At 39.5% G+C, this 144179-nt stretch overlaps 1 protein-coding gene across 1 annotated transcript; it reads right to left on the bottom strand.

Annotated features, from left to right (window-relative positions):
* Positions 1-32748: 32748 nt before the first annotated feature.
* Positions 32749-142647, bottom strand: cd81a (CD81 molecule a). Its single transcript, XM_028794196.2, has 8 exons — positions 142395-142647; positions 130827-130944; positions 75342-75439; positions 70272-70346; positions 63451-63573; positions 43235-43321; positions 42809-42892; positions 32749-38280 (listed from the first exon to the last, which is right to left on the bottom strand). The coding sequence occupies exons 1-8, from the start codon at positions 142458-142460 to the stop codon at positions 38218-38220; spliced, it is 714 nt and encodes a 237-aa protein (XP_028650029.1). The 5' UTR covers positions 142461-142647; the 3' UTR covers positions 32749-38217.
* Between the last annotated feature and the right edge of the window lie 1532 nt (positions 142648-144179).

Below are 144179 nucleotides of genomic sequence, written 5' to 3'. Positions count from 1 at the left end.
TATGACTCTAAACTAGAGGGATGATAATGCAGGTTTAGCAGAACTACTGCCTCACAATCCTTATGTCCTGAGTTTGAATGTCATGGTTTGCATGTTCTTCCCATGTCTTCATGGGACTTGTATCCTATAACTCCACAAAGATGTGCTGGTTTGGTGAATTGGTGACACAAAACTTGTCCCGTATGAGTGAGGGTGTGCATGTGTGCATCGTGTGATGCTGTTTGTATTTGCTTTGCACTCATTGCTTCCAAGATCAGCTTTAGCAACCTGTGACCCAGAATTGGGTGAAGCACGCTTGAGTTTATTCATATTGTCGTATGAAATATTATCGCTTGCTTACAGAAAAAACAAACACCGGTGTTCTTCAGCCATAGGTCTAACATATTGTATTGGGTTGAACTCTCAATAGTAAATATCCCAATGGAAAGCAAGTACTGTAAATGCCTGTTATTGATGACAAAGACATCAATGGAGACTAGCCAAACAGGTCAGAATCAAGCAGAAGAAACCAGGGAAGTCTGAGGGAATACCTCAGAATAATGCAGCAGCTCCGCTTGTTACAAGATAGTTCAATGCACGAATGTGACATGCCTGCTGTACTCACCACATTCACCAGGAGAGCACATTGGCGTCAAAGTTATTCTACATTTTTCCAGGAAAATAGTATTGGAGAAGTGAAAAGCCAAACAATCAATCACCTTAAACTTTAAGAGCCATGAAATAGACCATGAGTAAAAGCAAAAATTGAAATAATGCCGTATGTGGGCATGGCTAGTTTGGACAACAGGCGTGAGTATAATATTTTAATGTTGTAGTAGGCATAAGAATTTATTAGATGTAAAAGACGCTGTGCTTAGATTTTATTTGTATTTTTTCTCTTATAATATTAATAATTATCTGTGCACCACTTTGAATACAGCAACGGGACAAATGGAGCTCACACATTGGACATTTTCGTTAACAAAGAGATACACTCTCGGATTCTGATATCATTTTGGGGAAAAAGGTGGGAAATAATCATGGCTGAATATCCTCCACCACCCTGAACATTAGCTTAGACTTTGAATTTTTTGGTTTTGTGCTTACTATCATAATATTAAAATCATATTTTTTTACATTTATATAGTGCTTTTCTCACTACTCAAAGCACTTTACGTACAGAGTGGGGAGCTACTTTAACCACCACAATTGTGTAGCATCCACCTGGATGATGCAGCAGAAGCCATTTTTGCACCAGTATGCTCTCTACACATTAGTTGCTAGGTTGTTAAAGGGTGAGAGATAGTCAGTCAGAGACAAGGTATGATTAGGAGGCCAGAATGATGAGGTTGTGGCTCAGGGACTTTTTAATGGCCTCAGAGAGTCAGGACCCTCGGTTTTATGGCTCATCCAAAGGATGGCACCATGTTTACAATGCAGTGACGCTGTACTGGGGCATTAGGATCCACATTCAGAGTACAGGGTAAGTGCCCCCTGCTGGCCTCACCAACACTTCTTCCAGCAGCACTGCAAGCTTTTCCTAGAAGTTCTCCCATCTAAGCACTGGCTGGGCCCGAGCATACTTAGCTTTAGGTGCATTCCCTGTTCTGAAGTGGAGGTGGTACCACTGCTGGCAATGTTCCTTCTTTCCCCTTTGTTTATTTGGCTTGGCTCCTGTGGTGTTTCTCCCTTTTTACCTGGCTACTGTAACAGTGACAATTTTGATTAGGGTTGCCTAAATTACTGGCACTCATGTATTATTTAATAATTTAGCAAGTTTCATTGAAAACGTATTCTTTTTATTTTTTGCAAGTGCCGCATATACAGTACTCGCGTTTAAGTTCTCCCACGGATAAGTCGGAGCTTGATTTTATCGTATAATTTCCGATATTTTATAATGTAGGCCATATGAGTCGAATGCGGAAAACTCTCGCTATTGGTCCAACACGATATGCTAACGCCCACCTGAGACAGTAACCACGGAGCACACTGCCTTATTTTTTTCTATGTATTGTGCCTACATGATCACACTGTAATACCCAAACTATTCTGAAGCGACATTTGCACTGATTTGTGTTTTTTGTATCTAACACCCTCATACACCTTTATTGTAAGAGCATCTCTTATCTACGATGGAGTGTTCGATCAGAAGAAAATATGAAGCTGGTTTTAAATTAAGCATCGTTGAAGTAGTGAAAGAAATTGGTAAGTGCGCTACTGTAACAAAATTCAATGTGTCTGAGAAACTGATTCAAGACTGGAGGAATCAAGAAGATGTTAAAAAAAATTTAAGTGCTGTATTTTTGAACGGGCGTATAAGTCAGGGTCTTTTATGATCGATTTTTCGGGTTTCAAGACCTGACTTATACTTGAGTATATACGGTAGCTTATTTGACAAACCTTTACATGAAGAACAGATGTCCTCTTTAAGGGTCCCATAGCCCTCACCTAAATCTACTAAAGTTTCTCCTCATTGCATTGGACCTTGGACTTATCTTTTTTCAGGGACAGGTTGTTGACCAGATTCTTCATGCATTAAGAAAGTGTTGATTGAGTTTTTAGGGCCCAGTTAATAACTTTGCCTAAATCACCACCCTAATCATGACTGTGTCCAACTCATCCTTCATACCCCAATGGGCTGTTTACAAAGACAACCATGAGAGGGCTATCTTTCCACTTAGAACTGGTGGTGTGTATCTTAAAATCAATAATAAATTCAACAAGGGGCTTATTTTACAGGATGCTTTTGGCAGGGTGTGGTAGAAGATTCATTACTTGTTTGTAACTCTGGGGAAGCAATCTGTTGTTGAGGGGCTGGCCTAGGGTTTGTAACCTGTAACTGCACTGTTTTTAGTTTTGTATCTTGCCCTGCAATTGGTGAATGGAGCTCCTCTAACTGTGTAGGATCCATTTTAGTAGCTGGTTTGAATATATGACATTAAATGAAAAATTATTTCAAAAAAACTATATGCTGGTCTGGAAACACTCAGCTGTACCCATCCTTAGTCAGACATGGGGTCTCATGAGGTTTGGGGCCGGATACATCTCTCTTTTCACAATATACAGTATGCTGCCAAAAACAACAACAACAACATTTATTTACAGGACTGTATATAGCACATTGTCATACGTAAAAGTAGAATGTTGTGCTTTACAATAATAATCACTAAACAGTCTTACAACAGATTTATTTACAACAGATTATATAAAAGAGTACAGAAACAAAATGTTCAGCTTAATAACAAAAATTATGATCGGTAGCAGGCTGGACAAAAAATAAATTGCAAAGTTTCCAAGGTCAGAAGACTTTCCAGTCCTCTCTGGGCATTCTACAGACCGTCATTGTGCCACCATTAACAGGAGACTCTTGTGAGGCGCTTTCTCTTCTTTTTCCCTCTTGTGGCCAGGTGCAGTAACAACAGCTACACAAAAAGGAAAACGTGGGGTGCCAACTGGGTCATCCCTTTTAATATTTACGGTTTCCAATAAAAATAAACACCCTTGGGCGTATTAGCCCTTCAAATATCAGAGCAAAAAAAAAAAAACCAGTGGAACCTCGGTTTGCGAGCATAATTCGTTCCGGACACGTGCTAGCAGTCCAAAGCATTCGTATATCAAAGTGAATTTCCCCATAAGAAATAATGGAAACTCAGATGATTTGTTCCACAACCCAAAACTATTCATATAAAAATGATTAATACAAAATAAAAAGTAAAAATACATAAAACAAATTAACCTGCACTTTACCTTTAAAAAGAATCATGGCTGGTGTGGGTGAGTTTCTAAACTCTTGTGGGATTCCACCCAACGGGACGACACGTGGAAGAGCGTCCCAAAGCAATCGCAGTCTCCCAAAGCTGTAGCAGTTCGCTGTAAAAGTGAATCCGAAAAGATCGTGGATATGCTATAAGCGCCTGCTGTCGATGGGTGATGCAAAGAACAAGGAACATTATAAATGTGCAGGGCACAGTATTGGCCACGACCCTGCCTGACTGCTGTGTCTGTGTATAGGAGAGTGGCAGATCCCGCTACAATAAATCACAGCGCTCTTGCTATTTCAAGCTGAATAAAACCGGTGTTGCTAAAGTACTGAGACTCAGCTTCATGCTTTGGGGTGCAAGACGTCACAGCACACACACACGCGTGCACACACACACACACACAGTCACAATGCTGTAGTAAACAGTATATGCTTGTACAGATATTGACTATATGAGTGAGGCACGCTGACTCAGACGGAGAATAGGAGACAATTGCCCACAATCCTGCAGCGAGAGAGAAAAACCATCAGCTAATTTGTGATCACATGACGCTCAGCAGACAAAGTGTATACATACTACTCGTATTGCAAGACCTCGCTCGTTTATCAAGTCAAAATTTATTAAAAATTTTAGCTTGTCTTGCAAAACACTCATAAACCAAGTTACTTGCAAACTGAGGTTCCACTGTATTTCACTGGTACTCTTGCTCTTGCCAAAAATGATGCTTTGTTCCAGGGTGCCCAAGCTTTTATGTAGAATGAACTGGTAGGGGTGGGGTCAGTTGACCTCACTGGGGGGTTTCTTAGCACTGTGGAGAGAGAGAAGGAGATGACAATGTTAGTGATAGTGCCCCCTCTTGTCCCAGAGTGCTATTACATACCTCGACAGAACCTGTAAGGTGATCCTCCAATGCACGTGTGGGACGCAGCATATCAGGTGGCTGCAACATGCTTAGATCAGGGGGGCACTGGAACATAGCACCACCACCAAAAAAGATAGAAAACAACCAAAAGTAGTGATTATTGAGCAGCCTATACAACAGGAAATAAAATTGCATCTTATGAAAACAACCAATCCTCAGTATGAATTAATGCTAGTGATAATAATAATTTCCTTAAGAGATCAAGAAAAAATCAAATTAAAGAGGTGGGAGTTAGTAGGTTTTTTTTTATATATATGTTTAACTGTACTGGTCTGGCAAATCTTTAATGATAAAGTATTCTAGATTTTGCTGTATAAAATAAAAGACCGCCTAACCAGTTCGTTGATGCCACACTCTTGGAATACTGAGCAAGCCAGTGTTAGGGGACCTAAGATTACAATTAGGAATGTAGGAGGACAAGAAGTCCAAGAAATGAGAAGGTGCTCAATTGTGTAGAGGCTCACATATGGTTGGAAATATTTTTAAAATCAATTCTAATGGACATAGGGAGTTATTGTATTGGCGTTCATACTGGGGAAGTGTGCTCAGATTTTTTTTTCTTAGCTAGGATTCTTGCTGCTGAACTAATTGCTTTTGCATTACTGTGTATTTTTTAGGTATTCCTCATAGGAGTGCATTGCAATAATCTAGGTAACAAAAACCTGAATATCCAACATCCTGCAGTGAAACAAGAGACCTAAATTGTGCAATGTTCTGTTAAGTGAAAGAGCACAGTCTTATGCTGCATTCCATTTACCTCATAAATCATATATCGGAGCTGGGAATAACTTCATACTCAAGTTAACCGCTCTCTGGTAAAACATTCATTAAACCAAGATGGATGTGTCAAGAAAAACCTCTGTTGTGCTTGCAAATGATAAGAATGCATTATGTAGTATTTCACATATCCAAACACTGTAGCAACATGTCCACAGATAGAAGTTGGAGAGTATTATGTGTACAACTGATTTAATGAAACACAAATAGACCAAAGTGCTTATAAACAGCATAATAATACAGCTTTCACCAAATTTTGCAGTGTACTGCATTATTTTGGATTGACATCATGATTTGAACTTGGACAAACTTGGACTTGACACACCAGCCCTAACTTTCTGAGTTGGAAATCAAGATTAAGGGGGGCATTCCAGTTAAACAGTCCAAATAGGAACTTGGATGTTCCAGCTTCCCACTTCAAAAGGAATGCAACATTAGCTTGTAATGACTGTTCTGCTGCTGCACATTCTCCACCATCTTGGTATTAACCATCCGGAAATGCAATTTAGAAACACTATATTAACTTTCTTTCATATGCTGAGAACACTACACCATTTCATCCATCCATCCATTTTCCAACCCGCTGAATCCGAACACAGGGTAACGGGGGTCTGCTGGAGCCAATCCCAGCCAACACAGGGCACAAGGCAGGAAACAATCCCGGGCAGGGTGCCAACCCACCGCAGGACACACACAAACACACCCACACACCAAGCACACACTAGGGCCAATTTAGAATCGCCAATCCACCTAACCTGCATGTCTTTGGACTGTGGGAGGAAACCGGAGCGCCCGGAGGAAACCCACGCAGACACGGGGAGAACATACAAATTCCACGCAGGGAGGACCCGGGAAGCGAACCCAGGTCCCCAGGTCTCCCAACTGCGAGGCAGCAGCGCTACCCACTGCGCCACCGTGCCGCCCACACCATTTCATTTAAATCAAATTGTACTTCTTCAATTATCTCATTAATTATCTGTTTAATGGCTGGATTAACGGTATCTATTAGCATTTAGATTCCTAAACAAGATTAGATTAGATCTTTATGGTCATATACACTGCTGAGAGAGAGTGAAATTTGGGTTGGGGCAATGGAGGTGGGTGCAGAGAAGTATATGCTGGCAATTAGATGATATACTGCTGTCACTGTCCTGCTCCACTGACAGACTCAGGAGATCATTCCTCCCCCACACTATACAACTCTTCAATTCCATGGGGGGTAAACGTTAACATTATACAAAGTTATGGACTGTTATATACCTGCCTTGCACTCTCCACCTTGCACTTTTTAGCTTGCACTGTGTTTTTATCACTCTTTAATTTAATATTGTTTTTTATCAGTATGCTGCTGCTGGAGTATGTGAACTTCCCCTTGGGGATTAATAAAGTATCATCTATCTATCTATCTATCTATCTATCTATCTATCTATCTATCTATCTATCTATCTATCTATCTATCTATCTATCTATCTATCTATCTATCTATCTATCTATCTATCTATCTATCTATCTATCTATCTATCTAGATAATAAATACAGAACATATGAGAAGCAGAAGAATGGGGTAATGGGCACAATGTAAAACAGAACAGTAGTTAAAAAAATGCACATGACAGTACAATTGTGACACAAAGCACAATTATACACAAACCAGCAGGTAGGTACAGTACAGGGCAAGGCCATATGATCAGGTTACCATGAGGTCAGTGACCTTATGGCTTGGGGAAAGAAGGTTTCCCTGAAGCAGGTGGATTATGTGATGAAGCTCTGTTGGTGTTTACCTGAAGGCAGAAGTGAAACCAGGGGGTGAGCTGAGTGGCTGACATCAGAGATGATGGATTCGAACCTCCTCAGACATCGAGTGGAATGAGTATATGGTCTGAAACTGTGGAAGGTCAGCCCTGATGATTTTAGAAACAGTATGGACAGTCTTTTGGAGGAGAATGTGATCCTGGCAAGTCAGGCTACCAAACCTCACCATGATGCATCCAGTCAGGATACTTTCAATACTTCAGAGGGAGAAGTTCACTAGGATTTTGGTTTCCTTCCTAAAACTCTTTATCCTCTTCAGGAGGATGTGAATTGTGAATATTAAGGAAACAATGAAAAACCTCAGATTATAGTTTAAGCATTACTTTTAATATAGATTCATTTTCAGTTATAACACTTCTGCACTTTTCATTTTTTATACTCAGAAACAAAACAAGACAGAAAGCAGCTCAATCAAGCATATGAAAATATCATCTCAAGTACAATATTCTAAAGACACCTCGTGAAAATTAACACTCAAACCACAGCTGACAAAAAGTTACAGAGCCTCCCAGTTACAGAGCCCTAGATAGCTCTTTGCACAGGATAAAACATCAAATTAAAAATTAAAAGGTTTAGCAAGGTTAAGCACGTTTACTTTAGAATTACGTTAATGAGCGCTTGCCAAATTTTGAATAAAATTCTGCACAGATTCTTTTTTTTGCCAATTTTAGATAATATAGCAACATTACTTTCCATTTCAGTTGTAGAAGGTCGATTAGGAATCTTCCAGTTGAGCACAATACATGTTCATGTAAATAGTGTGGTATGAGTTATTATTAAAAACTAATTTTTCAAAGTCCACTTTTATCCCATCAGGTAGCACTGTAAATACTGTTGTTCAGGTGTTAAGTGTGCTTTTAAATCCATGGCTACTCGAGAGAATGCAGAAATGTTTTGATGACAATTTTTGCACTTTCTAAAACCTGCTTTTCCTAGGTTTGAAATATTGCAAAGCTGAGGCAGCTTCTTAAGCTGCAGAATCTTGAAAATCTCGTTTATTTCTTTGCCTAAAGCATAATTGACTATTGTAATGCTTTATCGTCATGCAATTTAAATCAGACATTACTAATTCCAAGGAGAAATAAAACAAATGTTGGAGAAAGGGCCTTTAAGTATGGGCCACCCAAACTGAGGAAGACTCTGCCTGCATCAAGAAGACTCTTTATTTTAGCCTGACATACTCTTGGTAGAGCTTCAGCTGAGGTGGTTTCATATTGCCATTTTATGTAGCAATTTAATTAATTGTACTAAATATTTTTGAGTTTTCATTGCTTTTTCTGTTGCCTTCCTACCTCTGCACCCACGGTAGCACTTCACATATAATGGGCCTGTTTTCAGTCATCTCCTATACAAAGTAAATTGTGAAGAAAATTGAATGACCATTTCCATAATGCAGCTGATCTGGAACAGATAAAATGTTCACTTCAAGCCAGCCTGTATGCATTGTACTGTGTGTGTGTATCATGCTTTGTGTTTAGATTTCTTTCTTTATGACAGGTTTGTAATTGTTGTAAAGCATTCTTGGCTCATAAGTGTCCTTAATAAAATAAGTTGAATTTGAAACTGAAAAGAAATCTTGTAGGTTTTAGCCAGGGCAGCACGGTGGCACAGTGAGTAGCGCTGCTGCCTCGCAGTTAGGAGACCCAGGTAAGCTTCCTGGGTCCTCTCTGCATGGAGTTTGCATGTTCTCCCCATGTCTGCGTGGGTTTCCTCACACAGTCCAAAGACATGCAGGTTAGGTGCATTGGTGATCCTAAATTGTCCATAGTGTGTGCTTGGTGTGTGTGTGCCCTGTGGTGGGCTGGCACCCTGCCTGGGATTTGTTCCTGCCTTGTGCCCTGTGCTGGCTGGGATTGGCTCCAGCAGAGCCCCATGACCCTGTGTTAGGATATAGTGGGTTGGAAAATGACTGGCTGACTGACTGACTGAAACAACAGGCAAATGCAATAATCTCATTCAATTTCTAATATTCATAATGGAGTTTTCCAAGAGTGTTGAATTCAGGAGTAGATAAAATTCTGGGATGTGAAAATAAATGTTAAAGAGCATCATTATTTATTATTGTTATATACAGTATGTGTAAGCTTAGATAAAGTAACTAGCCTGTGTATGTTAGTAAGAATATGTGAAACGGAGATTTGGGATTTTGAGATTAACACATTTCATGTTTAGCTAAAAGAAAGTTAATTAACAATCAACCAGACCATGGGAACATATCGCTTGTCACAATTTTTCGGCTGATGCAATATCTTACATAAGGCAACCAGCAAGACACTAAAAAATTCAAACGATTTAAAAAAAAACACTTGAGGAAGAGAAACGACTTGTTAAAGAGAATGCAACTCGGTCAGATTTTGCCACCTACAGGTCACCTTTCAACTCCCATGAATCACACCTGGTTTGAGAAAACAAAGACTGCAACAACCGAAGCTGCAGCTACCTGATACAAAGCCTGCGGTGTGACTCTGATTTGAATCGGTCAGGTTGTCTGTTTTCATATCTAACATTTACATCTGGTTTCTACTTCAAATAAACAGAAGTAATGATTGAAATAGAGTTTGAGTACCGAATTGCTGAAGGTCTCCTATTGTTTACAGGCATTCAGCAATGATTGATGAATGCTTATATAAAGCTGTGTTTGTTCAGATTGACTCCTTCCAGATGAAGCAAGTCGAATACAGCCAGCCATGACACGGCAAGGGAGAGGTTTCCAACAAGCCCTTGGCTTCTCTTAGATTGTGTAACCCCTTTCAAGGGCAGCTATCTGAGTGAGAAATACTTGGCAGGAGTAGCCCACACGGTGGCTCTTGACTTTTGCTAGGGTATTCTGAAGTGTAGCTCTTTACAGGGGAAGGAATCCAAAGACAGATTGACATGTCTGTGAGTCCTGGCAGGGATGCCTCATGAGTGAGCCACTTATATCCCCTGGTAAGGTATTGAAGCTATTGAGGTATTTTTGTTTTATATTTGAGGTGATCTGTGCTGACTGAATGTAAAATAAGTAAGAATTGCAGGACATACCGTACATTTGAATCAAGGCTAACAATTTACGCACTTCCAGTATTAACTTGTCCACCCGCCAACCTTGGCCATATTGCTCGATTCCTAGGTTTGTGATATGAGTGATGAGTGGATGTCATACAGGTAAACAATGCAATAATGTGTACATGTAAATGAAGGCGAGGCGTTTCCAGTATTAATTTGTCCTTGAACATAAAAAAGAACTTGGACACTTTTTCACAATTAAACACTCTGTCCTCTTGTGATACTACAATGCAGCATTCTTCTTCTTCTTCTTCTTCTTTCAGCTGCTCCCATTAGGGGTTGCAAAAGCGGATCATCTTTTTCCATATCTTTCTGTCCTCTGCATCTTGTTCTGTTACACCCATCACCTTCATGTCCTCTCTCACCACATCCATAAACCTCCTCTAAGGCCTTCCTGTTTTCCTCTTCCCTGGCAGCTCTATCCTTAGCATCCTTCTCCCAATATACCCAGCATATCTCCTCTGCACATGTCCAAACCAATGCAATCTCGCCTCTCTGACTGTACTCATTTCTAATCCTGTCCATCCTCGTCACACCTAGTGCAAATCTTAGCATCTTTAACTCTGCCATCTCCAGCTCCGTCTCCTGCTTTCTGGTCAGTGCCACCGCCTCCAACCCATATAACATAGCTGACCTCACTACCGTCCTGTAGACCTTCCCTTTCACTCTTGCTGATACCTGTCTGTCACATCTTGACACTCTTCTCCACCCATTCCACCCTGCCTGCACTCTCTTTTTCACATCTCTTCCACAATTACCATCACTCTGTACTGTTGATCCCAAGTATTTAAACTCATCCACCTTTGCCAACTCTACTCCCTGCATCCTCACCATTCCACTGACCTCCCTCTCATTTACACACATGTATTCTGTCTTGTTCCTACTGACCTTCATTCCTCTCCTCTCTAGAGCATATCTCCACCTCTCCAGGGTCTCCTCAACCTGCTCCCTACTATCGCTACAGATCACAATGTCATCAGCAAACATCATAGTCCACGGGGACTCCTGTCTAATCTCGTCTGTCAACCTGTCCATCACCATTGCAAATAAGAAAGGGCTCAGAGTTGATCCCTGATGTAATCCCACCTCCACCTTGAATGTACCCATCCCTCCTACTGCAGACCTCACTACTGTCACACTTCCCTTGTACATATCCTGTACAACTCTTACGTACTTCTCTGCCACTCCTGACTTCCTCATACCATACCACAGCTCCTCTCGAGGCACCCTGTCATATGCGTTCTCCAGGTCCACAAAGACGCAATGCAACTCCTTCTGGCCTTCTCTAAACTTCTCCATCAACATCCTCAGAGCAAACATTGCATCTGTGGTGCTCTTTCTTGGCATGAAACCATACTGCTGCTCACTAATCATCACCTCATTTCTTAACCTAGCTTCCACTACTCTTTCCCATAACATACATAACTACAATGCAGCATTATGTGAGACTAATCAAGGTTTACACTCACCTGTTGCAAGTTTTAAATTATTTATGTATATATTTGATAATTTTATATTCTCCTGTAAAAAAGCCTGCCATCTCCTGGTCTTTGGCATCTCTTACTTTAACTCAGGCCATAACAGCAGTAGTCAAGAAGGTCTTCCTTGTGCTGTATTAGGAAAAAGGGCAGCATTGCTCCTCACAATGGTTTTCATTTTTGCATTCTTTATTTTCTTTAACTTTCATTGACAATTTTCATCAATTTGAATTTGTGTACATTAAGATTCTGCTCTAATATGCTCCCCTCAAATGGTGCTGGATGAGACTTGGCGACTCCTGTGAAGAGAGGTAACAAAAGGTAGATTACTGTCTCTCTTCAGTGCAGGGCAAGAGGTCCACACTGTCCAGGATCATTAGCCCCAGAGTTAGAGATGTCCAACTTATTGAACTGCATTAAGTCCAGGAGGGAATAGCAGATTCTCTCAATTCATACGTTTCACTTTAAGGCGCTTGGTAACAATGCAGTAATTACTGGCAATGCTAAAAACAATAGCAATTTTTTGGTTATAGTGACTAAGATGCTATGTGAAATAATAACATCATTTGGAAATAAATTACACACACTAGACAGCATTTACTTAAGAGTGCTCAAAGAAGCCAGTGTCTATATGTACGTGCCTTTGACGTGTATTTTCTCACACATCACTTAATATTGGTGGAATGCAAAAGAGAAGAAGCCTCAAGTGTTTTATCATTATGTCAAAAAAGTGACGGGGGCAAACCAGCATCTCAGTGTGCATCGTGACACAACAGAAAATGAATAGAAATAATGGAACACAAGATGGAGCACCACCAGTCCAGTAAAGCAGATGCAGAGTATTTAATTATTGTGCAATTGGTTTAGGCTAAGAAAACAAAGGCTTATGGTACAAAGAAATTTTTCAAAGTTTCAGTTTAAAAGTGATATTCACAGGAGTCAATGATGGAGCAGTTGGTTTTTAAATTAAAGTAAATGATTTAGGCAAAAATATATAAACTTGCAGATTACAATACTTCAGTGTTAGCTGGTATGCCGTTTGTATTGCCTGGATTTGAAATGGGACCATAAGATGAAACATAGTCAAAAATAAGATGCCCAAGATCGAAATCCAGGAAGAAATAAAGCATCAATCAAGATGATAAACCAATACTGTAGTCAAATGGAGAAAACACAGTAATTGTCTGCTGAGAAACTAACACAAAATGAAACACTTGTCAAGTCTTTTAGAGAATCCTTAATCTTGGATAACCAGAAAGTGCACTGTGCTGTCCTTAATACGTTACATGAAGTGCACTTCTGGTTATTTCACATGTCAACCAGTTCTCAAAATGGAGGCACCCAGGGTAATGAATATAGTGACAGAAACGTGATAAATTATTTTCAACGACTTTCAAAACCAAAACAAAATGCCAAAAATGGATTCTCTAATCCAAAAAATAAAATAATAATTACTGTCTAAAATATCAAACTAGCATTAATACATCCATCCATCCATTTTCCAACCCGCTGAATCCGAACACAGGGTCACGGGGGTCTGCTGGAGCCAATCCCAGCCAACACAGGGCACAAGGCAGGGAACCAATCCAGGGCAGGGTGCCAACCCACCGCAGGACACACACAAACACACCCACACACCAAGCACACACTAGGGACAATTTAGAATCGCCAATCCACCTAACCTGCATGTCTTTGGACTGTGGGAGGAAACCGGAGCGCCCGGAGGAAACCCACGCAGACACGGGGAGAACATGCAAACTCCACACAGGGAGGACCCGGGAAGCGAACCCGGGTCCCCAGGTCTCCCAACTGTGAGGCAGCAGCGCTACCCACTGCGCCACCGTGCCGCCCTAGCATTAATACAGAACAAGGAAAAAAAATTCAAAATGAAGCCATAGCATCATAATTGGCAAAATCCCTAAAGAAGGATCTGGTCAAAATGTACATATAGAGACATGTGATTATAAATGTTTAATACAATTAAAGTCTTACAGACCGGTAAGTAAAAGTGTAATGGGCATCTGACGCTACAAAGTTTGACTTAGGAGAAGAACATGGAAGTCCTTGTGAATTTGTCACTGTCCTCAACAGGACAGCAAATAGAAGTGACAAGAATTCCTAGCAGGAACAGGAAGCCAGTGAAAATACCGAAGCAAAGAGGCAGTAAGAGTGAATAGTCTAGCAACTGCATTCTAGCGGAGCTGGAGAGGTCAGACAGCAGGTGAAGGTGAAGAAGACCCACCAGGAGACAGTTGCTAATATCCAGCCAAGAGAGAACCTGCATCTGAACAAGGAGTTGCGTGGCATAATTATTTCTATGAACAAAATGAAGAAAAAAACAACATGATCGAGTCATCGAAGAAATGTATTCAATGGATGAAAATGTTGGGTCCAGAATCAAGCCAAGATTCCTTACCATCATGGATGATGACATCTCCAGGGGCGATGCTTTGACACAAATCTGAAGAAGGAGAATCAGAAGACAAATATGAATATCTGACTTTAAAAGGTTTAGGTTAATGTGGTGAGCACTCATCCTGGATGAGATAGTAGAGAGATCTGGGATGGAATCTGTGGATGTATAAAGGAAACTAGAGGAAGATATGTGCTCTATCAGCATAGTGATGGTAGCAGAAGCCATGGTAGGAAAGGGAAAAATAACATTGCCTAAGGAATGAATGTAAAGAGACAAGAGACATAGACCCAACACTGATCCTTGATTCTGTGGTGGAGGCAATGTATAAAAAGCCTTAACGTTTGAGCTTCAATGAGAGACAGCTGGTGATCTTTCCTGTTGTTCTCCCACTCCTTGATGTCAGGTTTTCTGTTATCTTTCCCCAGTCTCTGAATGTTTTTCCGTCTGCCTCGTCAAGAGTACTGTAATCTATAGTAACATGGTGAATCTGTTGGAGTGCTGGGCGTACAAGTATGGCACATTGAACCCTGTCAGCAGTTTTGCTCTCCTTATTATGAAAGAGACTTAATCACGCTAGAGAAGGTCCAGAGGTATCCAAACTTGACATAATTGACAATATCTGCTGAATGGGACATGATAAGTCATGTTGGGCTGAATAACTTAACTCATGTTGAAGAGGGGTAACTTCACTCAAGGCAGACAGTTTCTAGTTCTGTGCAAGTTTGACAGGACCATTGGCTTGAAACGTTTCACACAATAAGTTCAATTTGCTTTCATTTTACAAAGCTGGCCTCCGCAAGTGAATTTCCAATCAGGATTCTCAGGATTCTGATGTTCTTCATTCTTAGTTCTCTGAAAGTTACTGGGCTTTAGGTGATATGCCTGAGGTCTGTTTTATGACCTGACCCTTTCTCCAGTTAAATGCTTATTTCTTCACTTAGAGATTAACTGAGATAAAATGCTTGAGGCTGACAGTAACTGGTTTGGTCGTTTCACAGGAGCACAGATGTGTTGTGGCAACACTGTGGATTAGCAGCTTTGCACACAGTGGAACCACAGCTTGTGGGCATTGAGGGCACAACTCTGGATGTGATTACAGACTGACATCTTCCAAATATTTCCAGAGCCCAGCTGATTTGTTAAGGGAGAATTTGGGTTTATGTGTCACACAATGTTCAGTCTGGAATCAGAAAACATGAAGAAAAGTCACAAGAGTTTGATGGAGAAACTGTGCAAGTCTGTCATATTCTACCAAGAAATGTTTTTTTTTTTTTACAATGTGCAACTATCACTGGGACAAAGTTATGGATAACAGGGGCTCCATATTTAAACGATAACCCAACTAACATCTAATTTTTAAAAGTTGAGGAGCTCATTCTGTTCTTTGTATTGCTGATTCACGTGGAATCCCTCTGTCCTAAAAATGGCATACACAGACATGGATTATCATAACAACATTCAATCATACAATTTATTTTTGTATAGCCCAAAATCACAAAAGAAGTGGTGCAATGGGCTTTAAGAGGCCCTGCCTTTTGACAGCAGGCTTTGACTCTCTAAGAAGACAAGGAAAAACTCCCAAAAAAAAAAATTATGACAAATGTACCATTAAACCCACAAATGACCCAAAATGCAGTCCTAACAAAAGATTTTTCTGGAAAATTGTCTGATATGTCATCAAAAAGTCTGAGTTTTAAGATTTAATAGCCATAGTGTAATCCCACAAACAGACAAAATGTTATCATCACCAGCAATGAAGTTAACTTGAACCAACAGTTGTCATGAACTAGGAGTGCCAAGGCACATACACCCCAATAAATGCCCACTAGAATGGGATACCAAGCACCAGATTTTTACAAAATCAAAAGTTTATTCTTAAAATGCTCTTCAGTAACAAAGAAGCACCGTGGACCACAAGAAGCAAAGGAATTTCCCAAAAACAGGCAATCAGTGTAAGGAAGTTCCAATACAGCGTCCAGGAAAATGGTCAAACAACAGAGCAATGGGTCAGAAATCCAGAAATTCACAAGAAAACACAGAAAAAGGCACAAGTAAACTCACCACTCCCAGGCATGTTTGAAAGGGCCTGCCATGAACTGTAGAAGACCCTCCATATTTATAGGGCAGAGAGTAGATCCTGGTGGTGATTGGCTGGTGGTCCCACCCCTTGAGGAGATCACCAATAATATACACGGAACATAACACAAGATCAAAAACAACAAACAAAGCACATAATCAAGAAAAGCAACATTAACACAAATAAATGGCACAAAAATTAACAAACAAGACTTTGAACCTCAGCTGGGGAAGAACCGTGGCTGAAACACAACAACAGTCACATGGGAGCCAAGTCTCCAAAATGGTCCGATGCCAAAAACTTTACAAAGTTGTTCTTCTGCAGTTCATAGGATGAAATTCCTCATCATCAGTGCTGAACCCCTGACTGAAATATTTAGTAAGCAAGACTGAAACAAGAATCGTAGTCGAGGGTTCAGAAAAAATAAGTGTTAAACCAGAAAAGCACCAAGCACAATTATTTTTTAGAAGTTTATGTCACATACGATGTGAAGGATGCGCTGATATTTGTATGTCTGCATCGATGACATCACATGTGGCACAACCACAGAGAATTCTGGGACCCATTACTCTGACAACCAGCCATGCTATTGCCAGGATATGGTCATGTCCACAAATATAAAATGCTGTTGTAGCACATAAACATAAATAACTTTGTTGGGAAGATAGATAGATAGATAGATAGATAGATAGATAGATAGATAGATAGATAGATAGATAGATAGATAGATAGATAGATAGATAGATAGATAGATAGATAGATAGATAGATAGATAGATAGATAGATAGATAGATACTTATGTCACCAAATAAATGTCAGTCAGTCAGTCATTATCCAACCCGCTATATCCTAACACAGGGGCCAATCCCAGCCAACACAGGGTGCAAGGTAGGAAAAAATTCCCTGGCAGGGTGCCAGCCCACCGCAGACCAAATAAATGAATTCCTTGGGTATTAATACCGTGTAAACAATATGACCTAAACATTACAAGGGAGCGCTAGAAAAATGAAACAAATCAATGAGAACATCATGATAGTTAGCTTCTAAACTTTGCTGTCTTCTAGCTTTGACTCTCTAACTTTGTCTTGCTTCTTTGGTTTTGGTTGCCTGATTTTGATTTGCTTCAGTCACATGCTAAGATGGTAAGTTCATTGACCATGTGAGGGACCCTTCGGTCAGAGGTCAGGTGACTTGAAAGGCCCAGCCGCATACAGTGCCGCCTAGCAGCTTAGCCAACAGGGGTATCTCTGCAGCCCGGAGCTGCACGTAGGTGGAGTTGACTTACCACTTGGGGGAGTCCTGTCCATTGGATTGTATGTTTATGTCTAGAGTCAGATAAACCACCTACAGTATATTCTTAGATATTCCTAACTATAGTGCAGATGGGTGTATCATGTAACTCCACCTACTTGCAGCTACCGGCTGCAGACATACATAGTTGGTTTAACCTTCTAGAGGCTCCACCATACACAATGGACACAGAACCTTCTAGAGGTTTCTTATATCTTTGCCAGAGTTGTAAAGTTAACAAGAGGGTCACCATGGTGTCCATGGAGGTTGCTGGTGGCAGTTCTGCTTTCACCGTTGTGCAGTGCCAGCTCTTGTTTTTTTGGTGGAAATGCTAAGCCCAAACCATGGAATTTTGAAGGCAAATGCTAGACATACATTGCTTGGAAGAATATGGTGTTGGTCTCCCTGGGTGTTTTGAGTGGGATGAGGTGTTGTATAGCTTCATCTGCCAATCTCTTCAAACCCTTGCCCACTTAGATGACCACCTAGTTTGCCTGTATGATAGAACTGGCCCTGCTTGTGTGCGGTTGACTTCATGCACAGACTCTTTGAAAATGAACAGCTTAACCATCCCCAAAATTTCCTGTAATTTGCTGCGTGACACATTAGCAGTTGTGTTGGTAGCACAGGTGAGGGTCCTAAAATGTGTTTGCTTCTGGGTAGAAGAACATGGCTGATGAGTACCAGGAGATCCTGATGTTATTTAAACGCTGTTTGAGATTGTTGTGCTTTTTGTGGTTACTTTTGCATATGAACTGTTGTCACTGAGTCTTGTATTATCATCTTCAATAAATGTTTCAAGATTGGGCCTGGAAAATTAGAGACAGAGAAAGAGAGAAATAAAAGTAACTAATTTAAGCCAAACAGACATTTAAGCTCAGCTTGCTTCTTGACTTTTGAGTTTGTTTCAATTTATTATTTAAGATGTTTTGGTTTCTCAGACCCTTTCTGATGTTTTCTTTGTTTTTCAGTTTAAACTTTGCCATATTTTCAAAAGTTACCTCTCTGTGTTTTGATTGTGTAGATTGAAACTCATTTTTTTAGAGATAAATGTGTTTGGCTAAAAAGGCCTAAAAATAGATAGGCCTCAATATCATAACGTAATAAGAAGCAGGCTTATGGCCTGCATAGCCTATACATCACAAGATGGCACAGGTAAAATGCAAAAGGTCACCTCAAAGAAACCATTTTAGAAGAGCTAGAAACACCAGAAATCTGTGATTCAAAGAATAAAACTTGTAGTGATAGTAGAGTCCAATCTTAAAGATAACTCCTTAATCTGAAACCTAAAACGCCTTACACGAAAATAACAGATGCTAGCAAAAATCTTAACATATATCAATAACCAAAATTAAACAAAAATTACAAAATACACAAATGTAATAGAAGAATACATAGACCAGGGATGAAGCAACGAAATGTTTTGTGCAGATTCTGATAAAAACAAATATGGATGAGAAGGTAAAGAGTCATGAGGCCACACCCAAGGACTTTGAGAAATATTTTGTCTTTTAATAAAGGCGAATGTGACAGAAACCATCATGCTTTGTTCGAGTGGCTTGGTTTTGAAAGATTGAGGACGCCTGCTTTGGACGACACCTCAGTCCCCAGCATGAATGGCGTGGATCTGCCGAAAGGAGAATTCCCTGCTGTGGAGTATCAGCTACTAAACAGCTCAAGAAAGCTCATGTGAAGCACTCACCTCCTTCCAGTATTCCATTTCTTGGTGGACATCATTAGAGGAGATTTCTGATAATTGATAATAATTCTTCAATACACGCCTTTATAATTAGCACTATTTTGTAAGGTCCGGACACAAACTCCTTCATGTGAAATGTGAATTTCCCCTTGGGATTAATAAAGTATCTATCTATCTATCTATCTATCTATCTATCTATCTATCTATCTATCTATCTATCTATCTATCTATCTATCTATCTATCTATCTATCTATCTATCTATCTATCTACTAAGTCCACCATCTCTCCTCTCCTCTCCTTGCCCAGGCCTATATTTTTTCAGTTAAACAGTGCCACCTAGTGTCCAACATTAATAACTACTCAACAAACAGTGTCAGTGTTTTGACCAAAACGCGAGTGAGTTCATCAGCTAGGCCAGCGTTTCTCAACCTTTAAGTATTTGCGACCCGAGTTTTCATAACAGTTTTAATCATGCTCCCCTAACATATTTTTGAAAGGAGCCCACTAATACCAATTTGTTCTTTTTTAATTAATGATATATCATAGATGCATATTTTATTATACCTACTTAACTTTTATCGACATTTATCTAACTAACTCTATATTTATTTTTCTAGTATCAGAATATAGTTTAAGTTAATTTGTTTTGGTTTCAATAGATGTATTTTTCATATTTTTGATTCTTGTTTTCTTTTTTTCACATCCCCTTTTTTGTTACTTCCCCACAGTCTGAGAACTGCTGAGCTAGGGTCTGATCTGCCTCTGGAGGATATTCAGCTAAACTCAGTTGTATGGGCCATTTGTCAGGGGTGCATGCATCCTCATCTGTATGAATATGAGCAGTAAAGTGGTCCAGACAGTGGTCACAATCCCCTCAAGTCCGTTATGTACGGTCCTGGAGCTTCAGCAAAGGACAATACTTTACCTTCAGAGGTATCACTTTCAGATGACCCACCGGCTAAGTAAGGACATTCCTTTTGTAGACACTGTGGAAGATAGGGGGTGCTCTTGAGCCACCCCTAAACCTAAAACTGCATTGATAAGGTAAAATTATTACAAAAATAAAAGTTTGTTTTGAGAAAAAAAGTGTCTTTTACTCAAAACAAAATGAGAAGTCAAGCAAAATGACACCTTTTATTGGCTAACTAAAAAGATTACAATATGCAAGCTTTTGAGGCAACTCAGGCCCCTTCTTCAGGCAATGCTGGAGTAGCCTCAGGACAAACCTCTGTCTGTCCTTGAGTGGACCACCCAACTCCCAGATTTAAACCCCATAGAACAGGGCTGTCCACATCCTATTGGAGTCCTGGTGGGCTGCAGTGGCTGCAGGTTTTCATTCTAACCATCTTCTTAATTAGTGACCAGTTGCCGCTAATGAACTCCATCCATCCATCCATTATCCAACGCGCTATATCCTAACTACAGAGTCACGGGTGTCTGCTGGAGCCAATCCCAGCCAACACAGGGCACAAGGCAGGAAACAAACCCCAGGCAGGGCGCCAGTGCTAATGAACTCCTTTTGCCTTAATTTTAATTGACTTGACTCGGCCCCCTGAGTTGTTTCTTTTTTCCTTAATTAGCAGCCAAAAAATAATAAGACACAAAACGAGCTGACACATGACCAGTTAACCTGTGCTCGTCACACAATATCTGAAAATAAAGGTGACAGTCTCAGTAAGGCTGATCTGCTTAGGTCACCGAAACGTCTTCATGGTTTTCCTAGAAAAAAGAAAATAAACACTTGAATGAAACTGAAAAACTTGCATGAAAATGTGGCAGAATGAGAGCAGCAACAAGCCAGGCTGTTTAATAGCAAGAATGGGCTTCTAATTAAGAAATTGGTCGGAGTTTGAAGCTCCGACTTAGCTGGTCTCTTCACGTCTCATTTCTGTTTGGCTGTCATTTAATGAAGAAAAGAATCAATTCAGAGGACTGAATCATTAGAAACAGGGCTATTAAAATGAAAGGAAAGGAAGATACTAAGCAGTGAAAAGTGGTCACTTATTAGGAAACGAGTTCAAATGAACACCTGAAGCCACTGCGGCCCTCCAGGATTGGAGTTGGACACCCCTGCAACAGAACATCTGTGGAGAAACCTGAAGATAGCAGTTAACAGACATGTCCTATCCAGTCTAATGGAGCTTGAGTGGACCTGCTAGAATGAAGGAGATAAACTGCCAAAATCCAGATGTGCAAAGCTTGTAGAGGCTCACCCATGAAGACTCGAAGCTGTAATTACTGCCAATGGGGCTTCTACAGAGTATTATATTAAGGGTCTGAATACTTAATTTAATGAGAGATTTCAGTTTTTGATATTTAATAAAATGTGCAAAACCACATGTTTTCATTTTATCATTATGGGTCATTGAGTGTAGACTGCTGATCAAAAATCGCAAATTCATCCATTTAAAATGAAGTCTGCATCACAACAAAGTGTGCAGAAAGTGAAGGGGTCTGAATACATTCTGAATCCACTGCATGTCTCTGTTATCACATACAAAACATCACATACAAGTCGAAATCAAATCTGGAAAAGCTGGATTTATGTGAATTTTACTGTTCACAACTTCTCTAAAACGTTCAGATTTGCATCACACATGCATGGAAAAAATCGGACGTAGCCTTAAAGCGGCCGGTGTCCCTCATGTTGCCTGTCAAAATAGTCCAACAGCAGGCAGTCAGGCTCAGTGTACCTCACCACACAGACCTCCCGCCCTGCCCACCAGTGTGCCCATGCCGAGTCAGGTCATGGTGTGGCCACCTCTGCTGCTTGGGACTGTGGCCCCAACGTGGCAGTTCCTTTCATCAGGAGGTTATGATCAGACACTGACCACAGCCAGCCTCGAGACAAAATCAAGACAAAGAATGAAGTAAATAACATAAAAAGAAGAATCAGACACAAGAAAGAAGGCCTGAGGACTGTTCAGCAGAGTTCTGAAATCACACTGGCAAGTGGTTCCTGATAAACGGTACCATCTGCCATTAACAAGCTTTCACACCAAGCATATGGGGAACAAAAAATTAAAGCAGACCCTTTGACATTATGGCTTGAGTTCAAAAGTACCAGTAGACAGAAGTTGTGGTCAGACAGCATTTCACTTGTTCTTCAAAACTATCAAAATTAGAAAAGCCTCAGAATTCGCAAGATCACAGATAGGCCATGCTGTTGAGCTACCATAACATAAACTAAACCAACATCATGGATTATCATAGAAGATATTCTGCCTTTGTCAGGTCTTATAGCACCATGTCCACAGTTTCAAAGTAGCCCTGGCAGGCAGACGTGGCTCGCTTCAGCCCATCATAACAGACTCCTGCTGCCAGTGAATGAGAGCTCAGTCTTCATCTCATCACGTGAGGCCTGCCATGAAACTGGAGTGTGAGTGATGAGCATAAGCGGACTGCCTAAGTCACTGATCGAATGGCAGATCTTGGAATACAGCAATGCACTGGGTGACAAGTCCCGGTCCGGGACAACCATTTAGGAGCTGCTGGCGATGCTCAGTCTGACCAAGTAAGAGATGCTAAGAGAAGGTGGAGAAAGCTGTGATAGAGAAAGGGGAAACCTTCAGAGCTTACGGGAACCAGAGGGTGTCGTCTAACACAGGGGTGTGCAAAGCCATTCCTGGAGGGCCGCAGTGGCCGCGGGTTTTTATTCCAACCCAGTTGTTTAATTAGAAAACAATCCTTGCCAATAATTACATTTCATGGCTTTTTAGTGCTTTAACTCTGCTATGTCAAGTCATTCTCAAATCCTAGATTTTTTTTTCCATTATAAAGATATCCAAATATTTTGAAGTGTAAAACGGATGGGTAATTCTCAATCCTTGACTTTTTTTGTCTTCTCTTTCCTTCCAAGTATTTAATTAAACCAAATAGTGCATGATAAATACACACAGGCGTAAAGGGTAACAAGCAAAATGGATAACTGCTGGTTTCTTTTGTCATTTGCATCTTATTGCTAATAAGGAGCAATTAAAAACCAAGAATGCAGCTGTTTAAGACTAAAATAAGCAATAAGGGTTCAAAATCTTAACGAGGGAGATAACTAAAATGAAGCAGAAGTGTTTCTAGAGCAATTAGTGCTTCTTATTAAGCAATTGGGTTGGAACAAAAGCCTGCAGCCACTGCGGCCCTCCAGGAATGACTTTGCACATCCCTGGTTAACACATGAGAGCAGCCACTGTCAAGATAAATTAGGGACCCCAGCCTGGACAAATGGTAAAAACTAGACAATGGAAGGGTGGCTTGTCATTCTGTTCACAGTCATCCATAACCTTTAAAAAGTTCCCTCAAATAAAACAGTTGGTCAACTGGCAATGAGTTCTGAGCAGGGGCTGGATGAGGCGGGGCTTGGGTGCACTGGAAGTGATGTCATTGACTGCTGGGCGGGACTTCCCCTGACCACTGTCATGTTTCAGGCAGACACTGAGAAGACAAACAGATCATATACCAAAACCAGAACATATGTCAGAAATCGAGACAAGTGAACATGTGATAGCTGAAAAATCAAAGGGAAAAACGTTACAATTCCACAAGCTAATTGTATTAATAAATTGAGAATCCTGAGCAGTTCCCTTCAGTGAGACAGCAGCATGAATAACGTCACAGAAATGACAAACGCAGGCATGGCTGTCTTTTAGCAACATGTAGACGCGCCGGAGCAATGGCAGCACTAAAACACAGAAACGGCACTGTGGGAGAACCATTAAAATAATCTAATGTACCTGACAATAAAATAACATTGTGCAAAACTAAACTTTCCATTATACAAAATGAAAAAATATTAAAAGACAAAAAAGCCGGGCTCACCTGTGAACTTCATCTGCACGCCCGTATTTTTCTTGGCTGTTTTTTGTTCTTCTCCACCCAAGGGCACCTCTGACCCCAAGATGATGAAGCCGTAAGCGTGCCTCATTCTTCATCAGCTACTCATTTGGCTGATGAAGCCCCCTGACGTCACCTCACCACTGTTTGAGCAGTTTCAGTTTTTTGTCGTCTTCACCTTTTCAAGTCGTTTCTGAGCTGGCAGCCTCAGCACATCTAAGATTATTAATGGCCTCGTAAAAGCACACGGATATTTAAGTTTCTATTAGCAATGACTACTGTCCATATATAAAATTTTCTAGGTACATCAATTAAAACACAAAATTATATCCATTGTGCACACTCAATTATTTTTATTTCAGACTAACTTACATACCCTAATCATTTGTAAGACAATGGACTCCTGAAGGCCACTTTATTCCAGTTTGGCCCTGGCGTACCGACTCGTTCATTTCTAAGGTTTACCACTCATCGTAATTCCAGCTTCTATTTTTTTTTATTTTATGCAAAGAAGGAAACATAATAAAGTCATGGCGGCCATCTCTCCAGCTCTGATTCTTCTGTGTGTCCATATCAGGGGTCTGACCTCTTGGCTTCTTGGTTGCCATAAATCATCATGGAGGGCCGCCAGGGCTGCAGGTTTTCATTCCGCTCGCTTCGCTCCCTTCATTAGTAAGCAACTACTGGAGCAGACTTTGTTGCCTTCATTTTGTTTGACTTGCCTTTTTATAATTCAGAACCCCTCATGGTTTTGTTTTTTCTTTAAGTTGCAGCCACACAATAATGAGATACAAAATAAGCCAATAGATGATCAGACTATCTGGACCCCATACGGAGTACGTACCACCATGTCCATAACACAATATCTGTGTCAAGGAAAGATATGAAAAGAGAAATGTGAAGGATTGAGAATTATCACTCTGTTCTGGGCCACAAACGTTTAGATGAAGCTCTCCGAAATAAGAAATTCAACAGTTTTTTTTGGAAATGTCTGGTACAGCACCACGAGAGCACCAACAGGCCCCACAGGCTGATAATGGTGGCCCTGTAGCACAGCCTTGTGTTAGCTGGTCATCTGTTGGCTGGCTCTTCATCTCATTGTTTGGCTGCTTGTTAAGGAAAAAAGTTTACAATTCTGAATCTGGCAAAGTAAATGAATTAAATTGAAGGTGATTGAAGGTTGTGCTATTTAGATACAGTAACTGATCACCAATGAAGATAATGAAAGAGTCAGGAGGGCAAACCTGCAGCCAATGCAGCACGGATCATGAGTGAGGACCCCTGTCCTGCAATGTAATTGTTCAGTTGGGTCACTGAAAGCACCAACAAGCCATAAATAAGGTGAAGTACCAGGTCTTATTATCAGCAAGAAGTGACTTGTAATTAGGAAACTAGTTGGATTGAAAACCTGCAGCCATTGTGGCACCCACCAGCCCCGTAAGTGAAAAATCCCTGTTTCAGACCCTCCAACAGGTTCATCTTGTACTGCTGGCTGCAGCTTAATGTCGAGTAGTGAAGCTCCCTCAGAGCAGGATTCAGAAACTGACATGTCTGAATAAATGAATAATTACAGTCGGCCTACCTGCGCCGTGAGGTGCCTTATATGGTCATTGACTGCCCTCTAGTGGACTGGTAAAGGGTGTAACAGCTTGTGCTGTGGGCTTATCACTCTAGCCGGCGATGATTTAAAAACTCTCCATCTATTTTTCATTTTCGAAACTCATTCTTCCAGTGAAAAGTCCTCCTGGGAACATCCATCCATCCATTTTCAAAGTCAGTTAAACCATTTTATGGCCTTCTTGAAACAGATTTGCTCTCGCTTATGACACAAAGGATAACTTCAAGTCTGAGTAACGCAATGGTGACCTCCTCTCAGAATCTCTTCAGAACCACAGAGACAAGTCTGAAACAACTGTCGTGATGTCCGCTTCTCTCATTCATTTCCAGTCTGCTCCTCCTTGTGAGAGGCCCGGTGGTCAACTGCACCGCGTTAACCATATTATTAAGTTCCATGGCAACAGATTCCAGATCATTTCTCAGGTTCCCCCTTCCCACCAGAGTGCTAGCCACCAAGGCGGTAACTGCATGAAAGGCTCAGCCACCACCTTTGGTTTGCCACCACCTGAACGAAAAGGAGACAAATGTTCTGGTGCTCCCAGCTGACAACTGAAGAGCTTTTTATTATTTTTTTTACAAAACTGAAATGTTCTTTGGCTGCCACAGACCAACGTCTGTCTGTGTTGTAGTACACATCTTTAGATGTATGATTTGGGTTTACTTTTGGTTTTGAATTGAAAGACATTGGTTCCTGTGGCTTAGTTTTGGCTTTAAGAAGAACTGAAGAAGTAATTTTCTGTTACTGTTTAGCATTTTAAAGTCATGTAACCGTGATCATCATGGTGGTCACCTCACTTGGCGTAATGTATAAATACCTTGGTGGAAGTGACAGGTCAAGTTCCTAACAGTGTAGTTAGCTGAATTCTAAGTAGGTCCAAGCATGAGGTGTTCATCTTTGCCTCATACATTTTCTCAGCCCTTTGATTTCCGTCTGCCTGGTTTTGGTTTTGTCTTCAGAATTTTCGACTTTTGTCCAGCATTTATTAGTTCCTGGTTATTTATCTCAGGTGCCTGGTAGTATCCGTGACAGCCATTCAATCTTGTGACTGCCAACTTGGTGCTGATCATCTTAGATCTGTTTCAGCGGTCAAGGACAAACCCAGAAACAAACATCTGACATTACAAGAGATAGCAAACATCAGCTCCTCTCCAAGGCGTGGCACAGACTTTCCTAGGGAGACCAAAGCTTGAGGTCCTTCCATAGATGGAAAACACCTTCTTAATAGTGCGGACCACCTTCACTGTCACAGATTTGTGCAACATTTTGATGATGCATTAGGCCAGTGTCAAACGAAATGACCTTTCCCACGATTTTCACGGCAAGTTGTTAGGACGGTGGACATGGCTCTTTACGTCAGTTGTGTAGAGTGCCATCCCATAGCAAACTGGCCGATGTTATTGTAGAGAGCAGCTAATTATAAGGGTGGGCTCTTGTGTTTCCAAGAGTTAACAGATAGTGAGTGATTCACTATCCAGGAGAAATCTAGTAGAATCTCTCCATTTACACCCAGGGCTGATGGCCATTTGTGGTTTTGTGTTGGTGTGGTCATGTCAGAGGTAAAAATAAAAAAGATGAGCCAGTATTGCAGCTAACTCTGCTGTGCCCAGCATTGATTGGCTGCAAAAATGAGGCAACATTATGATTGATTTACAGCACAACACATCTGGAACGATAACGAAAAGTCATAAGGGAATCAGGCAATCAGTCATCTCTTGTGATCTCTAGTTGCTTAATTTGAGACCATCAGAGGCAACAGGATTCATCTGCTGCAGAGAAGACGTGTCTCATTCTGTAGTGTGATGCCAGCCTTAGCCACACTACCACCAGTTATGTCCAGTGCTTTCGATATCTCAGGCCACAGTCACCTGTAGGGGTCAACCAGACCCAAAAACACATCAGCGACTACGATCAAATCGACCTGCTGCTCAAGAGTTACTCGGTATTTGGAAGAAAAGATTCTGAAGTGTCTGTTAAGGTGTTATTGCCATCTCCTAGCAATTCTCCGCCATCCTTCCCATAGGGCTATAGGGTTTTAACAGAACCACTTGAAGAGCACTAATGGTCTTTTTCTAATTGAAAGGTTTTGCTTCTTGGTTGGCCAGATTTTTTTTTTTCTAAATCTGTAATTATTTGACATGACATCTTCTCACACGTGTTTCCAATTTGGATTCACAGGGTTTCCAGTTACGGCAGTCAGTCATTAACTCCTGGTTTGGGGTCAGCGTCACCAAGCTCATTTGTTGCAGAGGAGAAATCTCTTCAGAGGTGTTCAGCTGAGTGCTTCCCACACTGGGATGTCTCCACCATGCAGAACGTTTCCATGAAACCCTCACAAACAACTTGAGCTTGTGAAGTCTGCTGAACTGAATCCAACTCCCCACCAGCTTCTTACATGATCTGTTTAAACACTTGGACAGTGTTAATCCACTTAAACAGTGGATTTGTTGGCCTCTAAAACCACCAAACTAAAGTTTCAAATATTTTTGAAGACCAAATGACCGTTTAGAAAAATTCAAACCAAAATGCCGATCATGGCAGTGGAGAGAGAAAACCATCCACAATCTGGCCATAACAAGACTGCTAATTATTCAATGTATTGCTTAAATTCAACGAAGGAATACAAAAAATTAAGTTACAGACGTTTGAATTAGCACAAGGTGTTCTAATTCAGGGTGTGCATAAGAAATGAGACAATTTACTTCATGAGGCAGAAGTACATAGTAAAATACAGTATGTATACAAATATAGGAAATATTAAAAGGTGTGCTTCAGTTTCATGTTTAAATTCGAAATATTCTCGATTGCAATAGAAATTTGTCATTTTGTACCCTCTGATTGATGTCCATAGAGGGCTATCAAGTAAAAAATTTAAAATTAAAAATATATATCGAAATTACTGACCTTGAAATGGTCGAAAATGATACAACCCACATGCTTGTTTGAAATGTGTCATTTGTAACCTTCCAGGGGGGTGGCAGTTAGAAGGATAGGACCGCCAGTAAAGAATCAAATATGAGAAATAATTTCATGTTTGTGATCAGCAAGCTTGAAATATCATAAAACGACACTCCACATGCCTATACTACTGGTCCCCGGTTTTTAAAAAGTTTGGTTAAAAAGGAGTAACTTTGAACCCTCGTATCCCATTAAGGGGTGAACTCCTGCGGTCAGTTGGTGTGCCATACACCCACCTCAAGTCCCTCTGATTATTTTCACTGACGACATCTATGGCTTACTCTTTATTATAAAGGTGTGATATCCTGCACAAAATACAATCTAACAATGGCCTACAAATGAGGGGTTTTCAGGTCTTGAGGGTAAAAAAAAGGGGGGTGGGGGGCTCAGAATCTTGCATAAGAAGACATTAAGACGAGACCAACGTTATATCACATGTGGGGGGAGTTTCTTGTACTGGGAGTCAAAAGGCACAAAAAAAAACAATTCTAGTGAACTCACAAAAAACACACAAACCAAAGACCAAACGTAAAATAAAAAATGAAAAAAGAAAATTTAATACAAAAAGGACTGAGAAAGTAGGCGATGCCACCAGGTTAACACCACCACCCTTGACACAGGGGCTGTGAGACCCTTTAAACAGACCACAGGTGCCAACATAATCCTAACTGATGGCCTGTAATTGAATTAGTCGGCCCTGCCTCACCACACAGTAGCCATAACTAAACTAAGTAAAGGTACTAAAACAATAAGGAAATTAATAAAATTAAAACTGAAATAGACCATTTTAGCCACCCAATGAAAAAAAAAAAAAACAAACAGCGCAAAAATGCCAGTGCAAGATCCTCATGAAAAAGCATAGCAACTGTTGGGTTGTCTCCATCTTATTTGGCTAGAGATGAAAATCTCGGCCTGGCAGACAGCCCAAGCACATCATCACTTTGCTCGATGTTTCTGTCAGGTTCCAAGTATACAAATACGAGTGCCGTGCTGGACCCTTTTCTGGCTGGGACGCTGAAATGGAAGGCAGCATAACCTTGCCAGGATGGGACTGAAGCAACATCTCATGCAACTTAATGGATAAGGAGGGGGACTTGCTGCGTCCAGGACAGTTCCTCCCCCGGTATGATAAACGGCGGTGCTCTGCTGGTGTGGTGATTTATGGGAGTTGTACTCCTGAGGGCCAACCTTGTTGGGGTCCTTGAGTGCTGCAGGTGCTACGCCCCGCTACCACAAGCACTTCCGGGTTTGACATAAAAGCGAGCCGCCCAGCCTCCTCCAGTGAGACAGAAAGCAGAAAGGGAGGATCAGGGGCTGACTTGCGTTTCAGGTTATTTCGTGAAAACCGTTTATTTCACACCTGGGACGGTTTAGTGTGGGATGTCTGGAGTTTGGGGCTCAGTGGCAAACCGTTTTTTACACAAGATTGGAGAAGAATAACAATAAAAATGATACAGTATGCACTACAACGGCACACTTTATTTTAGTCAAATAAATTATGCAACTTTACTGATTCATGAAAAGTGGATCTGCAGTATGAGGAATGAAAATGTAATTCTTACCAAAATTGAACTTCAGGACGCCATTAGCAAAGGTAACGCATATTTGGCCTCCACTACACGTCTACTAAACTCTAAAATATTGTAATTTGGGTAAAAGAATATACAATGGGGGCAAAAACAACTCCCAAATTCAACAGAGGAGTAAACAGATTCAGTACAACAAAACTTTAGATTCTGGCCCACAGAACACTTGGGTGGACGAGTTCAACAGGACTACGAAGTGAATCTGAAGAGCACACTAGATAATTTGAAGGATTTTAGGACTATTGGAAAGTGACAACTCCCAGTACCTCAACAGACTTGAAAGTCAAATACAAAACATGAAGAAAAATCAACGAGAACAGCAGCAGATCCCCCCCTTTTTGACTGACCCATCTGAATGAAGAACGAAGAAATGCTGCTGTCGTTCTTTTTGCTAAAAATGCGCCTACAAAGGTACCAAAGTGTGACGCTTATAGGTGGCAAATCCAGAAGAGACAGGCGTCAGTAGCTGTACTTTGCTCAGTCTGCATACAAGGCCTTCATTATTCTCAAGAGTGTAAGGCTGACCTTGCTGTACATTTATTAAATACGCAATAAAAGCCTGGGTGAGACAATGAAGCACATGTGGTTTGTTTAACTGGATGAAGACTAAACCAAGAGCGGTTTCTAAAGCTTTGAAATGACGCCCACTTGGTCATTGCCAGGTACTGAAGTTCACACCATGTTGGAAATGAGATCATTTCGACATATTCAAGCTACACAGCTTGCCACTGCCTATTCCTGCAATGCAGAAAGCAACCTTGGATCAGGTGCCCGTCCACTGCTGGGCACACATTCACACACACAGCGCACCCTGCTCGGTGTCTGCAGTAATAATGCATGTCCTTCAGGCAGTGTCCAGACTAAACCTGAGGTCATTAGTCTGGAGAGGTAAGGCATCCTCTTATTTTCACTGTACCATTAACCAGATGATCAACAAAGGAGGTCATAGGTCAATCTAAGCAAGGCCTCACATGAAAACTAACAATAGATGTGTTGTTCCTATTTGTGTCAGGGACTGATGGACAGCTGGCCAGAGAACGACAATGAGAGGCGAGTCCCGGGTCCCTGCGTTACGATTCATTTACTCCCAGACAAGCTGAAAGAGCACTGGGTGCCACCTTCTTTCCAGTTTCCTCTTCTTGGGCTCAGTTTACTAAGGCGTAATAGGTTTTGCTTTATTGCCCCTAAATTAATTTGAACACCTTCCTGTAATCCATAGCTAAAATGTACAGGAAAATGCCTCGATCCTCACAGCTCATCTGGTAATGAAGAAACCAAGGCTTTCCCCCCTTAATCAGATGAGCCAAGGTTTTATTGCCTGTCTTCTGGCTAAGCCAACAGTGGTGCCACAGGAGATTATTTCTTCCAGCACCACCCATAAGGATCTTCATGACCAGTCCACGCAATGACTGCCATCCAGCTTGAATCCCTTATCACTTGTGTATTTACTCACAGACGTGGACTGGTTTCCTTGTTCCTCACCAGCAAGCAAGTGTGCTACTGTAGAGAATTTTCAGTCTTCCAAGTGTTGTGGTTAAGAAAGGGAAAAAGTAAATGAAACAGCAGCAGCACCACAATGTAGCTTAATTTTCAACTGGAATATCTCAATTTATGTTATTCACAAAAAAATAACCAGCAACTTCTAACCACTTGCTCAACCCTAAGGCAAGAAGGCACCTTATAGCTTTGGCACAGTAATGGAGCCAACCCTGGGTATATAGTGCCAGGCTGTAACAGGGCATGTGCTCACACACACGGACACCGCGCTTCCCCGCCAATCAATCATAATCTGCATAGCAATGGAAGATGACCAGACAACTGGAGAACTCCATCCATCCATCCATCCATTTTCCAACCCGCTGAATCCGAACACAGGGTCACGGAGGTCTGCTGGAGCCAATCCCAGCCAACACTGGGCACAAGGCAGGGAACCAATCCTGGGCAGGGTGCCAACCCACCGCAGGACACACACAAACACACACCAAGCACACACTAGAGCCAATTTAGAATCGTCAATCCACCTAACCTGCATGTCTTTGGACTGTGGGAGGAAACCCACGCAGACACGGGGAGAACATGCAAACTCCACACAGGGAGGACCCGGTTAATCATTTGGGCTATATGGTGTGGAGTCAATCTTCTGTGCTAAGGTAAATATGTGTTATTTGTTATGCTATTTTTACTTTTCTTTAAAGGAAGACAACTGTAAATAAGAACCACACCATAAACACAATGTATTTCATAGACATTAAAAACTTGTCCATGAATTGTACAGTTTTGGTAAAACACTAAATGTACAGTTTTGGTAAACTTAGTCTCCTTATACCAGTTATTGCACAATGGACAATCTAATGTGTAGTTAACTGAAGTTAAATTAAATTGCTCATGTTGTAGTTTACACATCTCTTTCTGGACAGATTTAGTGGAGACTGAAAGTACTTGAACTCAAGTCAGGCTCAAAAAATTCACGTTACCAAAACACAAGTTTCCACTGAAACGCACAACTTCAAAGTGATTTATTTCTTTATTAACATGACATTAATATTCTGAAAAATAATGAGTCAATATTTGACAAAAAAGAAAAAAATACAATCATGGTGTTGATAGGTCCCAGGGAAATTACAGTGGACAGCAATCCTGAGCTTTGACACACAGTAGACACCATGCCACAATGAAAAAGTCTTAACAGCAATGCCTATTACTTAACGACTAAAAGCTCTGGTTATTTAGCCGAATGGAATTTTCACTTGAAAATAATGTGTAACTCTGTTACATAAATGTACTTCTTAGCTTTAACACCTAATGAAAAAAGAACAAATTGTCAACAGTACATATCTTACCTTAACAGTTACAGTGCATAACCATACATAAGGTCTCAAGGTGTACAAACATGAAATCTAAAGCAGTAGGCTATAGCAGGCACATTCGTTTCAAACAGGAAAGCAGGCCAAAAAAAAAAAAAAGGACACAAGGAATTCAGAGCTATCTGGTACTATCTGGACAGCTGGGCCGATTTGAGGTGTGCCCCTATCAAGTGGCACCATTGACTTTGCTTATTTATGGTTAGTACCAGGGCAGTGCATGCCTCACACACAAATAAAAAAATGCGATGCATTTACACAAGAAAACGCTCTGTGAGATTTTTTCAGAATGTTGAAAAACACCAAAGAGGGTATTTTGGCTGAAGAAATAAGAGGTTTAACAGTCTCCAGTCTAAAAATCTAAGACTGGTGAAACTCCTTCAGACTGAACCTAAGCTTTAACTGCAATTTAAAGCAAGTGCATGCTCACTAGCTTTTCCATACATTGACACCATACTTGAATCATCTTCTTTTTGTACAGTAACCACCTCTGAGGCTTTGCTGAATGCACCCAGTCCAGTCACTCTGAACAACTGTTCCCAAGTTAGTGTTACAGGCTCCCATTCTTGTTCAGTCTTGCCTGGTGCCACTACCATCTATTTGTATGACTTTGCCTACAGAGGAACAGATCAGCTATCTGAGCAGAGTTTAAGTTGTGAGGCAGCATGTATGCATTGATGGAGAAGTGCATTGTTTTCCATTTGGCCTTTTTCTAGGTTTGATTTGGGATTATGGTGCAAGTCTTAAATGTACAGAAATTAAATTTATAGATTACAGACATGTCTGGAATACAACATATTCCCAAGTGGCTACACATTAACAGTACTTGCTGTCCCAGCACCAAATAAGTTCAACTTCTGTGCAACAGCAGCAGATGCTTATCCTTTGGAACAGACCAATATAGCTTTTACAATATTTTTTACAGTGTTCGCTTTCCCAAGGAACAACTGTGTATTGAATTACTGGTATTATGAAAACAAAAGCTAAAAGAATGATCTTTTTCAAGCAAATGAGTGATATAAATCATCAAGTCGATGTCATTTTTAGAAGGTGCCCCCTGACACAAATATTTTAGAAAAAGGTTTTGACATGAAAAATATTTTAAGTCCAGACACCACTGACCAAACACCAAAAGTAAGTTTAAAAGGCACACTTTAACAAATCCCAACGACCCTGGATTGGATTTTGAAGATTTAAAAATGGATGCATCGTTAACAATTACAATAAAATGGAAGACCAATATTCTTCAGTAACTTGCTGAAGACAAGCATAACATGGTCCAAAGTTTTTTTTTCCAAAGCCAACTCTCCACCATGTTTTACTTCCACTGTAGAAACATTTTTCCTGAAGGTGCGCACAGACAAAGCTCAACAAGGACACCACAGTGCAGTCTAAGATGCTATAGGCCCCAACTATCGAATATCAAGAAATGGTTAGATGGCCATGTGCCCCTGGTCACACAGAGGCTGTTGTGTTATTTGTCAAGAATTCCCTATCTTATCTATCATCTTGTCACACTGATTTCTAAAGTGCTACAATTTACTGTAGTGTTTCATGGCCTAATCTTAACGAAAAAGATTCTAATCAAGTATAGAGCTACTTATAAAACGTTGACAGCTTTCACATTTACTTTTTGCTTTTCATTGTTAGAAAAAAATATCAAATCTGTCCCCATTAAAATATTTCACTGAATCTTAACAAAACATCCAAAAGTAGTTATTTAGAAAATTGAAATGTTACAGACTAGATGAATCCAGTGCTATTGTTCTCAGTAATCTGTCGCCCTCCGTGCAGACATACAAGTGGCTGACAATCACCTTTCAATGTTTAAGAAGATTTTTGTCACTTGGGCTCTCTTATCTCTGGACTCCACCGTTACCATTCACTACCCTTAAAAACAAAGTCATTCCTTCACCACTTCTTTCATTTATATGCTAGGAATACAAAAGAAATTATGCATCTGTCCAAGGTCATATTAGACAAAAGATTACAATCCTGTCCTGTTTATTCTGTGAACTCAAGTCATACTTGCAAGGTTTTTAAAGAAATGCATGCACTTGAATAAAATACCACGTTTTCAATTAAAGTAATGTGGGCCACTGTAATTCAAAGCTAAGTTATGAAATCAAAATATCCAGTCTTCTGCCCAATATCATCTTGATAAAGGAGGCACATATGCAGTAAAACAGCATATAGTCTCGAAAGAGTTTATTTTTGTGTATCTCGCCTGCTGATTTTTTTTTAAAGATTTGTAAAAAGTCATTATACTAGAAAAACATACAACTAAATAGACCTCACAAATATGCACAAAAACCTAAAAAGAAAAACAAAAAAAAACTAAATAAATGGTATATTCTATATAATACACTTAATTCAAGCAATAGAGAAACATTGAAGACAATGATGTTTTCTTTCCAAAGGCAAATAGGTGATTTTTACAGTATGATACTCCTTTACTAGGAGTTAAAAGTTGCTTGGCACATCACACACACCTTGACTTACTATGTTATTAGGTGTTTACAATTCTGAACCTCAGTGATTACACTGAGGGATCACAGCCAAGCAAAGGCCTATGAGAACAAGCAGTTTTCCACAATGATGGGGATAATAAGGAGATGCACTCAGAGAAAAAGCAACTGTAAACATCAATTAGAGGCAAATTTTCAAGCCCAGCATGCAGAAACACTAATACAGTATTTGCACAAATTAAAGATGTCAAACACAGTTCCTGGAGGATCCAAGGTTCTGCAGGTTTTCAAATCCTATTATGATGTTGGTAATTGTTTTTCATGAATTTCACTCCTTACTTGATCACGCTTCTTAAATCTCTATCCCCACATTCAAAGGACCAACTTAAGTTCATTAAAAGTGTGTGCTGCTTTAACAAATTCACGAATTTAGTCTCTAAATGCTGTCTGAAAATGTAGCCAAACCATGAAGAGCACTGGTATGTACACATTATAAAGGATGAACTGTCTTGTTACATGTTTCTGTGTAAGTATTCTGCATACTGTCTGCTTTATAAACCAACAATGCTTGAACAGAAGTTAGGGAGAAGATGCACTGCACTTCAAGAGAACAGAAAAAATAATGAAAGCTAAGAACGAGTGCATATGAGCTAGTGTTAAGATTAGCGCCAAGCACAGCCTTTGAAGAGTGAGAAAACAGGAAACAAGCATGAAATCACCCTCAGCGGCTACTGCAGACCTCTAGAAAATGTGTTTGGCACTCCTAATTTGATCTCATACAGATATATAAAAATAAAAAATAAAACTGACAGTGACAAATATCAAAGGTGTCAAATTTAAAGACTCACTTGTGTTCCTTTAAATAACAAGAGTACCAGAGGGAAATTATGTATATTTATATATATATATAAACATTTCAACACATTAACTTTTATAGTCTTATATAACTGTACATGTTACAAGATTAATTTTAACTTGAAATGAATTTAAAGTCAGACAAGACGAGTTTAAAAGCATCACCAAAAACATATGAAATGTATTGTTTGTTATTTCTTTGAAATTTTGGTATATTCCAAAATCAAACATGTTATTTACAGAAGAACAAAAAACTGGAAATGATAACATTTACATAGAAAAGAACAACTTATTGGATTCCAAACATCATTAATCATTTATTTCTGTTTGCAGGAGAAGCTCTATGGGTAATTCAATAAAATCAAACAATGCTACTGCCTGGTTTGCACAAACAACAACACAGGCAATCACCAGTGCCCATCTTGATAAAAGTACCAAGCATTAGGTGAAACCTTCAAAATCTGGACTAAGTGGTGAAAGCTCAACAGGTTTGGGCTCTGCTTGGTTTACAAGCACAAAATACCAAAGTAATTGCCTGCTGTTTTAAATATCAACTGATTTATTTCAGTTACCTACACAAGATGTAACAATTGTCAACAAAAAGTAAAAATTGTATGGTCACAATATTAATATTAATTACTTTCACCCCAAAGCCACAATTACCATCCTATTTTCAACAGATTTGCAACCTGGAGATAGATGAAACTGCTGGCAGATCATTGACAATGCAACCCATGGTTAAGTGTTCTTTGCTTCACTTGGGCAATGTTAAAAAAAAAAAAAAAGAAATTTGCTTTTCTAAAATTGTTATCAATTAAATCATTGTCTAGGTTAACAAACAGCAGAACCCCATAACCACAGGACAATTAGTCTACCTCCTCATCTGGTCACTGCTTGGGAGGTTCAATGGAACTGCATAGGCTTCCAGGTTTTCTGGTTCTCTCCAGACTTCTCAAAGACATACCATCAATGGAAGCAAACTGGCCAATGGGACCCAAGTCTGACAGGGGATGCCATGCAATGGACAGGCATCTTGTTTGGTACTGGTTGCTGATTTCACCCAATGCTAACAGGATGGGTTTTTGCTCCCTTTGACCTTAAAAATGAATTGGTCAGAAAAAGCTACATGAATAGATTATTTTCAAACTGACATACAGTACCTACATTAATTTTCTGCTATGTAAATCCTTTTACGACAAAGCAAGCACAGTGGGCATGTCTACACAGACTTTTAGGAAGGATATAACAGCTAACTCACAGGGCTGCAGTATATCTAGTTGCAAGATTCTACTAATGCAGATAACAACTTTGTTGACCTCTGCCCTAAATTTAAAAGTACTTGAGTGCAGACACCACACCTTTATTAATGAGGTGCATGCAGACTAGTCTGGAAACCTCCAAGATGGATTTACAGTTTGCATTGGGCTTGGAAGACTATCAGAAGATCAATCTCTGATGGATCATTTCTAAAGTATGAGCATTATTCTGAATTACGAGTTAGTAGAAAATTAAGTTTTATTTTTTTTTTAACTTTAGGTATCTCAATTAATATACTGTATACTTCTGATGCATTCCTTTGTTTTATGGATCACTGTAGTGGGCAACAGCCAACTGTCAACATAAAATGAAACATTTCAAAAGGTAACTTTTTTGTACATAAAAAAACAGCTACAAATATTATAAGACGTAAATATATGAGCAAGCAAATTATAATATTTGAAAATGATAACACAAAAAATTCTTAGGTGTTTTTCATGGTATTTGTACTGAAGATGAAAACCTGCATCACGTTAGTATACAGAGCTGTTTCGAATACCGCAGCACAGAACCATACTGAAAATCATCTCAAAGATCTAAAAGAAAAAAGAAAAAGAAAACGTTTTATGCTTTTAATCATGAATATACTTAAACAGACACATTTCATCATATGCTGAATGAACTGTTAATAATAGACTGCAAATACAATACATGAAATACTAAGTACTGAAACAGAAAAGTTTACTTAGGCTTACTATTATATATTTTTTTTTTTCACTGTAAGTGGTTCACACTTCTTAGAATCTGCTGAATAATACTGTATATATCTACACTGCTCAAATCATACATACAGGCAATAATACAAAATTAGTGAGGAGTTTTTTTTAAATAAAGTTTTATAAAGTTATGTTCGCTCATACGGTTTTAAATGAATCTTTAGATGAATGTACTTTTTATGTTTTAGGATTATCCACATCCTCTATCATAAAGTAATTATTGCTTCAACTAAAATTTTGTTAGTATAATGCATCTTAAGAGCAACAGCACAGTAAGGCAATGGCTAGTGTCAGTGCCTCACAATTCAAATCCTACCCTAGGCACTATCCGTATAGAATGTGTACATTCTGTCTTTGTAGGTTTGGGCTTTTTTGTTTGCTCTGGTTTTCCTTCACATTCTCCTAACATCCTCCTAACTCTAAATTATCCTGTGGTGAGTGAATATGTGTGCCCTCTGATTAAATGCTGCACCTTCTAGCGTTGGTTCTGCCTTGTGAGAATACGACTGTAAAATGTTCTGGCTCCCACAACCTGAATTGAGTAAGCAGGTTAGGAAAGAGATTGATGGATGGATAAATTATACTCAAAATATAATTCACATGTACCAAGAACAGAAACTTGTGATGCAAAAAATTCTGAAGTGCTAAATATGGCAAACAGACAAAGTAATATCTGTAGTTCCTTATCAAAAATTGCCCTTATGTTCAAAAAGCTAACATAAAAGCTGTGGATCTAGTGTTAGTTACTGAAAATGAACACTTGCTCAGCAGGTAAAAAGTGCACGATGCACTTCAGTCATTTTCTGAAAGGTAAAAACGGTCACATTTTTGAACAAAATGGATAAATCACTCTGTTATGGTAACTTAGCCCAGAAACATAACACAGTGGTATGAATGGGTGTTGAGAGTTGTGTTAAGCACACACAATTTAAAGATGCCATTGCACAGTATATGAACAATGTTATAACAATTATGACCCAACTTATTTTAAATGCTATACATGTACACTTTTTGACCAGCAGGACAAACAAAGTCTCTTCCGAGATGTTTGAAATAGAAAAATTAAGTCACTGTGAAACACCCTAAGCTCTAGTATCTCACTGTGTAGCAGTGCTACTTAAAATGGACTATAATTTCCAGAAGCCTTCGGAGTACTGAACCACTGTGCAGCTCTGGCAGATGCTGCAGGGACTGCTTGGGGAAACAAGATGGGGTGCTACTTTTAAAAAAAGCCACAAGGAGCTGCCAGAGGAACTGCAATTGTTGGCATCTTTTTGTTTCAACGCTTCACGACTGGATTACAATTACACCCAATGGATTACAGTTTTCTTTGGATTTATGTTCTTGTCCTGATGCCTGATTGTTTGTGATTTTGTCAGGGTTGGAAAATGTTTGTGTCTGGAAAGCATGCCCAACTTCTACGAATCTTGACTTACAATTGGAACATGTTAGGATAAAACATTACATAACATTCAGGAGGGTGGTCACAGGGAGTTTCATTCTATTGTTCACCATCTTCTAAATCTGCAAAACTGGACTGTGTTTGGACTGCAATCATGGGTTTGTTTTATATATTCTTAATGTTCGATTTACTGCACCGATGTCTTTGTGTGTGAGTGCGTCCTGAGGCAAGGCTGGGTGAGTTACTCGCAAACCCCACCCAGTTTGTAATGTAGTGCTACATTGAACCCAGCTTTACTAAGGGACAGTGAGCTGCAGAAGTATGCAAAAGTTAAGTCATCCTATTTGCTGGAACAAAAAAGGAGTCGTGTGATCAGCAACTGTCCACACACATATTTTATGCTAGCAAAAAAGGAACACTGCATAAGAAAAGTCAGCCTGAAACCACTAGGTATTACTACAGAGAAATAGACATCTGGATAAAGAAAAAGGGTACTAAAACACCTTTCAAAATAGAGTGGGGGAAATAAGTATTGAAAACGTCAACATTTATTGAAGTAAATATATTTCCCATTAGGTTTTTCACATGAAATTCTCACCAGACATTGGTATTAACTCAAGAAATGCACACATATAAAGGACTCACAAAATTAAAAGGTCATAAATAAACCTATGTGTAATAACGTGGAATGACACAGGGAAGAAGTATTGAACATGCTAAGAAATAGCAGTAGACCGAGGCAAGCAACCAGCTAAAACCTGTTAAGTAGTTAGAAAGTAATTCCACCTCTTATCTGTGAAAATTGGTATCAGTTGTGTTAGTACATATTAATGGGCTATAAAAAGGTGTTTTGCTACATAAGGTTTCACACAAGAAACATCTCATTATGGGTAAAAGCAAAAGAGCTCTCCCAAGACCTTTGCAACACAACTGTTGCAAACCATACAATGGAACTGGGTACAGACGTATTTCAAAATTTATGAATCTTTCAGTTAGCACCATTTGGGCCATTATCAGCAAGAGGAAAGATCATCACTACACCATCAATTGGGCAAACACCAGAGCTCCTTACTAGATATACCATCAACTGGGCACACACCACAGCTCCTCGCTAGATTTCTGACAGGGAGTCAGAAGGACAGTCAGAAGAGCAGCCCAAGATCCAAGAGCCAAGGACCACTCGGGAAGAGCTCCAGAAAGACTTGTTGGCATCAGGTTGTTAGAGAAAATAATAGGCAATGCACTCTACTGGCATGGCCTCTGTGTGTGCTCACCCCACAAGATTCTATTACTGAATAAAAGGCATGATGAAGCTTGTTTAAAGTTTGCTATCATTGGAACTTTTTGGCTGTCATACTACATTCCATGTTTGAAGGAAAAATGGCACTGCACATCACCTGAAACAAGACTACAGTAACAGTAAAGTTTGAGATTAAAGCATCATGGTGTGGGGCTTTTTCTCATATTATGGTACTGGCCTACTTCATGTATTTGAAAGAACAATGAATAGGGCCATGTACTGTTAGATTCTAGAAATGAGTCTGTTGCCATCCACGAGGATATCTAGGATGGGATGTGGGTGGACCTTCCAGCAGGACAACGATCCAAAACATAAAGCACAGGAAACTGGTTTCAGAGAAAGAATATCAAGTTCTTAGAATGGCCCAGTCAATCAAATGACTTAAATCCAATTGAACTTTTTTGGAAGGAATTATAAAGATCATGGTACAATAGAGGGACCCCTGGAATCTTCAAGATTTAGAACGTTTGTGCAAGGAATTATAAAGATCATGGTACACAAGAGGGACCCCTGGAATCTTCAAGATTTAAAGACTACCAGTAAGTATTAAATTCATGTGTTCGATACTTTTTCCCTGTGTCATTCCACTTTATTACACAACTTGAATGTTGTGAATTTTTTATGCTTGCGGATTTCTTGAGTTAATACCAATGTCTGGTTAGAATTTCATGTGAATAGCCTGAATGGAAATATAATTGATGCGTCCAATACTTGTCTCCCCCACTGTATGCTAAAATAAGTCTTCCATTGACCCTGCAGGAATTGTAACAAAGCATTGCCTCCATCCTTCCAGATAGGAATCAGACAAACAATATGTACACTTCTGTTTTACACACTGATTTTGAGGTTGTACTATTTGTAACTTACCAGTTAGGGTAAGGGAAGCAAATATTTATTTCTGGTTACTGGTGTTAATGTGAAAGTAATAAATGTAAATGGTGTGTGAATAATACATCTTTAGCCATTGTTAAGGTTCTCCTAGTAAAATTGGTGGAAATGCTAAATTCGGCTTGCATTACTTCATATCATCTGTCAGCGCACTGGAATACAGCAGGTTCAAACAGCATGAGCTATGGGGATGAGGGGATGAATGAGTTCAGTTTAACTGTTAATAAAATCAAAACATCACTATCAAGCCAGCCAGACCTGAATGAATGCTGATTTCTTGGGTAATTATTTAGACAATTACAAGTTTGTGCATCAAGACAAAACAAAGACAACTTAGAATTATGTTCTGAATAGACACTATTATTACTGTACCAAGCATTTTGGGCTATTTGTTTAAAAGTAGTATATCACTATAGCCAATCTACAAACAGAGAAGGTGAAGGTTGATTTGTGTGTATCTTTGTCAATTTCTGAACTTTGTTCATTAATTGAATCATGTCATTGTCTGATTCTGAGATCCTGACTGTAATGAGAAACAGATATCTCTACACCGTGTACTTGTGTAGAACACCATGAAAGGAGGAGAAAGACAATACTATACAACAAAAGCTCAAAGACCAGTTCCAAAACACCCAACATGCAATCCAGGAGACGCAAGAATTGACACAAATGTTTAGTTTAAGTTGGTAAAAGTCCTTAATTGGGCAATAACTTAGCTGAGAATTACATTTACATTTCAATATAAAATCCAAGCTTACCATAATTACTGCGACTACTAAAGCGGCAATGCCAATAATATATAGCTTTGTTGTAAAAAGTTCATCAATCCTTGTGTGACAATTCTGCAATTTAAAACAAAAGACAACCAAAGGTTTAATCTGATTATCCTCCATTTAGTGAAAAGTTGTCATTTCTCCCTTTTCAATTCAGAAGAGCAATCTCACAGTATCAATATGCATTATAAATGTTCATTAGTTAAGAATTAAATACATTTATTTGAAAAAAAAAAATGTAATTCTCTAATTTCCAGACTATGTATTTAATTTAAAAACTTGTTATTTATAAACAGAAACCAATTTTTTTTCAATTATCATATAATATACATATAAACAACTCATTCAACTGACAAGAAACATAAAACAAAGTAATCTAGAAAACCTGAAGCAAATCAAGCTTTGACTTACAGGAAGTGAAACTGCCTTGCCACTGCATTCACCAGTTAACAATGATAGGCCTTTGGTCAAGATGTCATCCGCTCCACAGCAGTTCAGCTGAAAAGCCAAGAAATGTATTAAATAAATGTGCTTCACAACAATCTTGCTGTCATTTATAACATTAATATATTCCTTTTGCTTCTGAATTACTTGCAAATTATTCCCAATCCATTAGCCTCACTAAATTCACCGTTATGGGCTCTATGAAGCTATAGCCCTTATTTATTTACACCTGTCATAAAGCTTTACACAATTATACAAACATTATTTTAAAATTAAAAGGTTGTCGGGGCAAGGGAAATAACCTAGGTAGCAATGGGTAGAGTAAGTTAATCCACCTTGAAATGCTCAAATATGAAAGAGAACATACTTGTAAAACAAAGTTTGTATATGCCAGTGTGGGAAAGAAGAGACCGCTGTAAACCTGTTGAACCTGTCAAGCAGTATACCCCAGAAATGAAGCAGCTGAAGACACTAAGAGCACTGGAGAGATACTGGTAATGGCAGCTTAATAAATTTAGACATGTCTACTTGCTTACGCTACTACTCTTAAAACTGTTAAAAAGCTTATTAAGAACAAATAATGTAAATTACATTTGAATAAATGTTTATGTTATACACTCCCAAAAAGGGGAACTTAACTGTATCAGGAAATATTAATTTTATTAGTAGTCTGACTGTAACAGTGTTAGCCACAAACAACAAAGAAAACTGCTTCCTCCACATAGGACAGTGTATTTCAATATGGAGTACTTCCACTAAATCCCTGTGTGGATAGCGCTTTGAGTACTGAGAAAAGCGCTATATAAATGTAATGAATTATTATTATTATTATCTTCATGTGGTCTGATATTTTTAAGTGTTAGGCAGTGCAGAGGTTCAAGATTATGAAATAGCAGTTCTTGGGCCTGATCTGCCCCTAAGCCATCCTCCAAAACAATTTTTAGTTATATATATTAGAATGATTTATAATTTTCAAACATCTTCACAATGAGAAATGTGCAGAGGGTCATCTGATATTGCCAGGGTTTTGTTGTTCCTGGAACACCCCTAACCATTCAGCTTTAAAGTTATCCTCTATCATCATAAAGGGAAGGATTAGAAGGCACATGATTTCACAGTTTTAACAAAGAATTTGAAAACTGGATAGAGAAAATGTTTTTTTCATCCACTCTCAGAGGATTTTCTATGTGTTTTGGTGAATGTGAAAAAAAGAGAGAATTCACAATGAAATGAAATAATTCACTTCATATTAGCTGATCCAGTTTAATTATCCACACTTTGCAATTCACAAATAGATAATTAAATGATTCACTCCACATTCGACATTTTTATTATAAATGAACATGAGCCAATATAAGGTGCAGTAGTTACAACTGACATAAGGTATTGAATCTATGGGTTCAACAACTTTTCTATTAATGTATCACTAGTAAGCTCCAATAAAATGCCTATAATACACTTCTTTTAATACCTTGGCATCAGCACTTGTCCTGTACTCCATTACAATAGCAACTGTCTCACTTCAGATCAAGACAGGTCAGCTGGGCATTTTAGAATGAATGCATTATAAAGACATACTTTTCATTCCACTTGTCATTAAAATGATGACGTGCAATATGAATATTGAAGAGAAGAGAAAAGGCTAGTTAATTGATCAATCAGAAAGCAAGACTGACTTGTGAAAAACACTGGAATAAAAATCTGCAGCCAGGACGGAACCTGACAACCCCAGCGATAAGCAAAATAAAAATGGATCCATTCTAAAATAAAGTACAATCAATCCAGTAAATTACAGAAAAAGTTGTGATTCATCAAACATACATAACATTGCACCTCACCCCCCCCCCCCCCCCCCCCCCCCCCCCCCCCCACCTCCACTGGATTTGCATGATAAAATGAATCTAAATGATGGTTGTTTGGAATGTCAATGCTAGAATGAATTCTGTGCAGCATGTTCTTGATTCCTTATCTTACGAAGACAGAAATCTTATAGGTGTTAACAAACTTAATGTGTATGTGATGTGAATGAATGAGTGACTGGATGAGTGTGTTCAGGAGGTGACCGAGGGACTGTGTCTCTTAAAATATGTGTGTATTTTTTGGGGACTCTGGGAGGTTTAGTGTTGAGGGATGATGGGTTAAGCTGTTATGGAATATTTGCTCTTTGAGAGTTTGGCTAGAGGTCAAATCTTTTTGATGAGCCCTGGTGTGGGTTCACCCACATTAGCTTTATGCTTTTTGTTTCTATGATGCCATATGTTTTTACAAACAAGTTCTGCTAATTAAGAAAAAATTGTCTGCTGAAGATATACTCCCCTCTCTTCTTTTCTCTGAAACAAAACTCTATTGTTGGAAGACTTTTTCTCAGTATGGTCCACTAAAAATGTGACAGGCAAGACCCACTTATAATAATTACAGTCACTCCTTGTATTTCCAAGGATTGCACCACTGTTCTGCTACTTCTTAAAAATCATAAACAGTATTGTGACAACAGGTATTTGCAGGCGTGGGTTTCCTCCGGGCGCTCCGGTTTCCTCCCACAGTCCAAAGACATGCAGGTTAGGTGGATTGGTGATTCTAAATTGGCCCGTGTGTGCTTGGTGTGTGGGTGTGTTTGTGTGTGTCCTGCGGTGGGTTGGCACCCTGCCCGGGATTGGTTCCTGCCTTGTGCCCTGTGTTGGCTGGGATTGGCTCCAGCAGACCCCCGTGACCCTGTGTTCGGATTCAGCGGGTTGGAAAATGGATGGATGGATTGTATTTGCAGGGAATACCTACGCTTTAGCAATATCACATGCCTCACTACAAATGTATGCTTTCATACTAAGTAATTTTTGGTGGTAAATGCTGTAATCTACTGTAGCCATTTGTATTGCTAACAACACATTCTTTAGTTAAATTATGAGTTTTGCATTAAATCAAATTACAGAAGCTAACTGTCCACTACCTGGGTTTAAAATTCTGTGTATTTATGAAATTAATATAAACACAATGGTGTTTAAAAAGTTCAGTAATTTCAGAGCTGGATGAGTTACAGTACACAAGTAGCTAGGTAATTACTGACAACATAGTAGACCAGTAGAAATAACTGCTTGGGTGCATTTAAAATCCCATCATTGTGTGTGACACAAAACAATTTATTTTAGTACGAGTCAAAACATGCAGCACAGCAAGCAATGAATTCTACCTTTAGTAGATTCCAAGTCGAGTCAAGAACATATAATATGCAGCTATTAAGTGTATGGCCATTAACATATTCAAGCAGGTTGTCAAAATATCCAGTAAACATTAACCTTTATACAAAACACCCGATGCAACAGAACTTGAGGTGTGCATTATATAGCACAGAATCAGGTTAATAGCAATGTTTCAGCACAGAGAAAAATGCATGGCAACAGCTCCAAAGATAACATATTTGAATTTAACAAAGTCTACATTAGCAGACCTCTTTACAAAATCACACAGACACACAATAAAGCACAAAGGCAGTTTATTTACAGCTTACTATTACTTTATAGAGTCTAGAAAAAACTAACACACAGGCCAAACAACATCAAGCAGGTATTTATAACAAATGTGGATGCTTCTGTGTCCCAGAAAGAAAAACATAAATCATATTGTCAAAGAGGAAGGTGTAATGAGACGCAAGAGGTTTTTTCATTCAGTGTTTCACTTGAGACCTCTGGTTGCCTGTCACAATGGTATCAACACTAAATTAGGTGTTACAATCATATTAAATGTTAACAGCTATGAAAAAGGTGCAATACAGGCGCCTGACCCGACACAGAATGGACATGGAGGCACACTTGAAATAAACAAAACGATTTAGTTTTTCTTCACCTGTGGGCGCACGTCTTCCCCGTGTCCCACAGGCAGTACACAGTCCCACGCACAAATACCAAATAAAACACAGAATAAAGCACTCTCTCTTCCTCCACCACTCCTCCCTGGCAACCTCGTCCTCTTCCACCCGATCAAGGGCATGGTGGCTGCTGGACCCTTTTATTGTTCACCCGGAAGTGCTCCAGATGCTTGATTGACGAGTTCCAGCTGCACTTCCAGGTGTGGTGAAAACAGTGCCCACAAGGGCTCAGGAGTTCCAGCTGCAGACCCCAAACCCAGCGCCTGTGAGAACCAAAAGGGCTGCCCCCAACTCCAATTCCCATGGAGCCCAGCAGGAAAATGAGGCACCGCTCCAACCCAGGGGGGTGGCCATCTGACGTCCAGGGGGAGGCATTGCACCGTCCATGGCTACTCCCCCCGAGCATATAACGAAGGGGCATCCCGGCCGGGGTCCATGACTGGCCATCTGCCACACAGCTTCTGATTATCTAATTACAATTTTATTGAAAAAAACTTAATTGTTGCACTGCACTTTACCAAATGATACTGACTTTTGAGATACTGTTCATAAATTGCCCCATGAAGTCAGTATTTAAGATATACAACAAATCCTTTTATATCAGAAGCAGAATGAATGCTACACTGAAATAATGACATTTTCTAAATATAGTTTGGTCTGGAACATTTTGAGCAAAAGTGGAATGAAATTCACTGTAAACTTGTGCTGCCAGTAATTATGCAACGTCTTCGTCGATCACCTATTTTATCTATGTACAGTGCATCCGTAAAGTATTCACAGCGCATCACTTTTTCCACATTTTGTTATGTTACAGCCTTATTCCAAAATGGATTAAATTCATTTTTTTCCTCAGAATTCTACACACAACACCCCATAATGACAACATGAAAAAAGTTTACTTGAGGTTTTTGCAAATTTATTAAAAATAAAAAAACTGAGAAATCACACGTACATAAGTATTCACAGCCTTTGCTCAATACTTTATCGATGCACCTTTGGCAGCAATTACAGCCTCAAGTCTTTTTGAATACGATGCCACAAGCTTGGCACACCTATCCTTGGCCAGTTTCGCCCATTCCTCTTTGCAGCACCTCTGAAGCTCCATCAGGTTGGATGGGAAGCGTCAGTGCACAACCATTTTAAGATCTCTCCAGAAATGTTCAATCGGATTCAAGTCTGGGCTCTGGCTGGGCCACTCAAGGACATTCAGAGAGTTGTTCTGAAGCCACTCCTTTGATATCTTGGCTGTGTGCTTAGGGTCATTGTCCTGCTGAAAGATGAACCGTCGCCCCAGTCTGAGGTCAAGAGCGCTCTGGAGCAGGTTTTCATCCAGGATGTCTCTGTACATTGCTGCAGTCATCTTTCCCTTTATCCTGACTAGTCTCCCAGTCCCTGCCACTGAAAAACATCCCCACAGCATGATGCTGCCACCACCATGCTTCACTGTAGGGATGGTATTGGCCTGGTGATGAACGGTGCCTGATTTCCTCCAAACGTGACGCCTGGCATTCACACCAAAGAGTTCAATCTTTGTCTCATCAGACCAGAGAATTTTCTTTCTCATGGTCTGAGAGTCCTTCAGGTGCCTTTGGCAAACTCCAGGCAGACTGCCATGTGCCTTTTACTAAGGAGTGGCTTCCGTCTGGCCACTCTACCATACAAGCCTGATTGGTGGATTGCTGCAGAGATGGTTGTCCTTCTGGAAGGTTCTCTTCTCTCCACAGAGGACCTCTGGAGCTATGACAGAGTGACTATCGGGTTCTTGGTCACCTCCCTGATTAAGGCCTTTCTCCCCCGATCGCTTAGTTTAGATGGCCGGCCAGCTCTAGGAAGAGTCCTGGTGGTTTCGAACTTCTTCCACTTACGGATGATGGAGGCCACTGTGCTCATTGGGACCTTCAAAGCAGCAGAAATTTTTCTGTAACCTTCCCCAGATTTGTGCCTCGAGATAATCCTGTCTCGGAGGTCTACAGACAATTCCTTTGACTTCATGCTTGGTTTGTGCTCTGACATGAACTGTCAACTGTGGGACCTTATATAGACAGGTGTGTGCCTTTCCAAATCATGTCCAGTCAACTGAATTTACCACAGGCGGACTCCAGTTAAGCTGCAGAAACATCTCAAAGATGATCAGGGGAAACAGGATGCACCTGAGTTCAATTTTGAGCTTCATGGCAAAGGCTGTGAATACTTATGTACATGTGCTTTCTCAATTTTTTTATTTTTAATAAATTTGCAAAAATCTCAAGTAAACTTTTTTCACGCTGTCATTATGGGGTGTTGTGTGTAGAATTCTGAGGAAAAAATGAATTTAATCCATTTAAGAATAAGGTTGTAACATAACAAAATATGGAAAAAGTGACGCGCTGTGAATACTTTCCAGGTGCACTGTATCTAATAACTAATTTTGTCCAAATAATTTAAGTATAAGCGATTGCTGTATTGTATGTTCTCCCCGTGTCTGCATGGATTTCCTCCAGGTGCTCTGGTTTCCTCCCACAGCCCAAAGACATGCAGGTTAGGTGCATTGGCGATCCTAAATGCATGCAGAATTACTTGAAGATGCATTATACATTACGTTAAAAAACTGATCATAAATTGAGATGTACACACTTGGACAACTTTTTGGAACCCTTATAGCTCATGGAAAAAGTGCTATACCTGCATGCCTTTGACATGTCATTGAAATCAACTGTAAAAAATGGTAAATGTTCATTCTACAAAGATATTCTAAAATGGTCTGGACACATTTCCTGCTAAGCCTATAAAAGTTACTAAATAATCGGATTAGAGTGATTTTTTTAAACTAGCTGTTACCTTCAATTAGTATCACATGAGTCTCCAATCGTGCAATCTGCCATTCAGCATATTTAAATAAATGGAGAAAGTGAGTCATACTGGTATCATTGTGCGTCTCCACACTGAACATGAACCAGAGAAAGCAATAAGAAAATCGACCCCAGAATGGACAAAAGTATAGTGCGAACGATAGACCAAAAGCCAAGGATAACTTCAGAAAGAAATACAAGCTAAAGCCAGAGATCAAGGTCCATCAGGGAGGGTCTAATTGAACCATCCGTTGTTGTTTGAGTGACAATGGGCTCAATGGAAGAAGACTCGGCAGGACTCCACTGTTGAAAGAAACATAATACAAGCCAGACTGAAATTTGCTAAAATGCATATTGACAAACCTTAATGATTCTGAAAGATTGTCCTTTGGACAGATGAGACAGAACTGGAACTTTTTGGCAAGTCACATCAGTTCTACGTCCATGGATGAAAAAAATGAAGCTTTCAAAGAAAAGAACACCATACCTATTATAAGCCATGGAGGAGGCAGGGTTATGTTTTGAGACTGCTTTACTGCGCCTGGCATGGGGTGCCTTGAGTTTATGCAGGGAATAATGAGATCTCAAGACATTATGGAGTGAAACATACTGCCCAGTGTCAAAAAGCTCTATCTCAGATCATGGATACTCTCAACTGGATAATGACCCAAACACACATGCAAAAGCACCCAAGAATGGCTAAAAACAAAACATTCAACTGATCTGAAGAGGTGTTTTATGAGCCCTGATTTCAGTAATAATAATTTTTATTTATATATAGCGCCTTTCCCATGCTTAAGGTGCTTATCAAAAAAGGCAGGGCATATGTAACATTGGGTACAAATATTTTTTACATATAACACTAAACAGATAAAAACAGGAGACACAAAGCATTAAATAGAATAAAAGACAATAAAAATACAGTGGACCCTTGACTTACGAACTCAATTCGTTCGCGAGGGCTGGTTGTAACTCAAGTTGGTTGTAAGTCAAGACTATTTTTCCCATAAGAAATAATGGAAATACCCATAATGCGTTCCGAACCCCCCACTGCAACACTTACTTAACCTTTTCATAATAAAAAAGGGTTGTATAATGTGCATAATTTACCAAAACACCAATAATTTTTCTAATGTACTAACCAAAAAGTAATAAAAAGTGCCTAGCCTATCAGAAACAACAACTTCATACTGTACTCACCATTTAATTTGACATCTTTGGGCTGCAGGAAGGGAGGAGGGATGATAATGAAACTGAAGGCTTTGTTTAACTTGCGCTCAGGCATTTGCAATCATTTCAATAGCTTCTTTTGCGTTAATTTTAATCTCCTCCTGCCTACAAGTTATTCTGACGAGAATTTTTCTCAGCATTTCCTTGCGATGATACAAGGAACTGTTTCTGAACTCTTCTGAGACCCCTCCCCACTCCCCACTCAATGGGAACGACATGCTGAAGTGCGTCCTGAAGCGCGATTGCCGCGACTGTGGAAGCTTGCTTGTCCATTGCCGGGCAGGGATATCACATGCATATCACCCATCGATATCTTTTCTGTTTGCTTTGGCTGAGAGACTCTGCACAGCTTTAAGCCGGCTGTTGCCCCAGCAACAGATAAACAGTCTTCCATAAGGAGTTTGGACTTCGGCATGTCTTCTAGTTGGGGGAGGTCCCAAGAGAGTTTACAAACCTGACATTTTATTGAATGAGTGCCGCATTAATAGGAATGTTTCTGTTTGTTTACAATCGCGCAAGCGGATACACGTGACCGCATTCAGGTCGTAACGCAAGATGTTGGTCGTAAATCAAAATAAAAATTTTGGTCGTAAATCAAGTTGTTCGCATGTCAAGCCGGTCGTATATCAAGGGTCGACTGTACTAAAAGAACAGCCTGCACAAATCACATAATTTGTGATATGACACACACACGCAGATTCTCCTGATTACCTGGACAGAGAGGTAAAATGAAGGAAGGGGCAGAATGTTAGGTTAAGTTAAAAGCCTTCCTGAACAGTGTCACACATGCGAATAGGAGGGAGCTATATGGACCAAGTGAAGGTAATTCCACGCCAGGCCAGGGGGCGGCGGGGTGCGCTAAACCTTCTTCTGTTGTCTTTGCAGACAAAAAAATGGGAAAACCTGTCTGATTCAACCCTGAAGACATCACTTCCAGTTCCAGCGCCAAGACGCATGTCACTTCTGGTTCCAGCGCCAGAAACAGGTCATTTCCGGTTTTGGCAGTTAACACCGCCATTTTTCCAAACAATCTTCAGTCTTGTTTTGGACTCCATCAAGGACACACCTGTCATTACTTTCAAATCCATTGCAGCCAGGGAAATTATACGGGTAGCTGCCCCAAACCTTTTTTCAGGTGTGTCGAGTCTGATCATTTCACAACAGATAAGTTTTAAGTTGTTTTTTAAAGGAATAAATGGAGTCAGTTATCTCATCAATTTTGGGAAATAATTCATCAAAGTCTGGGTGCTATACAGCTGAAGGCTCTGTCACAAACAAGAGTGCAGGTTAGTGTGGGGCACAACAAGCTTACTAGAATCACAGGACCTTAGTGTGCCAACAGTAGCATAGCGATTGAAAAAGTCACTGATGTAGTCTGATGCAAGGCCATTTAAAACTTTGTACGTTAATAGTAAAATTTTACATTACATTGTTTAAGACACAGGAAGTCAGTGAAGGCGAAGCAGGATGGATGTTATGTGCTCACTGTTGCTGGTTCATGTAAGGACTCTTACAACATAGTTTTGAATCAACTGGAATTGTGACAGAAGATTAGAAGGGACACCTGCCAGTATGTAGTTACAATAATTCATGCTGGATGTGATAAAAGCATGGGAATGTTTCTCAGCATTAGTAAAGGAGGAATGAGCAAACTGGTTATGTTATGGAGGTGAAAGAAAGATTCTTCATGTGGTTTATGGGGGTGGATTAAGAAAGGGAGGAATCAAAGATGACACCAACATTCCTTGCATTAGAAGAAGGTCTGGTGAAATCACTGTCAAGAGTGATTGAGAAGGAGCTTATTTTCTCAAGTTGCACTTTAGTGCCAATTTGCAGGAGTTAACTTTTGTTGCAGTTTATTTTTAAAGAGTTCTGCTCTATCCAGGTTTTAATTTAATTGAAGCAAGTTGTGAGCTGAGAAAGCTCTGATGAAGTTTCGCTTTTAATACTGAGATGGAGTTGAGTATCATCTGCATAAAAATGATAACCCAGTCCAAAGTTACAAATAATATGGCCAAGAGGAAGCATGTAGATACAGAAGAGCAGAGGGCCGATGACAGAGCCCTGGGGAACTCCTGGAGTGACTGGCACTGAGCTGGACTGCTGTTGCCAAGACAAACAAACTCTTGCCTATCAATCAGACAGGATTTAAACCACTGGAGGGCAGTGCCAGAGACACCCAGAATGTTCTCCATTATGGACAGTGGAATGTCATGTCTAATGGTGTCAAATACTACACTAAGATCTAACAAAATGAATATGCAAGTCTGTCCAGAGTCTGCTGCCATAAGCAAATCATTGGTTACTTGAAGCAGAGCAGTTTCACAGTTGTGCTGCGCCCTGAAACTAGACTGAAAGGGTTCCATCAATTTATTAAAAGGAAAACTAATTGGTGAGTTTTGAGGTTACAACATGCTCACAAATTTTTGACAGAAAAGTTAAGTGAGAAATAGGCCAAACATTTTTTAAGATTGTCAGTACCAAGACCAGACCTTTTTAACACTGGGGTTACAGAATGATTTTAAAAGTGGCAGGCATGAAGCCAATATCAAGGGATATATTTATTATTGTTGTAACAGTCGGAAATATGGCATGATGGCAGGATTTAAGAAGTGTAGTGGAGATGGGGTCCAGTACACAAGCAGTCGGCCACACCTTAAAATGCAGGTCATTAACAAATGCAGATGTGACTGGTGAGAATTTAGAAAAGGAGCTGGATGCAGTGGGAAAATGGGAAAAGATGTAAACAGATGATAGATTTATGTTAGTTAAATTATTCAGATCTTTAATTTTGTTACAGAAAAAGTGGAGGAATTTATTCAGACTTCAGTAGAGGTGCTAACTGGGTCATATGCAGGTTGAAGTAATTTACTAACTACAGAGAACAAAACCCTGGGGTTATCATGTCCACTTTCTATTATTCTGCCATAATGCTTTTTGTTCTTGGCTGCAGTGAGTGCATCCCTGTAAGCCCTTTGGTGGTCAGAGAAAGCCTGGATATGCACAGTGAGGCCCAGTCTTATGTGACATTCTCACAAGGCGTCCGCCAGCTGCTTTCAAAGACCGCAATTCTGAATTGTACTATGGAGATGAATGCTTAAAAGAAACCTTATGTTTTAAAGGAGATGTTTTACCTAATGCTACATGAAGGGCTAAGTTATAATAGTCAACAAGACTATCTAGTGTTGATGGAATTGGGGAAGACAGAAAAAGATCAGAAATGGATCCAGCAAGGATAGAGGGACAGATATTTTTAAGGTTTCTGAAAGAAATTTGACATTTACAGTAAGAGAAAGGAGAGGTAATGAGACAGTAAAAATACTGCTTTATGATCAGAGAGTTCCAAACCAGTGCTACAAGTGACAAATAAGCCAGAGGTACAGATCAGGTCCAATATATGACCACCAGAGTAAGTCAGAAAATCAACATGTTGCACCAAGTCAAAACAGTCCATTAAGGACAGGAATTCATTCCTCAGATTACATGCCGGAGTGTCAATATGGATGTGGAGGTCACCAAAAAGAAAGACTCTCTGGGAAAGCGAACTTAAGTTTGCTAAAAGTCCAGTCAGATCAGTTAAGAAACACCCATTGTATTTTGGGGGGTGATAGATAACAATAAGTTAGACAGGACCAGATTTCGTAATTAGTTTAAGAGCGACACTTGAAAGGCAATGGGCAGTCAAGTGGGATTCTTTTGATGTTTAACTCCGATCTAACAAGTACTACGACTCCTCCTCCTTGTCTTGAACTATGAGCCTCTGAGAAGTTAACGTAACAGGGTGGTGTTGCTTCTGTGACAGACATAAATTCATTCTGATTTTTCCAGGTTTCTGTTAAGTATATTACATCAAGGTTGGAATCTGTAATGGATTCTGATATCGCAAATGCTTTACCATTAAGAGATATTGAGTTAAACAATGCAATATTAGCTGATAAGGGTTTGTTGTGAACAGATCCATAGCCAGAGGTTATTTTAGCATACTGAGAATTTGGCACACTCTTATTTCCAAAGTGAGGAATAAGACGGTGTATTCCTGAACATATGCTGCCAGTGAACTTGTCTTTCGCAGCCCCTCAGTGTTGACGCCCTGGCCCTCGATAGAAATATTTTGAGCACCACATAATGCCAGTGACTTTTATTACATTCCAGTCTGGCCACTTGCTCTGAACAAATGTTTAATGTGAAGGAGTTTATCACGAGAGTATTTTAGCAAAGTTTAGAGCAATAATTATCTGACAGCAGCAGAAAGTGAGATGGGTGGGGAGGAGGGGAGCAGATGAGTGACGACGGCAAAGCAGCAAAAAAAAAAAAATCCAGAAGAAGCATATTAGGAGATATTACAAGATACACACAAAAGGTAGCCATCAGAATTCAGAGGATCCAACATACAACCACATATATAAAATGCTGGGTATACAGGCGTGATTGCTCCAGTGCACAAGCGAGGTGACTGCAAACAACAGGTCACTTCTCAGTCATTCCCTGTCATAGAAGAAATCGAGAACAATGCAGCATATCCATTATTATCAAGGAGACAGAACATCTCCAGCTGCTAGATTTCCATGGTGGAAAAGAAAAAAAGTTTGTAGATCGGCATTAGGCAGATCAACTTGAGTCAGTCGTATTCATAAACTATACATTTGATAAAATAAATGAAGTCCAAAAAGTGTAAGGTTAATGTGAATTTTAACAAAAAGTGTTAACAGGGAAAAGCAGCAGCAACATGAGTGCGCCAGTGTCCCCTCAGCTGTTAAGATCCCATCAAATATTTATGCAAAGAACAAAAAACATGCAAGTCTGGAGAAGCATCCTTCAAACCTGACACAGCTGGTGCAGTTTGATCAGGAAGAGTGGGTCAAACTATCTGTTGACAGGTGCAGAAGTCTCATTGAGAGCTGCAGGAATCGCTTGTTTGTAGTGAACGCCTCTAAAGGTTGTGCAACAAAAAATTCAGTTAACGGTCCCATTTTTGTCCATGCCATTTTATATTTGTGTTATTATTGTAAAGATTCTGTTGAATCAAAACTCTAAATCAAAGTCTGCTTTTTGTTAAGCAGAGTAAACAATGATGGGTGTCAATTACTTTTGTCAGTTTCAAATTATTTCAGACACAATTGTGGGGTTGTGTATTTTTTCATTTGTCCACAACTGTACTTATTCATATGTGTTGTGAATACAACTGCAATGTTACATTTCTAAGTCCAAGAGGGCTGATTCAGCTACATATATTTGGCATAAAGCGGCTCTGAGGCTAAGAAACTGTGCTGGTATGCGGGAAGTTGCCGGTTTGAATCCCTGTTACCGCCAAAAGAGATCCTATTCTGTTGGACCCTTATCCTTATCCTGCCCTTGCTCCAAGGAGGCTTTACAATGGCTGACCCTACAGTCTGACCCCACAGGGTATGCGAAAACTAACAAATTCCTAATACAAGAAACTGTGTAAGGCGAAATAAAGAAAAAAAATTTAAAAAATCATGTTTGTAAAGTACCAACTGAAAGCATATTGCAGGAGATGGCAACTCATATCTTTTGAGAATACTAAGGTAAAAATGTACTGTACTTTTGCAGCCACAGTGTATGAAACAATTATACAAGTTAAACATCACAGTAACTGTTAATTTTGGCACTACTGACACTGGTGCAGCTTTTAATTTCCCTTGCTAGTGAGTACCCTCATCACATTGTATGATGTAATAATTTAGGCCAACGGTTTCAGTGCAACATCTAGATTTTTTTTTCTTTGTAGAGCTATTTTTTTTTATTTTGTTGAAATCAAAAACATTCCATACATGCAAGTCAAGTTTAATAAAAACTAGTTTGTAGAGCTATTCTTGATATTTGATTTCTTCCTGTTTGATAATTTCTTGTCACATATTGAATACAAAAAGACAGGCGGGTAGGGCTAGCAATACACATAAATCAGTTTATCTTTAAATTCTTGATTATTTGTCAGCAATGTTTCCCTTTAATAGAAAGTCAACCTACTATATATCTTAATAAGCTGGTTAATGCATCATTGTAACATACGCATCAATAAACTTTCAAAAATTCTTCATCTACTTCTGTTTGATATTACCTATATCAGTTTGAAATTGGGATCTCCCTCCACTGAACACATCAAAAGTTAATTCCTGGTAGGACGGAATGTCTGCTGGGTTGAGAAGTTCCTTAAAGTATTTTCTTCCTCAAAAGAGGTCAGAAACTCTCCATCCCTGCTTAACACTCCTGAGGCATTAAACAATTTGCCAGAACAGCTAAAAGGCCAACCAACAATCTTTGTACCTTGCCTCTCCAAATTCCTCCCAAGGGCTTTTGCTTCCAGAACCCTTTTGCATCAGACCTCTTAGCCTGATGGTACCTCTCAACCAAGTCAGGCGATCCCTCAGACAGTATTTGCCTGAAGGCCACCTTCTTTAGTCTGACAACTTCCGTCATCTCTGGTGTCCACTATCGGGTCCTAGGGTTGCGACCATGAGATGCCTCAACTGCCTTAAGACCACAGGTTTTAGCAGCCACTTCCAAAATAGAGGTCTTGAACAGGGTTTTTGGACTCAATGTTCCCAAGCTCACTCTGCACATGGGAGAAGTTTTTCAGAGGTAGGAGTACTCATCACAAATGAAAGCCTAAGCAAGACATTCCTAAGACACCCAAACTTTGTCCAGGCTTCCCAGACTATTTGTTCCCTATATGAATTTAGTGAGCACTATGAACACTTGGCATTAAGAGAAATTCATTCACTGTGCGTGTCGGACTCCATCAAGGCTGCATCTTGTCTTGTCACCACTCCTGGTGTGGTTTTCATGCACAGGATATAAAGGAGTAGCCAAAGATGCGAAGGTGTCCAGTTTGGGAGGCTAGGGGTGGCATCAATAGTTTATGCAGATGATGATGCCCTCCTTGCCTCATCTATGACCTTTGGTACACACTCAAGCAGTTTGCTGCCGAGTATGCAGCAGATGGGATGAGTATTAGTACCTCCAAGTCTGAGGTCATGGTTCTATCTTGGAGAGACCAATCCACTCTTTTCCAAGTGAGGGGGTAACAACTGCCTTTAGTGGAGGAGTTCAAGTATCTGGGGATCTTATCCACGAGTAATGGAAAAAAGAAACGTGAAATAGACAAGTGGATTGGAGTGTTGGCGCTGTACAGGTTTGTGGTGGTGAATTGGAAACTTAAGTGTAAAAACAAAAATTCAGTTTATTGCTCAATCTATATCCCTGTCCTCACCTATGATCATGACCAAAACAATGAGATCGAACATACCACCAGAAGAAGTGAGGTTTCTTCCAGAGTGTCTGGGCTGTAATACTGTGATAGGATGAAGAGCTCCGCGATTTGAACCCCTGGATTGAGAGGAGCCAGCTGAGGTGGTTCGGGCAAGTCATTAAGATGAACCTTGGGTAGCTCTCCCCAGGGCGGCACCAGGCACATCCCATTGGGGAGAGACCCTGCAGCAGACCCAGGGATTGTATCTCTCGGCTGGCTTGAAAACGTCTGGGAATTTCTCTGAAAGATCTTGAACACTGACTCTGAAATCCCCCAAAGCCAATAAAAATCCTCCCCATTGTTAATCTAAGTGGAAATCTGGTCTCTACCATACATACAAATTCAAGCTCTGAACTGAAATTAAAATAATGGAAATTAAAGCATTCTAATTTTTATTTCATACCAAACCTAACACTAAATATTTCATTAAAAAAAAGAAGTGTAAAAAAGAAATATCATCTTTAGTTTTACCTAATACTTCACCCTTTAGGAGTGAAAATAAACTGTGGCACTTTAAAACGTCTAAATTCCTTGTGGTAATACACTAGACAAATGGTTTGAAAACCCTGCCCTAGAGGATTAATGCAATGATAAAACAAGATAAGTTACCAAAAATATACAAAAATGGTGTACCTTAACCATGTCACTGCCAGTGCTGAAACATTTTAACCATGGATTTATGGTTACAAGGTTATTGGGCATGAAACAAATACATATGTTAAACTGTTAAAGCACAAACTGATTTGGTTAAACAAAAGACTGATGGCAATGACAGACCTACCTACAAGAATTCAAGACACTCAAGCTTCAGGTTTAATACTGTCAAGTCTTGGACAAGGCTGCTCAAGTTCTGGAAACTCTCTCATGTCTGTTTCAACATGTAACCTATTATAGTTAGCCTACTTCAGATGCATCACAAGTATAAAGTTGAAAACAGGAAATGAGGAGTGGAGGTCAAATCCAAAGAGCCATTTGGAAAAGGTGTGCACCTTTTTATTAACCAATTTCCACACTAACTTGTAACAAAAACATTTATAATATGCAATAGACTGCACAGCCCATATACGAGGGTTGTCTGGGTTCCATGCGGAATTTTATCGTTTGTCGAGTATCAGCCTGTCGAAACCTGCTCTGCTGTGTAGAGGGATTATTCAAGTGGTTGCATGTTTTTGTTCAGATGTTTTGCTCCTTCTCTTCCTTCAGAATAAACACGAGAAGCAAACGAACTGAGAGTGCGCAGCTGGCGCTAGCGGCGAAGCTCCAGACTCTGTGCGTGCATGACTTTCGAGTGATGATTTTTTACGACTTTTCTGATGGTTTAATCCGCTCGGTGAAAAGCACCATGTTTGCCATCTTTTTCAACATCGATGGCATTGTCGCGTCAATTCCGCTGATGGAGAGGAAAACTGTGACCTCTGAGTGGTACACCACTCAGTGCCTGCCTGACGTTTTTTCTGCGATGGCTAGAGGCCGGTCCAAGAACTTGTGAAGGCACTTTTTGCATCATGACAATGCGCCAGCCCACACGGCTAATGCGACGAAACATTTCATTGAAGACAGTGGTGTCAACGTTTTGAACCCGCCACCCTACTCGCCTGATCTTGCACCATGTCACTTTTGGCTCTTCCCGAAGGTGACAGAACCCCTGCGAGGCCACAACTTCGAAACTCGAGAGGAACTGATTGTAGCTGTCAAAGAACAGCTGGACAACCTCCCAAAGACAGCCTTTCGCGAGTGTTTTGCGGCGTGGGTCAGAAGAGCCCAAAAGTGCATTGATGTTGGCGGTGAATACTTGGAAAAAGTTTAAAAAGGATCGAAGTACATGAGAAAAATAGAAAAAAAAATCCTTGGCTACTTATTTCGAGTGATTCCGCGCGGAACCCAGACAACCCTCGTATACTGTGAAGTCCCTTTACTTTCTTGTTTACAGGTTGGGTATTAATGACTTTATGCAAACGCTATCACTCATCACATCAAAACTAAACCCTTGTCAGTCATTTTAGTTTTCTATTGCCTTTACTGAGACTAGTTTCTATGGTTTCCCACACATATAAAATTTAGCAACAGGCCACTGCTACAAAATGTTGTGCCACTTTTTGAAATTCATACTGTGATACTCAACAATCAGGGACAACTGTTAGACTGCTAGGAAGATTACACAACCTCAGATTTACACCATACTATTTTTTTTTTTCCTTTTTAAACAGAATCTTGCAGCCGCTTATTGCTCCCCCAGTGCACATTAAACCCTCAGATATATATATACAGTATATTGTACATGACACATGATTGTAATACGAGATAAAAAAGGCATGGTGACTAATTACTGCATGATTTTTATTACATTGGCAAATTATCTTACTTCAACTCAAGAGTTTCAGCAAGCTGTGCCTCAGGAAAGATGGCCACTGTGTTCACATTATGCAGGTATTAGTTTAACTAAATTACAGTTTAAAAAGTCAAACTCAGGGTTGCTTACCTGTGTTGCCTACAAAGAACACTTATCTTTTGAATATGTATTTTCATTTGGGTCTCTTATTCACTTTTTTGTATCATTGCAGCTACAATTTTAAAGTGCTTTGCGTCAAATAAAATTAAACGCTCAAGTTTGGTATTTTCCAAGTCAAAGTTATTTCTTTGCAATCATGGTATGTATTAATTTGCCAAGAGAAATTTTGTCTTAAAGTGAAGCATTTTTTTTTTTATACATTTTAAAAATACCTCATCTGTTCTTGCAGTTTACAATGGGGCTATAGGGTAAACAGGTCCATAGGTGATATAAAATGAATTGAAACATACCAAATACATATCTTTGAATCAACAAAAGTTTAAATTTAAGAAAACATGCTTTCTGCATTTATGAGGCATATTTTACCACATATTCTTAGACCTCAAGAATTTGTTTCATGCTTTTTTGTCTGTGTGCAGCAGCCATTGTGGGTGGAATTTTGACAACCCATGCCGAGCCCCACCCACCCATTATATTCTGTGTTGTTATTTTAGATTACTGAAAGAGCAAAGACACCTTTTCTGTTATTTGTCTTGAGCAGACTGAAGCACCACAAACCAATTACTCATTTTTTAATGCTCTTGTGGATGATATACTAATAAAAGAAATGACTACTGTTTTTGAGTGAGTAAATTCTCTTAACACAGTTACCAGTTAATCAGTAAATACATGAGAACACGTAGACTCCATGTAGAACCTGGAGCTATGAAGTAGAAATGGCAGCCTACTCTGCCTATGTTAAAACATCTGTACTGATCTTACTAAACTTTAACCTGATTAAACCTGGGTGAATTAGTGTTGCAAAATTGGTGGGTGACTGTATGCATGTTTGCCCTGCCAAGGGATTGTTCCTGCCTGGAATCTGTCAGAAGATTTGACAGCACAGGTTCCATCTATACCACGACCCTGTCTTGGAAAAGCAGGATAGACACCTGTAACATCTGTTCAGTTCTTGTCACTTGATTACATACCAGGTACAGTGCTTGAAGTAGAGACAAATAATTGCTGGTACTGTTTGTTTTTTTTTGTAGGCTGCTTGGTCCTTCTCGTGATATGTTTCAAATTTTACACAATATTTTAATTGAGCGGGTATGTGGGTCCGTCTTGGGAGTCTTAAGCATGCTGTTAGAAGTATTTACATCAAAGACTGGGCTAGTGATTGGGGGAGGGACTGTTTACTGTTAGAACATGAGGTGCATTACAGCAGATACTCCACCAATTAAACAGAAAAATGCCACACTTCAAGCTCTGTCTACATGCCTGCTCAATATTCTCTCTCACTGATGCACACATTTGCTTTATCAATCACCGGTAAAACACAGTATCTTTGTGAAGAAAAAAACTTCCATATAGTGAAATAATAAAAGTAATTGTCTCACTTTTTTCAGTTATTATTGTCTAGTTGCCTACCGAACTATAACAGCAATTCACATCCGGCCATCAACATTCAATGTCAATAATGGGAGCCTGTTTGATGACTTTCTGAGGTGAATCCACTCCCAACTGGTTGTGAAGTGTACAATAAGATGAACAATGTAGTAAAGTGCAACGTCCCCTTTTAAAATGGCTGCATCTCACAACAATGACTTACTTTTTTCTTCTTAAAACAATATGGATATGCGGTTTTGCAATATGTGCGTAATCTCAAAAGCCGTGGATAAATACTCAACATTTTTTGGCTTGCAAAATGGACGTAATTGGTAAAATTGATGGCTTTTTCCATCACAAGAACAGACAAGGTACATTTAAATTGTATAAAAAATGCTTCAGTTCAGGACACAACTTCATGTTACAAATTAAAATACATTTTGATTGTGAGGAAATAACTTCAATTTGAAAAATGCTGAATTTAAAGTAGTTACGTATGAGCAATTTAAGATTTGATTTCTTAGCTGGGTAAACATCAGCAACAAAATGCTCTTTCTACTTCATGGTTTCAAGTTGCAAGTTAACATTTCCCATGAAATATAAAAGTGTGTTGGTTAGTGTGTACTTATTTATTAAGTGTATACAATTTACTTGATTATTTGTTAATCTGTAAAGGTTAAATTCTTATTTCATCTTTATTTATTCTGAGAAACTATTGAAAATTCCTGTTTATTTATTATTTGTAAGCTTATATATTTATTATGTTTAATTACTATTGTTATTAAAATAATTAGATATATCTTGTTTATTTTATTTTTAATACAAAATAAAAATAAGCATCGTAACGATTAAGCAATTGATTTAATACATTAACACTCAAAAAATGTAACATTATAATGGAAATGCTCATGTGACCAAAACTGCCACTTTTCCAAACCCCTTAGTGTTTAGATGAATTGTCTCTGGAAATCCTCCAAATTCCAAAAATGTACCCATCAAATTCACACCTTGAATTTCACTTCATAATGTTAATTCCAACATTCACATTAAACACAATAACCATTAATTAAACTAAATGAAGAGCAGGCAATAAAAAGATTTTGAGATTTTTGATTTTACCGTTTCATGGAAGACTTTGACAACGTGCTTGGCCTTTTCTGTGGCCTCTGGATTGGACAGTAAGGGGGGCTCCAAAGATTTGCTATAAGCCGAGTTGTAGAATGTCTTCAACTCTGAAGCAACCTATATTTAAGAAGCAAAATAAAACTTGGATCAGATCTAAACAGGCATTGAACTCCTTAGGTCTATAAACCTTGACTTCCATAAAAACATTTTGAAAGTGATGTATTTCTGCTTAGCTACAAAATTAAAGCAAGCTTTCAAAAAGACACAATAATGAACTCTATACACAATAACCAGACAAAAGAAGAAAAAAAAAGTTCTTCAATATCTAACTTTATGCAGCAACATTAACAACATACACCATTCACAAAAATAACTCATGAAAGTACAGTGGAATCTCAGGTCACGATCGAAATTCGTTCCAAAACTCTGGTCGCAACCCAATTTGGTCGTGACCCGAAGTAATTTCCCCCATAGGATTGTATGTAACTACAAATACAATTAATCCTTTCTGGACCATACGAGCTGTATGTAAATATATATACGCTCACTCGCGCTCTCACTCGCTTGCTCGCACTCTCTCTCGCGCTCGCTTGCTGCACAAGGAGAGACTGAACACGTGCGGAAATCATTGGCGCGTACGAACCGTAAGGGAAGCTGGCTTGTTCGTCACCCGAGTGTGTGGTCATGAACAGATGCATAACTTTGGCAAACTTTTTGGTCGTAACCCGATTTGTACGTGGTCCGAGACGTTCATGGCACGAGGTTCCACTATATCAGAAAACATGCGGACCTGTGGTCCTCCCAAGATCCAGGTATCAACCCCAGTAGGTTGCGTCCACCAGCTGGTTGCATGCAGCGGAAGATGGTGCTGTCATTCTTCTTCCTATCAGCTTCTGCAAATTGCTTCATTCTCAGCAGATGTTACCATCATGTTGATCACTTTGCAGTAGAAAGACACAAATCCTGATAACTTTGCGAGGGTTGCTGCCAGCCACAAGTTGTGCTTTATCAACATGCATCTGTGGTATAGTGGGTCCACAGCTAATGTCAAAAGGGCCAGTTTTAAATAAATAATTGCCGGACTCGCGGCTTAGAGAGGGGGCGTGGTAAGTGAGGCAGATTGGTTCCCGGGGTGATTCATTGATGTGGGCGATTCTCACTTAAGTGCACAGGTGAGGAGTCGTCCGCACCCGTAATTGTTCCCGGGAGCTGTTGATTGCCACAGCTGATCCACGTCCCCGTAATAAATAGAAGCGTGAGGCGGGTAGTAGAGGAAGGATAAGAAAAAGTAAAAGAAAAGAAAGATGGAGGTTGCAGGGGAAGAAAGCAGGAAGCAGTGTGGAGAAAGCCGGTGTGTGTGAGAGAGAGAGAGCGAGAGAGAGCGAGCGAGCGCAGGCACGCAGGCAGCTGGACAGTTGGGCCCCAGTGAGGTGTTTAGCCGACACCTAGGGCAGTCAATTGTGGTCGCTCCCGCTGAGCATTCTGTGAGGAGCGGGAGTGACCAGCGAGAAGGATGGCTTGCCGTGGAAGACAGCGGGAGTCATGAGGCTTGGGAGATGGATTCCCCAGCGTGAGCGTCCTTGCCTTTGGGGAACCCAAGTCTCGGTCTGGAGAGTGCTAAACCGAAGCCAGGGATCGGGAAGCCTCCATATCAGGAAAGGAGAGAAGGTCAGCTGCAGGAAGGGCGACTCCCCTGTTGAGAAGCCTGATGGGAGAAGCAGGGGAGCTGCCAGGTAAAAGAAGACACCGGGCTTTGTGTTTTTAAAGGACTGCTTCCAGCCGTTGTTTTAACCTCATCGTTTTAAAGGATTTATTTATTGTTTTAACCTCCACTTCACAACTGTTTTATTGGATTATTTATTGAAGATTTAAGGATTTGATAGACCCTGCACTATTTATTTGGACAATGTTTTGATTTGTTGTTTTTAATAAATGCACTTTGCACTTTTTACACCATCCCCTTGCTCCATTTATTGTGCCTCACTGCGGAACTCATCGGTGACATTACCGACGGTGACGGGTTCAAGGGTTCCTGGAAGCAAGATGGGAGCGTGGAGCAGGACCTGCATCGTCACAGCATCACATCACAAGCTTTGGATTAAGATTAATGTTGTAGCCCCAGTGCCTGACAAGGCATCATGTGACACAACCCATAGCATTTTATACATATAGACATATTAAATGAGAAAATACTCCATTTATTCACGTTATGAACCGTTTTAATTTGATGCAAGGTCATTTTCCAGGAGCAATGCAGAATAGAGTCCTGGATGGAACAACAGCATACTGGAGTGCATACTCACTCCCACATTGACTAAAAAAAGGCCAGCAGCTAAAATAGGGATGTCCTTGAAATGCAGGGAGAAATGCAATCAAATTTAAGACAGTATTCATAAGCAATATCGACAAAGCAGCGTTGATAGACACTAGAAGGAACTTCGAAAAAAACTGACATTAAGACAAGAGAAAAATAAAACTGTTTTAGGCAGGTAGTGCACAGCAGAGTATATTTCAGAGAGCTGAATTAAAAGTTGAATTAAATAGTTTAAAAAAGCAAAAAAAAGTTCTTGGTCTTGAGTAGAATTTTACAACTAATATAGTCTTTTCTTACAGACTTTCCTACAGAGTGTACTTAAGAGTAGAAACCACAAAATTAAAATTAACATTCACACAGATGTGCAGCAAAGCTTTTAACAAAATGAGAAGAATAGTTTTATGGGTTTATACAAGGTAAGCAGACATTTATTCTGTCATGTAGGTGTTTAACAGCTCCAGAGATTAATAATGTGGCAAAGAAAACATTTTGAATTTGCAAGCCAGTGTACATCAGCCAGCATTTGGTGGTAACATGTAGTTTGCTAGTAATCTATGAAAACAAACCAGTTAAGTCTGGCTATAATCAGGGCAAGGGGTGATGAGGGCATTGAAAAAATTTAAATCGAGCTATAAAACTACAGATGAGATATCTATCCACCTATCCATTTTTGAAATCTACTACCTATTGAAGGGTCACAGACGTCAACACACTTTTACTAGGTGTAAAGTGTCAGGTAGGGACATGTGCAACATCAATTCATTTAAGAGACCATTCTCACTAAATGTTTTGTCCAGAGTAGTGGTGGGTGATATGACACAGCAACAATAGCAATGTTATTTTGTGAAATGCCATCATGCATTACTGAATATGTATTTCCATAAGACAATCAGAAATTTCCATATTGTACCAACACATGCTTACTTGATACCATTAGCTGTTAACACATCTGATGCAGTGCCTATGATAGGGATATCATTCTAGTGGCACAATAACAATATATTCAGAAACAAGTTGAAAGCAATACAAGTGACAAAAGATCAGATAACTGTTGATTTAATTTCCTAAAGCTTTTCAACTTCACTTTCATGGAGGTGGATTAGTTTTTAAAAAACAGATTTTACGTAATAAATGGTGAAATACTGAAATTTGGTGGCAGTTGTTCAAGCAAGTTCAACAACCAATTTGCTCCACTGTTTTCGTGTTAAGCACCACAATGAATATGAAAAACTATGAAAGGCTTTATTGCCTTTTGAAAAACAATAAATTGATCTTACAAAACCTTGCTCAGAAGTCATTTTAACATATAAAGCCTTAAATGGCAAAGGCCCTGCTTACTTATCTGAAATTATCACTGTTTACAAACCAAAGGGTAGTAAGATCTCAAGATGCCAGCCTACTTATGATTCCAAGGATTAATAATATAAAGTAGGAGCTTCAGCTTTTAGTTATTGGGTCACAATGGTGTGGAGTGATCTGCTTGCTAATATAACAGATGCCCATTCAGTCTGAGGTCTCACTACATTTGTCTTGCATGCCCTATTAGCAATGCATACTTCATACTTCTTTGTTAGTCAATTGTACAGATATATTAAGCTATACAAGGTTTATAAACCGTTACCCTCCTCTATTTTTTTCTCTTCTCAGTATCTGGAAATAACACTTAGTGCCACTGCCAAGCTGTTCTTCATCAGATAAAATACTCTCCCATTACACTGGATGGACCAGCACAGATACTACAATAGAATGCCCAGAGTGGGTGGGTGGCTAGTTGGCCAAGGTTTCCAGGACAATAGTTAACTTTGTATTCAACTAATTTTTATCTCCTAAAATGTCAACTGACCAAAGTTCAGAGATTATTTAATAGGTAGATACTGTTGGTGTCCATTTATGGTAATCAGTTTCTACTTTTGTTTTCTGTGTATTTTAAAAAATATGTATTTTTATAATGTACTAATTCTTTATTTAGTAATTAGTATAATCTAAAATTACATTTTACCTGAGAATTTGTCACAGTTGTCTGTACCTGCTTTCAATAAATAGTGATATATACATGTATTAATTAGACACACTGTATCGTACATGGATACACAAACTGCAAATGAGAAGAATGACACATAACAGCCACTGTTTATGACACTAGCATTTTTGCGTGAGATAAGCTGCCAACTCACTCCCCATGAAAATGCTGTTGCTTCAACAGCAGTCAAAAGTATGGTTGAAATGCCTTCATTTTTTACATTTTCATTGTTATATTTTATTTTTTAAAGGTGAATCCAAAGTGAATGAGTACAGAACTCTGTCTCATTTTCTTAATTTTTCTCACCTTGATTTACACTTTGCCAATATTCTTTGGTTCTCGATGTTATGTTTACAATAAGTACGATAAGAAAACTTTATTTAAACTTTAAGAAATTCAACAAAAACACACTGTTAGGTTAAAAAAGATCATAAGTGAATAAATGCCTATGTAATGATACTTTATTTTGTCCTGTTGCTACTAATCAATCTCTAGCAGTGTTTTTGAGGTATTCTCCTCCAACTCTGGGACATATAGGTTTATCAAGAATATGCTGTTTGCTTCTGATCCTACCACAAAGAAAATCAGGAATGGACTTTAACTAGGACATTGTAAAACTATAATCATTTAGATTTCCTTAGAACTTGCAATACATAAAGCTTGACAACTAACATTGTTTTTATCAAAACTATTGCCTCAGTGTACATTTTGAACTTCCTGTAAATGTTTGGTACTAATTTCCTCACTGCTACCATGAAATTCAATAAAAGCCCAGCATGGCAAACATCACCATATGACACTCTTTTGTGGTTCAACTGTGCACACACTAGGAAATGGCCTATTCCAAAATGTTGCAATAGCAACCTGAACATTTTACATTAAACCACAGAATAAACTTCAGATATTTCTTTTTGATTTTGACTAAAGTACATAATACAACATTTTTTGGAAAAACATTTTCCATACACTGGGACCTCATTATTAACTATGTGGTCAAGGTTCATGCTAGTATTTATTAGGAGCAGAAAGATGGACATTAATTCAATTGTGGATATGAGCTTTACTTTAGAATGGCTGGACAAGGAATGGTTAAACACAAGCAAAGACCAACCAAAATAGAAATGACGTAACATTTCACATCTGTGAGCACTGTTCATATCATAGTCAGCAATAACCATTGTTAGCTCTAAACAACATGAATTTCTCCATGAAAATGATACTGGGAAATGACAACATTGTGAGAAAGCTCAGACAAAAAAAGTGCAGGTATCATGTCAACAGAGTAACAATAAAAAGAAAAACAAACTGCTATTAACTTTAAGAATCAAAACAGAAACCAAGGCATAAGAACAAAATCATGATAGTTCATGAAAAGAAGGCATTACTAAATGTGTCATTTTAACCATAAAACACCACTAACTAACCTCCTTTTGATGTTTTTATGAATTCTAGTATCATGAATTCTAGTATAGTTACACTGAAATTAGTTTTTATTAAGAAGGTGGGTAATTCCACAGTATAAATCTGCCATGCACCCAGAGTTGAGAGGGGATGGTGCAGAAATGGCATGCACCCAGCCTGGAATCAACATTTGTTCCTTTCTTTTTCTTTCCTCACATTGCTAACATAAAATCAGCAAACAGTGTACACCTAAAACAAAACCTGGCCAATTAAGATCATAATCTAGTTAGGTCAGTGCTGCTATAAGATACCAAAAAATTGAAGTTATTCCTTTACACTTACTGATTTTAAGATCCCATCTGTGGTACTATGTTCTTGCTGAAGATGTTTTAAAGTCATAAATGACATCTAAACTTGCCTAATCCATTCATAATTAAAAACATTATTACATCAACTTTTAATCTCCATTTTCTAAAACATACCTCCTTGAATATTGCTTATATCTGGTAGACTGTAAATAAGCCTAAATGCACTTTTCAACTTTTTCTGGTACTCCTCTGACCATGAATGAAGATGGATATCTGGCCTCTGAAACTGTTTATGCTTTACAAAGTGTGCTGTATAACTAAATATCATACTAACATTTTAAATGTGTTCTATACTGTTCATAGATGGTATTTCTTCAACACACACACTGCATTCAGCAAAGAAACTGAGTAAAATTATGGACATTATAATGACGGGAAAACCCTCTGCTACCATGAAACGTTCGTCATGTATTTATTTAGTTTGTGCAGATCTACTCTAACAAATACATAATACACTTTTTAGAAACTAACAAGTCATTACTGACTAATTTGTTAAGTAAATGTGTTATATTTTGCCAGAAAAGTAGTCATTTTGAACACAGATTTAAAATCCAAATTAGATGTGTTGTTTAATGCCTTATTTTTTTTACAAAAAAATGTAACGTTTCTCATGTTCAAAAGACCATTTTATTAGAAAATCATCTACCAGCTGTTTGTTGACTTCAAACTACTTAAGCACTAATAGTAGCTTACCTTGTCAATAGTAGCTTACCTTGTCTTTGTTAATGAAACCCCAGATTCCAGCAGCCACCTCGCAAGCAAATAAGATTACCAGGCAGGCAAAAAACTAGAGGAGACAAAAGTGAAGCAAAGGTTAGGAAGAAAACTGCTTGGCAAATCTAAGTATTATACACTGTCCTTCTACAAATGCCTGGGGCCTCATGTATATGCACTGTGCTTAGAAGTCACACTAAACATGGCGTAAAAGTGGAAATGTGCGTATGCACAAAAAAATTTAGATGCACAAAACCATGTATAAGCCAACTTCCACACACTTCCTCTCTATAAATCCCGGTCAGCGTGAAATATACAGTGAATCCAGAAAGTATTCACAGCGCATCACTTTTTCCACATTTTGTTATGTTACAGCCTTATTCCAAAATGGATTAAATTCCAATTTTTTTCCTCAGAATTCTACACACAACACCCCATAATGACAACGTGAAAAAAGTTTACTTGAGGTTTTTGCAAATTTATTAAAAATAAAAAAATTGAGAAATCACATGTACTGTACATAAATAAGTATTCACAGCCTTTGCCATGAAGCTCAAAATTGAGCTCAGGTGCATCCTGTTTCCCCTGATCATCCTTGAGATGTTTCTGCAGCTTAATTGGAGTCCACCTGTGGTAAATTCAGTTGATTGGACATGATTTGGAAAGGCACACACCTGTCTATATAAGGTCCCACAGTTGACAGTTCATGTCAGAGCACAAACCAAGCATGAAGTCAAAGGAATTATCTGTAGACCTCCGAGACAGGATTTTCTCGAGGCACAAATCTGGGGGAGGTTACAGAAAAATTTCTGCTGCTTTGAAGGTCCCAATGAGCACAGTGGCCTCCATCATCCGTATGTGGAAGAAGTTCGAAACCACCAGGACTCTTCCTAGAGCTGGCCGGCCATCTAAACTGAGCAATCAGGGGAGAAGGGCCTTAGTCATGGAGGTGACCAAGAACCCGATGGTCACTCTGTCAGAGCTCCAGAGGTCCTCTGTGGAGGGAGGAGAACCTTCCAGAAGGACAACCATCTCTACAGCAATCCACCAATCAGGCCTGTATGGTAGAGTGGCCAGACAGAAGCCACTCCTTAGTAAAAGGCACATGGCAGCCCACCTGGAGTTTGCCAAAAGGCACCTGAAGGACTCTCAGACCATGAGAAAGAAAATTCTCTGGTCTGATAAGACAAAGATTGAACTCTTTGGTGTGAATGCCAGGCGTCACGTTTGGAGGAAACTAGGCACCGCTCATCACCAGGCCAATACCATCCCTACAGTGAAGCATGGTGGTGGCAGCATCATGCTGTGGGGATGTATTTCAGCGGCAGGAACTGGGAGACTAGTCAGGATAAAGGGAAAGATGACTGCAGCAATGTACAGAGACATCCTGGATGAAAACCTGCTCCAGAGCGCTCTTGACCTCAGAGTGGGACGACGGTTCATCTTTCAGCAGGACAGCGACCCTAAGCACACAGCCAAGATATCAAAGGAGTGGCTTCAGGACAACTCTCTGAATGTCCTTGAGTGGCCCAGCCAGAGCCCAGACTTGAATCCGATTGAACATCTCTGGAGAGATCTTAAAATGGCTGTGCACCGACACTTCCCATTCAACCTGATGGAGCTTGAGAGGTGCTGCAAAGAGGAATGGGCGAAACTGGCCAAGGATAGGTGTGCCAAGCTTGTGGCATCATATTCAAAAAGACTTGAGGCTGTAATTGCTGCCAAAGGTGCATTGACAAAGTATTGAGCAAAGGCTGTGAATACTTATGTACATGTGATTTCTCAGTTTTTTTATTTTTAATAAATTTGCAAAAACCTCAAGTAAACTTTTTTCACATTGTCATTATGGGGTGTTGTGTGTAGAATTCTGAGGAAAAAAAAAGAATTTAATCCATTTTGGATAAGGCTGTAACATAACAAAATGTGGAAAAAGTGATGCGCTGTGAATACTTTCCGGATGCACTGTAATGCATGTGCCTGATGCCCCACCCTAACCCCACCCATAATTTCACATATTTGAATATGTAAATCAATATAAATAGCCCTTTCAGTTGAGTGTTTTGTTAAAAGAAAGCACATATAAAAGAAGAATTTCACCAAATGCCAAGTGGAGGCAGGAAAAAACATACTTTTTGGTAGCTTAGGCAGTTGTATGAGCAACTAAAGGAACTTGATGGAATGACACTAAAAAGTTCAAGATCAGAAAGTCGCACAAAAGTTGACGTGAAAATGCGAGTCATAGCCTACTGTCGTAGTGTCTTACAGAAGCTTATTATGACACAGAGAAAAGTGAAAAAATATGGACACAGTGAATAAAAAAGGTTGAAATGTTGACTTTAATATTGAAATTTCCAGTTTAATCTCATAGTTTATTTTGTCTTTAAAGTAGAATGTCGTAAACTTCGTCTTAAAATCAGTGTTTAATTTACTATCCATCCATCCAATATCCAACCTGCTATATCCTAATCACAGGGTCACGGGGTCTGCTGGATCCAATCCCAGCCAACACAGGACGCAAGGCAGGAAACAAACCCCGGGCAGGTTTAATTTACTAGAATTTCTTATATTCCACCGTAACTAAAGTAGCACTTTAAATGCTTTGTATTCTATGTGTTCTATGTGTGTGAATAACTGCGTGTTTCTTAAATGGGCTTTCTCTTTCACAGACAGGAACTTGCAGGCACTAATCGCAACACAGAATACATTACATTCATGATATTACAGCAATTGAAACATTTTAAAATACTAACACGTATACTTGATATTTTCATGATGAAATGCATTAAACCATGTATTAAAAATGGGGGCATGGTTAAGCAGTGGTAGCGATGAGTTGGCACATCATCCAATTATTCTTGCCTCCCCCATCCAGGGATTGTTCCTGCCTCCTGCAAGATGCTTGCTGGGACATGCAGGACCCTTGATTACAGTAGTACTGTGTCTGTCAAACACAGCAGCGGGAGGTAGGAACAATCTCTGGACAGGTCACCAGCTCTTCGCTACCGCTGCACCACCATGCCACCACATTATTTAAATGAAGTTAATAATTTATCTGTAAAATGTAATATACATACCTTAATAAAATATAATATACATACTTTAATGCATTTCATCATAAAGAATGACATCAAGTATACATCACAGTACTCTAACAGCATACAGTACCAAGAGGATAGCTCTTGGACATCTAAATCAACTTAGAAGCCAGTCTTCATCATCTGTAAATACGCACTCTTTTTCTATTTAATTGAATCGAATTCCTTCATTTTCATCATAAAAATGTCATCAGGTATACATCCTAGTATTCTAACAGCACACAGCTTGAAAAGGACAGTTCTTGGAAATCTAAATCAACTTAGAAGCCAGTCATCATCATCTGTAAATTAATGCTCTTTTCTATTGAATTGAATCGAATTTATTGTCATTGTATGGTACAATGAGAATCAATAAGTAGTTCCTCCATAAACTTGTTTTCCTATAAAATTATATAATAACAATTTAAAATAAACTGAAAAAAATATACTGTATAAAAGCACAAGTACAATATGGTTCATAAAGTGGCTCAGGTTGTGCAATGTTACAGTTGTACTTCAAGTTAACAGTGTAATTGTAATTATAATTACAAACAGTTCAGTTTACTGTGAGGTAATTATAATTATAATCACAAACAGTTCTACCGGGAGCACTAAATAGTGTGTTTATAGCTGTTGGGATGAAATGGTTTCTGAGCCTCAAGGTCCGTGCAGGAAAAGCTCTGAAGTGTTTGCCAAATGGGAGACGTTCAAATAGACTGTGTGCATGGCTGAGTGGAATTCATGCAGATACTGGTGGCTTTCCTGAGGCAGCATATGCATAAATGTTCTCTGGGGCTTTCCGATCATCTGCTGTAAAGCTGTGATTTCACACACAGATACAATGAGTTAAAATACTCTGATTGGTACACTGAGAGTAACAACACTAAAGCAGCTATGGTATTTGGAATAGTTTATGTATTCCGTGCGCCATTATATTGTTACATAATGATTACAATCAAATGCCTTAAATTGGTAAATTAAATGCAATTAATTTAGATATATTTGATAAATCCCGCATCTTTGATGTGAATCTGAAAAAAGGGACACCACACAGAAACAGCGCTGCTTTTACGCTGGGTGCTACCAGTTTGCAAAACCAGGCAGATACTTGCGTATGAAAGTGGGGTGCTGCCGTGACAATGTGTGTGGCTTTACACCAATTTTAATTTTTATACATCTCAAAAGTGTGCGAGGAAAACGGGAATACGCAACATTTTTGCACAACTGCATTACACAACTTCTCTTGTGATTTTCAATTGTACAGTTCATTTAAATAATCTTGTGGAGTCAGGGGCAGTTGTGGCACACTCCCATGACCTCCTGTTGTGTAGTTTGCCATTTCTAGTGACTCAGGCCAGTAGACAGCTCAACCTGCATGTCATTAAGTTTGCCATCTACTGCGACTTAGTCAGACCTGTCTGTAACCCACTCCAAAAAAAATTCAAAAAGCTTTGCCTTTGCTTCAAGTTGGAATAAAGATCTGCCTCATTTATGAGTGGTCAAGACTCCGGTTTTCAATTCAAAAGCATTGTATTGTTGGATTGTACCTTTCCTCTAATGAGTAATATTTTATCAAAAAATTCATCCATTTCACTTTTTGAGCATACAAATGGAAAACAGACATGGAATATGTGATATAAGTTAGAATTGTAACAATTGGATGTTTATCACATTGTTTCAACGTTATTCAGCATGGGTCATTTTTAGATCCCATTCTATTAGATGTCTGTATTCTATGAAAACATGAGATTAATCATTTTTCTCATCCACCAATTGAAACTACATGGGGTAGTTTGAAGTGTTATTTTAACCTTTTTTCCTTTACAAATGCACACCGACACTGCCCTTCAATTGTTTATTTTTTATTGTATTATTACCAAATTCACAATGCATTTTATGAGAAACTAAACACAAAATGCCACAAATCAAAACCATTGTCTACTCAAATTCTTGCAACACAATTTCTTGAAACCAAAAATTTGCAGGAGTTTTACCGTTCCAAGGAGGCACTGTGATTCCTGGATGGCACCATAGCAGCCAAGGAAGCCAACGAACATCATAACTGCACCAACTGCGATTAGGATGTAGACACCTTTAATGACAAGAAATTCACATTTTTATCAGTGTACATATTTCCAGTACAACACCAGATCAATAATTCCACATTAACCTACTTTAAAAAAAATATTAAGAAAAGCTTTTCATATGAAACTTAAATCACATGGAATTTATGTAGCCCACTTAAGGCATGAATGTGCATAGCCTGATACAATATGTCCTGGCAACTTACTAGTAATGGAGGTATCCTTGACCGACATTTTATTATACATTTTTAATAACACTTATTAATGAAAACACAGATTGCACAGTTATACAAAAACAATATGCTAAAAGTAAGTTTTTACTGTTTTTCACTTAAACAATTGAAATTTGTTTTTATTTAAAAATGGTGTTTTTCACTTAAACAAACTACGCAAACATATTTAAACAAACACACACACACACATATATATACATATATATATATATATACATATACAGTATATATATATATACATACATACATATACATATATATATATACATATACATATATATATATACATATACATGCATACATATATATATACATATACATGCATACATATATATACATATACATGCATACATATATATACATATACATGCATACATATATATACATATACATACATACATATATATACATATACATACATACATATACATATACATACATATATATATATATATATATATATAGTGAGACATGCCCGGACACCACCAGACTGAGACCACATCTTTATAAAAAGCACACGTTTTATTCACAGTCCAAGCACAACACACAGTGCTCCCAGCACTAACCACCCCTAATACGGGCCTTTCTCACACTGTCCGTGGGCCGCCTTTTCCTCTCTCCATGGGAGCTTTGTCCTGCTCCCACTCCCGACTCTAGCTCTCCAACTGTAGGAAGGCGGCCCCTTTTATGTTCACCTGGACGTGCTCAAGGTGTTCGATGACACTCTTCCGGCAGCACTTCCTGGTGTGGCGGAAGTGCTGCTCTTGCACCCAGATTCACTCCAGGTGTCCCTGGAAGAATCTTCCTCCATCTTGCCCAGGTGTGGCGGAAGTGAATGTTTCCTGGGCTCCATGAGGCTTGGGGTGCCCCCTGGCGGTGGCCACGGGCCCCAACTGGCTTGAGCCTCCTTGCTCCTCTCCCAATCCAGGACGGTTGCCCCCTCGTGGCCCGGAGGACGTATACACTACCTCCCGGTCCTTCCAGGCGTCCCAGCTGGGTCTGTCCCCAAGCCTCCTGTGACGATATATATATATATATATATATATATATATATATATTTTTTTTTTTTTAAAGTCTGTATCAGAATCTGATTATGCTATGCTATGGCTCGTGATCAAGTTTCTGACTATATAATTTTTTTTATGAATATATAAATATATATATATATATATATATATATAATGAACAGCAATTTTGAACCAGGAGTGAATTGAGTACAAGTGGTTACACCGAGTAGATGTGAAGAACCTGTTCCCAGTTCCTAGGGGGGTTCCCAGTTTCTCACTGAAGGCACTTAATTTGAAAAACCTATTTAAGAAACTGTACACATGCTCTGTAACACTTCAGGAAAAAAGAAGTTAATAGGCAGCCTTAGTTAGAAAGTGACTTGGTATAATGCCCCTGTTTTAAAGAAACAGAAAGACCTGCTTTTAAAAAGCAAGCATGTTTACAAACATTGTTTTATCATTTAAGCTGTCCAGAAAAAGTGTTACTGCACAACATTTTGCATCATTCTTGCACTGCTGCAGAGTGCTGTGATCAAATCATGTTATGTATGTTCTTTGAATGTTCACTACTAAGAGTTGTTTATTACACCTGAGAGCCATGTGATTCTATATTTAATACACTGTATTCTCTACATCTGTGTTGCTGTTTTTTTGGAAGTTGATGATGTTTAGAAAAAAAGCACAAAATGAGAAGGTTGTCCATATTTTCCCAACTTAAGACCCAACTGTATCTTTCCTAGAAAAATTTTTTAAAAAGCAGTGCAGACTTTAAGTACTTTTTTTGTAATTTGTTTTTACATTTGCATCCCTCATAGGCCATAGGGCCTTTGAAGTGCAGCTGAAAAGAAGCTATAAAGCTTTTGCTGATGTCCAAAGAAGGCAATGACATCTCTCGAACTTCTGGCTGCATCTGCTACCACTAAATTTAGGGTGCAGGCTGCACATGGCACAAAGAAATGTAAGGCATTTTTTACAGCAGCATGGCCTGCTCACCTTTTTTGCTTCCCCTTCATGTTGGCACCATTGTCATGTGGTATAATTACCCTTTAAAATCATGAAAAATAGTATGTAGCTCCTCAAGTCTGTCAAATGCAAGAGAAGAGAAATTTTCTCCCGTTGTATCTGTTGCTGAAAAGAATCCCATGAAGTAATCTTTAATCCTGGATACTTCTTCCAGTGTGACAATTCGTTATAATTCTTATAATCAGTGTGGTTTGCTGCTTATGGCTAACGTTGGGTGTGTAATCCAAAATTTGAGATAAAAATATGAAAATGACAAGAGTTCAGAATTAAGGATTGTATTGGTATTGACATCTAGATGTGTTAACAATATAGAAGATAGCACCTTTTGTAGCAGATCACCCAATCTATTATGTGAGCAAAAGTGTGGGAACAGATATTCTATTTAGTTGCATATCCCTTTTATGCAATAATTGCATCAAGCCTGTTTACTCGACTGGCACTAGCAAATGGTTAGTTTCCTCTTTTATTATGGTTTTCCAGGCAATTACAGCAACTACTTTTAAGTTGTCTTTTGCTTTGGGTTTTTTTCCCTTCAGAGATGAAAGGCACGCTCAGTTGGTTCAAGGTCTGGTGACTGGCTTGGCCAGTCTAAAACTTTCTACTTTGATGAAGTCCTTTGTTGTGTTGGCAGTGTGTTGCAGATTATTGCAATGATAAAGTTTCTCCTGAATGGGAATATTTGGACTGCTTAATGTCGCTCACTATAATGGTCAATTACTTTCCCACTTGTATAATGTAAAGAGCTAATTTTGAATAGTTCTGCCAAGGTAGATTGCGTGGGTGCTGGTGTCACTCTCAATGTGTTCTATATGCTGTTTCATAAATGCCTTCCTCTTAAAGAAAACAATGACTCTTAGACTCATCGAACACTGAACGCAAAAAGCCTGCTGCTAGGTAAAATGCAAGATACTTCACATATATGTAGTGGATAATATATATATAATATATATAAATATATATATATATAAATATATATATATAAATATATATATACACTACACATTTTCTTGTTAAATGAGAAACAAGTATTAGCAATCCTAGCCTTGTTTTGATTCTCATACGTGACAAGTCAACCCTCACTGAGATTTCCGATTGATCAATTAGTTAACAGGTCAGTTTTATTTCATGCAAAGTGTATCACTGCATTACTCATGGAGTATTTTGTGGTGTAGAGAAATCCCATGTGTGGATTACCTAATTTAATAGATAGTTTAATAATTAGCCAACTGTAGATAGATATTATTAATCCAGCTCTGCCATCCCAAGTGTGTTTGCTTTATATTTTATCACAGTGTTTTCTCTCAGATAGGTAAACAGTGCAACTAGCTGTCAGTCAGGCACCACAGTTAAAATACGCTGTCTACCTGTCAACCCATAATGAACAGATAAGCTACCTATAAAAATATCACTCTGTAAGAGAAAACCAATCTACAGCTGCAATAAGTGATCAACATTATCAATGAGAATCCATTATTAAAAACATTGGCAATGATCACTTTCATTGATTAGTCGATTACATCATTAGGCAGAGTATGTTGTGCCGTAAAATTGTGTCACTACTTCATTCAATTGTGAACACATATGAAAAAAGGTAGATAGTAAAGAAATGGCAGAAAAGACAGTGTGACCCAAGATTTCCATAGTACGAAAGCATTTTATTTCTAATGCAGTAAAACAAATGTTTGTGAGTTCAGGCTCTGTGGAGCACTAGGTCTTGCAGTCATCCCAGTAAGATGAACGTTACTTCAGCGTTATGTTTTACAGATATTATGAGCACAATGTTTGCTAGGCTAGGCATAATGATATCACTTTTGGTTTGAAGTAAGGAATAATCTTGAGTCATAGTTCAGCCCCCTACAACACAAATAAAACACTTGCATATATAACAAAATTTTATGATAGGTGACTAAAAATTATGTCATTCACCACTACCTAGTAAATATTCAGACTTCCCATATTAGTTTTTTTTTGACGCGGTCACTCTGATAAATTATTGTGCTGCATTACACGCTCACATTTTTACGTGTAATATTAGTGTGTGTGTGTGTTTACAAAAATGGTTGAGAAGAAATGTTAAGTCCCCTGTCTTAGCAGAAAACGTTTTTTTTTGCCAGTCTTATAATGCAAAGGAACTCATAAACTACATGAGTATCGCGTGTGTGTATGAGGTGTATCGATAGGAGCAGGGCGGAAAAGTTCCAGACTAGTTGGCTATTGAAATTCAAATGACTTTTATACAGTCTAGAGGAAGACATAATAATATTCACATACTGCTTGAGGAAACCTAGTATAGAATAACAGCACACTTCTGAAAAAGTGTATAGGCTGCAAGCAAATGTGTCAAAAAATCTGTAGCCCTAAAAGGTTTCCAAACATAAAAAAAATAAATGCTAATGCAAAAAGATACAAACTTTTAGTTAAAATAAACTTGGCATATTACATAGCAAAGAGACAACCAAATTTCACTCGAATGAAACCACTTGTTTTACTACAAAAGGAAAATAGTCTGGACATTTCTCCAACTTAAGGCAATGATGTTCATTATGCTGAACTAATTTCAAATATTACTGTAGCCTTGCAAAAAAAAAAAAACAAACTAAGCGTCATGATGGTGCAACAGATTCACTTAAACCCCACATCCCTTTCTACAACCCCATCATAATGTGGTTTACAAACAAAACAAGATTTCAACATAGCCTCCTTGACAAACTACAGGTCCATTCTAAAATCAAATTTGAAAAACTAAATCATATCAAGTATTATAAAAAAAGAGACCACTGACTCTTTCAAATAAAATGGTCTTTCTCATTTGGCGCGCTGTAGTGATGCACACGATCAGAACTTATAAACATAATAAGACACTTGATGAGGCACAGGCATGGAAGCAACAGTGAGGTTACAGTCAAGCAGTGAGCAAAGCAGACAGAAAGCATACTTTAGTGAGACTAGAGTGTCTATCATGGGCACACTGATTAACCTGATAGCCTGCTTCTTGATTCACATCAAAGCACGTGCTTATGTAAGAGAAACAGCCCGAGACATAGGTAGGTTTGATCTAGGCAAGGAAGACAGTAACAGAGTAAGAGGTTGTCTTACAGACATAAAGCAAGTCCTGGACCTCTTACCCAAAATATAGTAGTTGCTTAAATTGTTACAAAAAGAGCAAGAAAAACTAATCCTTTCCCCAAAATGGTGAATAGATTTGTAAAAGCTTGGACTGAAAGGCAGGGCTTTGAAATCTGTATGAACTTTCATCAACTTTGTAAAGCCATCATGCATGCATATGCCTCGTATTTTGATAGGGCAACAGTAGTGATAGCATCTCATCAGATTAGATAAATATAGCCCTTGGCAATACTACAAGGCTCTGCATAACACATTTCAAACTTGTGGCCTGCAATAAAAGATATAATCTTATTGCAAACAAACATAGAAACAGTGGACATAGTAGAAATAAGAGCTCACGTCCAAAAGCTTGGGAAAGTTAATTATTCTGCATTTCAGCACATCCCACAGCTTTGCGTATTAACTGAGAACGTCTTCTCTGGTGATTTAAACTGTATGAACATGACTGTACCATTTTACTTTGCAATTTTTTTCAAAGGTCCTATATGAAGGAGTACTTTCCACAACTGAAATGTAGAAAACCATTTACTTTAAGGAGGGCAACTACTGTCAAAACATGTTTCAATAACTGTCCAATGCACTGAAGTATACCACCCCAATCCTTACAGTTTACATTTGAACAGACCACATGAAATAGGCAAAAAATACAGGAACTGAAACTGGCCAGGAAAAACTCAATTGGTGCAACTCTCAGCAAAATAACTTATTTGTAGCTCAAAAGAGAATTCATTAGTAAACCTTATTGCAAAGGATGTACAAAGAATAAGATCAGAGCCTGGATGAGACTTAGCCAGCAAGTGGACCACAGGTATAGTGATTTCCCCCTGGATCACTATGACAGTGTTATAATTCTGCATTATCCTTGTCAGGTAACAAGTGAAAACTTAAAAGTGAAACTTAAAATAGATCAAAATGAAATGACATGTAAACTCTAGCATAATGAAAATGAAAAAGTACTTGAAGAAAAATTCTTTAGCTTGAAAAGAAAGTGATGTAACTTCAGGCTTCGGGATAATAAATGCTGTGTGATTTGACACAAGAGTGTGTGGGGCTTGCCCTCTCTGGGGGAAAAAAAAAATCACATATTACATGAACATCTGGACTAACATTACTACTATTTCAACCACTGAAGAAAAAAAAAAACGTTAGTGAAAGGATTTCCCCTGCTGCCACTTGCTGATCAATGCTTGCTGTGGTTTCCACACACAAAAATACTTTATTGTATTTACTTTATTGTATACTTTATTGTATACTTTATAAATATATATATATACATTATTGTATACTTTATAAATTATATATATATATATATTTCTCCAACTTTCTTTTTCCTCCCATTAGTAAATTATTATGACAGAAGATGTTCTAGTAAAGATACAAAATAAAGAGTAATAATAAAAGAGCTTCACTGGCACATATATGTTTTCACTTTAACTAAGATGATAAATGCTGGGCTGCACAATTTAACATCTCACATTTCATTCTCTGCCATTGGTTTTGGGCAGATCTAAATAAATATATACCAAGAATAAATCCACAGCATCCAGGGATATATTTTACTTTAATGAAAATGTGGTTGTGTTTGGAACAGCTGGAAAAAATTATTTTTTCTCCCCACCTAAATATATTTCTAGAAACTGGAAACAAGGGCGGGGAATATAAAGTGATTGTTCCAAACTTCTTCCATTTAGGAATTATCAAGACAACTGTGCTCCTGAAAAGCTTCAGTGCTACATGAATTTTTTTGTCTCTCCAAATTTGAATTGTTTTTGTAATAAATTAGCAAAAATTGTAAAATCCTGTGTTGGCTCTGTCATTCTTGAGTGTTGCTTGATATGGGGAAAAATCAATTTAAATGATTTTATCACAAGACTGCAACATAGCAAAAAGTAAAAAAGTGATGGTGTCTGCATACTTGATGAATCCAGTATATACTGTACTTACCTAAATTGTTTGTAATATAAGAAACAGTATCCACCCATACACACTATATGCTAACAGTACAATAACAAATATCTCCAAACTTGGCAAATCTGAGATCAAGGCTAGGTGTGTTTTGACTTTTCAGGGTGTGGAGAGAAGCAGTGTGAAAATAGAGCTTTATAGAATATGGGTGGTGTTTGGTGTTTTGCAAAAACTCAAAACTGTAAACAAAAACCAGCAACATCCTAAAAACCTGCAATTTTTCAATTACAATATTATTTTCTTTTAACCAACATGATTTCACAACATTTTTATGACCCTTGAGCTGATTTTGTATTTAAATTTAAAAGAAAACATCTTCCTTGGCAGTCACATTCATAGTTGAGGCATTTTGCAGGCATTTTCCTGTTAGTATAAAGGAGACCCAGTAACATTTCTTCACACAAATGTCGGTCTATTAAAGAATATTGAATACTGGATACTCCAATATTTCTCAAAAAAATAATCTTAATATGAAAGAGAGGGCAGAGATGGGAGGAGAAGTAGACATCTGACATTGTCTTTATACTTTTAGATAAGCTTTCCACTGCTTTAATCTTACTTGTATGAGATAACGTAAATACTAGGTTGTTCAAGACATCATTATTTATTTAAAACCAGACAGAAGGAAAACTTTTGAGGTGATTCAAATGTTAGAAAAAAAGTTTGACCTAGACTTGACTTGGAGTGGTTGGCAAAGCAGAGGGACTCTCCTTCAAGCTAAACACTGTGCGTTTATCTAACACAAAATAACTAAATAGCAGTGTCATGTCTCATGAGCATACATGTCATTTTCACACTTACTGAAGAAAAGCTGTAATATGCACTGTTGACTGTTGAAAATGCATTCATTCATGCACCAAAAAGAACTGTAGGTTTCAATATCTGAATCACTCAATAGAAATATCTACATGTGTAGTGATAAGCGAACACTGCAGAATGTTCAGCGAAATCTCAGAAATGTCTGTGAAATGCTTTGAAGTCAATGGGAAAGGAGTGACTGAACTAGATTTGAGTGTATTATAATGGTACAATGGTCTTTTATGTGTGCCTGGGGCTAGGGAAAAGTCTGCGAAAATCCTGGACTGATTATTGTGGCAAAATATGCAATCTGAGCTAAGAGGCAACAGTGCCAACCACTGCAACACCATGCCTCAAAAAACAAAAGGCGCCCATGAAACAATTACCATAAACAAAATACAACCGACAGCTACAAACTAGCAATAAGTAAATAAAATGTGGATCATTGATTTCACAGTTTTCCACTCCTGGGGAAAAGCTGTGTGGAACTGGCTCCCTCTATTGTTTAAAGTTGCAACTTTGGGTGCAGCAGGAATGTATTTTATGTTCCCAAGATTCTGTGCAGACAAGTAAGCCCGCGATTCTCTAGAGAATCGTAAATCCAAGAATGGCAATCAGTTTCTGTTCCATCCGATATTTGGATGGATGACATATGATGGAGGGTGGGTGCGTCTGGGGAAATGTCATGTAGTTAAATAAGCATATCTGTACTAAGGCGGTTTCGTTTTGTGGAGACGTGATTCCTTTACCTTTGCTGACACCGACTGCTGGCAGAGTGGAGCATAGCAAGTTTAGTTTACAGGTTGTGGTGTTCGTGTGCCAGCAACTGAGTCTGGGAAGCCACTGGGTTAGAGTGTGACCGTTGTGTGATCTATATTACTGGCACAGTGGATTAGAGCAAGTGTAGTGTACTGCGTTTGACTCTGGGGCGGGGGCGCTCACAGGTTGTGTTGTTTGGGCGCCACCTACTGACTCTGGGAAGCCACCGCGTTTTGGGAAGCCGCTGCGTTTGACTCTGGGGCGGGCGCCGCCGCGTTCTGGGAAGCCGCTGCATTTGACTCTGGGCTCTGGGGCGGGCGCAAAGGCCGCAGTGCGCATGTGCCTCGGTGCGTCCGCCATGCATAAATTAACTGTGGTTTAGTAATATAGATGCTTTGCACTTTCTTCTTCCATCAAGAAAACAGAACCACCTTGTATAATAGTAGTATGTTTTTTTTCATGTAAGGTGTTTTGTGATGAGGGGAAATGGAGGGAGAGGGATACTTTAACACTTGTTTTGGGAATTGCAGCTGCACACATAGCTAATCTGCATATATAATTAGCCATACGGTGGTCTACTGCCAGCACACAGAGATCAGTGTTATGTATGCGGTGGCAGTACACGTAATATTCTCATTATAGTCAGACCCCACAAATGATAACATTGAAAAGTTTTTTGTCGTTTCAGTGCATTTCAGTACCTAAAATGGTATTTTTATGTTCCTTGTATGCTTGTGACCCAGTTATGGCCACATTAGCAATGAGCTGATTTTCTGATTTCTCTATTAAAATTTAATTGTGCATCATCAGAGAAGGTTGTACATTAGATTAATGCGGTTGTCATGCACATTTTCACATTTTTGATTTAAAAAATTCAAAAATCATATAGCAACAAATAGAACTAAATGCCCAGATACAAAAGCATCTTAGGAAAAGTTTAATGAAAGAACCTGATATCAACACACACAATAGTAAGTTACATAGATTACAAAAATATAGGTCCCTCTGTAAAAAAAAATAAATAAATAAATAAAAATAAAAAAACAGATTGGCTGCAACTCAACCATCACAGTTTCCAGGTATGCCTTTTTCCTTTCTTTGTATATTCGGAGCACAGTACAGCAGTAGGCACAAGTGAACCTCTTTTTCTGTCAACATTTTGAGAAGCCTGTGACTACCATGTTTTTTACATAGGTAAAACTGTCCATCAGGGCCATTTACGTACAATATATATTCTAAGCACCTATGTTGTGGCATGTCAATCAGCCCAAACGTGCTTACATAGTTTTAGCACATATACAACTGTCAATTCTGTCAATAGTTCCTTGCTCACACTTTCTTAAAAGAACTGCACTATGTACACCCGGCATTACAGTAAGCATGTGTGAAAGTTCTGCTACAGCTCTGTGATGTTGGCCTTGCAAAGCATCATGGGGTGTTTGGAAAAAAATATTTGCCTAAGCAAACCACAAACAAGGCAAATTTCCAGGAGCTATATATATCAGCCTGTCAGATTATACAAAAATTAGGTTTTGAATACATTAAAAAGAAGTAAATATTCAAATTTATTTGAATGCAAGAATATATATATACATATATATATGGAAGAGAAGGTCTGTGATACGGTTTGCATATTTGCAGCTGGAGATCCACGAAGGGAGAAAAAACGAATCACGTATCATAAAATAGTTTTATTCCTGAGTTCTGTACATCCAGGCGGTTACTTTCGGACACTAATACTTATCAACAGCTAAATAACGACCCAACAAAAACTACACAGAATAAAATAAACTATACTCTGACCAAACTCCGAAATGGTAACCGCCTGGATGTACAGAAATTTCACAAAATGAAATCTAATGATGCTAACTGCCCGGAATTTTATGGACTCCCAAAAATACACAAAACACCACTAAAATACAGACCAGTGGTTAGCCTAATAGGCGGACCATCATACAACTTGTCAAAAAGACTTTTCCAACTACTTAAACATTTAACTGACGACTCAGATTATTCCATCAACAGCGCAGAGTCGGCATTACAGCGCTTGAAAGACGTATCCATCGGCGAGGACGAAATCATGGTCTCGTTTGATGTTGTATCGCTATACACCATGATCCCGATCCAACTGGCCACAGAAACACTATTAATGAAACTGGATAGTGACCCCACCATAGAGACAAGAACCAAACTGTCCATCAAAGACATAATGCACCTAATATCACTTTGCCAAAAAACTCACTTTCATTTCAACGGCAAGCATTACACACAGAAAGAAGACATGCCAATGGGATCACCGTTATCTGGACTCCTAGCTGAACTGGTAATGCAACGATTTGAAAACATAGCTTTATCCCAGATTACACCCAAAATTTGGATACGCTATGTAGACGACACATTCATCATATTAAGAAAGAACCAGCTGAATGAGTTCTACAATCATATTAACACAATATTCCCTGCAATCCAGTTCACAATGGAAAAAGAAATCCACCGACACATCAGCTTCCTGGACATTTACATCAAAAGAAATAGTGACGCCACCCTGACCACAAGTGTTTACCGCAAACAATGCTATGCAGACAAGATTCTACACTTCGCCAGCAACCACCCGGTATCTCATAAACGGAGCTGCGTGAAAACCCTATTTAAACGAGTCCACACTCATTGTACTACCAAGGAAACAAAAATTAATGAGAGACGCTATCTCTTTCAACTTTTCACCTCGAACGGATACTCAAAAACATTCATTAATCGGAGTCTACACAGCAGACGCCAAAGGAATCAGCATACAATCGACTTAAATCAGAACCCCCACCCCACCTGGCATTCACTCCCGTATCACCATAATGTGTCAGAAGGCACTGCACGCACCCTGATCAAGTGGGGCATCAGAATAGCACATAAACCCACGAACAATCTGCGCATGGTCCTGTTTAATGCTAAAAACAAGAAATCGACAGCCGAAACACGAAACGCAGTTTATAGTATTCCATGCAATTCTTGCTCAGCCGTATACATAGGACAAACGTCAAAAAGAATCTCAACACGTGTACAGGAACATCGCAACGCCGTCAGAAGAAAGGACGCACTATCGTTGATATATGCACATACTAAATCGACAGGACACACATTCAACTAGGACAACGTAAAAGTAAAATTTAAGGCCAGTATTAAAAGTGCCGGAGAGTTGGCCGAGTCTTGGCTATCAGATGAAAACGCCATCAACAGACACTTGGACATAAATCCAGCATATGCCAACTTAAGAAGGACATGTACACAATAATTAAACTATACAACCCCCCCCCCCCCCTGATCATACTGACTTAGTTACCAGCACCCCCCCACCCCCACCCCCTCCACTGAATGTGTTGCTATATATTGCCTTTGATTCTTGTAAGTCTAAGCATTATCCTCTGATGAAGACCCCTGATAGGGGTTGAAAGCTCAGGAATAAAACTATACACATATATATATACATATACACACAAACATATACATATATATATTGTGGAGACTGGCTCGGACACAGACAGGCAGACACGCTCATGTCACCCAACACACGCTTATTTATACTACTATTTTCAAAGTCTTGTGCCACACACCCCAATCTTCCCCAAAGTCCAGGCCAACCACTCTGCCTCTTCAGACCGCCTCCTTCTCTCTTTCTAGCACCTTGTCCTGCTTCCACCCGACTCCAGCCTCGAATGAAGGGAGGCGGCCCCTTTTATCCATACCCAGATGTGCTCCAGGTGTGCACCGGCAATCCTGCGGACACGCCCCAGTGTGGCGGAAATGCCGGCTGTCCTCCCGGAAGCACTCCGGGTGTTCCCTCTCTTCTTCCCCCCAGCCCATTCTGGTGTGGCGGAAGTACTGGGGTCCAGGGTCCTTCAGGCAGGGGGACACCCCCTGGCGGTGACCATGGGCCCCTACAGGGTTGGGTTTCCAAGCACTGTGCCCGTGGCCCCCAATACAACCAGGGCGGACGCCCCCTCATGGTCTGGAGGAGGAATGGGCCCTCCTCCTGCCTTCCAGGGCATCCCGGCCATACATAATTACATATATATATATATATATATATATACATACATATATACATACATAAGATATATATATATATATATATATATATATATATATATATACACACACCCTTGTATGTATGTATATATATATATATATATATATATATATATATATATATATACACACATATACATATAAACATATATACAGTACATATACAGTGGAACCTTGGTTCACGACCATAATTCGTTCCAAAACTCTGGTCGTAACCAGATTTGGTCGTGAACCGAAGTAATTTCCCCCCATAGGATTGCATGTAAATACAATTAATCCGTTCCAGACTGTACGAACTGTATGTAAATATATATATTTTTTAAGTTTTTAATCACAAATATAGTTAATTACACCATAGAATGCACAGCGTAATAGTAAACTACATGTAAAAACATTGAATAACACTGAGAAAACCTTGAACAACAGAGAAAACTAACACTGCAATAGATCGCGCTATAGTGCTACGAACCGCTCGCTAAAAACACTTTTGTTAATGAGTTTTAAGCACAGGGAAAAAAATGAACATTTGAAAAATCTGCAATTTAATAAACCACCAAGAAAAGTAACATTGCAACAATACACGCTACAAACCGATCGCTGTAAACAGAAGTGAAAACAAAAACAAGCCCAGTGCATTCTTTAACTCCCTTCCTACCTTAAGTGTCCAGCCCTCTCTCTCTCTCGCCTGTGTGTGCATGTCTCTCTTGTGTGTGTGTGTGTGTATGTGTGTGTGTGTCCCGCTCTCTCTCTCTCGCTGCACAGGAAATGCACAGGGAGAGACTGAACACGTACAAACCGAAAGGGAAACTGGCTTGTTCGTACACCGAGTGTGTGGTCGTGAACAGATGCAAAAGTCTGGCGATCTGTTTGGTTGTAAACCGATTTGTACGTGTTCTGAGACGTTCCTGAACCGAGGTTCCACTGTATATACATATACATACATATATACTGTACATATACACATATATACATATATACTGTACATATATACATTTACATATATACTGTACATACATACATTTACATATATATACATTTACATATATATACACACACACACATATATATATATATATATATATATATATATATATATATATATATATATATATATATATATATATATATATATATAGTGTTGTACCGTGTTAGCCATTATGAATGTAGAGAAAAGCCAAGCAAAATGACACCTTTTATTGGCTAACCAAAAAGATTACAATATGCAAGCTTTCGAGGCAACTCAGGCCCCTTCTTTTTTTTGTGAAAAAAAATTTTACTTGAGGTTTTTGCAAATTTATTAAAAATAAAAAAAACTGAGAAATCACACGTACATAAGTATTCACAGCCTTTGCTCAATACTTTGTCGATGCACCTTTGCCAGCAATTACAGCCTCAAGTGTTTTTGAATATGATGCCACAAGCTTGGCACACTTATCCTTGGCCAGTTTTGCCCATTCCTCTTTGCAGCACCTCTCAAGCTCCATCAGGTTGGATGGGAAGCGTCAGTGCACAGCCATTTTAACTCTAAAAGAGTTAAGATCTCTCCAGAGATGTTCAATCGGATTCAAGTCTGGGCTCTGGCTGGGCCACTCAAGGACATTCACAGAGTTGTCCTGAAGCCACTCCTTTGATATCTTGGATGTGTGCTTAGGGTCGCTGTCCTGCTGAAAGATGAACCGTCGCCCCAGTCTAAGGTCAAGAGCGCTCTGGAGCAGGTTTTCATCCAGGATGTCTCTGTACATTGCTGCAGTCATCTTTCCCTTTATCCTGACTAGTCTCCCAGTCCCTGCCGCTGAAAAACATCCCCACAGCATGATGCTGCCACCAGCATGCTTCATAGTAGGGATGGTATTGGCCTGGTGATGAGCGGTACCTGGTTTCCTCCAAACGTGACGCCTGGCATTCACACCAAAGAGTTCAATCTTTGTCTCATCAGACCAGAGAATTTTCTTTCTCATGGTCTAAGAGTCCTTCAGGTGCCTTTTGGCAAACTCCAGGTGGGCTGCCATGTGCCTTTTACTAAGGAGTGGCTTCTGTCTGGCCACTCTACCATACAGGCCTGATTGGTGGATTGCTGCAGAGATGGTTGTCCTTCTGGAAGGTTCTCCTCTCTCCACAGAGGACCTCTGGAGCTCTGACAGAGTGACCATCGGGTTCTTGGTCACCTCCCTGACTAAGGCCCTTCTCCCCTGATCGCTCAGTTTAGATGGCCGGCCAGCTCTAGGAAGAGTCCTGGTGGTTTCGACCTTCTTCCACTTACAGATGATGGAGGCCACTGTGCTCATTGGGACCTTTAAAGCAGCATAAATTTTTCTGTAACCTTCCCCAGATTTGTGCCTCGAGACAATCCTGTCTCGGAGGTCTACAGACAATTCCTTTGACTTCATGCTTGGTTTGTGCTCTGACATGAACTGTCAACTGTGGGACCTTATATAGACAGGTGTGTGATTTTCCAAATCATGTCCAATCAACTGAATTTACCACAGGTGGACTCCAATTAAGCTGCAGAAACATCTCAAGGATGATCAGGGGAAACAGGATGCACTTGAGCTCAATTTCGAGCTTCATGGCAAAGGCTGTGAATATTTATGTACATGTGCTTTCTCAATTTTATTATTTTTAACAAATTTGCAAAAATCTCAAGTAAACTTTTTTCACGTTGTCATTATGGGGTGTTGTGTGTAGAATTCTGAGGAAAAAAATGAATTTAACCCATTTTGGAATAAGGCTGTAACATAACAAAATGTGGAAAAAGTGATGCACTGTGAATACTTTCTGGATGCACTGTGTATATATATACACACACACACACATTTGCATTATTTGACAGTAAACTACTTCAACCATTCTATGATCTGCTTCTCGCAACTGAAAGAGGGCACCGTAGCGGATGATAGACGACTTGCTGTATACATACATACACATACACATATATATATATATATATATATATATATATATACACATACACACACATATATATATATATATATATATATATACATACACACACATATATATATACATAACACATAATACACATACACACACTATATATATATATATATATATATATATATATATATATATATATATATATATATATATATATATATATATACATACACATATAGATAGATATATATATATATACACACATATATATATATAGTTGAAAATAGTTTTACTGTCAAATAATGCAAAGGGTACGCGACACGTGTTTCAACCTAATTCTGGACTCATCAGGCGTACACACTCACTGCATCCCCTCTCGGGAATCGAACCTCGATTCAGGTTGAACAGGTATTCCAGCTCCTCCAGGATGGCACATCCATACGTACGGTTTCAAGAAGGTTTTCTGTGTCTCGCAGCACAGTCTCAAGAACATGGAAGAGATACCAGGAGAAGGGCCGTTACACAAGGAGAGCTGAACATGGCTGTAGAAGAAAATCAACCCAGTAGCAGGACAGGTATCTGGTGGCTACTAGTGTACATGTTTCTGACCAAGCTGTCAGAAATAAGACTCCATGAGGATGGCATGAGGGTGACATCCTCTAGTGGGACCTAGGCTCATTGCCCATCACCATGCAGCACTGATTGGCATATGCCAAAGAATACACAACTGCCAGCTCCGCCACTGGTGCCCCCATTCTTTTTACAGATGACAGCAAGTTCACGCTGTGCATATCAAACAGATGAAATTAATCCTAAAATCATTGTTTAATTTACTAGATTTTCTCAAACGCCATAATTAGTTAATGTAGCACATTAAATGCTTTCTGTTAAGTGTTCCCCGACCCAGTTGTTAATCACTACACTTCTTAAACTGACTTCCTCCGCACAAAGAGGAGACAGCGTTCACCGCACAAGATACATTCACTGTATGATATTCCTGCTCTCTGAAAATTTAGAATGCTAAGATAAAAACTTGATATCATTTTCATTATGAAATGCATTAAAGCAGGTATTAAACATGCACGGTAGTGTGGCGGTAGTGCTGCTCCCTCGCAGTAAGGGGTCCCCAGGTGTATGTTCAGTGTAGAGAACTTTATGGCAGGTGTGACGAGGCTCCAAAAAACTGGATGTATGAATGGGTATCACACAGGTTTAACTTAAATATTGTGTAAATGTTGGGTTTGTGATCTGGTGGTCGGAGACATGAACAAAGAATTCAATGGATGTTCTTCTGAGCAGGCTTTCTTTATTGCATGCGTGCTGTCTCTATCTGACGTACCAAAACCCCAATTCCTACCCTTCCTTTTTCTTTCTCCACATAACCAATCACCATACGATAAATGTCTTTGTGAAATTAAAACTAGTTATAAACTTAGCCCACGGAGTGTTCAGAACTTTAAAAATATCTTCATTATACATGTTTAATTATGCCATCCATTCAGGGTTGTGCCCATCCCTGAACGAGTCGCCAGCATATCGCAGGATGAATACGAGCAAACCATACACTAGCAGGGTCAATATAGCATAACAAAACCCCACATCCTACATGACTTTGAAAGGAGTAAACCCACCAGAAAAACATGCAAATTCAAGGCAGGGTACACCCGAGACACCCTTGCTGCGAGGCAGCAGTGCAACCTACACGCCGCCGTGCCCCCACATGATTAATATATGCTTTAATGCATTTCACCATGAAAATTATATCAAGTATTTATCTTAGCATTCTAAATGTTCAGAGAGCAGGAATATCATGAAGTGAATGTATTCTGTGTGGCGATCGCTGCCGCTGCCCCCTCTTAGTGCAGAGGAAGTCAGTTTAAGAAGCTCGGGGAACACTTAACACAAAGCATTTAATGTGCTATATAACTTATGACGGGGTTTGAGAAAATCTAGTAAATTAAATATTCATTTTACGATGAAGTTTAGTTTACGATGTTCTTCTTTAATGACAAAGTACAAGAATAAAGTCAACATGTTGACTTTATTCTCGTCTTAAGAGTCGAGATTAATGTGGAAATGTCGAGTATAAAGTCAACATGTCATCACACTATTACACAGTACCCAGGTACATTACACTGTATTGAAAACAAATAAAACAAGTACAACTTGGCTTGCAGTATTATCCAGTAGTATAGAAACAGTATTTACACATTTGACCTTTTAAAACCAAAGCATCTCCAGGCAACGGACATGACTCCTTTTTTTCGGCAAAAGTTCTTCTGTGTCATCATGTTCAACTTTATCATCAGCTACAGCTTCAGTTTCGGAATGTTCTCTGTCCATTTTCACCAAGCAATACCTACACAACCACACCTATTTAGCGGTGTAGCAGTGAAAAAGAGCCCCCGTGCAACACCTCTGTGTTTAGCAGTGTAGCAGTGAAAAAGGTACCCACTTGAACAGTTTTCCACTGCGCCACGTTCCAAACGTCGTTTAGGCAATTTAAACCGGTGTTGCGGTATAAGAAAAATCCATATCATAACAAAAATAAAAAACAGTTTTCGGTATGAACCGGTATACTGCCCAGCACTAATTACAACCTTTTTGTTTGTCATAAAATGAGCATTCAGAAAAGGGGAAATGGATTTTTGATACAATCAAGAGTTACTGAATGGCCAACATAAAAATCCTGTTCTTGTTCAACATGCTTTTCAATAATTATTGTTGTCAACATAAATAACTCAAATTGTTATGCAAACTTTTAAAATTCTTTTAATTAAACATTGGGACAATATAATATTGTGTTCTGTTATAGCACATAAAATGTTTGTCTGGAAAGAAAGGGTAATTAGCAGTATGCTACTAAACCCATTTCAAACACAATGCAAATATTCATCAAGAGAGACAGTGAGAGAGAAGAAGTGAGAAAGGGGTAACCTATGTGTATTTGCTCTCTACCTCTGGACTAAACTTTGTGCAAGCAGTCCTTTGATAGTAGAGGTTTTAATTTGCAGACTGGGACCAAGCATTTTGGTTTAGTTCCAAGTATTATTTGTTACAGCAGTTTTACTAGCAATAGCACAAACATCGAACAATACCAAACCCTAAACGAACTGGATATTGAATAAGGGTACATAAGGCAAACAAATCAAACAATCATTTGGAATTTTTATGAGATTTACTAACTCCTTCTATGATACTATTTGAATTAGCATTTAAGGTGAAACTGTGGGATGACAAACTCACTGGCCAACTCTCCAGTGGGGAGTTTCTGAATAAGCAATTGCCACATTTGCTTTCTTCAATTATCAATAGTTGTGCACTCCTGTAAACCTCATTAGTGCTGCCGGAGTCATCTTAGCACTTGAAGATGACCCTGACTGATGGTGGGAAAATCCTTCCCCCTTCCATCCAAAATAGAACAAAGGTCAAGTTTCTAAAATCTGTAATTAACATCAGCTAAAGGGGTTATGGTCTGGCACATAAAAGTTAGTATTATCTTCATATGTAACAGTATCTTAATAATTCTGGAAGAAATAATATTAATATTTTCAAAAGCTTGACAAATGTTAATAAAAATATTCAATAATCACAATGTACTAAAAAACAAATATGCTTATAGTAATTAAAAATTATGTGAGTTTCTTTGAGAGAGGCATCTTAAACACTACCATTTTTAAAATGCAAATGGGAACCTATTAAATAAGTTAAAAAATACATAGATAAAGAAGATTGTGTTAACTATTTAAGACTGTAAGATAGGGTAGACAAATCATTAGCAGAACACATATCCCTTTCAAAGCTCCGTGCAGTGGAATGCCTGGATCTCATTTCCTCTCAGTGAAGAAAGCTGAGTTCCTGTTAACTGTCTTCACCATTTAAGGAAATAAAACCACCCACTGAGCCATTTCCACATGTAAACAGAATGGGGCCAGAGATCCTGCCACTATGGAAATGCTCAAATGCATTTTATAAAGAACAGGAGAGACAATGCGGGCTTCGTTCTCTAATGTGGGACTTAAAGAAAAATGTTTTGCCAGGATCAGGACACATTTAATACAAGCTACAAAATGTATGCATGCGTAACACTCGCATGCGTTTTGAGGGCTGTGCAGGCACTGTAGCCCTCAATGGACTGAATTCAGTTTGTGGGTTCTAGAACCTTCTCAATCTATTTCAGGGTTGCAGGAGCCAAAAGCTATCACCAGTAGTGGGCAAAACACTGAAAACAGGACTGGACAGGACTCCAGTCCAACTCAGGGACCAGTCTCACTCATACACACACAAACCCACACACAGTGATAGATTGCAATTGCCAATTAATATAACCTAAATAAAAACATGATAGTAATGTGACTTCCTTCTTTGCTCAAGCATGTCTGGCTGGAGTAATTTTAATGAACTTGGACTTGTAAAACTATTGTTATGGTAAACATCCATATTACTAACCGAGAATGGTAAACCGGAAGGCACGGACGCAGGTACATGGCGATGGGACCAGGAGACATAGTGCGCAGGCGCCTACAGCGTGCGTCTCATAAACCGCAAGCGAAGTCTGATCCACCGCGAACGAAGGAGTCACAGCCCAAAAACAACGTGAATAAGAAATGAAGCAACAACGCGCCCATAGCTAATGACTAACGACACAGCCACACAAAAAAGAGGATTCTGCGCTGCACCCCACAGTCAAACGGAAGAGGCTATGGAGGCCCCACAGTTCCACAAAGATAGTACGGAAGGCGCGTGAAAGTACGAAAGGCGCAGGCACCTACAACGCGCTTCTGAACTAAATGTCCACACTACACAGCATGGTCCACGCGCTTCTAACACACCGCAAGCATAAACATGAGATAGTACAGAAACCCCACAGATCCGGACTCCACAATATATGTGAATCACATTACAGTAATACAATATTAAGCACTTTACACATGGACAACTGTATGTAGCCCTCTCAAGAGAGTACAGAACCCTACACGTCCCCAAATGTCCACAAGACACAGCATAGTCAAACCCGAGATGGTACGGAGGGCGCATGCGCCTATACACCGCAAGCGAAGGAGCCACGGCTCAGAAACCAAAGAGCTCAACTAACGGAAATAAGTAATTTTAACAGTACGTGCGATTATCCATATTACTAACAGTAAACAACGTATAACTAATGGAGTCACGGTCACGGCTCCAAAACGAGAAACACCATTAACCCGGCCGGATTACCACAACACAGTCTTAACCGACTGTATGTGGCCTTCTCAAGAGAGTACAAAAGCCTACACGTCCACACTACACAGCATAGTCAAACCCGACATAGTGCGGAAGGTGCAGGCGCCTACAACGCGCTTCTAAAGCGCCGCAGGCAAAACCTGAGATAGTACAGAAGCCCCGAAGATCCGGAATCCACAGCATATGTGAATCACATTACAGTAATACAACACTATAAGTACTCACAGAAAACACAAACAGAAGAGGCTTCCGCGTCCCACCCCACAGTCAAACCAAAGAAGGTACGGAGTCCCCAAACGTCCACAAAACACAGCATAGTCAAACACGAGATAGTACGGAAGGCGCACGCGCCAATGCACCACAAGCGAAGGAGCCACGGCTCAGAAACGAAAGAGTTCAACTAACGGAAATAGGTAATTTTAACAGTGAGTGCAATTATCCATATTACTAACAGTAAACAACGTATACCTAATCAACAAATCCCAAGGACAGACCATGGACAGAGTCAGCCTTTACCTCTCTGAGCCTGTATTTAGACATGGACAACTTTATGTAGCCTTCTCAAGAGTTCGGCATGCATGTGACATTAACGTCATAATAACTCCATACCAAGGAAAACTCATTCAAGGACAACACGCCGTCTTTACTACAAATGTGGTGTATGAAGATATACTTTGTACGTCATCTACACTTTTACACTCCAATATATCTCATACATAGATCTGCGCAAACTCAAAGACATTCTATACTTACATAACATAACAATTAAACTGCTATTGTCATTTACATATATTACATAGACCTACAGATGTCGTAACGGTGAACATGATACATATTTAACAATTACCAGGACAGACAATAATCTCTTTCAAATCTATTTCGGGTTACCCAAGACCAGGGGTTGGCGAGCGAAGCGAGCAGGGGGCGGAGTCCCCTAGTTAGTTAATAACAGAAATGAGAGGTAAAGTTTATTACAGTGACTGACCAGTGTGGATTCCAAGAGATTGTAGGACTCTGATGTAGCGAGAAGTCAAGCAAAATGACACCTTTTATTGGCTAACTAAAATAATTACAATATGCAAGCTTTCGAGGCAACTCAGGCCCTCTGATGGTAAACTATAGTGTGGGCAAATTTTCAAAGTCCCAAACTTTCTTATTCAGTGTGTATGCCTAAACATAAAGCCTCATTTGTTTAATGTCTCTAATCATCTATCAGAGAGGGATCCCGGCACCAAAAAAAACACTTTCACAAGTAATCACATATGACTGCAAAAAATGTGCTTGAAGCAGAAACAAATAAATAGCAGTATACTGCCGAATTTTCTGTGCTTCTTGGGTCTTCCATGTGATGCTGCTGAAATTTAACTCAAGTTCCTAATGAAGAGGGGTTCCCACTTGTCATGCATGCGGTTGTAAATGTATTTGTGATGACGTTTGTGGCAGTGAAAAACTTTATGGTTTGCCTGTTAAAACGGGGACGCTTTCATATTTTACAGTTATTTATCGGGACTGTCCCTGTCACATGTGGTCACTCTAGTAAACCAATTATATTGTTAGTGAAATAGTCAATCATTATAATCTGCAGATAACGGAGGTTAGGAAGATTATTTAACTTACCTGTTATAAGTTAAAGTACTGGAAGGACACTGAGGTGTAGATGCACTGGATCTCTTCTTTTTTTTTTTTTTAATTGATTTTATTGTCATCATTCCATACAAATAGATCAATGTTTACACAAAATAGGATTGAAAACAAATCAACCACACCCGAGAAAGAGAGCATAGCCAACAGAGTGAAAATTAAAGCTAGTAAAATGAAATAAATTGAGGAGTTTAATTGGCGGATAAAGATAAATGGAGAAGAAAAAGAAATGGGAAGAGAATCTACTTCCTCAGTGCTTTAAGAGCTTATTCTAAAATAGTATTGATTAGATCCTGCCAGGATCCTCTAAGTGCGAATCTGATAATTTCCAATTTCAAATAGTATAAAACATCAGTTACCCGCTGACTTAAAAGAGAAGAGTTAGGATTCTTCCAGTTTAGCAAAACAAGTCTGCGCAAGGCAATCACCGTTTGTTTGTCCTTCTCCACTTTAAGCCCATCTGGAAGAACACCAAACACAGCTGTTAATGGGTTAAAAGGGATTGTGACACCAAGGCTGTCTGAAAGGCATTTAAAAATTTTTGTCCAGAATGATGTTAATTTGGTGCAGGCCCAAAACATGTGACCCAGTGAGGCTGGAACTTGACTGTAGCATTCATTCGCAGGTTGGATTTTGCCCTGGAAACATTTTGACAGTTTTAAGCGAGACAGATGTGCTCGATATATAATTTTGAGTTGAATTGAATTGAGCCACGTCCTGTGCATGCTCAGTCAGTCAGTAACAACGACTTCCTACCCGCAGATGCAGTCTAGGTGTGTTTGCAGTCAGTAGCAGCTACCAGAGGTGAAAACTAGCAAGCTATACAAGTTGTTGAAACTGTTGTCAAGGGAAAATTCAAACAGCAAACTAATGTGTAGCAGAAGTCACAGAGAATGTTTCTTTGTTTTAAGATAGACAATGCTTTTCAATGGGAGATTTTGAAATTTTAAAACTTTACAGTGTGATCTGAGAGATCTCAAAACTGAACTGTCTCGACAGATTTTTTTAAAGAATAAGCAAGCCATATTTCAACAAAGTTTTTCCAAGTCGAGTTGTTTTGTGTGGATAGACATGAGCCATCACAATGGGTGATTTGCGCATTATATGTGAATACACCTAATAAAAAAGATGTATAAAAAGTGTTACAACAGATCTGTGTCACTCATTCGAAAAGATAGCTGGAAAACTGCTGTTGCACTGCAGTGGATCATTACAATCATGATAGAAAACCTGGTAGCAGTGATTCTACTAGATCAGTGGCCTTTACATGAAGAAAAAACAAAGATATGGAACTACAGAGAGGCACATATTTCTATCGCAGTCTTGCTCATTCTAATTTGGTATTTTAACAGCCAGCCAACTTTATAAATGTATTCTTATCTAACCTTTACATACTCTTCATTACTCTCAGCATTAGGTAGAATGTAGGAGCCAACCTTGCACGGGGCACTCTTGGATATACACCCATACTCTCAGGACAATAACAACATTTATATAGCACATTTTCATACAATGTAGCTCAGAGTGCTTTGCAAAATTAAATAAAAGGAAGCTAACAAAAAACATAAACAAGATTAGGCAATAATATTATATGGTATGCAACAATGAAAAATGCAAGGATGGAATGGCAAAGAAGACAGAAAAAACAACAAAAACCTCCAGTTAGGCTAGAGAAAAAGGCCAAAAGACCACCCAGCTCCCACTGAGTACTCCGCCAAACGCAGATGTTCTAAATCAGTGCTTATGGTTTTCAGGCTTCACATGGATGAAATTGATGAAGACAAAGTGACCTGTTCAGAATGGTGATTTTAAAAATGTATTAGTGAAGCATCTTTCAAGAGTTTTTATAAATGAGATCTTGTAAATGAAAGTACCTGGAATAATCTGGCTGACTAATTCAAATGGTACTAACATAATAATGTAAGGATGCTGACTGGGATAGGCTTTAGCACCCCCTGCAACCCTGTTATGACTAAAAGGGCTAGAAAATGATTGAATGACTGACTGATTTTAAGCAGTATTCATCTTTCAATTACCAAACAGAAAATAACTGAATAAATCTGGTTTGTCACTCAAACTTCTCAATTCTTATTTAACTGGTATTGTCCTATGGCCTGACACTACAAACCACACTACACAGGTATAGATTTAAAACAACGGTGGCACAAGTCAAGAAGGTAAACTGCAGCATATGGTGTGTGGTATGTAAGACTCTAAAAGCCAGTCTATTAAAAATCCTTAAAACATTAGGTTTTGTGGTTTACCAGTGTGATCTGAAAATCCATGTACAGGTTTCAAAGTTATCTCATACTGCAACATAAAGTAACCCTCTTACTAGGCTCCCTTATAAACAGCAGCCTCTTAAATAAATCTCATATAAACATACCATCTGATGCAACAATTTTTACAATGTAATGTCACTTCTCATTAGAGACTACCTTATGATTAGTCAATGCAAGTCTTCCCAGCTGTCTCTGGTAATTGACAAAATGCATTCTTTATGGTATGTCAGAAAAAAAATGATCTGATTTAAAAAATCAATTGGATAGAACAAAATGAGTGGGTGATCAATCAGCTTAATTGCAGCTTTCACGTAATGAAACTTAAATCTAATCTGAGCCTCTACCTATTGCTTTTTCTGTACTATGCTCATTCTATTATTCATTAAACCCAGGAGGTCAACATATACCCTGGAATGAAAACTCGGCTAGGCTGAAAGTAACACAGATCCACAATTTGGAGAGCTTACAGATGCTGGTCATAAAATTAGAATATCATGACAAAGTTGATTTATTTCAGTAATTCCGTTCAAAAAGTGAAACTTGTATATTAGATTCATTCATTACACACAGACTGATGTACTTCAAATGTTTATTTCTTTTAATGTTGATGATTATAACTGACAACAAATGAAGTCCCAAATTCAGTATCTCGGAAAATTAGAATATCAATTAAGACCAATGCAAAAAACGGATTTTTAGAAATGTTGGCCAACTGAAAGGTATGAACATGAAAAGTATGAGCATGTACAACACTCAATATTTAGTTGGGGCTCCATTGGCCTGGATTACTGCAGCAATGTGGCGTGGCATGGAGTCGATCAGTCTGTGGCACTGCTCAAGTGTTATGAGAGCCCATGTTGCTCTGATAGTGGCCTTCAGCTCTACTGAATTGTTGTATTGCATCTTCCTCTTCACAATACCCCATAAATTTTATATGGGGTTAAGGTCAGGCGAGTTTGCTGGCCAATCAAGAACAGGGATACCATGGTCCTTAAACCAGGTACTACTGGTAGCTTTGGCACTGTGTGCAGGTGCCAGGTCCTGTTGGAAAATGAAATCTGCATCTCCATAAAGTTCATCAGCAGCAGGAAGCATGAAGTGCTCTAAAACTTCCTGGTAGACGGCCGCGTTGACCTTGGACCTCAGAAAATACAATGGACCAACACCAGCAGATGACATGGCACCCCAAACCATCACTGACTGTGGAAACTTTACACTGGACCTCACGCAATGTGGATTCTGTGCCTCTCCTCTCTTCCCCCAGACTCTGGGACCTTGATTTCCAAAGGAAATGCAAAATTTACTTTCATCAGAGAACATAACTTTGGACCACTCAGCAGCAGTCCAAAGGCGAGACGCTTCTGACGCTGTCTCTTGTTCAAGAGTGGCTTGACACAAGGAATGCGACAGCTGAAACCCATGTCTTGCATACGTCTGTGCGTGGTGGTTCTTGAAGCACTGACTCCAGCTGCAGTCCACTCTTTGTGAATTTCCCCCACATTTTTGAATGGGTTTTGTTTCACAATCCTCTCCAGGGTGCGGTTATCCCTATTGCTTGTACACTTTTTTCTACCATATCTTGTCCTTCCCTTCGCCGCTCTATTAATGTGCTTGGACACAGACCTCTGTGAACAGCCAGCCTCTTTAGTAATGACCTTTTGTGTCTTGCCCTCCTTGTGCAAGGTGTCAATGGTCGTCTTTTGGACAACTGTCAAGTCAGCAGTCTTCCCCATGATTGTGTAGCCTACAGAACTAGACTGAGAGACCATTTAAAGGCTTTTGCAGGTGTTTTGAGTTAATTAGCTGAATAGAGTGTGGCACCAGGTGTCTTCAATATTGAACCTTTTCACAATATTCTAATTTTCCGAGATACTGAATTTGGGACTTTCATTAGTTGTCAGTTATAATCATCAACATTAAAAGAAATAAACATTTGAAATACATCAGTCTGTGTGTAATGAATGAATCTAATATACAAGTTTCACTTTTTGAATGGAATTACTGAAATAAATCAACTTTGTCATGATATTCTAATTTTATGACCAGCACCTGTACATTCTCATCATCCAGTTATATACCCATGTATCAGATGAACATGCCACCTTAAATTCTCACTTCTTATCTTAACCAGCTGTTTTACATACCCATACTAAAGGTGAGCATAACTTTCACAACTCTTTAAGGGGCCTCTGTAATATGCTCTTCTGACATTATTCAGGGGAATGCAACCCAAGTCTTGCTGTGATGTTGAACCAGTGGTTGGGAAGAACAATATGGGTTAACAAAACCATATATATTTAGTACAGTACTTTTCTGCTAAATTAAAAGCAAGAAACTGATTCTAAGTAAATCTGACAGAAACATAAATATGCAGCCATCAAAACATTTTAGCATAGAATCACGTAGTAACCAGCAAGGAATGCCCCATATATAAGTCAAGTTTTCACCCACACTTCTCTACATGGTTTACGTGTGCTTTGTGTTTTAGAATGGATCTTATAATATATGTCAGCATCCATACAAATTTTGAACATTCTCAGCTTTGTGCTGTTTTACTATAATTGCAACACATATTTTAATGTCAAACAAGAAAAATGGGCAAAAATGGCAAATTTATCAATTTAAAATTATATCTTGAACTGACTTATCTTATGCGATGTGATTGGGTGACTGGATGTAAATAAGGGTGAGTTTTTGTGTATGGCGTACGTTTTTCAGCATTGGGTGAGGTTTGGTGGTGGGTTGGTGCGGAAGGGACTGGTTTGGTGTTATCGTGGAGTCTGTCTGAAAATGTCTGAGCTTTTTAATTTGAGACCTGACTTCTAAGCCATGTGGTAATAGATTAAAAAAGCTACTAAAGTTGGAACTAATCTGAAAAAGATTGATTTGAAAAATTAAAGCACTAGGTGAGTACCATTTTAATTCTAAATTTATTTCAGTAGTTTATTAAATATTACTCTTCATCAATATTATTAACCAGCTCTATATACTGATGCAAACATAAATCTCAAAACGTAAATGTAACAAACATGACAGATTCTCTGACAAACATTTTTTGAAAAGTGTATTGTTACAATAACAAAAACATTTTAAGTAAACAAAAATATCCTGAATTATCTTGGCACTAATATCATTTTATCTGAATTTTTATTTTCATTATTGGATTTTCAGCAGTGTTTACTTTTTAACTAATGTAGAGAAAATATCATTGGATATATACTGCATGATGATCATATCCTTCTTTATAAACCCAAAAACATGTTGTTACTTTGAGGGGAATTCTCCTTCTCTGTCATACGTAAAAGCCAAGGTCTGTACATATTATGAATGTCACTTCTTTTACCCAGTTAATCACATTTTGAGATAAGGCAAAGACAGAGTATGTAAACATGGCTGACGGTGAAACATCAAAGAACTCAAAAGTTTGGTTAAAATAAAAAAATAAGATGTCAAAAATGCATTCACTCGATACAGGAGCACAAATGTGATGTGGGAATGCCTGAAAAGAAAACACAATGAAGTAATAGAAATGTTCCCCATTCATTTTCTCACATATTTGCAGGAAAATATATTAAAATACTGCTGTTTATAAAACTTTGAAAAGTCTTGCATCTTCATACATCTTGTAATATTTGTCCCCTTATGCTCCCAGTCTTAACCTTAGATCCTCAAATTCTGTTTTGCTTGCTTTCCCAAGGGAAAAACATAAATAAAAGAAATGGCAAGATTGCTTTTAGTTTTTCTGCATGAAAAATATGGAATAATCCACCTATACAAATATGTCATGGCAACACACTGGAGATGTTGAAGTAATGTCTAAAAATGTACTTTCTTAGCCTGGCTTTTATTAACAAGTTAATTTGTTTTATCTTTTCGATTAATTTGTTTTATGTTTTCTCTTCTCAGTATTGAGTGGTGGCCCTATGCCATCAGCTTCTGGAAAAAATGCCCTGAGGCTGATAGGAGGAAGAAAACTGATTTCCTGTTCTTGACGGCATTTGCACTGGCCGACTTTTTTTTAATCCTTTTTTTTTTTTTTTTTTGTTTTGGTATGTTAGACATATGATAGAATGCGTAGCAGGGTCTTGTTAGGTTTTTGGTCATGGAACTCAAGAGGATTTTTCTCCACTGTAGTTTTTTCCCCTCTCCACTGACTAAAGCGCTATATAAATGTAATGACTTATTATTATTATTATTATTATTATTATCTCACCCTAGATAGCAAAAATGACCTGAGATGAACAGGGTCTTTGTTTCTTTCTTCTAAAGAAATAGCATGCAAAGGAGGTTTCAGATGTTCTTGACTTGAATTCTGCACTGTCAGATGGGGATTTTGAACTGCCATAAGAAACTAGAAACTGACACTGTGAGTGCTAATGTATTATTTCCAAATATGAGTGAGGGATCACCAGCACATAATTTCTTTTCTTGTCAGGTGCTCCCATATTACAGTTGCTCTTATGTACAAAATGAGCACAATTTTTAGAAATCTTGCCTAATTTCTTACCGGATACAAAGTTTAACACTACAATTACCAGAGCCTACGAAAAAACTCATAGATCCTGCCCACCTTAAATCCGTTCGCACCTCTCTGCCAGCATCTTTTGTCCTGTAAATTTGAACATAAAGACAAGCAGCCGGCTATTCCATCCCCCCACTGACTCAGAACGTGCATGAACTTCTCCCAGCTCATGCCATGATTGATTATCTGGGAGTGAAGTGGAGTTTTAGAGTGGAAATAATAGATCGTTATTTGGAACACATGCATTTCATGTGTGTTCCGTTTCTACAATAATCTGTGTAAACACATTTTTAAAACAGGAACGTTTTTCATATTTTAGTAGTAAATGACAAAATGTAGGCATAAACTATATAAGGTATGAGGCCTGAAGTCCAAAGATCAAAAAAACACTTTCACAAAAGGTTCAAGGAAAAGACAAGTGGTGTAGTGGTACGATTTTCTGGCTTGTAATCAAGAGTCCCCGGTCCGATCCCAACTCACTCCTATATTTGCCATTTTCGGTAGTGAGCTGCTCTTATTGTTAATATTATACAGTACACACATACACTTGATTTGCATCTGTAACACACGGTGTACATTTATAGGACTTGTAAAAGTTACCTTTTTTTTCACTTTTATTCTCTCTAAATCACGATCACAATACATACTACCGCCGCCCCACCCAGGGATCTGACGCTGTTAGTTTTTATTTGAAACTGGGAATAACTGGAGATGTGTGTGGTGTTTTGAGACAATAGAACTGGACATTCTCTTATCTGGAGGGATAAAAGCTGACACACAAACACTGGCGAATCTACCTTCTTCGTATCTCACCGTCACTTGATTTTTTTTAAATTCAATTTTATTGAGTGTTCCTGCTCACGCTGAATTAGTATGCACCTTATGGCCTATGACAGGAGTGGGCAATGTCGGCCCTGGAGAGCCGCAGTATGTGCAGGTTTTTGTTCCAACCCAGTTCCTTAACGAGAACTCAATTATTGCTGATGAAGCACATATTGCTTAATTGACATTTTGATGCTTCATTTTAGTGGTCTCACTTGTTAAGGTTCTCCAACCTTAATTGCTTATTTCAATCTTAAACTGCTGCATTCAGTGTTTTAATTGCTCCTTATTAGCAATAAGATGTAAAAGACAAAGCAGCCAGCAGTTCTCCAGCTAGCTTTTTCCAATTACATCTGTGCGTGTTCATCATGCACTGTTTGATTTAATAAAACACTTAATAGAAAAATGTGACAGACTGAAAATGATCTGTTTTAGGCTTCAAATCATTTGGATGATATCCTTGGAAAGGAAAAAAAATCTACGATATAACAGCCTTACATTGCACAGACTAACAAGCCAAAAAATTAAATAAGGTCTGAGACTGGCAATGCTTGAATTCTAATTAAGCAATTGGGTTGGAATGAAAACCTGTAGCCACTGCGGCTCACCAGGAACGACATTGCCTACCCCTGGTCTATGATGTCAAAAAAAAAAAAAACCAGAGACAGAGGTATGTATATATGATATTTGGAACTATTTGTTTTATGACCTGTATAGTACATTTCGGAAAACTTTGTGGCAAGGATGCAACATTATTCATATTATTCATATTCATTCACATAACATCTTGCGGTTTGTAATCAGTGACCACGTGTTTTTTTTTCACCGATCTTGCCAGTCCCCACATGTTGCTGTATGCTGTTTCTTTTGTACTCCAGGACATGCAGAGGAAAGAATAGTACAGAGCAGTAAGTTCAGCACTATATGCAATCATCACATTCAAATGTTAACAGTTCACACACACGCAAGGATCGTCCTTCCTACATTTACAACGTGTGTACCTGTTACAATGTACACACATCTCTCTATGCTGTGGTTTCTATTACACAACTGAAAGAAAGAGACAATATATGTGAAAACATCATCGCACTAATGCAATATTATTTGAAAACAAACAGCGTCAGATCGGGTGTGTAACGATCTATTATTTCCACTCTAAAACTCCACTTCACTCCCAGATAATCAATCAAGGCATGAGCTGGGAGAAGTTCGTGCACGTTCTAAGTCAGTGGGGGGATGAAATTGCCGGCTGCTTGCTGCTTGTCTTTATCGGCACCTTTACAGGACAAAAGTCGCTGGCGGAGAAGTGCAAACGGATTTAAGGTCGGGCCGGATCTACAAGTTTTTTCGTAGGCTCTGGTAATTCTAGTGTTAAATGACTCCCAACCTTTGTAATCTTTGGTATTTTACCCTTCACACTTTATATCCTCCACCTTAAAATTTGGTTAGCATTACTCTCGGACAATTAAATGATATATCTAATATTCCACTAGGCCAGTAACTGGTAACAAAATTTGTAGTCAATTATTTTTATCAATGATTATGATCAATGACATCAACTAGGCCCTGGAAATGCCCTTTTCTGTGAATATATTTGTATTGCAATTCTGTATTATTCTGTATTATATACTGTTATTTAATCATTTATTAGTGCCACATCTCTAAGAGGGTCCTTTGCCCATAACTGATATCTTAACTAAGTTTATAACTCACTGTACTATGACGTGAATATTTACATGCTGAAAGCAGCACATATACAGAACCTGATGGCACTGAATACATTGGCTCTCAATAACTACAAGCAGATTGACAATTTCCACATTTCAGAATTAAAGGGTTAAGTTTAAGTGTGAGCCTGTGAAGTTGTTTTAGCAAAAGGGGAACCCATCTCTGCGGTATGCAAAAAAGATCTAGGCAGAAAATTGATTTCACATTTAGCAAGACAGGCACTTATTTAAAAAGCACTTAGTACAAGTCAGGAGATGGCGTATTGCTTTTACTTTCACATAGTACAATACTCTTACCACTCATGGTCTACCAGAATTCATAATGGAACTGGACACTAATGAAGAGGCTTTGGCAAATGGCCACATAACTGAAGTTGCACTGGGTTGCATTAAAGCTGAAATATTTAAGTACTTCAGTTAAAAAAGACGTATTTGTACCTCAGTTAAAAAAAGACGAGAAGAATTTTCAACAAGACACATAAAGCACCTTTAAAAAACCTAAACATAACATGCTATCAGTTTAGTTACCGTTACAAATATATTCTCAATATGGAGCTAGATTAGTGTCCAGCCATATTCTCACATTTCCTGACCACTGTGCCTCCACTGCATATTCTCCAGACAGACAGGGAGATTAACAAAATTAATATATTTTAATTAAAAAAAGCATAGATCAACAGTCAGAACCAGTCAGTCTTTCACTACGTGTGATAAAAACAAATAAAAGTTTAATTCAAAATTGCTGTGAATCACAAAACTCAGAACTACCTTACCATATTATCTAGGCATTTAACATTCAGCAATGTTTTTTTTCCTTCTTAAAACAACATGGATGCACTGTTTTGATCCCAGAAAACACATTTTTTCAAAACTTTACCTTCCTGAAAAAAAATTGTTGACTATAATAGTTTCACGCCAAACACACATTAAATTTAAGATTGACTGTATCGTGTATTCATTTGGAGAAACATGAAGTTAACTTATAGAATCTAACGTGTTTATTAATCACTTAATAATGCCTACATACTGCCTTTGTTTAAATAAAATGTCTTTCTGCAGATTTTTGTCTGTACTCAGCATCTGATGCTTGTTTCAGTATCTAACAACAGTTGCTCAGAAAATACCATGGAATAAGTCAAAGCAGACAGACAGACAGACAGACAGACAGACAGACAGATAGATAGATAGATACTTTATTAATCCCAAGGGGAAATTCACATACTCCAGCAGCAAAAAAAAAAACAATATTAAATTAAAGAGTAATAAAAATGCAGGTAAAAACAGAGAATAACTTTGTATAATGTTAACGTTAAATTCCATCCATCCATTTTCCAACCCGCTGAATCCAAACACAGGGTCACAGGGATCTGCTGGAGCCAATCCCAGCCAAGGAACCAATCCCGGGCAGGGTGCCAACCCACTGCAGGACACACACAAACACAACCACACACACACTAGGGCCAATTTAGAATCGCCAATCCACCTAACCTGCATGTCTTTGGACTGTGGGAGGAAACCAGAGCGCCCGGAGGAAACCCACGCAGACAACATGCAAACTCCACGCAGGGTGGACCCGGGAAGCGAACCCGGGTCTCCTAACTGCGAGGCAGCAGCGCTACCACTGCGCCACCGTGCCGCCTAACGTTAAATTCCCCCCTGGAATTGAAGAGTCGCATAGTTTGGGGGAGGAACGATCTTCTCATTCTGTCAGTGGAGCAGGACAGTGACAGCAGTCTGTCGCTGAAGCTGCTCTTCTGTCTGGAGATGACACTGTTTAGTGGATGCAGTGGATTCTCCATAATTGATAGGAGCCTGCTGAACGCCCGTCGCTCTGCCATAGATGTCAAACTGTCCAGCTCCATGCCAAAAATAGAGCCTGCCTTCCTCACCAGTTTGTCCAGGCGTGAGGCGTCCTTCTTCTTAATGCTGCCTCCCCAGCACACCACCGCATAGAAGAGGGCACTCGCCACAACCATCTGATAGAACATGTGCAGCATCTTATTGCAGATGTTGAAGGACGCTAGCCTTCTAAGGAAGTATAACCGTCTCTGTCCTTTCTTACACAGAGTGTTAGTATTGGCAGTTCAGTCTAATTTATCATCCAGCTGCACTCCCAGGTATTTATAGGTCTGCACCCTCTGCACACAGTCACCTCTGATGATCATGAGGTCCATGAGGGGTCTGGGCCTCCTAAAATCCACCACCAGCTCCTTGGTTTTGCTGGTGTTCAGGTGTAAATGGTTTGAGTCGCACCATTTAACAAAGTCCTTGATTAGGTCCCTATACTCCTCCTCCTGCCCACTCCTGATGCAGCCCATGATAGCAGTGTCGTCAGCGAACTTTTGCACGTGGCAGGACTCCAAGTTGTATTGGAAGTCCAATGTATATAGGCTGAACAGGACCGGAGAAAGTATAGTCCCCTGTGGCGCTCCTGTGTTGCTGACCACAACGTCAGACGTGCAGTTCCCGAGACGCACATACTGAGGTCTGTCTTTAAGATAGTCCACGATCCATGCCACCAGGTATGAAAATACTCCCACCTCTGTCAGCTTGTCCCTAAGGAGCAGAGGTTGGATTGTGTTGAAGGCGCTAGAGAAGTCTAGAAACATAATTCTTACAGCACCACTGCCTCTGTCCAAGTGGGAGAGGGATCGGTGTAGCATATAGATGATGGCATCCTCTGCTCCCACCTTCTCCTAAAATGCATTTCATGGTTTTTGTATATTTGAAGTATGTTGTAAACCAGATGGACATAGTTTAGTGCACTGTTGTCACCAGGAAAATTCTCAACATTCAATGAAGTACTATCTTCTTCAGCCCCATTTAGCAGATTTCTAAACCTTGTCACTTGTCACTAATGATGTGTTTGATTTGTAGACCAACAAAAATATTCACTGCTTTCATGACATTTTCCATCAGTTCAGGTTTTATATAAAGAGGAGGCAAATATTGCTTTGTTAGGTAGAAAAGTGTTTTATGTACCACACCTTTTGGCCCAGGAACCAAATCCTTACAGAGCAACCAGGTCTTTTAAAGTAATGGGACACTTTAACACAGCTGTCCCAATTGCAAATGAAGAAAAATTACTTGCCATATCCAAGTTGCATTCCTTGTAGTAATGCCACTACTTTTAGATCACCACATATGTTCCAGTTGTAATTGTTATGTTATACTATATGGGCTTCCACAAGAATTTCATTTTTAGGTTTCTTTCATAATTTATGTGTATTGAATATCTAGTGGATGTTGGAATGTGGACACTGTATAAAGAGTATGCCATTGTATAACAAGACACCTTTCAGGATTAACAGTGAGAAATAAATAAAAAGACAACCAAAAGAAGGAACAATGCAATCACATGAGCATCTGACTCAGGAAATTTATTTTTGTGGATTCTTCCACTGTTTTTACCTGTGGCTGCTAGGTGTTGCTAGATGTGTGTGCAAAGCAAAGACTGGTGGGTCAGTTATTTTATAAGAGTTTACCAACAGTGAATAGAGGGAAACACTTAAGATGTCAAGAAGTACATTTGTAAAATTACACAACAAGTTGAGTGATGTGATGGCCGGACATAACTGGCCACAGACATGCACAGGCGAACAGAGTACAAGCAGTCCCCGGGTTACGTACGAGATAGTGAGTGTAGGTTTGTTCTTAAGTTGAATTTGTATGTAAGTCGGAACAGGTACATTATTTTAATATATGCTATTGTTGACCGACTGTAACCAAGTACTCTGCCAATGAATGATGGAGTTTCACCCCTCTCTGACCTTTTTATTATTTCTACTTTATTTTCCATGGTGATGGTTTTTCTCTTCTTTACTGTATCAACCAGTACTTGCATTAGATTTGTGTTTCAGATACATTGTTGAAGGGTGAAGACAAAAGGTTAAGATGAGCTCTTTTGCACAGTACCGTTCAAGCTATCACAACAGGAAGGCACCCCTCGACAGCACGTCTGGTGTACCGACGAGAGACAAGCAGGCTTGCTATTGAGAATGAATGGGGGCAGCAAGAGGCGGTTCACCACCTGCCCACCACACAGTCACCTCCACTTGCATACAGTATGCTGCCTGCAGTGTCAGCCCACCGAGAGCGAACAGGGTGTGGCCAAAGGCGGGTAGTGAATTGCCCACCACTGCCCCTATTCAACAGGCAGCCACCCGAGGCACACTACAATGCTGCCCCCCGCTGCACCACTCACCCTCAATGGCCTCTGTTCAGCCACAACCAGGTCACCGCTTGCAGCATCACCAGCCACCCACTCAGAACGAACAGGGTAGCTGTTCGAGGGACACTGCAAATCTGTGTGGTGGGTAGGAAGTGAAACGCCCCTCCTCTGCCCCATCCAGCCTCCGTCCAGTCAGGAGCAGTAGCTTCTGCGTTGTGGTGGGTGAGCAGCGAACCGCCCCCCTCTGCCCCATCAAGCCTCCGTCCTGCACACGAGGGCTTGCCGCGCACCCAGCCGCCCACTGAGAATGAGAATGAACTTCTGTATCCTTCTCCAGCTTCAGATGTCACTGTTGTGTTTTAGTAGCACACAGAGGCTTCCCTCAGTTTCAGAGTATGTAAAATCACTCAGCCGAATAAAATGTCACAAAGCTTTGCTGAAAAAGTAACTTCTGTCCATTCTCTTATTATGCGTGGGAATCTGTGTTAGTGTCCTATTTCAGTGGCACATTAGAAAAATACTGATGAGAACGAAATTACTTTAGTAAAGGAAAAAAGCTTTGGTGGTGTGGGCAGTGGTGGTGGGGACACATTAGCAATTCAGGAAATGCATAGTAAATGAACTGTTTTGTTTCACGAGTTTGGTTTAGCATCTCACATTTTCACAATTGGTTCCCTCTTGCTTGTGGTTTCTCACCTTTTATATATATTGACTTTTTATGAGAGATGTTTTCTTTTGCACATTAAATATCTAAATCTCAAATATGGGGTGTCATTAATATTTATATATTTATATAAATTGCTATATTTGTATTTGCATGAGTATTCCTCCTATATACTTCTTGCTCACTCACTTTCTTCTTGCCGCTTGCTGTAATGGGAGGAAAGTATGTGTGTGTAAACTAAGAACTGGCATACTCAGTCATGTGTAAATACAGGTAATTGAGTAGGGCCTTAAAATACAATCAATGTAATTGATAATAATCTACTATGAAAAAACAGCGGCCAATAAATGTTATCATTCAAATGCCTTGCTACATTTTACATAATTTACTGCCAAAAAGTATGTTAATTACATTTTGAGATACTACAAAGAAGCAGGAAATACATAGAGTAGAGGGCAAAGATCAGTGAACTCAAAAGTGTGGAGTCATTTCAGGTTCAAATATGGTAAAAAAAAAAATGAATGTCTAACAATATATATCAAAATGAGCTCACTCACTCGGTTCAAGTAAACAATCAAGAGCACCAGAAATGCAAAAACATCAGAGTAGTGGTGATTCCTCTCTTATTCACACTTGAGGATAATCCAGAAGTACTCTGTGTCTCTTTCCTCTATTCCTTATGGAAGTTCAAAATGACAGTACAGAATCAGAGTCATCAAAAATATGCTAAAATGTCTCTGCAGTGTTATTTATTTTGATAACAGCAATGGTAACTCAGTTCATCTTGGTTGTCTTTACTGACATCTAGTGGATAAAATCAAACAATACACCAACTTTTGTTGATATTTAATAATGGTTTCTGCCATCTAACCCATTGATAATGACAGTCTAATAACAGTCTTAAAAGATAAATATCCATCAGTCTGCTGCAGCCAATCCAAGCAAACAATCCCAGGCAGGGTGCCAACCCACCGCAGGACACACACAAACACACCAAGCACAATTTAGAATCACCAATCCACCTAACCTGCATGTCTTTGGACTGTGGGAGGAAACCCACGCAGACACGGGGAGAACATGCAAACTCCACGCAGGGAGGACCTGGGAAGCAAACCCAAGCCCCCAGGTCTCCCAACTGTGAGGCAGCAGCACTACCCACTGCACCACCCTAAAGGATAAATATCTGTTCTTTTTTTAAGTCAAATGTATTTCTTCACAATCATTGTACTGTATATATTAAATTGTTTCTTAAAATTGTGCTCTAAAGTGAAGCATTATAAATTTTAAAAATACCGTATCTGTTCTTATAGTTTACAATGGGATTTTTGACTATTGAATGACAGGTGAGGTCGATTTTCAATTTACAAGCACTGGAATGCACCTTTCCTGTTTATATTGTATGCTGAGTTTTCTGGAAGGAATCTACATATATAATTCACTAAGCCGCCAGCGAGCAAGACACCCATGGAGCACGCAGGACGGAGCCACGCCCACCAACTCTAAGACCATTAAATACGACGACAACTCGCAGAGCCACGCCCACCAACTTGGATGCAGCAACTCACAAAACACGCCATCATTGGCGTTTCTCTCTGCTACAGTCCACATGCACCTCTTAGCCTCGTTGACTTTTCATTATTCTTTTTGGTTACGACGTACGACTGTGTCCACCATCGCAAACTGTTTTACATGCCATGGTCTTAGAGATGGTGGGCGGGTCTCTGTAAGTTGCTCTTGCGAGTGGGCACATGACCAGGCGGTGTGTATACTTCGAGAACGAGGGTGGACGCGGCAGGAACATCTAAGAAGAGGCATGTTTGTCACAGATGTGAATTGCTGTATGCAGCGTGTAAAACAGTTTGTTTGTCGCAGATAATTTGCCTTTTACTTTTACACGAAGACAATTTCCTGTTAGATTGGCCTTTGCGATGACAATTAATAAAGCACAGGGCCAAACTTTCAAAAAGATATGCATGCATCTGCCAAAACCAGTTTTCAGTCACGGACAATTGTATGTTGCTCTCTCCAGAGTTCCATCTTTTCATTCACTTACTGTTGTATCCTCAAACCCACACCTTTTAGACAACTGTGTCTTTCCGGAAGTGTTCAGCCATCAATAAATAATTATGCGGCGTATGCCTGCAGGAACACGTGCAGTGAGCGTGCCAGCGAGCCAGACAGAGAGAGACAGAGAGAGAGCGACACACACAGGCACGCGAGAGAGAGACACACGCGTGAGAGAGAGAGGGGGCTGGACACATAAGAATAATACTTCATTACATTGATATAGCAGTGTTCTCAGTATTCAAAGCACTATCCACACAGGGAGGAACTGGGAAGCAAACCCACAATCTTCCACAGTCTCCTTACTGCAAAGCAGCAGCACTACCACCGCGCCACAAGGCAGTTAAACAACATACCGGGCTCGATTTTGTTTTCACTTCTGTTTACAGCGATCGGGTCGTAGTGTGCATTGTTGCAATGTTACTTTTCTTGGTGGCTTATTACATTACGGAGGTTTCACATGTTCATTTTTTTCCCTGTGCTTAAAAGACATTAAAAAAGTGTTTCTCAACTGTGACTCCGGAACAACTCAGTACGCAAGCTATATTAAGCGTCAATAACGAAGACTCGCTACACCTTAATGAACAAGTACTGACACATCCCTACCGACGAAGTAACTTTCACCAGCGTGGCCTCCATCGTCACAGATGATCCCGCTTTCAGTCACGGTCAGTTGTATGTTGCTCTCTCCAGAGGTCCACCTACGGAACCAGTGTTAGGACATTTACATCCTCTAGATAGACAAGTTCGATCGTCTGACGCCCATTCCGCCCCCTCCATTCTAGTCTGCCGATTTCTTAAGTCATCTCTTAGTCATCATTCAGTACGCACTGCCTGCTCATGTGTCCGCCCCCAACACCTCACCTGAATTGCTTTCGTCTGTGTACAGTCCACATGCACTCGTGAGTCACGTTGACTGTTCATTTTCCACACACCGCCTCAGTCGCATGCACCTGTGAGCCACGTTTTGGCTGGGTGAGGTTTCCCGTGTTGAGTCAAATTAAGCCACAGGCTCCACACCTGGTGGTGCCCTTCCGTCATTTCCTTTCAGTTTTAGCTTTGCAACCATACTCCCCCCGGAACCCAATGACTTTGGTTACCCGGTTGGCTACCCGGCGGGTCATGGGAGTAACACCGCCGGATCGCCAGTCGGGTCGGAACTAAAATGAACAGTCAACGTGGCTCAGAGGTGCATGTGGACTGTACACCAGTGTTTCCCAAACTCGGTCCTGGTGAACCCCTGTGCCTGCAGGTTTTTGTTCAAACCAGCTTCTGTTTTTAATATTGAACTCCGGGGCTAATTAAGTGAACTGATATTTCCCAAGTTCTGTGTTTAGGGAACAATATACTGTATATTGTCATTATTAAGATACAATGAAGAGGGAAAAACAGAACAGAGAAAGGGCCAAGTATAATGAAATCAACAAAAGAGAGTTAAGCATTTAAATCTATAGCAAAAGCAGAAATATTTCTAAATGTCTTATAAATGTAAAAACCATGCTGCTGTGCTTTTCTGAATGTCGAATAAAAGAAAAAAAAAACAGATAATTAAATGAGATTAGTGCTATCAGTGCTAGGTGTTGTCAATGATTAGGAATCCGGTTGGAACAAAACCCTGCAGCCACAGGGGTTCACCAGGACCAAGTTTGGGAAACACTGCTGAACACAGACGAAACCAACTCAGGTGAGGAGTTGGGGGCGGGCAAAGTAGTTGCAGCCATTGATTATTCAGTGTTGTTTGCCTGGGTGTCTGATCTGCTCGATGGGATCAGAAATAAAAGGAAAACAATGTGAAGGCAATGTCACAGGTGTTCCTGTGGTACAGCGGGTCCACAGCTCCCCTTCAAAAGGCCATTTTTAAATAAATAATCACCGCGCTCACAGCGTAGCGAGGGGCGTGGAAGTGTGGCTGAAACGGTTTCTGGGTGGAGTCGTGCTGCAGGCGTTTCTCACCTGTGCAGTGTGCGAGCGAGTGAGGAGAGAGAGAAAGCCGGTACGTTAGAGCGAGCAAGAGCAGGCTCGCAGCAGCTGAGCAGACAGCCTGGGTGTTTGACCAACACCTGGGGGAGTAGTAGTTGTGGTTGCTTCCGCTTGGATTACTTCGGAGAGCGGGAGTGACTGGAAGGTGGGAGACTCTCCGCGGAAGGCAGCAGGAGTCGGGACTTGGGACGTGGTGTCCCCAACGTGAGAGCCTTTGTTCGTTGGGGAATCCCAAGCCACTGTCAGGGGGAGCCGACCGGAGACAAGGATCAGTCAGGCGACTGACAGTAGTGGAGTCAGGCACAGAGAAGGTCAGCTGCTGAGAGAGCGTCTCGCCTGTTGCAGGGCCCGCATCGGTGAAGCAGGTGAGACGCTAATGAAAAAGAGGCACTGGGTTTATTGGTTTTTAAAGACTGCTTTCTGCATTGTGTTTTAACCTCAGTTTTAAAGGATTGTTTTAAGGATCCCATGATCTTATAGTTGGTATGAGGGGCTCTGTGAGTTGGCGTGCGTGGTGGCACTGTCGTTCGTATCACACAGTCTGTCTTGCGTGCTGCTTCTTGCGAGCCCTGTTAGTAGTGCTGGGCGGTATACCGGTTCATACCGAAAACCGTTTTTTATTTTTTTTATGATATGGATTTTTCTTATACCGCAACACCGGTTTAAATTGCCTAAACGACGTTCGGAACGTGGCGCAGCGGGAAACTGTTCAAGTGGGGACCTTTTCACTGCTACACCGCTAAACACAGATTTGTTGCACTAGGGCTCTTTTTCACTGCTACACCACCAAATAGGTAGCGGTAGCATATTGCGCGGTGAAAATGGACAGAGAACATTCCAAAACTGAAGCTGTAGCTGATGATAAAGTTGAACATGATGAACAGAAGAACTTTTGCTGAAAAAAAGGAGTCACGTCCGTCGCCTGGAGATACTTTAGTTTTAAAAGGTCAGATGTGTAACTACTGTTTCTATACTACTGGATAATACTGCAAGCCAAGTTGTACTTGTTTTATTTGTTTTCAATACAGTGTAATGTACCTGGGTACTGTGTAATAGTGTGACGACATGTTGACTTTATTCTCAACATTTCTACTTTATAAAGTGGAAATGTTGACTTTGTTCTCGACATATAGTTTTTTTTTTTTCTTCCCAGTATAGTTTAGCTTGAAGCAAGGTCCATATTAATGCAGTTTGCCTAAATGATGGTTCAGTTGGTAAAGATATCATCACCAAGTTGCACTTGTTTTATTTTATTTTAATTTGGTGAATACTGTGTAATGCACCTGGGCTTGAAGTCTTGAAGTAATAGTGCAACTATCAGTAATAATACTATTATTTATTTTATTGTTATTATTTATTAGTTTAAATATTATGCAGTTTAATGATGATAAAGTTGTTTAAAAAGTCACTTTAACGTGTCAGAGATTGTTAACATTAACAGAAAGTGTAGTTGGTTTACAAAAAATATTTACTATTTATTCCTTTTCTAAGACATATTCGGTGCAATACAATTTTTGACAAGCACTTCTGGATATTTTACTAAGTCTAAATGCCTCTTTGTATGGTTGAAAATATGTTGTCAAAATTGTGGTTTGTTTTTGCAAAATTTGTTCAATAAAAAGGTTCTATATTTTGACTGCATCTGTCATGCAATGTGATACATTCTCCATTAGTGCCACCCCCTTGAAAACTATCACTTTATGGGGCAATGCAAAACTGTATTAATACTTGTGTGCACATTAAAAAAAATTTTTGTATCACTTTATGGGGCAATGCAAAACTGTATTAATACTTGTGTGCACATTAAAATTTTTTTTTGTACAATGTACAATACTCTTGACAGTGGAATAGGTTATTCTTAGCCAGTAATTGCAGTGGAAAATGTGGTTAACATCCACTCATGCATGGGGAAAAAAATACCGTCAAATACCGTGAAACCGGGATAATTTAGAAAAATACCGTGATACAGAATTTTGGTCATACCGCCCACCCCTACCTGTTAGGCTGCTTAGTGGATTATATATATAGAAGATGGTATGAAATTTTGTAGACAGACATTTTCCGTGTTCCTGCAGGACCATCTAAGAAAAGGCATGTTTGTCGCGGATGCGAATTGCTGTATGCAGCTTGTAAAACAGTTTGCGATGGTGGATGCAGTTGTGCATTGTAACCGAAAAGAATAATGAAAAGTCAACGTGGCTCAGAGGTGCATGTGGACCGTAGCAGAGATGAACCCGAGTGACGCGGTGATTGGTGAGTTGTTGCGTCCAAGTTGGTGGGCGTGGCTCTGTGAGTTGTCATATCCCATGGTCTTAAGAGTTGGTGGGCGGGGCTCTGACGCGGTGATTGGTGAGTTGTTGCATCTGAGTTGGTGGGCGTGGCTCTGTGAGTTGTCGTATCCCATGGTCTTAGAGTTGGTGGACAGGGCTCTGTCTTGCGTGCGTCTTGCTTGCCATGGACTTAGTGAATTATATATATAGATGCTGAGTTTTCTGGAAGGAATTATTAATAATACCTAAGCAAAGTAATGCATGCATTTTGCAGGTTTTATGTCTACAATGGTCAAAGGACATGTGGATTATGTGAAAAGCACTCCGTACTGGTCTGTCTCCACAAACATGGAATGTTTGATCGCTTTTAAATAAGTTGGATGAACTTTTTCGTGTCATGTCATTTGTTTACTGCACAGAACCATCTTAAACTTCTTATTTCAGACACTGTATCAATGCTGGACAGTTTTCACCTGATACGATCACAACACAGTGGAAAAGGCAGGAAGAGTACTGGAAATAAGTAAATGAGCATTGGTGAAAAAGTGAGTACATTACAATTAAAACTAAAATGTGTTATCTAGTCATTAAAATACTACTTGATTTAGTTGCTGCCTAGGGACATAACTTGCATCATCCTGATTCATGTTTATCAACTCGAGAACAGAAATAATTCACTCTGTACTGGCATGTTAGATTCATGGATACAACAAGCTGGACTTTCTCTATTCAAATGTTAACGCCATTAAATGTAAACTTGCAGTACAACTGAGCAGATCTGACCACATCCCCTGCAAGCCTGTGAAAGACGGAAGAAGCTCTTTATTCTTTGTAGGGAGGTTGTTGTTTGTTTATTTTGAAAGAAAGAAAGAAAGAAAGAAAGAAAGAAAGAAAGAAAGAAAGAAAGAAAGAAAGAAAGAAAGAAAGAAAGAAAGAAAGAAAGAGTTCTTCTTTTTAATTTCCCTTGAGCTTCTGCAAAGGTACAGTATAATGTCTGTCTCTCTGTCTATGTGACCAATGATCATGAGAAGAAACCTGAAACACAGGTTTTGTGTTTGGCAGCCTTTCATCAATATTGACCTTAACTAAAACACCTTAAAATAAACTTTGTTCATGGTCAGTAATACTAACCTTTCCAGACTGCTTTCTGATTTTTCTTCATTTCCGATTGAACAGGTATTAAGAATCCAAAATGGGTGAACCTGTAGTACTGAAATGTTTATCTGACAGAAAATGTATTAATTGCATTGGGCTTCTTCTGAAATTAAAAAACATTTCGGCAGAGGAATACCCCATTCATACCCCTCAGGATTCAAGTGAAGACACCACAGAAAGACAAGCTGATTATCAATAGGAAGACAAAATAAAATCTCAGAAATTTCTGGAAAGCAAAGTTCAACAAAAAATATCAACTGTGCGGTTACACTCAACAGAAATGACTGGGCATATAAAAAAAAAAAATCACACTAAACAAAAGAGCAAAACAAACAAAATAGAGCTTAGGAAATGTAATTAAGTGTAAAACATCAATAAAGTTCAATAAAACTAGATCAGGGAAAGGGATCTACCAAATTGTTGTCTCACCCCAAATTAAACAATTAACATGGTGTATATTAAAACTATTGTTTCCATTAACGGCTAAAGAATTTCCAAAGCTCTCAGAAAAGGGAAGTGAAAATCACAAAATACGTAAATAAATAAATTTCATGCAAGAATGTATTCTAGTTGTTAAAGATGCTGCTCTTCAGAATAGTGCAGTGGTCAAGGAAGTTATTCTTCAACTACTTAAAACCAAACATCGTAAATGAAATTAATAACTAAAACTGGAACACAAATAAGAAAATTAGTACTAGGGATGCTATGATCAGGTTTTTTAAGCTGATACCAATCACCAATTTAAGATTACTTGATCATCTGATTCCGATATTTTTTCCCCTTTATCCCTTTAAAAAACTTTTTGCACTAAGCTCCTGCATAGTTCACTTTTAATTAACAAAATGAATTTCTGTAGGCTTATTGCAAAGTGACCATAAAAATTCCAAAAATAAATACAATGTACTTAAATATACATACTAATAAAATATGTACAAAATATTTATCCATATTGCATATGGAATAAAAGGAAATAAAATGCTTCTCATAATTACAAGCTGTCTTATTAAATGTTTTTTTCTGTAATGTACCATCTGAAACAAGGCTTCTTAAAAAAAGTAGTTTTCACCCTTTCTCTAAAAACAATATATTTATATTTATACAATATATATTTATATTTCACTGAGGGGTTTGCGTGTCCCAATGATCCTAGGAGCTCTGTTGTCCGGGGCTTTATGCCCCTGGTAGGGCCACCCAAGGCAAACTGGTCCTAGGTGAGGGATGAGACAAAGAGCGGTTAAACAAACCTCCTATGAAGAAAAACCATTTTGGACGGCGTTTTCCCTTGCCCGGACGCAGGTCACCGGGGCCCCACTCTGGAGCCAGGCCTGGAGGTGGGGCTCGATGGCGAGCGCCTGGTGGCCGGGCCTGCACCCATGGGGCTCGGCCGGGCACAGCCCGAAGAGGCAACGTGGGTCCCCCTTCCCATGGGCTCACCACCTATGGGAGGGGCCAAGGAGGTCGGGTGCAGTGTGAGTTGGGTGGTGGCCGAAGGCGGGGACCTTGGCGGTCCGATCCTCGGCTACAGAAACTGGCTCTTGGGACGTGGAATGTCACCTCTCTGAAGGGGAAGGAGCCTGAGCTAGTGCGCGAAGTTGAGAGGTTCCGGCTAGATATAGTCGGGCTCACCTCGACGCACAGCTTGGACTCTGGAACCAATCCCCTTGAGAGGGGCTGGACTCTCTACCACTCTGGAGTTGCCCCCGGTGAGAGGCGCTGAGCAGGTGTGGGTATACTTATTGCCCCCCAACTTGGAGCCTGTACATTGGGGTTTACCCCGGTGGACGAGAGGGTAGCCTCCCTTCGCCTTCGGGTGGGGGGACGGGTCCTAACTGTTGTTTGTGCGTATGCACCGAACAGCAGTTCGGAGTACCCACCCTTTTTGGAGTCCCTGGAGGAGGTGCTAGAGGGCATACCTTCTGGGGACTCCCTCGTTCTGCTGGGAGACTTCAATGCTCACGTGGGCAATGACAGTGAGACCTGGAAGGGCGTGATTGGGAGGAATGGCCCCCCTGATCTGAACCCGAGCGGTGTTTTGTTATTGGACTTCTGTGCTCGTCACGGATTGTCCATAACGAACACCATGTTCAAGCATAGGGGTGTTCATATGTGCACTTGGCACCAGGACACCCTAGGCCTCAGTTCGATGATCGACTTTGTGGTCGTGTCGTCGGACTTGCGGCCACATGTCTTGGACACTCGGGTGAAGAGAGGGGCGGAGCTGTCAACTGATCACCACCTGGTGGTGAGTTGGCTTCGATGGTGGGGGAGGATGCCGGTCAGGCGTGGTAGGCCCAAACGTGTTGTGAGGGTCTGCTGGGAACGTCTGGCAGAGCCCCCTGTCAGAAGTAGCTTCAACTCCCACCTCCGGCAGAACTTCGACCACATCCCGAGGGAGGTGGGGGACATTGAGTCCGAATGGGCCATGTTCCGTGCCTCTATTGTTGAGGCAGCTGACCGGAGCTGTGGCCGTAAGGTGGTCGGTGCCTGTCGTGGCGGCAATCCCCGAACCCGCTGGTGGACACCGGCGGTGAAGGATGCCGTCAAGCTGAAGAAGGAGTCCTACAGGACCCTTTTGTCCTGTGGGACCCCGGAGGCAGCTGATAGGTACCGGCAGGCCAAGCGGAATGCGGCTTTGGTGGTTGCTGAGGCAAAAACTCGGGCGTGGGAGGAGTTTGGAGAGGCCATGGAGAATGACTTTCGGACGGCTTCGAGGAGATTCTGGTCCACCATCCGGCGTCTCAGGAAGGGGAAGCAGTGCAGTGTCAACACTGTATATGGTGGGAATGGTGCGCTGCTGACCTCGACTCAGGACGTTGTGGGTCGGTGGGGGGAATACTTCGAAGACCTCCTCAATCCCATTAACATGCCTTCCAATGAGGAAGCAGAGCCTGGGGACTCAGAGGTGGGCTCCCCCATCTCTGGGACTGAGGTCACCGAGGTGGTCAAAAAACTCCTTGGTGGCAGGGCCCCGGGGGTGGATGAGATACGCCCAGAGTTCCTCAAGGCTCTGGATGTTGTAGGACTGTCTTGGCTGACACGCCACTGCAACATCGCATGGACATCAGGGACAGTGCCTCTGGATTGGCAGACCGGGGTGGTGGTCCCCCTCTTTAAGAAGGGGGATCGGAGGGTGTGTTCCAACTACAGAGGGATCACACTCCTCAGCCTCCCTGGAAAAGTCTATTCAGGGGTCCTGGAGAGGAGGGTCCATCGGATAGTCGAGCCTCGGATTCAGGAGTAACAGTGTGGTTTTCGTCCTGGTCGCGGAACAGTGGACCAGCTCTATACCCTTAGCAGGGTCCTGGAGGGTGCATGGGAGTTTGCCCAACCAGTCTACATGTGTTTTGTGGACTTAGAAAAGGCATTCGACCGTGTCCCTCGGGGAATCCTGTGGGGGGTACTCCGAGAGTATGGGGTACCGGCCCCCCTGATAAGGGCTCTTCAGTCCCTGTACGATCAGTGCCAGAGCTTGGTCCGCATTGCCGGCAGTAAGTCGAACCCGTTTCCAGTGAGAGTTGGACTCCGCCAGGGCTGCCCTTTGTCACCGATTCTGTTCATAACTTTTATGGACAGAATTTCTAGGCGCAGCCAGGGTGTTGAGGGGGTCCGGTTTGGTGGGCTCAGGATTGGGTCACTGCTTTTTGCAGATGATGTTGTCCTGTTTGCTTCATCAGGCCGTGATCTTCAGCTCTCTCTGGATCGGTTCGCAGCCGAGTGTGAAGCGGCTGGGATGAGAATCAGCACCTCCAAATCCGAGACCATGGTCCTCAACCGGAAAAGGGTGGAGTGCCCTCTCAGGGTTGGTAGCGAGATCCTGCCCCAAGTGGAGGAGTTCAAGTATCTCGGGGTCTTGTTCACGAGTGAGGGAAGAATGGAGCGTGAGATCGACAGGCGGATCGGTGCGGCATCCGCAGTAATGCGGGCGTTGCATCGGTCTGTCGTGGTGAAAAAGGAGCTGAGCCGCAAGGCGAAGCTCTCAATTTACCAGTCGATCTATGTTCCTACCCTCACCTATGGTCATGAGCTATGTGGGTAGTGACCGAAAGAACGAGATCGCGAATACAAGCGGCTGAAATGAGTTTCCTCCGCAGGGTGTCTGGGCTTTCCCTTAAAGATAGGGTGAGAAGCTCAGTCATCCGGGAGGGGCTCAGAGTAGAGCCGCTGCTCCTCCGCATCGAGAGGAGTCAGATGAGGTGGCTCGGGCATCTGATCAGGATGCCTCCTGGACGCCTCCCTGGTGAGGTGTTCCAGGCACGTCCAACCGGGAGGAGGCCCCGGGGAAGACCCAGGACACGCTGGAGGGACTATGTCTCTCGACTGGCCTGGGAACGCCTTGGGATTCTCCCGGAAGAGCTAGAAGTGGCCGGGGAGAGGGAAGTCTGGGCATCTCTGCTCAAGCTGCTGCCCCCGCGACCCGACCTCGGATAAGCGGGAGACAATGGATGGATGGATGGATGGATATATTTCACTGTTAAAAGTACACATTTATAAATAGTGTATGAATGATCATTTTATTAATGCAGTACTAGGGGGCTTCACTCGCCAACCCCCCCCCAGCCTGCGCTACGCGCCAGACACTTTGCATCTCTGCCGTGCGAATATGTGGATTTCACTTTCAGCAGACAACAAATCTTTTAATTCTCACAGATACGCCTCTTCATTGGGAAGAAACACTACTTTTCCCTGATGGCAATACAAGTCTCCGACTTAAAGTTTAAATCCAAACAATATATTCGTTCTCTTTTCGCTGTTCCGTTATTTCACTGAGTAATAATTTCCATTTTGCGCTAATGTGGTCTTTACTATTATTTTTTTGAGACTTTCGAATTTTAGTACTTTCATTATTTCTAACCTGCTCTGCATGTGTATTGTGCCAACGTTTTTGAATTCTTTACGACATTCTACTTTGTCATCTACTCTTTGTCTTTTATTATTGGCCCCAGGAGTGATTAAATCTCTTGGCACAAAGTCTCGTCTCGTGGGACGTTAAAGTATCTCTCTGAAAAAGTCACATCTCGTCCCAGGCTAAAACGTTTCATCTCTTCCCAGGATTTTTTTATTATAATATAGAGACTTGTTTCTTACCAAAACGTATACTGTGTGACACACAGCAACAAGTAATAAATACAGTACAAAGCTGAAAATGTATCAAATGTTCATAAGTTGCTTAGCAAGAAGACACAAGACTAACAGACTTAACACTAGAATTACCAGAGCCTACGAAAAAAACTCGTAGATCCGGCCCACCTTAAATCGCTTCTTAAAACCTTTCTCACCTCTCCGCCAGCGTCTTTTGTCATCTAAATGTACTGATAAAGACAAGCTGCCAGCAGCCGGCTATTCCATCCCCCCAACGACTTAGAACGTAAACAAGCTTTTCCCAGCTAATGCCTTGATTGATTATCTGGGAGTGAAGTGGAGTTTTAGAGTAGAAATAATAAGATTGTTATTTGGAACACACGCATTTCATATGTGTTGCATTTCTACAGTAATCTGTGTAAACACATTGTTAAAACAGAAACGATTTACAATATTCTAGTAGCAAATGACAAAATGTAGGCATAAACTATATAATGTATGAAGCCTGAAGTCCAAATATCAAAGAAACACTTTCACAAAAGGTACAAAAAAAAGCCACCGCCAAAAAAACCCGGACTCCAGGACATGCAGAGGAAATGATAGTAAAGAGCAGTAACTTCAGCGCTATATGCAATCATCAGACACTCCCCATCTGATGCTGTTTTCACATAAAGACGCGCTAAAGCTCTGCAGTGTACTTGTGACTGCATTGTCGTACCAATGCTTGTGAACTGAAGTGTCTGCATGCACTTTTTGTGGCATTATACGTGTATTTTTTGAGCATGCCCATGTAGCTCAAACACAGGAACATATGTTGATGTAAAAGTATAACAAAACAAGTGCACTTTTATTCAAGACTATAACCGAAGCAAAAAGAAAGCAAGTTACAGTAGGTGGAATGCTAAGAACTGCTGATTTCCATTCTGTGCTATATAACTGTTAACATTTGAATCTGATGATTGCATATAGCGCTGTCTTATTTAGTGTGCACAAGAACATGCAGGTGGCCAGTTGCTGAGTGCTACAACGCACATTTTAAAAAAGGAAAGAGACAAATATATGTGACGTTTTGAAGAAATCATTTTATGACGTGAATAGTACCAATCAGAAAACATCGTCGAAGTAATGCAATATTATTTGAAAACGAACAGCGTCAGGTTGGGTGTGAAGTTATACTGGCGCTGTTTGAGTCAGATCAGAAGCTGAATACGCTGAAAAAGCTCCTGTTCTGACTCTAAGTAAAAAAGCATGAATTAATCAACAGAAATAACCGCGATTGACATTTTAAAGTTAACGATTTACAGTGCATACCAATTTATAAATTCAATGTCCGTTTGAGGAAAAAAAAACACTTTCTTCAAAGCTGGGAATCGAACTCGCATCTCTGTGGCAAAGGCAGTGGTGCTCCAAGTCAGCAAACCGTCCTTATAACTTATTTTTTCAAGATCCATAACACACAGACAGACCGAGCACTGCGTAATACAGAGACAGACAGGCAGAGATATACAAATAAACAGGGAAGGCACATGTACTGAAAGAAAAAAAAAATCAACACGTGCGTTGTTTCTGTAGCACTGAATAAGCTCACCCGCTCTAACATCACCCTTCCCCCCCGATCTGACTCTCTAAGTAACAGCGCAAGTACAGACACAAATCAAGTGCATGTGTGTACTGTATAATATTAACAAAAAGAGCAGCTTACTACTGAAAACGGCAAATATAGGAGTGAGTGGGGATCGAACCAGTACTCTTGATTACACTTGGTTTGCGTCTGTACTTGTGCTGTTACTTAGAGAGCCAGATCGGGGGAGGGGTGATGTTAGAGCGGGTGAGCTTATTCAGTGCTACAGAAACAACGCACATGTTGATTTTTTTTTTCTTTCAGTACATGTGCCTTCCCTGTTTGTTTGTATATCTCTGCCTGTCTGTCTCTGTATTACGCAGTGCTCTGTCTGTCTGTGTGTTATGGATCTTGAGAAAAATAAGTTATAAGGACAGTTGTTCATGTTAATTGCAGTCTCAATTGTTAAAAAAAATATTTTAAAAGGAGCATCCCACATGAAAATATAACGATCTCATTAACTGACAGTGCATACCAATTTACAAATTTTATGTCCGTTTGAGGTTAAAAAGAAAAAAAAGAAGTAACACTTTATCCCCAGCGGGGAATTGAACTCATGTTTGTGAGGCAGAGAAAAGCTACTCAGTCTGAGAGGCAAATAGCGCGCTACGCCACGGAAGCTGTTATATGGTGTGTGAAGCTTTTGTGGAAGTGTTTATTTGATCTTAGGAACTCGGGCTTTACACATTCTATAGTTTATGCCTACATTTTGTAACATTTATTACTAAAATATGAAAAAGTTTCTGTTTTAGCAATGTGTTTACACAAATTACTGTAGAAACGGAACACGCATGAAATGCATGTATTCCAAATAGCGATCTATTATTTCTATTCTAAAATTCCAGCAGTTCAGTCACTCCCAGGTAATCAAACAAGGCATGAGCTGGGAAAACTTAGTGAACGTTCTGCGACGGTGGGGGATGGAATAGCCGGCTGCTCGCTGCTCCTCTTAATCGGCACATTTAGAAGACAAAAGAGAGGCGAGAACGGTTTTAAGGTGGGCCGTATCTACGAGTTTTTTCATAGACTCTGGTAAAATTCTAGTGTTAATAGGTTTAACTAAAAGAGCATGAGTGCCTTGAGCATGGGAAAGGCGCTATATAAATAAAATGTATTATTATTATTATTAAAGACATTTTGCTGTTAAGCTAACAAGAATATTTAACTAAGCATTTATTTCAAATTATTCTTTCTTTCTCCAATTGAAAAGCTGAAGCACTTAAAACAAGCTTGTGGTCCAAATTAAAACCACTTCCATTTTAATTAAAGGACAAAATAAAAAAAGTCTATTTATTAAAGTAGCTTTTCTTGCTGTTTGTTTAACTGCACATGATGACTCCTCTAATTCCTTTTTCTCAGTTTATTACTCCACTTTTTTTAACATACAAGGCTAATATGCCAATTGTCTCTGCTCTCTTTTAAAACAAGCGTTAACTTGATCTGTAAAGGAGCACTTGAACAAAATTACTGTAAAGCCTAGAAACGCAAGGGCTGAAAAGATCAGTTTTTACAATCGGCCAATTTATCGATAACCGATCGAGTCTTTTTTTTTTTTGTGAAATCAGCCAATTAAGATTAGCGGCATCTCTAATTAGTACTTTTATATAACAGAATATTTAGTAATTTTTAAAAAGGAGAAACAAGCATATGAGAAAAGTCACAAATATCAATAAGGGAAAGAAAGTCCCAGACCCACTGGTGGCCCTTCAACCCCACCCCCATACATGCCAAATTTGGAAATAGCAGAGAATAGAAGTAGAGAAAACAAAAGTGGTGCATGCTAAAACACCCTAAATAAATCAAAACACATAGTTCTTCATGAGTGTAAAACCTTTTTCAAAGGATGATATAGTGATTGAAGGAGAGACATTAATACAAGCAGTTGGAAGTTCTAACACAAGTTAAATTATAAAATAAATTCCCCCAGGCATCTACTGAGCACTAAATTTGGTTTTTCCAGTGAGATGCCAGAAGGACCTTAGCAGCTACAGGGCTTAGTGAAATAAATTTTCTTGTTGATAGATGAATACAGCAAAAAACTACAAATAAAATGAATGTGGAGAGCACGGAATAGTAACTTCTAAAGTATAAGAGAGAAAGGTGGCAATGGGGAGCACAAAATTGTGACAAAAGGGAAGGACCAGAACACGTACAAAAAGAACCTGGAACTTTAAGAAATTGTGAATTACAAACTAAGTTAGGGTCTAAATCCATTAATTACTGTTTCATAAGGGTCATATAAATAATAGATGAAATAATGGATGGAAAACAGGTGCCAATCGTTTTGTAAAGAATGTAAAGGTCGCAGAATGAAAGAAATCCTGACTTCTCGAAAAGATCACCAAGTACATGAATGCGAAAAAAGAAATGGGATGCCCACCAACATGGCAGCACATGTTGTCGTCAAAAAAGAGGTCTACTTGCAACATTTCTATGCAAAAACCCAAACATGCCTTGACTTTTTGGAAAGCCTGCAGTGTGCAAGAAATAACAGAGCCTTGTGTGTTGCACCTAAACTTAGTTTAAAGTGATCTAAAAAAATATTCAAAAGGCAAACAGGCAAAACTAGACTGGATTCACTGTAAAACCAGGAGGAACTGAAAAGGGGGGAGAAAAAAATGAGAAAAGGGGACACGGGCCAAAGTTCACATTGCTGCATATGTACTCAGTCCAAGCAGGCCAAGCGTATCCAACTTGACGAGAAAATCTGGTACATTTATTTGACATTTGTGCTTGTACTTTAGTTTGAAATCAGATTGTTTCCGGTTAATGTTAGAATGCAGAAACTAACAACAAACTACTGAAAGTCCTCCATCATTTACCCCATCAACAATTGCCGCCAAGAATGTGGGGAAAAACTGAAACAAGACTTAACTGGGACTGGAGCTGAACTGTAGAACTACTACTGATTGCTGCCTTTGCCCAAAGATGATCAATTTGGAAAACATCACCGAAGTGAACGCATTCTCCTTTGAATCTGCAGGAGAAAGAGCTAACCGAGGACCAAGCCTACCCTTAATCAATCATATGTACAAACTTCACATAGTGAACAAATGCAGTCTTTATGTGAAACATGAAAGGTTGTTAGCAAAATGCTGATTGCAGAGTCAACGAGCAGAGTACTAGACATGCACATCTGCTGATATACATGATCTCTGTCACTATTAAATGTTGATCATTTCAATTGTTCATATTCATGTTTACATAACTAGTCATTTATATTAAGCATGGTAGAATTCTATGGTGCTATAAAAAAAAACATCGAAACAAAAAATCACTATTTTCTCTCCAGTAGCACACACACATAATTTGGTTATAATCACTGTTAACAACTTACATACAAACATAAGAAATCTGTCTTTCCATGACTTTCCTTAGACAGCATTACACAAGCAGCTTACCATTTCCAGAACAGCCAACAACTGGACAACCATCCAATTAATGTGATTCTGACTTTAATTTGAGTTTGAAAGATAAAACCCATTCCATCTAGTTTTTGAAGAAGGAACTGCCCTAATTTACTAGAGTGAATTACTATACTGATAACAAACTAAAGGTAGCGGGCCAAAATAAATGTTTATTTGTGTCTTGGTGGCATTTCCATTAGGGGTCCACCCAGATGGATATAGTAATATTAGACCATCCAAGCTAAATACATTTGTTAAATTTTCTTCCCATATCTTCTTCATGTCTGGATCACTAGTGTGTTTCAGCAGTCTCTTGTCTGAAACCGGAAATTTGAACACTAAATCATCAAGACACTTAGGTCAGAGATCACAAATAATGTGGCGGGTCAAACCAGGATGACAGGCGGAGAATAGATAGTTGTAGTCTGGGTCTGTGCAGAAATCTTACAGACATATGAAGTAAACACTTCCAATGTATATTTAACTGTTGAATGAACCCTCGCCAAACAGTACATTTTTGCATCTTAGCAATTATTTTTAAGTCTGAAGCGGTGCTGCTATGCAGATGCACATATCCCATATAACAAATTTATTGAATAAAGATAACTTACATGTCAAACAAATTGCCAGACTAAATGTGTTCTGCTTAACTCTTATTTTACTATGTGCAATTGCTAATAATTAAAACTTCACTATGATTAAATAAAAACTAGCAGGCAAAATGTGCATTCAGGGCGAGGGTGAAATATTTACAGTATATATCTATTATTTATAAACACATAATAATTCATATAATTTTTCATTCTTCTAAATCTTTTAAACACTGAATAATAAATATTCGCAAACTGTATACACTGTTAAGAAAAGACTTCAATTCTCACCGATGTAAAACGTGCTTGGAGCTGGCTCATTGTCATCCAACTTCAGGCCAAGAATGGAGCTGGTCTGCTGATCATGTCGTAGCCATAAAGCCACACCAAGTATAACACCTCCAGCCAGCTGTGAAAATAAAGTAGTAAACACTTGGATATCCAGGGATAACAACAGAAGCAAATTCAATATTTTGAATACTGCGAGTGGACTCCTTAGAATAGTTACTTTGTACTGATTTGCAGCACACTTAATAGTGGAATGTTTTACAATACTCAATATTTTTTTCACAAGAACATGTATTTAATTATGTGAAACAAAGTATCTCGTATCTCATGTACCTCATTCAGTAAATTTTGTGAAAAGTGCCATAGTGAAAATAAAAAAATCATAATGCAATACCCAGGCCATCATACTGCTAGGGGTCTAAAAGTCAATTTTCATTAATTACCTCATACTGTTGTTGCCCCTTACAAAATCCAGATATCAATAAAAGAGTTTAACTGCTCTTCAGTCATGTCTGTGAATAGGCATCATTTATGAGAGGATTTATGAGAGGTCTACCAGCTTTTGAGTGGCTTATGTTTTACAATTGAACAGGAAAGGCTATACATGCAGTAATTCTTGTTGATTTCCATGACACCCTAGACCCAGCTGGGACAGTCTGGAATGCAGATTAAGGCTTTGAAGCCTTCTGACCTGTCAATGGAAGACATTTTTCCCCTGTGCACCAGCAACTTCAGACAGCTGCACGGCCTGTCATGAAAGCAGTGGGATTTCCTTTCGAGGGCTTGCTTTTAAGGAGCAGTAAAATGTTTCAGAATAAAAGGTCAAGAACCATATAGTAGAATGAAGGACTAAACAGTATCAATCCATCCACTTTCCAACCCGCTTAATCCGAACACAGGGTCACGGGGGTCTGCTGGAACAAATCCCAGCCAACACAGGGCACAAGGCAGGAACCAATCCCGGGCAGGGTGCCAACCCACCGCAGGACACACACAAACACACCCACACACCAAGCACACACTAGGGACAATATAGAAACTAAAGAGTATTTTAAGATTTTTTTGACATATGAAGGAACTTATAAATGAATTGAACTCCACTGTTTAAGTAATTTTAAGCTATTGTAAAATTACTTTCTACCACTTTACTGCGAATTATCCAAATGTGTAAAAATATATGCTTTTTGTTTTCAAAATGGAATACACTTTAAACTAAGAATGAGAAAATTATTTGATTAATTGCCAGGATCCAGTAAAATTGTTCAAAAATTTCACTATTACTAAAATTGTTCAATAAAAAGTGTTCACAAATTATATCTTTTAGATAGGTTTCATTGATTTTTAAAAACTATTACAGACTATATATCAGTGAGATATTCAATAATAATAAGTGCCCAAACTATGCTTTGTTATTTGATAACATTAATATATGCCTAATTAATAGATCGTCTCAAAGTGAATTTGATTGTTGTCCAGTTTTGGGCAAAACAAAACATAATTTTCCTATACAACAGAGTCAGATAGTTGAGCAAAATAAGATGTGATGCCTGAAGTATAATCTATCACATTCTCATTAAGCAGAATGTCCCATCAAGGTAACATTCCAAACAGTTCTATAAATGGATTACAGGTAATTGTGATTATAAGACTGTCTAATACATATACAGTGATATTTTAAGTGCCTCACTCACTCTTGTCCTAGGTACATTCTAAATATTTGAGACCAAATGTAAAAAATGCATGCCAAGGTTTAAGGATGTGTGCTTTTTAATTTTTGGATTTTGTTTTGTGAGCTTAGTATTATCACAGTTTTACTACAAAATACTATCGTACCATCATTTTGTGTTGCTATATTATTTATAGTAATAATCACCGTTACTGTTTCCTATCACATGGTCGTGGTGTATTATATGATATTGTAATAGCTAATTAAAAGGTCTGCATTCAGTGCAATGTATTTTTTTACATTAATTTTGCTCTTCATTTAAACTTAAGAGCACATATTTCTCAATTTTACCTTTGGTTTCAGACCCCTGGTTGTTTATATTACTATCAATTTTTCAAAGTCCCTAACAAAAGCCCTTCAATTTCTAATCAGATGTATCAGGAATGCAAACTAAGCACCAATGTTTTAAGAAATGCTCTTTTAGATACACACAGCAAAACCACAAGTGCTAAAATAATTCTTACAGTAGCCTGCACAGTGTATACATGGACAGTGGTTTTCATATACTTATATACATATGAAAAAGCAAATACATCCCATGATTTTTTTTAATATATATGGATAAATATTTGATCTTCAAAATCTTTATTAGTACTCGATGAAGTTGAAAAACAAAATGTCCATTTTACTTTCCTACATTTTATTCAATAAAAAATTAACAGATGAGCCATTTCCATCTGTGGAAAAAGTAATTAGACCATTGGCTATAATAGCTGGCATTACCTCCTCCGGCAAAAACAGCTTTAAGTAGGCATGTCCTATTAACTGTCTACCAGTCTCCGACATTTGACTGGGAAAGTTTTCCCTCACCCACTTTCTGAATTTTCTCAACTGTTGCATTCCTGCAACCCCAGCACCCACAACATCTCAATGGGATTCAGAGTCAGGCTTTGACTTGACCATTTCAGAACCCTTCATTTCTTTCTTTTTAGACATACCTTATGGATTTACGGATATATTTAGGGTTGCTGTTATGTTGTAAAGTCCACTTTTGGTTGAGTTTCAGTCTTTTGACAGATGGGTCTTGCATTATCCCCAAGCACCCTCTGGTACAATCAAGATATTCACAGTGGACTCTGTGGTAATGAGCTGCCCAATCCTGATGCAGCAAAGAAGCCCCAAAACAGTCAAATTTCCACCACCATGCGTTATAGCTGGTTTTAGTTTTTTGTTTTTTTTTTTTCGTTTTTTTTTTCCAAATGCTGTCTTGGTTTATTGTCAAACATGTTTTGTGGTACTGAGGACAAATAACTTTTTGTCTTGTCTATCCAGAGCACATTTTTGCAGAAGTCCTGGTCTTTGACTAGGGTCATCTTGTCTTGATGTTCTTTCTACACAACACAGGTTTCCTTCAGGAATACCTTCCATTGTTTAACTAATTTGTGCAGCCCCTTCCTAGTGGTAAACTTTTTCACTTTAACATTAGCACTGACAAGAGCTGTAGGTCCCATAGCCTAAACTATGGCATTCTTAGACACTTCTTTCAGCATCTTGCACTCTGCTCTTGGACTGTACGTGTTGCAGCAGCATGGCCTGGACAAGATGGCAGTTGTTTGAAACTTCCACTTTTTGTTGGTTGGTTGATTTACAGTTTTTTGGAATTCTTTTTAAATCTCTTCCCAGATGTAAAGGCATTTGTAACTTTTTTTTCTGAAGGCCTCAGAGAGCTCTTTTGGTCTAGGCATGGTGATAACACACATCAACAACAAACAGCAAACCAAACCAAATATCTGAGGTTTAATTAAGACAGGTCATCTCTAATGATGTTCTATTTATTTGCACCTGATACTAATTTTAGGTCTTTAAGAAGGTGATAAATACAGGAGTATATAATTACTTTTTCCCCATGCAACATCTGTATTTATGTTTATTTAAATTATACATTTTACAGCAAAATGTCGTATGGCATTACATTAAATTACCTTTATCTATTGGTACTGTTTAAATCAAGACTGAACCTTGATATGCCCACAGCATACTTTATGGGACGGAGTGGAGGCTCTGAGGCTAAGGAGCTGCGCTGGTATCCCAAAAGTTGCCGGTTCGAATCCCCCGTCACTGCCAAAAGGCCACTGCTCTGCTCTGCTGGGCCCTTGAGCAAGGCCCTTAACCTGTAATTGCTCCAGGGGCACTGTACAATGGCTGACCCTGCGCTCTGACCCCAAGGGGTATGCGAAAACTACCAAATTCCTAATACAAGAAATTGTATAAGGCGAAATAAAGAACAAAAAAAAAATACTTTCTTACATTCAATCTATAATACACAACACAAACTCACAGGGAAAAATGTTAACATTTTTAGGAATTAACAATCTTTTCGTCTTTTACAAGTTATTTTGTCTCCTTGAATATCAATATTTGTGATTCTGTACATTTTGTGAAGTTGCATTCATTTATTATACATGGTTGTTGTGTTTTTCTCTTTACTGAATTAAGAGAAGTCTATGGTTAAAAATTAGCCTAGTTCCTAGGGCCAGGCCAAACAACCTTGATAAACACGGAAAGCACACTTCTACAGAAAAACAGGACAAAAACAAAGGCATACTAAACTTAAATTAGCCATCACTTTTAAACAACACTGCTGCTTAAGATGAAGTGAAAATGATCTAATACATTAGTGAGAAAAAACTAAATAACACAGAAAAAAGAAAAATTATATAAAAAAGTATAGACTAGTCTAGTGGCAGAAAGTCTGAAGAAATCTTCCGAATCATTTAAAAAAAAATGTGAAAACCAATAGATTGTTACTTATCCTACTTCAGCTTTGAGGGCCCTGCTAGTAAAATACAATTCAAAGGTTGGCAACAGTGGAGGCCCACTTAACTGAAAAAAGTAGCCTATACTCGAATATTCAAGTTGTTTGAAATCAAAGCTGCCTGTCATCAGGATTATCCAAACAGTAAATGTACATTTCAATTTAAAAAAATTTAATTTAAAAAAGAGAACAGGAAGCTACTCAATCATTAATCTGTAATATGTCACTGTTTACTAACTAAGGAGAGCAGGCTATGTCATTACTCTGATACTTGCCGTACTAGGGTGTTGTACCGTGTTAGCCATTATGAATGTAGAGAAAAGCCAAGCAAAATGACACCTTTTATCGGCTAACTAAAAAGATTACAATATGCAAGCTTTCGAGGCAACTCAGGCCCCTTCTTCAGGCAAGATGTAATCTCAAACTTGCCCTAATTTTGAGTGGCCCATTTTGATAGTATTTAAAACAAAGTGCAATTTTAAAAGTAAAATGCACTGTTCCTAGTTGCAAGCAGAAAAAATAAAAGTCACAGCAGACAAAACATTTTCGATCCAGTGGTCCTTTCGTGGTTGAAGGGTAAAGACGTGAAAATGTTGTTTGTTTTTTTTTTGTAACCTTTTAAATTTTTCATAACCTTTTTTTGCACTTAAGTATGCAGGCTGATGAGGCCCTGGCTAAACTCACATGATCCCTTACCCACTTGTGTGAGTTTATTCTTTGAATAATATTTACATGCTTGGCACCCAATTTTGTGCAGAACCTTCTACAGAATATTGCATTAAGAACCTTTAAATTATTCAATTTTGTTACTAGATGTGTTAACTATTAAATTTTGTTACTAGATGTGTGAACTATCACATTTTACAATTTAGCCAGATAGTGAAGTACACTGAACTATGAGAAAGACAAGTAAGCACTAGAAGAGTGACCATTTTATTTATTCGTGCCAAAAGATTTTGTCAAAGTTTTAAGGACTCAAATCACAATTCAATAATAATGTAAAGGGACCCACTCACTTAAAAAAAGAAAAGAAGACACTCCTGTGTGGTCTCTTCACAAAACAATGTGAAGGAATTATTAATGAATTGCATTTTATTAAACGTAAACGCAAGGTAAACATGTCAACATTTCACTGCAGATGACTAATATAAACTGTGATTTGGATCATTATCTGAAAACATTCCTGCTTTTGAAAAGGTGCAGAATTTTAATTGTTAACCAAATGTGAAAATTACTCGTATAATATGTTAAGAAGGCACTGTAACTCCATTTTCTTCAAGTTTGTTATCTTTAATGGTAAACTTTACATTGTTAAAATAATTTCCTATATTAATATCATACAGCTAGTCTTTATGAGACACAAGTACAAATATTCAAATATCTGAAAGTTTTCCAAATATTACTGATCAAAAGCCAAATTTATATGGCATGGTGTTAACACTAACAAGTGTTTCCAATGCTTCATCTTTCAGCTACTCCCCCTAACCTATGACACTGAACCAAAAAAAAAAAGTTTTTATGACTGTTATTCAAGGCAACTAACCAAAAACCTATTAACAGAATTGAAATACGCTCGAAGAATCTCATTTAAATACCATTTGACATTTCTTACAAACTACCAATGAATAATTTCAAACCATACATTTTTTAACCATTGTTATAGTAGATGGCATGTTGCATCTGTTTGGCAAAAAGAACTACTTCAAACACATTGTTCCTTTATGTTGTATATTTTACATAATACAGTATGTACCTTTATCTCACTCTGTGCCAGAAACCTAACAGTCATTTGCCATGTCAGGAATGTGTGTAATAAACCCAGAATCAAGTATCTTGGGAATCACACCAAGTACTTTTTTGAGGTCAAGACCTCATATGGAATTTATCGGATCTGTTTACAAAGACTTAAAACCAAAAGGTGTGACTTGCAAAACATCATGTTAACTACACATAAGACATGTTGATGTCACATCAAGTTAGTCAATACAGGAGATTCAGAAAATGATGAACTAATAAATGTCTGTAATAGCAATCATTGTGTGGGCATTGATTGCTTTTACAAGATTAGCTATTTAAAAGGAAAGAGGACAGACCACAAAATAATTTTTCATCCGAGCCAGGGGGACAATTGTGAAATCTGGTTACCACTCAATACGTCTGCATGCTTTCTGATTCACAGATTTTTTTCTTTCATCGCAAAAGAAATTGGTGTTCTATGGTGGCAGTGAAGCAACAATTGAAAGCTATCCATTAATTAATTTAAGCAGCTTTCAACAAAACTAAAAATGTACCAATACAAAACCACATGGTCAAAAGTTTTTGACACATGACCATCTCACCACAAGAATTTAAAATGTGTCTGTGAGGATCTGTGCCCATTCACCCAAAAGAGCATTTGTGAGGTCTGGTAATGATGTTGGCCAAGAAGACCTGGCTTGCAACTGGCATTCCAGTACATCCCAGTGGGAATAAATAAATTGAGGTCAGAGCTCTGTCCAGTCCACTCAAGTTTTTCTCTTCCAAACTTATCAAACCATATCTTTATGAACCTGGCTTTATGCAGGGGATAGGGGGGCACAGTCATGCTAGTATAGAAAAAGGCCTTCCCCAAACTACTGTCATTAAGTTGGAAGAGCAAATTTTTCTAAAATATCTGTGTATGCTGTAGCATGCAGTCCGGAATGTAGTGTTCTCCTGGCATCCACCAAACCCAGATTCATCCAATAGAATGCGAGAAAGGACAATTTGCACTGGCCCAGGGTCCAACAGTGGCATGCATTACTCCACTCCAGCTGATGCTTGGCACCCAACATAGTGAGTTTAGGATTGTGTGCCGCTCAATCCTCCATGAAAATCCATTTCATGAAGCTCCTGACAAACAGTTATAATAAAAATTCTTTGCATTTATATAGCGCTTTTCTTACAACTCAAAGTGTTCAGCAATTGCAGGTCAAGAGCCTTGCTCAAGGGCCCAACAGAGTGCCTATTGGCATTTACAGGATTCGAACCGGAACCTTCCGATTACTAGTGCAGAACCCTAGCCTCACAGCCACCACTCTGCTGTGCCAATGTTGCTTCCAGAGGCACTTTAGACCTCTGTTATGAGCCACGCAAAAGAGCATAAGGTAATTTTATGTGTTGCCCGCTCCAGAACTCAGTGACCCCACTCTGTTAGTTTATATGGTCTACCACTTCATGGCTGAGTAGTTGTTGCTCCTAGAGCTTCCACTTTACAATAACAGCACTTACAGGTGACAGATCTAGAAAAGCAGAAATTTTACATATTGACTTGTTTCAAAGGTGGCATCCTAGGACCTTGTCACATTTAAAGCCACTGAGCTCTTCAGTATGACCCATTCCACTGACAGTGTTTGACAATGGAGATTGCCTGGCTATATGCTTGATTTTATGCACCTGTTGACAATGGGGGCTGTTGAAACACCTGAACTCAATGGGGTGCCCACATACTTTTGGCCTGTTTTTTTGAATTCTGTTGACAATTTGTTTTTAAATGTTTTAATGGCTCCAGAAACATAATATTGTTTGTCTAAAATGAGCTTGTGTAAGTGAAGTAAAAAGAACAAACAAAATTTACAAAAGGAGAACAAAGTGCAGCATAACAACTGAATATTCCACCTAGCCATTGCAAAAAGGATAAAATTCAGTTCTAACAAAAACTGTGCCTGTGCCAGTAGTTAGGATATAGCGGGTTGGAGAATAATTCTTGGTTTATTATTGATTGGGTATTTCTAAAGTCAGGATTAAATAAAATATCTAACTCTAAAACAGGATGAAAAGATTTTAAAGGATGCACTGAAACTGAATTTAAGCATTACACTATTAATGGTCTCTGGCAGTTAACATTTGCAACAACTGTCTACCAAGTTCAAAATTAACAGGATTTTATTTTACTTAAAAATGTAAGATTGTATAGTGCAACAATTGACAAAACTTCTATGAAGAAGGGGTGTGTTTGTTTACATGGCCCAATGGCTACCAATGGCACCTTGAAGCACTCAGGTGGCATAATGTGCCACTGTTGGGAGGAAAAACAAAATACATTTCTGTGCTGGAACAAACAAGAGAACATTAGAAATAAAATGTTTCGGTTGTTATAATGGTGCAGAAAAAACAAGCTGAGTTTTACAGCAGGCGATATTATTGGTGCCTACAGTAGTTCCCGTTTATTCATTCATTGTTATGGAAATGGCTCCCTTATGTGTCAGCATGTGAGGACTATAAAATGTGAAGCAAGACACTGAAATTGCATTTTATGTACCACCAAAACAATTAAACACTCTGGAAAATTAAAACATTAGCACCATCCTTTCCATACTATATATGGCTGTGGAGTAGCCAACTGATACGTGATGAGTTATAAATTGTGACACAAAGGATGGAAGGATCCATTAAAAAAATACAATGTTTCAGTGCACTGAAATCTGCTCTGTATACGTTTCATGCTTCTTCAGAATTCATTTTATAGCCCAACTATATCCCCTATTTTTTCCCCTTGATCTCTAAAAGGCTAATGTATTAAACGGAACCAGTATCCCAGTGCATGCAACTAAAATTGCTTCAAAACAAAACAAACATTCCCAGTTTCCAATGGCAGACATTTGCCAGGATTTATGACTCACATCACACACAAAATTCCATCATGTAACAAACCTAAATTCACCTCTTAATCAAAACCAGACATAAGCTTTCAGAGTTACGCCCTGACTCATGGCTTCAGAAATAACGAGTTTTGGAAAAAAAACAAAAATGGGACTCCGTAGAAACACACTGTGCTAGTTAACTTTTACAAAAAAATAAAAACTGTTTAAAAAAAACACCACTCAATTTAGCCATTTAATTTGTAACCAAACAGCTTGGTATAATCAAATCATGAAGAGCTATTTAACATGAAAACCTCTGCAAAACCATGTTATCAGTGAATAGTGTAAACATTCTCACAAGCAGACAGCTATTAAGGCTCAGGCACTCAGGTCTGAAGAGAAGCGAAAAGAGTATCTGTCTTAAGTCATGGGAATGCCTTAGTGAGCCTTTGTTATCAATGTGCATGATGAACACGGCAGACATTGTACTGACACAACAACTCACATTACCTCTCTTTATTGTCATCGGAAAACAATGTCTGGAGGAGGAGATCTATGACAACAGAACATTGTGAATGACATCACCTCCCTTGAAGGAAAAAAAAAAATTTCCAGAGAGGAGCCTGTAACAAGTCACACCTCCAGTCCGGCAAGGCTTTACGCCTTCATTGTGTAAAGCAACACTTGTATAAGAAATATTTGGCTACAAAAACCTGTTTAAAAATACACTACCAACCCTAGAAAATGGAGAGGAACTTAAGACAACAAAAGCATGACAACAATTATCCCCACAAGCAGCAATCCATTTTACTTAGCCAATAAGAGGTGTCATTTTACTTAACTTCTCACTACATCCATAATTGCTAACATGGTACAACACCCTACTACTACACACATAACAAGAACTAAATAAATAGTCTCCTTGCATTTCACAAGGATTCAATGTTTTTCTTATACGCAGTAATTTGGCTGCACTTTTGCTTGACAAAAACAAACTTGTTTTGCATTTTGTTTGTTTCCTGGCCGTTTCTAATGCACAATCAATCCCCTGTAACAATTTGGTGCAACATACTCGATGGGGCTCTAGTGCAACAACCAGCTCATTAATGTTTTCAATTATTAAGTTCAAATGTACACATTGTTAACGGATTAATGATTCTTTGCAGCAAGTTGAGCTACTGTCTCACAGTTGACGAGCCCACCCATGGGGTTTGTTTTCACGCCCTCCCTAAACTAGGCAGGACTTTCCTGGGTACTCCCGATTCTTTTCCCAGTTCATGAAAAAGGAGGTGGCTTGATCAGCAAGTGGAAATGGGAAGGGCCCGGAGTCGCCATTCCGTCTTTTTTTAAAAAGCTCTCACCACTCCTCGCCTGATTTATGCCTGTTGCTGCTGCTGCTGCTTCATAATTCAAGACAATAAAAAATGATGTTTTACTGCAGGACTCTCAAAGGTTGGGCACAAAATACGTGCTCCTCTTGTTACTGTGTAATCCTTCCCTGTTTATTTATACGGTCGTGTACGTTTTTTTAATTATTTTATTTTTTCTAATAGCTGTCTCTAAATGTACAGGACTGCTGAGCACTGTGTCTGTTTTATTATACATCTTTTTGTGCCCCCCCCCCCCCCCTTATTTTAACACGCCCTAAAAGGGTAATCGATCTTATCTTTAATATTCCTGCTGTGAATCTGCGGTACACCAGTCCTTAACAATGCCAACGAGAACCGATTCATCTTGCTTTTGTTTTTCTTCCTTTTCACGGACCTTATCATCACTGTTTCTAGCGGCTGTGCTTCACCCCGAGTTGTAATTTTTTCTCGCAGCTTTTCTTTGGAAAACACCAAGCACTCCACTCACGTGCAGTGTGGCGTAATATAAAAAACACAGGAGATTCCTTCAGCCCAGACCAACCCCCCGATATTCTTATTTCAATGCCGCGGGCGGTCCCTTACTTCACTCGACTTCGGCGGCTATCCGCACTGGCGGCTCTAGCTAACCAGCGCTGCCCAATCGCTGCCCAGTTTCTAAGGAGGGAAAACAGAGGATCGACAAGCTGGCGCGCGGTGTGTAGCACTGCGACTTCGCGTAATTCCACTACGCGGATGGGACCGTTAGCTGCCCACCATCAAGATTACGACTACACTCGTAATATTAAAAAAATAAATAAAGGGTTTTGTTTTTTATCAGTCACGCAACTCCACTCCTTTAATTGCGGCTCTGCAGAAACACGCGACGGTAAACACCAGCTTGGCTAAAGAGCACTAGCCAGTATTAATAAGCGACAGACCCAATTCAAATGAAGCCACTCCGAAGAAGCAGTGCCCCAAGCTCCAAAAACCCCACGGGGCGCGCCCCGTCGGCTATGGCTGCTCCCTCCTTCATCCCTCGACACCACTCAGACGGGGGAGGGTCCACCGTCAGAACCACACAGAGCCCCTGGAAAACAACACCCGCGTGTAAGTCCAACCTGCGCGACAATAGAAACTCACCCAAAAGATAAAGTTGAAGAAAAACAGCAGGAATTTGATGCACTTGGTACAGCCTTCCACTACCATGGTTGATTCGGTTTATTTTCAGGGTGTGAGTCCGCTATCCAATACAAAAAACGTTAGGATAAAAGAGTAAACAACAGGCTGTAAAATGAAGAAAAGCGTCTGCACCACAGAGATGCTTACAGCTGGGAGACTAAGCGCAACTGCGGACTAGGAGTGCTGCGAGTAGCGGTGTACAGTGCGCGCGTCCGGACAGTAACGAGAACGCGCAAGACGTTACGTCCCTCCCACTTCACCACCCCCTTCTTTATTCCAGCGTGGCCGAATATCGTCTCTCCCCTAAACCCCGTAACTGCCCACTGGCACAGTCGCGGGCATGACAACGCGAGACATCTACGAGAGCAGAGGAGCGCGGTGTTGTTTTGGTTTTGTAGAGAAAGCCAGCGCAGAGGTTGCTAGCGCAGTGTGAATATATAAGAAAGAAAAGAGGACATCGAGTTCAGCTCTGCATCGCAATGTAGACTGGTAGTAACTTGAGCCTCTAGTTAGTCACGATTAATCTCAAAAATAAAGAGAAACAGACAGGCGAATGGGTTACAAAAGAAACTTGCAAACTCAAGTTTTGTAGAACATGGAACAGTATGCTTTTGCAGGATATCCTAGCGTCTGGGTGGATCACCACCAATTGGTTGCGCTGGTTGAACTATTGCTCTAAGTTGCTTCTGCGAGAGGAAACCTGACAACCTAAAGGAAATCTACACAGACAAGGGGAGAACATGCAAACTGCTCAGTGCAAGAAACAATGAGGCAAAACCTGTCCTTCTTGTTGAAAGTGCAAATGCTAACTTAATGGAGTCGTGGGCCCAGTTCAAATGGTGTGTCTTTTTATTCTACACAGCATGAAACAGTACTAGTGCAGACAACTTACTACTATGTTGTGGGCTTTAACACTAGGCAAAGTGCTGTCTTCAGCCTTCTCATCTTAATATCCTATAGGACTGAGGACTTGGCTCTTTTAAACACATGCCGCAGGGCGTTGTGGTCAGCCACAATGCAGCTAGTCGATATGCCCTCCACTGTGAGTCTGTAAACGTTTATGAAGTTCGAGGAGCATACAGATTTTAACTCCGTGTCCTCAAGATGTGAAGTTGCTTTAGAGCTTTAGAGCAAGATAGTTGAAGGTAAGAGATCCTCAGTCGTGTTAGTCCCTAAGAATCTTAACACTATTGACGCAACACTTGTGAGATTTCTGAGACCCCAACAACTCCCAAGCTGTGCTGTGCGCCAAAGCTCTGTTAACGCAGGCAGAGATTGGTTGTCCACTGCTGGTGCTACTGCAGGTTGATGCAGGGGACATTTAAAACTGGCAAGTGACCTGGCATTGGGATCACTTTCTGTTTTTTTCTCTTGTTCTGGAAGGTTATCTGTTCTTTGAATCTGAGAAGGGAGCGAATGCAGGACGATCACTGCTTGTATGTTGCGTGTGCTTAAGTGACAGCTCCAGTTTGAATAAATGCTTTGAGAATGTTTCTGTCTTCACAACAAAGCTGAATTTTTCGGAAACCTTTTTTGTGCAAGTCTGTGACCCACACATTACACGCTATTTGTCAGTGTCACTGGGATGAGAGAGCATGGGATGTCTACCCAAAGGCTGTTTCATATCCTTCACTCAAAGGTATGAAATACCGTATGCCCCCCACTTAACTTAGGAAAATAACTGGATAAATGTAATGCAAGTAACAACAGTAGTAGTTAATAGAAGGGTCATGCTTGTATTCAGCC

This window comes from Erpetoichthys calabaricus, chromosome 2, assembly GCF_900747795.2.
Source record: "Erpetoichthys calabaricus chromosome 2, fErpCal1.3, whole genome shotgun sequence".
Lineage (NCBI taxonomy): Eukaryota > Metazoa > Chordata > Cladistia > Polypteriformes > Polypteridae > Erpetoichthys > Erpetoichthys calabaricus.
The sequence above is the reverse complement of the archived record's forward strand: the minus strand, read 5'-3'. Positions and strand labels throughout refer to the sequence as shown.

Bases quoted from the DNA above. Each gene is read 5' to 3' on its own strand.
- cd81a (XM_028794196.2), bottom strand. From the start codon at position 142,460: ATGGTAGTGGAAGGCTGTACCAAGTGCATCAAATTCCTGCTGTTTTTC. The intron at 70,347-75,341 runs GTAAAACTCCTG...TGTCTCCTCTAG, and splicing joins CACAGTGCCTCCTTGGAACG to TTTTTTGCCTGCCTGGTAAT. The intron at 63,574-70,271 runs GTAAGCTACTAT...TCTTAAATATAG, and splicing joins GTTTCATTAACAAAGACAAG to GTTGCTTCAGAGTTGAAGAC.